Below are 121,715 nucleotides of genomic sequence, written 5' to 3'. Positions count from 1 at the left end.
TGAATGGCCTATTTTCAAACGGTTTTCATATGAAGGGCGCTTCTGTACGAAAAGGCACATAGAATAGAAGCTGCAATAGTGGCTGAGGTTACGTTATGCATCCACTAGATGGAGCTACGCTAAAGGGAATACAACACAATACAGCTTTCACAACCACTGCAGCTTTCACAAAGCGCTTTACAAAACAAATACTACGTCCCCAAAAAATCTGAATATTGATCCATATATAAGGTGCGTGGGATTATAAGGAGCACTGTCGGCCTTTGAGAAAATTGAATGTTTTTAGGTGCACCTTATAATGCGGTAAATATGGTACAGTATTTTTATTATTATTATTATTTTACTATTTATTTTTTGCCTTGCTTTGCTTTTCTATGCCAGGTTAATTATCCTACATGTCATGGTTGAATGTAATAAAATGCTGTGGAAGCTTTCTGGGTTACCACTGACGGTTTTATGAGATTTTTAACTGCATGAAAAAGAAAAAAAAAGCAGCTAAAAGAAGACAATGAGTCAGCGTCTTTTTTTTCCCCCTGCCCCTGATTTGATGTATTGCGGTGGGACAGCTGTAACAGAGATGGAGCACCTGCGCAAAGCTTTACATGCCTGGCTTCCATTTAAAGCGCTCTGACTGTGCAACTGCAGTTATGCTCACTTTGCGGGCGGCCTGAGCTCTGACTCGGAGCATCTTCCTGCAAAGACCATCTGCTCCTCACGTAATTACATCCTCATGGGTGTCATCACGCTCCACACGGCAGTTTCCACTCCGCGGCCTCTAGGCCAAGGTGGCAATGGGGCAATGGGCCATGCCCCCACGCCCCCAACCCACACACACACACTCTTCCCATGTATTTTTTTTCATCTGTATTACAAGAAACAGTAACAACTCACGATACATACTCTAAGTGTTTTGGTGTCATAGGTTAGGCTTATGCTCAAATAAAGGAAAATGAACAATGTAATAATATGAAAGAGTTTATTACTCTCCTTCAATTAGAGTTGTTAAATTACAAAACATCTTGACTTGAGTCTTTTAAGCGTTCAATGTGACGACTTCTCAAAATTCAGCTTGTCAACATTGAATTTATCACAATCCTACATAAACATATAATATATACATATACTGTGTACCTATGGATAATATATACAGTTAATATGAACTAAAGTCTACCGGCTGACCAAAGCGATGTTTTGAACACAAATTGGAACAACTGTGAGACGTTTTATCTCGGAGGCACAGTGCATTAGAAGTAATGAATGGTCAATAACAGCCTTCAAATGCGTCTGGAAAAAATGGAGTGTGTAATGGAGTGTTCACTTTTTGGTTTTATACTGACTTAGAGAAGCAACACCACCTAACACTACAGCCCAAGGCACTTATGTTAATTTTGTTAGTCACTGCCAGTGGTCCTGCAGTTAAAATTCACTCAATGTCAAAACAGTCTTCTTTTGTTCCAATGTGTCTGCAGGCACTTTATTTATTTTTACTCCACTTTATGGCCTTCGCACCCCATTGCATGCAAGTGATTGAATAGCGGCAACTCCGCAAACATTTTAATGAAGTGCCTCCCTCATTGATTTCAGCTACAAAACAAGAGTATCACAATAAGTATGAATGCTCTCCATATAACTAAAGACGGCCACACTCAAAAAAAAAAAAAAAGGAACACAAGCACTCAGCCTGATTTAAATAAGTCAAAACCGGAGCTTGTTAAATATTCATATGAGATTTAAGCATGAAGGTAACATGAGTTTTAAAATCAGTATAAGGGCAATCTTTCAGCTCTTTGATATGATAAATCACCTGTTTCTAAAGAGCTCTTGAATGCATGTACGATACAGCCATAATATTTAGAAAGCATCATAAAAAATATCTGCGCACCGCATGTGCTAATGGAGATGACGCATGCAAACGTTTGCATGTACCGGCTGTCAAATCAATATGTCAGCATAGCATGATCTCATACGGTGCTCCTGGTACTTGGACAGTTTTACGATTAATCATCGTCACTGCTGTAGTGTCACCTTTCATTCTTCATACGCCACACTGCAGGTGAGCGACATTTCCATAGTCATAAATCATTTCATATGAATATATTGTGATGCTATTTTTTTTTGTGCCTGCGCACATTTACTTACAAGAGTCAAGTGTATATTTACACGTATGCGAGTGTTTGACATTTTGGATTCCAGGAGGTTGTCAGACTGCAAATACGGTGGCATTTCAAGTAAGCATCAGGAATGATTGTGTTTATTTTCACCCTGAATGGAATGTTGGTGTCACAAAACCATGTCTGGAACTACTGTAGCTTAGGTAATGTGGATTTTTTTACATTGAACTCCTACCTACTCGTGCTTTGCGATTCACACATTCACTTATTTGCGATTTTTCTTATTTCCAGCTAGTTTCTGAAGAAAGAAGGTGTTGCGTGTTGCGTGTTGAATCAAAATCTTACGTTACTTTTTTAAAATTTGACCCCGGTAGGATACTGTTGTAATTTTCAGGATATTTCAAAAGCTAAAGTGAATAATATCATGGAGGAAATGAAAGAAAAATGGAGTAGGTAGAGTTTTGAAAAGGAATATTCAATAATTTTTTTTAACCATATTTTCCGCACTACAAGGCGCTTCCGGGAATAAGGCGCACTTACAATGAATGGCCTATTTTAAAACTATTTTCAGATGTAGGGCACGCCGCATTATAAGGTGCATAGAATAGGAGCTACAATAGTAGCTGCAGTTGCATTCTGTATGCACTAGATGCAACGATACAATACGATACAATCCAGCTTTATTTGTATTAAGGTTTCACAACCGCTTCAGCTAGAACAAAGCACTTCACAGAACATTAAATACACTACGTCCAAGAAATCAGAAGGTGCGTCGGATTATAAGGCGCAATGTTGACTTTTGAGAAACGTGAATGCTCTTAGGCACGCCTTATAGTGTTGAAAATAAGGTAACTCTGAACTCCGTATTATGTACTCCTTTACTCCTCACCAGTGCTGCATTGAGCGAGAAAGGTCGAAAAAATGGCCTGCTGTTACGAAGGAACCTTTATATGTAATTAAATATGTCACTGAAGTTAATGGCCATAGCAGGACATGCATGTCCTGTCTGTTTTGATGTATGACATGCAGAGTGCTGCTGTACAAAACAGCCTTTGGCGCGAGTTATCCAGTGTGCGCCACCATGAAGACTGTCAACACATTGTAATTTCACTTGTGGAGGTGACAGTTCATTCCCAAGTTTCCAAATTACATCTGTAAATGTTTTGACTCAACTCGTGTGCAGATTTGTGCTTGTGATGCATGCAGCGTTTAGTCCATTCTGACATCAGGGCTAAATTCTGGAAGCCTTGCTCGTTTTTGCGGTGAGACAGAACACAGAAAATTGATTCTGTTATGTAGATTTATTCCCCACTTGATGGCCAGGCAGGCACTCCGTAGACCAAGCATTTTGTATTCAAGCAATTTAAAAAAAAACAACAACAACAATTTCCCATAATGACCCCCCACTAAAATATAATCTGTGCTGTTAGTAAAGTTTTATGTGTGTGACAACTTTACCCACTATACAAATCCAACCTTGTGTTTGCCAAAAAAAACATATTGTGAACACCCTTCATCAGCACTGATACAATTTGATATTCTGTAAATCGATATCTGTTTGAAATTGATGCATGTATTCAGTCTTCAAAAGCTCAATAGATGCATTTATTGCTTTGGATGAATAGGTTGATGCAAGTTTTCCTCTGGAAGGATGGATGGATCTAGATGCGTAGAAAAAACTGCCGTGGTGTTAATAAATAGACCAAACATGCCCCCCCCCCCCCATTGTTTTAATTAATAATCTGTGAAAATGTTCTTTGAAAAAAAAGAACCCCCGAAATAGATACATAACCATGCGGACACTACGCCTGCCTCATGTGTCTTCCGCTGATTTATGAGGTTGGCCCTCTGCATGTGTGTGTGTGTGCTGAAGTAATTATGTCAGCACTGTCAGTGTTTTTAGGTGCTCCACAAATTCACATGTGGACATATGAGTTCCTAAATTTGTGGAGGCAATCCCTCAAAAGTTTCTCAGAGCAGAATTCAGTCTTTCTTCCCCTTTGAAACTGCAGCTGCAATCAACTCATTTTTGTGATTCCCTCCATGAAGCAGCCCAGCGGGAACCCAAAAGGGCGATGTGGCTTCTGGGAAATGTGGGTGAAAAAAAAAATCGATCTGGGATTGAGTCTGCCTCCTGAAGTGTGATTCTCGAACGTATTCTGTATCTTCTTTGGCTGAATGCAGTTTTCATTCATTAAAGCACATTGTGATCTTGTACTTTGAACTGCTAAAATGACCTACTGTTGTTAGCTTTTAGCCTAGTTCCATCCAAAAACATATAAAGTCTGGACAGTGACGCACCATATTGTCACCCAAACAGTTTGACATCTTGGCACGGTGGTCTGATTGCGAAATTTGCCCTGACGTGTTTCTGCGAAAAGATTAAAAGGAGTGGATATTAGAAACGTGAGTCAATTTTGACAGCAACACGAAATGCCATGTCTTCTTCACAAGTCACCAACCAATGCATACTCGGTTTAAATTTTCTGTGTGTTCTTAGTTTATGCATACTTTCTTATGAAACGCGGGGAGTTAAGCCACGACTGGTGCCGTTTAACGAGATCACAAGGATGCACGAACAGAAAAGAAAGTGAATTGAGAAACGGCTAAAGATAACACGTCTCCATCAGAACGGGGCTGGGCGTGTTGACGAGCTTTAATAATAAGTTGTTTTTTTTTGTTTTTTTTTAAGGCGGCAGGAGCAAAATTGAGTTCAGTAGGACTTCATTGTAGTATTTAACATTGTACTCACATTATTTTTGGAGTCAGTTTCGGTGCCGTTCAGCTCCTCAGAAATTATGCCGGCGTTTCCGAAAGCGTGAACATAAGTGCAAATAACCACTTGAGCCCAAGCAGCCACGATCCAGTCGCAAATTGTGGCGCAACACGCCCGGCGCTGCCATCAGTCTTTGTAAAGTTGTTTTCGCCACATTCGTACTTCTTGGTAAAAGTTTTCCTCAAGTGACCATGGCATGGTTCCAAAGAGGATTCCGTGAACACCAGGCAGTGACAACCCCTGCTGAATGCAGCCGATATCTCTAATGGCATTCTAATGTGCTAGCGCTTTAGCAAACAAAGAATCATTAGCCAAGCCGTCATTAGCGATTCACATTTCCTGTTGGGTAAACCTTATTGAATCAAGCTCGCTTGTATGCAATGAGCCCCGCATTTATTTTCACTCAGAGCCAGGAAAACTACACTTCAAACCATAAAGACCATGGAATCATTACTTACACTTCATTAAAACCAGATGACACCTCCATGTCTTCTCTTCACTGAGCAGCGCAGTCCCGATGACAAGAACGCTGCTTCTCTGTGCATTATTGTGTCCAAAAATTCATGATTTCAAATATCAGGGCATTTTCTTTACGTCCAAATGACGGAAGGACTGAACAGAATCCCTATTTCACCAAAACCATGGATGTGAACGGAAGCATTTTCAGAATTAGCATCTAACATAAACTGAAATAAGCAAGTGCTTGTATTGAACAATATCGAATTCAAGTGCTTCAAATAACATGCCAGCCATTTATCCAAGAAATGAAATAAAAACGCTTGTTACATAATGTAGACATTTTGGGTATCAATACTTGGGGATTTGATATTTCTCAGCCTACTTTGTACTTCTACTCCTTACACAGACGAAACAAGTCTCATTACTATTTCCTTTTGGATTTAATTCAATCACCACTCCGGATAAATTGCGCAATAACAAATCGAGTGATTTTGATTAGGGTTGGATGAGAAGTAAACACATACAGTGGACAGCTTATGATGTTATTAGGTTACAGGGTGGTTAAGTAAATTAGGTGAGTGGATTGTCACAATTTGGCAAAATACAGAAGAGCTCAATTCCAGCTTACTTGTGGAAATAGGCAGCCAATAAACAATCTACTTGGTCGTTGATTTTTACCGGTGTTGTGTGCGCAGACACTCCACACACCCAAGTATTTATGTTTCAAAACATTAAGAAGTCCATTTATTTTACACAATACGACCACTTTACTAGAAAGCACTGTTGATAAAAAGAAAAAAAAACTTATTTCGCAAGCGTATAATGGCAAGACTAAAGTAAACCGACAGCCCCGGCAGAACGCAAAGACAAATGACTTTTAATGATGTTCCTCCGGATGTGACATTAATGGCTGCCTTGCGTTGTTGAAGCCGTTGTGTGAGGCCGACAGACAAGATAAGGGGCTGAGTACGATGTGCAACGCTTACTTGGAGAGCTGAAAAGTGGGTCAGCCGGCCCTCTGAGATTCCGCTTGTACTGTTCGCCGATGTGGAACTAAGTTTTCCTGCATCGGGAACTGCAAGCAAGGCTGCATGCTCTCCAAACCCGGGCAGGTTTAACCAAAGCACCTCATCTTGGTTTTCATGCTGGATGAGTCGCAGTTTTGCCAATTCTCAACACACACGAACACGATAACATGTTGTACTTAGCTGTATAGCAATGGCACATTGTATACAAAAATGCGGCTTCTTCACACGGTCGAGAAGAAAGGCTGTATTTCCTTTTGTGACACAATTAAAAATAGATGACAGAAGGAGCCCTGCCCCCACCCCCTAAAAATTGCTTTGTTTTAAAAGGGACATACTGTGGAAAATGAACTTTTTATTGCCGCCATACAAAAAGTTGTGCCTCTGGAGTGCCTGCCCACCCCTCAAGTGTGAAATTGAAGAACCATGACATCTTTTGATAACGGAAAAATAGTCGGTGCGCGAGCAGCTTTCAACTTTGTTCAGCGGCCGAAACGTGCATCGAAGCCAGTAATAAGGAGAGCTGCAGTGGTTTAGCTTGACCTAACACTGATTTTGACAGCATTTACCTTAAATAGTAATGTCAACTGTTCTTTTGATGACTGCGCGGGCACACGCAGCAGCTCCTCTCTCTCCCGAGGAATGTAATTTCATCTGTGCTGTATGTTGCACATGTAGCACATTTGACAATAAAGTTGACTTGACTTGATATATAATACTTCAATTAAATATATTAATATTTGGTTAAATTGTCAATGTGGAGGGGCATTTCCTATGCTGCGCTGCTAATTTGTCGACTTGGTGATGAAATGCTATGGCCATAACTTATAATGCGAATCAATCCGTGCTTGCTTTAAGTGTAAGTTTAAATTTAAGGGGTGGGGAGTTTAAGGTTAAAATAGCAGGTGAAGGCTTAATGCAAAGTAAGTGAGAGATATCGGATGCAACGATTACCATTCTAACAGCATTAACTTCTGAAATGATGCATGTTAAATTGCTCCGTGTACAGCACTTTGTATGCAGCGATGGCTGTTTGAAAGTGCTCTATAAATACTGTTGACTTGACTTGACTTGATTTGAAATGGAACACTTGCTTGATTGCTCTATGAAAAAGCGCAAGCATCCTAGTTGCGAAATGATTGTTGGTCTCGCCGTTTGACGCAGCACTGTGGAGGGCAAGATGAGGGCTGGCGCACTGCGTTAAAACAGATGAGCCCCTGAAATGAGCCAACTCCGCCATGGCATGTGTATGCTATAAAATATCATTCCTCATCCTGACATTTGATGACATTTTGTCGCCGACATTATTATGACACCTGGGAAATGTTTTAAAATGTGAAAAGAAAAGTGCATCATGTCAATTTAAATGGACCGAGTGGGTTGTTTAAAGAGCACAATGTGATCCACAACCAGAAGAATCCAGATATGGGACAAAAATAAGACACAATAAGACCGTAAAATCTTAATAGGAAAATCTGTCCAGAGGGAATGCAAAAGCTACGCTTGACCGCTTGCAAGCTGTGCACCCTACAACCTTTCATTTTAGCAGCCATCTTGTATATGTATATAATTTAAGGCAGGAGATAAGAAGTCTAATTGAAGATGACTTTTCAAATCCCCCTCTCCCAGACTTCATTCATTTACCTCCTCCCTTATCCTTCCATTTCCATCTCATCAAAGGCTGTTTCTGTTTGCTTTAGGGAATCTTTGATTGGCAGGTTGGAGCCCACAGTTGCGCTGACAAAGAGGGAAATGTACTTTATCTGGAAGAGGTGTTGAAAGTCATTTCACAGAATTGATGCACGAGTACTACAAATGTGAAGACAAACTTTGGCGAGTCAACAAGGCTTTAGACTTAAGACTTATGTTACAGAATTTGATATTTTTAGAGCTCATTCACTGCCAATGACAAATATTTATGTCTTCCAGACCTTAAATCTCAGGTATTTATTTCATTTTTTAAAAATTCATATGGTAGGGGAAAGTAAGTGTTTGAAAATAGCTACGAGTGATTTAATGTGCTGTCACACAAGAACTCTCAAGTCAGTTTTGTTTGCCTTCACATAGGTAGTTTGCATTCTCTGGTCCACATCAGTTGATTGTGACTTGCCAACAAGTCGTGCAGCTGACAGATGAAATCAATTCCCATTAATTCCTATCAGGATATAAATGACACCCAAGCAAAATGAAAGTAGACCAGCGTGCAAGAAAGGAGTGAGTCCAACTGTCACCTGTGACTGACGTGTGTCACACGAGCTTTTCTTGGAATTCTTCATGGATTCTGGCATGTGAAATCATCCCATACCGCCCGTCACCTGACGTTCTCGTCAGCTTTCTCTCGCGTTGACCATACCCACTCACATTCGTTTAACTTAACAACACTATCATTCAGCGTTTTGACGTTCAATAAACACATTTCAAAGAATGTTTGCAAAACTCAACCAGCACACGAATTCCACAACTACGACACTTTATGGGAGTGGCATGTCTCTTCGATTTTTAATCTCTGCTGCTGTTCAGGGATTTTCGGGGAATGACCACAGTGCCACTCTGTGGTCAGTATACGAATAACACCTACATTCAGCAGTCACAAGATTATGAGGCACAACTGCCTTCTGAATGTGTGGGTGCATCAATATTCACTGTGAGCTCCATTGAAAATTCCAATAAAAGCTCGTGTGACACACGTCAATCACAGAAGACAGTAGGACGCAATCCTTTCCTGCACGCTGGTCTACCTACATTTTGCTTGGGTGTCATTTTATATCCTGATAGGAATTAATGGGAATTTATTTTCTTCTGTGAGCGCCATATAAATCTCATGCATTATTCATATGATTACTAAAATGACAAATCATTGGAAACACTCAATAATGTCATGCTTTTGGGAAGAAAATTTAACATTTAATCAAATGTTTTCATATGAAAAGAGGAAACTATTTATGAGAAAAAGTATGGACTTCATGCGAAAAGTTATCGTGCGGAAAAAGCTCATCATTTTATGAGTCACAAGAAAGAGATTTGAACAACTTTTTTTTAAATATCATTGTAAAATAGTATATTGTATTTTGAAAACGTTTTTCAAGAATAATCCTAATACAAAATGTGTATTTTTTATGGATGATAAACAAGTTGTAGGGCGGCCCGGTAGCCCAGTGGTTAGCACGTCGGCTTCACAGTGCAGAGGTACCGGGTTCGATTCCAGCTCCGGCCTCCCTGTGTGGAGTTTGCATGTTCTCCCCGGGCCTGCGTGGGTTTTCTCCGGGTGCTCCGGTTTCCTCCCACATTCCAAAAATATGCATGGCAGGCTGATTGAACACTCTAAATTGTCCCTCGGTGTGAGTGTGAGCGTGGATGGTTGTTCGTCTCTGTGTGCCCTGCGATTGGCTGGCAACCGATTCAGGGTGTCCCCCGCCTACTGCCCAGAGACAGCTGGGATTGGCTCCAGCACCCCCGCGACCCTAGTGAGGATCAAGCGGTTAGGAAGATGAATAAACAAGTTGTAATCAATGTTCCCTCAAATTTTTTTTGTGTGTCTGAGCAAACACACAAACACCCCGAGCTCTCTGCCAATAACGTACCGATCCCCATTCCCATCTTTGTACGATTTTGACTGCATTCAAATGACTTTTGTGCTGAATGTGACACTTTAGGTAGTCCAGTTTCCAATCCGCTTCACACTTTTCCCTCCGAAAACTCGCTTGCTACTTTAGCTTCGCCACACGTTTTACAGAGTAGACCTTTCCGCAGCGAACAACGAACGACATGACGTAAATGCGTGAGCGAATCGCGTCAAATAACAACCTGGAACAGCCAATTACATGTTGCATAATTGAGAATAGATTATGCATTTATTATATTTTCAATACTGGTTGGATTATTATTTTGTGCGCAGCTCAGATATTTTGTGCGCAGACACGCACGGGGCAATGCGCATTTGCTCACAAACCATGCTTAGAGGGAACAGTGGTTGTAAAAACAAAAGAAACATTTATACAGAGAATAAAGTCATTGCCAGAAAAAAGGGTTTTCATTATATTGTATGATCGTGTCTCATAAGTTTTAACATGAAAATGTAATATTTTATGAGATATTATGATTAAAAATGATATTGATTGAAATGATAGTGAAGAATAAATTTATATTGCGAGAATAAACCTGTGACTGAAAGTTAAAAACAAAAACAAACAAACAGAGACTGTGTTTGGAATTCCACATGAATCTTGCAATTATCAAATTTCCAAATTTATTTTTTCTAATTTGCCATCCTTGCCCCTCTTCATCATCAAATAGAAATGCAAAAACTCAAAAAAAGTAGATTTTTAAACATGGGTGAGGAACACATATTGTAAAACGAATTTAAAAAAACATTTTTAGTTCGCACAAACCAAAGCTATGGACGTTTTCTTTAATTTTGCTCCATTTTTGTACAAAATTTGACTCAACTCTCAAGAGAAGAAAACAGGTTCACCTTTGTCAAAAAGCCTTTTGCGCTGCCATGGGTGAGGTCATGGGGTGCAAAATACAAACAAACAAACAAAAAAAACAGACTCACTTCCAGGATATTTATTACTTCATTGGAGGTATTCTCTGAACATTCAACCTTGTATTTACATTTGACACAAAAGTGTGTGTGTGTGTTTTTTGTAGTAATACGGGAATAAACTCAATCATGAAATAATACTTGAAAGTAATTACAGCTAGAACTGACAGAGGGAGTTGAAGCGTAGTGATATGACAAGGCTGGCTAAGTGACCCTTGAAAAAAAAAGCTTCCAGCTGATCTGGTTTAAGCACATTCATTCCCACCCCCCATCCCCATTTGTGTTACTGATAGCATGTGATTTTAAAAAAGGCAGTTGTGTTACATTGGGATGTACTTATGAACATTATTATGTTGTACATTGCCAGGGTTTGAGGTCTCAACTGTGCATTGAGTTATACATGCAAACCCAAGAACGGTAACCAGTTATGGAAAATAAAAAACAAAAAACATGACAAATGAGCAATCAAAATGTTCATGACAAATCTGTAAAAGTGTGACACCATGCTGCAGGCTGAATTCCTGTTTAAGTTCAGGCCTGGTACCATGCGACATTTTCATACGTCTTATCATGATATACACATCAACATCTTATCAGCGGGTAAGTGACAGTAGTGTCAAGCTGCCCCCAAACTTTAAATGGGTTACAATTGAGTGAGTTTTGGAGTTATGTTTAGGACCCCCAATATATATTACCAGTACATGTAATTAATTGTCAGTTGGCGTTTATGTTGAGGCCCTGTCAAGGGAATTTAGAACCAGAACGAACACGGCAAACGAAAGTGGATGCAAAAACATTTATGGCCTGCAGGAGGTGCCAAACTGCATTAAAACATAGATTGTTTTCCAGACAGAAATTATTTCCCACTTCAGAATTTCCAATGTCCGACCTCTAAGCGTTAGAACCAATAACCGGCAAGAAGCATGATGCATCCATGAGATGACTAAATAATAAGATCATTTTTTCCCGCAAGCACTTAAAAGTTAAGGGCCTAATTATTTATCAAAAATGTAGTCATTCTTGACAAGTACTATTCACATAAAGCTTTCAAAAAGTGAATTTGACTAAGAATTTTTGGACTAACCGCTTCAATATTCTCATGAGAATTGTAGTTTTTTTTTAAATGTAGTCACATATGTACTAATCAGCCCAAGGCACTGATTTTCCAGAAATGATGCTTCTTTTTGTACAAGAGGTCGAATGATGCAAAACACTGTTTTTTTTATGCAGGTTTGGGGGAGGTAAATTATAACTTTCCAAGGGCTTGTCTTGTTGAAAGTAAAGAGATATGAAAATATTTTAAAAATAGAATGTTTTGCAATAGAGGTATAGTCAAAAGTAAAGTCCACTAAAACAGTTTCCCACAGTGTTTCTGTGTTAAATCTGAATCAAATTCTCAGGAGAACTAGTCGAATAAAATCAAACAGGAGACGAGCATTTTATTTAGATTTGAAGATACAGTACGTGATAGCCAATTATATTGAAAGTGAGAAGAGATGCTGATGATAAAACTCGGCAGCGGGTTTAACTTTTAGCCGGACATAGCCACATATTGTCATGCCAATCCCCCCCCCCCACCTCCACCCCCCAAAAAAATAGGACCAATGTGCTTTTTCCAATTGGAGGTAAAAAATAAAAAATAAAAAACACATTTCTTTTTTTTTAAATGCAGCATACGAAGCAGCACCATGCGGTAACATCATGCTACAGGGAACAATTTAAATTTGAATAATTTACAATACACAAATGAGTTCAGAATAGGGATGCTTCATTTGACTCAATTTTGACGATTGTGGACATTTTTTGTATTGGAGAAACTCTAAGAGGGTTCTAAACTCTGGCTTCAACGTTAGCGTCATAGTCTGAAAACTGGTGTGTTGAATTCACTCCATTTGTTTGTGTCAAGTGGTTGCAGAACATAAAATCATCTGGATCTAAATATTTTTTGATAGCTGTGTCGTCTACTTTTTTTTATCACTATCCAGATGATTTTATTTCATACAACAGCTTGATAAAATAAAATTGAATAAATTCAACAAGGAAAAACTAAATCTGTGTTCCGAGTGAGTAATTCCGAGCTGAGGCACCAAAAAGCACTTGAATGGTAACATAGTCCATGCTATGAACTGCTGTTTGAAGTTGGTATGTTTCGTCCTGTTTGTGTTGGAAAACAAAGTGTTTTCTCAAGAGTTAATGTTGTTGAAATAAGAATAACATTCAAAAAGGTGCTAGCTACACTTGAGGCCACACAAGCACAATGAAAACCTGAAAAAGAAATGAGGTAGTGTGGTTGATAAGGAGTTGGAATGCACCAGTCTTTTTGTTTGTTTGTTTTTTACAATTCAGAACTTCATTACTTTTTCAATTCAAATACTTGTTTGGCCGTCGAAAACTAGTTTAGTGAATTTTCATTTTGTACCACTGAAAAATTAAAACAAAAATCCCTGGGATCATCGAGAGGGAGATGGACACACACACATCATCAAATTATGACCCGCCGACACATTGGTGGCTGTAACATGTCATGATAAATTCCAGAAAATTTACATTCTTTTCAAATTCAGACATTCATAAATCCTAAAAAAAACAATAACTAAAACAATAACAAACCTACAAGTATTCGAGCCACAATGAAAAGAACAAAAACTGCCAGATTTAGTTGTAATAAAAACACTAAACGTTGAATTCATGTGAGGAAAAAAAAGGTAAAATACAAGATTTTTTTGAGAAATATCCAATTCCGTTGAAAGATTACCAGATCCCACGATGAGGTTTGTGTGAAGATAAAATGATGATTATTCTTGCAGGCTATCATTTCGTCTTGTTGAAATTGCAATTTTTTTCACAAGACTCACATTCAGTAGAACTTTGTTTTGTTTGTTTTGATAATTGTGTGTGTGTGTGTGTGTGTGTGTGTGTGTGTGTGTGTGTGTGTGTGTGTGTGTGTGTGTGTTTGCAAAAGCTCTAATCACTCAAGAATAAAAGTGTTGCATGTCGGTCCGTTTTGTAATTTTTGCAACATGGGATTGTTTCTGAGGCAATATTACACATTTATAGTTGTTGACGAATCCTTTTAGCTGTGTTGCGTGGCAGTAACACTTGTTTGGAAAAAAAACAAAAAGAGCAAACCTGTGCTGAAGTCTGGATGGGTGTTGGGATCAGATGACATATACATCCAATGACACATGATTAATGGTTCGCATTTGAGCCACTAAGAAGTAGAGTGGGCTAACGCCATGCATTTTCTAATCCGCTTATCCTCACGAGAGTGGCAGGCGTGCTGGAGCCGATCACAGCTGTCTTCGGGCAGTAGGCGGCGGACACCCTGAACTGGTTGCCAGCCCATCGGAGGGCACACATAGACCAAAAAAACAAAAAAAAACATTCACATTCACAATCACACCTCCGGACAATTTAGTGTTCCATCAACCTGCCGTGCATGTTATTGGAATATGGGAGGAAACCAAAATACCCAGAGAAAACCCACACAGGCACGGGGAGAACACGCAACTCCACAGAGGAAGGCCAAAGCCGGAATCGAACCGTGCACCTCTGCACTGTGAGTGAGATGTGCAAGCCAGTCGACCAGCACGAAGTAACCATTTCCATAAAAATATCCAAGGTTTTACTGCAGCCGTAAAAGTTTTAAATCACTGTGCTGCAAAATGACAGAAACAGAATAAGCCCATTCTAGCTCTCAATGGCTCATTTGAATTCAAAGTGTCACAGTACGGCAACGTCACATTCCAAAATGTGTCTGTTTTTTGTGTGTGAACAGCTGAGATAGAATGGCACGCATTGCAGTGATGTGTCAGTGACCCTGAGACAGCGTGAGGCTAGAGAGAGAGAGAAACACGGGTGCTAAACATTCTTAAAATTGGGTTTGGATCCTCACCTTGATCCACTGGACTAGTGCCTACCATTTTGGTTCCCGTCTTAGGTCTGGCATTGAGGGGTCTGCGCTGAATCTTTTTGCTTTCGCAGCCCAGAGGAATGTATGGTTGCAATGCATACCCCAAAAACAGGCACTCAGCCTCTAAAAATAGACAGTCATGTATTTACATATGTATGAAAGCATGGATTCAAAGTACAAAAGAAATCCGACAATGAGGCACATTTACACAATCATCCCAGGTAAGAACGTCTCCGTTTGCTCGAACCTGACAAGCAGAGACTACGGGCACAAGTAACTGTGTGCTACTGAGGTAGGCTGGACCAGGCCTGAAGTGACAAAAGGAACAGGGGTAAGACCGGCAGACTTGGTCTTGGATTGTGCTGAAGGGCAGCGTCCAACGTCCCCGTTTTCCCCAGATTTGGGCGCAGGTCGTGGCGTCTTAGGGGAGTGGAAGCCGTTGGTCAGCCCCGAGTCCTGCCTTGGGTCGGCGCAAACCGCCTCAGCCGGTCCATCCTCTGGTTCCCCGTTGTGGTTGGTCGCCGGACTTGTCGTGGGAAGATTCTGCTGGATCAGGTCCAGCGATTGTTCACTGGGAGAGTTCTCCTCGGTAGGTCCTAACGTGAGGCCGCGGGTGGCTTTGGAGTCCTTGGCCCGCCCGCAGTCAAACTTGGCCTTCCCGGTGCTCATTTCGGAGAGCTCCAAGTGGACGATGACCTCGGCCTCTACCTGGTTACTGGACGGGGATGCATTCTGACAATCCTGCAAGGACCAAATCTCCAAGATTACTCCACATCGTTGTATCTCGAAACATCTGATACCACTTTTTTTTTTCAAACCGATACCAGTATGAGTCATCTGCAGTAGTCATCTATACCGATACCACTATAATTTTTGATACATAACCTTTCTGTCAAATAATGAGAGATCATTTTAAAGAAAGATCTAAGAATCCCAATATCGCAGTTTTCCTTTAAATAGCAAAAAATTAATGGCAATTTTCGATTGTTTTTATTTCCCATTTATTCATAAAACACATTTTACGTGCAACGGGAGTCAGTATAGTAGCAGTGTACACACACGTCTGTCTGTCTTCTCAAACACGCATAAAGGAAACATTTTTTTCATGCCACTTTCATCACCTGTCTATTCATTCACACACTTAGACACTCCAAACACATCCACACTCAATATAAAATGTCAATCTTTGACATAAATACCAAACCAAAAACATCCAAAGTACATTCTTCCTGAGGGTTGGCGGATGACTGCATGGCGTGAGGTGTTCATTTACCGCGTTGCTTGTCACGCTGAGTTCCCCAGCGATGAATCCAGTCGAGCCTTCAGTGACGGTGTCTCTGTATCGGGTGATTCTGTTGGCCCAGTTATGACTGATGGAGCCATTCCAAACAGCCTGCAAACGGCGACGACAACAAGTCAGATGCGTCGCAATCAATATGTGAAACACAAACGGCAGAAAAAGGCTGGTTTCGACCTTGGCTTCAGGTGCCAGGGGGCCCCCACCCTCCCAGGTGTTGCCGCTCACTATCAGGCTCTGCCCCTCGGGGGTTTCCGTGGACGAGTGGCCGAACTCTTGCTCGCTGGAGGGCATGAGCGTCTCCAGCTCGTGGCAATCACTGCACTCTGGCACATGGGTGGGACTGGGGTAGCCCCCTCTTCTGTATTGGGCGGTCACAGCTGTGGAGTCTAGGCCGTCAGGTGTCCCTCTAATAGGAGGCACGCAAACAATACAATACGATGCATCTTTATTTATAAAGAGTTTTCACAACAGCTGCAGCTGTAATAAAGCGCTTTACAGAACAGTTAACATAAAATAACAAAATAATATCACAACACATAACATAAGACACGAACAGTCATGCATTCTTAGGCACTTTTGCAAACTTGAAACTTAGCTTGTAGCTGACGTGTGCACATTTTGAGCGTGACGTCTCTGATCTACTGGTTAAAGGACACTTTGATTCTCTCCTCTATCATCTCAAACTGCTTCAAACAACAAAACGTGTGACAGAGAAGTGGTTAGTACTGCACAACTGTCCGTGGTTTATGTTATGTGTTGTGTTTATTATTTTACTCTATGTTAAGTGTTTTGTTCAGCACTTTGTTGCAGCTGCCGCTGTTGTGAAAACGCTATATAAATCAGCTTGTATTGTATTGTATATGCTTTGTTGTTTGAAGACAACAAAGCCTCCATTAAGGTTCTCCAGTTGGTCCAGAATGCTGCTGCCTGCCTCTTGACTGGTACTCATAAGAGGGAGCACATAAATCCGACTCTGGCATCCCTTCACTAGCTTCCTATACATTTTAGAGTTCTTTAGACTCTGTTATTTGTTTTCAAATCTTTTATTGGCGCCACCTCACCTTAGGTCTCTGAGCTCCACCACCCCCATCCACCTGCCAGGTGCCTCAGGTCATTCTTTGGCTTTCGAGTTAGCAGGAGACTTGATTTTTTTAGTTTTACTGCTTTTGTACTTTCTACTGTCTTTGTTATTCATATTTTTAAAAATGGTTTGTTGTATGAATGATTTTTGATCATGTAGAGCACTTTATATACAGCGGTGTTTATTTTGACGTGCTTGATAAATAGAGTTGAGTTGATTTGAGTTGGTCTGTGTGTAAGCTATATTACCTGGTCTTAGTGTTGCGGAAACTGAAACACATGCAGAGGAGCATGCATATGAGCCCCAGGCACACTCCAACGATGATGCCCGTCACTGCATGGATGTCCAACTCTATTGAAAACAAGATTCAAAATATTAATATCAGAGATGGATACATAAATAACGTTTTTAGAATGACTTTTGGTAACAATAGGCAATTTATATATTTTATATTATATGCCAATTATTTTTTTAAAATATCGAATACGGTGAATGCTTTTTTTCAGTTCATCTACAATAATATACTAATACATTTATTTATAATTTATGAGCTATCATTTTATTATTTTGTTTCATAGCAAAGATTCATCATCCAGTCATACACTGGACTTAGACTTTTTCCACTGTAATATAATACCAGCAACAACCAGACTAATAAAATCTGTGTTTCCGAACCAGGGGTACGCATAGCACCAGGGATACGTGAACACATTGCAGAGAGTACGTGGAAATCATTAAACATTAATTTCCCATACCTGTGGCAAAGCCACGCCAAATCACAACAACAGTGTGTCAACTCAAGTGTCTCATTAAAAGATCAGGTGACTGATGAAAAGAAAGTAAAACTGCTTTAGTGGGTCTGAATATTATTCATGTTTGAGATTTTGTTCTTGATCTTTCAAATTTAAATGTGCGCTGTCCTCGCTGAGACATATGGGCTTCATCTGAGCGAGACAGTGAGCTAAACTCTGGAGACGTGATGCAAGGTGTTCTTGACATGAATGTTTGGTAGAGTGAATACTGTGTGTGCATGGTTCTGCATGCGATCACGGTTGATCACGGAAGGTGAAATTAGATGTTCGGTCAAAAAAGGTTGTGCATCCCTGATAGAAATAATCATAATAGAACAATGATTGTTATTATTGCTTCATTTATGTTGTTTTTTTTTTGCTACATTTCCACAAAAATGGAATACTGACAAAGAAGCTACCAAGTGAAAGTTACTGAAGTCATTATGCATTGCTTTTATTTGTAATGGCTCTTTTGTAAATGATTGTGTTTGTGTGTTCCCGCACAACAACAATCCACAATAAAGGAGCAGTAAATACAGCTATTACATACGTAACTGCACTCTGCCAAACAGAAACAATTTTGCCCACAATATCCCGTTTTGGTGTGGACAGTAAAGAGAACGAAATAAAGCAAGCGTGAACGCGCCACTTTTTTATATAATACAAGGCTAAAATTGAATATCGATCCATTCAACTGTCTTCATTGATATTCATTTATGCCGGCGTATTCTTTTTGGCAGCAGAGTAGAGAGGAAACAGATGGCAAGATCTATCTAACACACACACACATTTCCATTCATTGTGCATAGTGGGTGGCACAGCAACCCATGATAGCAACATAACCGTGATACTCAGACTTTATATGACATGTTGTGGAACATTGACTTTGTTCTGGCACATACACAAAATCTCTTGTGTGTCTGTCTGGAGTGACTACCAATCCATTGTGTGTGGCATGCTACTGTAAATTAGGATCAGGTTTTTATGACACCGTGGAACTGTCTTGAATTGTGAAAAAGATGGACAACATGTCTAGTTAGAAAGAAATGTAGATGTGATATGAATGGTACATACCGTATTGGTCAGGGGGTGTTTGAATGTCCTTTATGAGTGAATAAGGCCCGGCTCCCACCTCTGTCGATGCCCCCAACTTGAAAAAGTAATGGGTGCCACTGGTTAACCCTTGCACCTCAACATTGGTGATGCTGCCTGTGCGGTAGAGAAATCAGACACAGGAATGGAAAGTGTTTTGGGGTTTGACATGTGCAGTCATGTTCATATCTGCTTCACAAAACACGGGGGATCAGGGTTCCAATCTAAGTTTCAAGCCTTTCAGTGGGGAGTTTGCATATTCTACCCTTGCTTGTGTGTCATTTCCGTCAAAGATATCCATCTTCAGTTAACTTAGTGCTTCGCAATTATTTTCTGTGAAAAAATATTTCATGCACCCCAACTCTGACATGATTAAGTAGTATCATTTGTCAATAAAATTGTTTGTTGTTATGCACATCTCCGGATATTGTATCCTCATTAACATTAAAGAAAATAAAAAAAAGAAAGAAATGTGGATCAACTGACGACCAAGAATTGATTGGGGTTTTTTTTGTTTTTTTGTGTAAGTCTCGCTGCGCCTTTCTTTTCATCCCTTAGGCTACTTTCACACTACAGGGCGTGATGCCCAATTCAGATGTTTTTGTTTTGTTCAATCCAATATTTTTATGTACACATACAAAAACAAATGTGACTTCAAATCCTGGGGTCACACCGCGCGTCCCACCCGGCATCACACCTCAAAGCTCCCGGGGAGCTCGTTTAGCTGCAGGTTGAGTACAAGCGCCTGTGCTTAAAGCCAAACTGGGACAGGGGTTTTTGCTTCCTGGACCTGGTTTTGACTACTCTGGTTGGGTTTACTATTAACAATTTGCAATATCAGCTCCCATTGTGTGTGTGTGTGTGTGTGTGTGTGTGTGTGTGTAGGGGTGGGGGGGGGGGTAAATATATGGCCATAAGAGATATGTATGGTTCCCTCTGCAGTTGAGTGTCACATGAATATGCATTAATACTACAGTATAGAGTGAAAAAAGAGAAAGCGAAAGAGATTTTACTTTAGTGTTCTCCTGGAGATAAAGCATTTCCGTTCTCACCATCCTGAGAGAGGTTCCTCCACGTGTGCTCGGGTTGGCTCAAGTTACTGCTGAACAAGATCCTGTAGCCCACGATGACACCGTTTGGCTCCAGCGGAGGGCGCCAGCTCACCAATACTGATGACGAATTGATGGTGCTCAGGCGCAGCTCCTGCGGTGCTGATGAAGGCCCTGATAGAACCCAAACAGGAGGGAGGGAGTTGGGGGCGCACCAGTCGGTAATTAAAAGTCACAAATAAGGTTCTCAGCTGGGGGTTTGTGTGTTTCATCTTGGTGGGGGATCGGACATGTTATATGACAACCATCTGTGTCCTCATATTGCAGCCACCTGGGTACAACCCGGAGACCACAGGCGGGCAAATGGGAGGCAAGGGAAGAGAGGCTGCAGCTTTGTAAAAAGGGGAATGGTGGCGATTCATTCATTAGCACACATACTTCCATTTTACCTGCCTTGACTGACACCTCAACTGCACCATCTGAAGCTATCCGAAACCCGAATTAAGTTCAGATGTGAACATATTTGTATACACTTGTACAAGTTATAAGTCACAGTAATGGTGGAATTTTGAAATGATTTACTTTAATCTAAAAGATGATCTGGCATGTGAACAGGGGTGTGTAGACTTTTTATGTCTAATGTACCGGTAATTAATGTCCTAACTTTAGGCAAATCCATTCACTTCATTTTTTTAACCCAGTAGAGACTTACGGTCGGCGAATGTGGACTCTTCCACGGTGCCGCTGAAGGGCCCCGCCGCATCCATGCCGTTGGACTGGACCGCCAGCTCGTAGCGTGTGAAGGGCTTCAGCGCCCCGATCAGGATCTCTTGAGCGGCACTGGAACGCCACAAGGCAAGTTTAAAACAAGTGCCAGTCACTTATGTTTGTAATAGGTGCAGAAAGGTTAGGGTGCGGAATGTATCGCGGAAACTCTGTGTGCCTTTGCTGACACTGTAGTTTTGTTCATTTGCACTGTGTCACGCCGACTGTCATTTCTAATACAACCTGAAGAAGTTAAACCAAAAATCAACAAGTATTCAGAGTACATCAGGAATTCACCGAGTTTCACTTCTTCCACATTCACAAGTATTCAGCGCGTTTCCTCAGTCCTAAGCCTCCCAGTTGCACGCACATTGTAACCTTCAAAGCAGCAAAAACTTTTCTGTTTCCTTTTCCAGTTTTGTGCCTCGAGGCAATCCTGTCTCGAAGGTCCACAGAACTTGTAAACCTCGCACAAGCAGATAAAGCTGTGAGGATTATCCTTGTTATGATAAACTATATGTGATAGGTACTACACTTGATCCAAATAAATTAAAGAATTGCTACTCATAGTCAAGTTGCTGCCATCCACCCTTCACGTCGGTATTTCCGGAGGCATGTTACAAAAATAAGATCATCCAGAAATAATATAATAATAACAATAATAACACATCTATATATATATTCGCGCGTCGTCCCACATGCGGTCTGTCCTTCCGTCTGTCCCTTTTCAAAACGTACCTACTTCACCGCGCCGCTGCGCGCCGCCACTGCGCCGCTCAGGCAGTGGCTCACTACGATCGCGCGGGCATCTTAGCGAAAAAATGTTGTCTACCCACAAGCTTTACAATGAAATTGTTAGTTATTTAGTAGAGCTAAACATCTCTTTATTTTCGCGATAAGCAATGAAGATGAACAAAAAGTTGAACCAAGCAACAACACTTTTGTGGGCCGAAGGCCCACCTTACCAGCCTTCCGCAGGAACTAGCTGATGAGCCGCCCGGAAGGCGGCGCACCAGCTAGTTTTATTTATAAGTGCCTTTCAAGACACCCAAGGACACTTTACAATAACAAAAAACACAAAACAATACAATACGAAATGAGCTTCCTCTTTGTCTTCTGCCCCCAGCTTGCTGTGAGCTGGTGTTTTCCCATGATTTTTTGTTTGTTTGTGTGCTTTAAATCGGTCACCAATCAATCCTCCAGCCACGCCTTGACGAATGGTTGCCGGTCTGCGAAGCGCATGTATTTGTTTGAACCGGCCACTGGCAAAAAAAAAGTTTGGGAACCACTGACTTAGTGAATCAATCCACCTTTGACACTTATTACCTTTCACCTTTCTCATCCCTTTAAAAAAACAAAAAACAAACAAAAAACAAGAATGACCCTCCCACCCTCTAACCCAATCCACACAGGCTCTTAAAACACAAAGCATGCCTGTTTCGACCCTGGGCGGCAGCAGCCGAGACGGTGTAGCTGATGATGCGAAGGATGACAGACATCCGGGCTCACCTGGTATGGTACGTGACCAGAGAGGCGTTGGTGGTTCCGGCCGGGCTGCAGCGCACTGTGTAGTTGATGATGCGCACCGTGCTGAAGCGAGGTTTCTCCCAGCGGAGCCGGATCGACGTGGAGCTGTTGGCTGCGGCCTGAATACTGCTCGGTGGTAAAGGAGGCGGCCGCATGGGTAGCGAAGATGCTTGAATGAGAAAACAGTCCTGTGTTATGTAACATATTTATGTTATTATTTTAATGTTAATGTCAGAAGGTGGACCTCTGTTCATTTTGCAGTTAAATCACTACAACATTGAACAGCAGTTAAATCGCCTGATATCTGAAGCGGTCCGACTTTGGCTCTCAAACTTCTCACATCTTGAAATATAATGGGTTTGCATTCTCCAATAAAATATGATTCTATACATATCTTGATATATGGGATGTGATACAATTCAAGGATGGTTAATACAAAGGTGGAATGATGTGATTCAGTTCTATTCAGTGGGATTCTGATTCAGTACGGTATAACTCACTTCGAGAGCGGATGGTGCAATGAGTCTCTTGTCATTTTACATTATTACTTATCCTCTCAGTAGTATAAATATGGCATTATATATTCGGGGTGTGCACCTCACAACTAAAAGATGACTGTATACATATCTCAATATATTTTAAAGTGGAAGAATTTGATTCGGTTTGATTCGATACACTCAAATTTTGTTCAATTACCTGGGCCACATTTTACCAAGTTCAAAGTTGAAACACAAAATTATTGTTTTGATATTATTATTATTTTGAGTTCAACTGCACATAAACACTTCAGAGGAAAAAGTGTATATTTGAGCCAGTGTGGGGCCGTGGCATTTGCAAGTGTATGAATGATCAGAATGGTGGTACCACCGCTGCATCAATTTGAACGAGGGAAAAGCCCGTTTAGCTTGTATTGTCTTCAGGCATTCTGCAGTTCTACGGGATTCTTACCTTTACTAGCCTTTTCGGTCCTTCCTTTCCACACTGCAGCGGAGCCATCCGCCTGCTTGTTGAATGCCCAGACTCTCACCTCATATAGCTGGTCTGGAACTAACACAAACGTAGCAATAGGAATGAGGATTGAGATATCTTACAAGTAGGAATTCATGTTCATTTGAAAAAATGTACTTCAACAGACAATGACAAGCCAACGGAATGCATGATCTCAGTAAGTACTGTATTTTCCGCATTATAAGGCGCTTCGGAGTATAAGGCGAACCTTCAGTGAATGGCCAATTTTAAAACTGTTTTCATATATAGGGTACACCACATTATAAGGCGCATAAAATATAAGCTACAATAGTGGCTGCGGTTGTGTTTTGCATTCACTAGATGGAGCTACGCTAAAGGGGATACAAGACAATACAATGCAGCTTTATTTAAATAGACCCTTCGCAACCATTGCAGCTGTAACAAAGCCCTTTGCAGAACATTTAAAACACTATGTCGAAGAAATCAGAATATTGATCCAGATAAGACGCGCTGTCGGCTTTTGAGACAATTGAATGCTTTTAGGTTTGCCTTGTGGTGTGGAAAATATGGTATATAAATGTCGAACATCATGCATACACATCACCACGAACATTCACAGATCCGTGAAACTATACAAGAATGTAAAAAAAAATCATGACGTGTAAATGTAAGAAATCAATATGATATGACAGTGATATAAATGTGTGCATTACTATTAAAAGTCTTAACAAAGTCTGACGACAACCAACAATCAACCATCACTTTGGATCCTGCTAATGCTCATTAGTGTCATGAATAAAGTCAGAACCTATGCCAGATAACTTGCATGGCATACCCTGGACTGGTCACCAGCCAATCCCAGCATACAAGAGGAAATGGAAATTCTTGAGGAGAGATTCACCTCTCAGACTGTGAAACTCAATGAGAGCAACTTACCAAGCCCAGTGAGGAGATGGTATCTGGCTTTTTTGCGGAGCCTGACCAGGTGAGTCTGCGTCATCTTTTCAACGTTGGCGCCCACCTCTCGGCAGGACAGCTTGTACCCGGAGACAACCGTGTGATTGGGCGAGGGCTGCCACGTGACGTTGAGCGTGTTCACTTGCGCTCGCACCTTCAGTTCAGTGGGAGCGAACATCACTGGGTATGTGAAGGAATGGGATTGTTTTAGTCTCCAGGCAGGTCGAATGAGACACTGAGGGCTAACGTGGGTGATACAGTATCGGAGTCACCATGGTCCCTTATATATTATGTAGATTAATTCAGCATCATGGAAACATTATGCAAAAGGCCAATTCCGATTTCTTTTCTGTATTCAAAAGATTTTGATTGTTTCTTCGAATGCTTCTTACAAGGGTGAATTTTGATGTGTTGCGAGCTGTCGAGATGCTAAAAAATAAAACCATAAAATATTTCACTTCACACATTTGAATCACCTGTAAATGATTTTGAACTTGAATAATTAGCCTTTCAAAGGCTATTGTATGCAAATGTCAAACCGCATAGATATCAGGCTTAAAATGATGTGTAAAACAGTAGGACAAAATGAATTTTGATGGCATTGGACTTTTAATTGGATTCAAGTGGACAAACAGTCCAGATTGATGACATGAGTTCATGTAAAAATTAAAATGATGATTTCACTGGGACCTTTTTTTTGTTGTTGTTGCAAGGCACAAATGTGTTGCTTTTCATGGCGCTTTGCCAATTGAGGTTCTGGTCTAAGGACCAGAGACGTAAATTAATCGCGCCTTATAACCCTTCCGTCTTCTAATGAATGGCTTTGCAGCTCCCACACAGTCAACATATAACTCAATGCGTGTGTCAGTGTGGTGGACAGACACCTCGCTGACTGACATCTCTTAATGTATGTCATTAAACGCCCACCTTCATTAGGCTTGCGGAGATTAATAAAGAGCTTAACCCAGCTGCAATTTCCCCCAAATGAATACATTTCCTACATTTTATCTTGTTCCAGTGACTGACAAGCTGATGCAGAATACTTTGCAGTTCCTACAAAGCCACGGCAGACACATTGTTCTGCCCGCATTGTTCGCGCCGACGACTCATGTCTATGGGTGATCGGACGGTGGATTCACTGGGATAAGTGCATTTTATGTGAAAAAAATTAATTTAAAAAATCATCTCAGACAGAAGGCAGCTAGCAGGCAGGGTTGTGAAACCTAACACCAATAAATATGTCCTACTTCAATAAAACACACATAAATCCTCAGCCCAAAATGTGGGAATTCCCACACAACAAATCTGAAGTCTTCAGGCTTACCCATGCGGTGGCTGGTGTGGCTGTAGTGGGCCAGCGTCTGGTGCTGAGCCCACTCGGACGGGACTCCGAAGCCGACAGCTGTTCCAGCTGCTATTCTCAATCTGTACGCCTGGTTGGGCTGCAACTCCCTGAGCGTAAACTGGGTCTCATTACCGCCCACCTCCACCGAGAAGACAGTATCCACTGTGGGAAAATAAAGACGCTAAACTGATTCACTGGGATTGACTGGACTGGCTCATTAGCAACAGAGTCAATTTTCACCCTCGTAAAGACAATCACGGTACATGGGAAAATGCTTGATTTTTATATATTCATTTATTTGTAATGAGTCTATCTGTTAATGACTTTCATCAACATACACCATGGATCAAAAATTACAGATTTTTTTTTCATCATATTTCTTGTCTTGCTATGAACATCCCGTTGTCAGAAGTCACTTCTGATTTATGGAAGTAAGAGACTGCACATCCCACCATAAATACCGTAGAATCTAAAGTATACAGGGCCCACCATGGCGGGAATGGGCAATGTGAGTATAGTCGCTAAGTGTAGAAGCCACTCTCATGGCAAATCATTGTCATTGTAGTCGGGGTAATACAATCCACACTTATATGAGACGAGTCACGATGAAATGAGACCTGCTTCACAAAAATGGGTCCATTTCAGCAAGACAAGACATAGAGTGTGAAAAGTGATGTACCATTCTCACATTTGTCATCTCTTGGGTTATTTTGACAAACGCATGTCACAGACATAAGTACAACTAGGAATTGTGTGAAATTGGGGGGGGGGGGGATTACTCCTTTAAAAAGACTGACAAATGAACGCCCGCAAAACAAACACACTCCCTATTCTAAAACTACAAAAAAAAAGCAATTCGAATTATTAATAGATCAAAATATACGGAACCCACAAATCCACTATTTATCAAATTAAATACGATGAAATTTTATGACCTGGTTGACTTTAAAATCGCCCAATTAATGTACAAAGCACACAATAACCTGCTCTGCCAAAACATTCAGAAGTTTTTTGAAATTGAAGACCGATTTCTTTCTTTTTACTATTTTATCTACCTTATTTTCTGTCAAATTATTACTGTATATGTTTTATGTTCAATAAACAAACCAATACAATACAATGAGTGAATTCCCACAGCCATCCTCATTTGTAATCAATTTAAATTCAGAAGAGCTATTGGTTTCTTTGAGGAAAAATATACACTAAGAAGACATACTTAGACTGGTGTCTGTGAATGAATACAAAGTGACTTAGCTTGACCTTCATCATTCATATGACCTTCTCACCATTATCCAGAGAGCTGTACTCGATACGGTAGCTGGTAACAGCCCCTCGACTGTGCTGCGAGGACAACGGATGCCACATCAACCTAATGTCTGTCGGTGACGTGCTGGCAATTGACAGCTGAGGGGGCGCGCTAGGCACTGGAAGATAGATGAGGACAAACAGTAAAGAATAATGAAGCCAGAATACAGAATAGAAAGAAAGTCATCTTCCGACAGGTATGATGCGTACCATCCTCGAGCATGTCGACAGTAACGGGCAGGGATGGACGACTGGCTCCCATGGGAGAGTAGGCCACCACAAAGAAGGTGTAGGCGGTGTGGGGGAGAAGATCCTTGACATGATACTCTGTTGTGTCGTTGTTCATCGCAAACTGATATTCCACGTTGTCTGAACCTGGGGAATAATCAAAATCAGTTCATTTCCTGAAATAGTTGGCTGTCATCACCTTTACGAGGACTGACATCATCGTGCGTTAAGGTAGACATCTTAAATGGATCAGATACTGCCGACAGAGCCTGTCAAAATTTTGCTTGAGATTAAAGAAAAAAAATGAAATGACATTGCTGGGGTGGAAGATTTAAAGTATCATTTCAAATGAATGATTAATGACACATCCAACCATCAATCAATCCATTATCTGAGCCGCTTTTCCTCACGAGGGTGACAGGAGCCTACCCCAGCTGTCTCCGGGCAGTACGCGGGGTACACCCTGAACCGGTTGCCGGCCAATCGCAGGGCACACACAGACAAACAACCATTCACGCTCGAAATCACAATTTAGAGTGCCCAATAAACCAAGCATGTGTGTTTTTGGAATGTGGGAGGAAACCGGAGTACCCGGAGAAAACCCACGCAGTCACGGGGAGAAGATACAACTCCACATAGGAAGGGCAGAAAGAGAAGAAGGTGCTGCCTTGTGATAAATGAAGTAAGACTAATTTCATTATACAATATTGAATGCCCTGTCTGTACGCAAATAATTGCATACGTTTGCATTTTATTTTAAATATAGTTTATGTGAGACATAATCAACCGATAGGTTATACAATTAAATGACTTTTAAATGATATTTATACTGTTTATTTATTTATACTGTATTTATACTGTATAAATACAGTATAAATATACAGGTATATATATATATATATATATATATATATATATATATATATGCCTACTATTGTGTGCTGTATTTGTGCATGCTAACCTGCAGCCCGCTGGCAGTGCACCGAGTAGCCAATGATTCGGTCTGAGTTGTACTCTGGTTTGTCCCACGTGAGGAGAGCAGTGGTGCTGGAGTAAGGGGCGACCGAGAGACGTCGAGGCCGGCTAGGGAGGCCCTCCCTCACAATGACAGTGAGTTTGGCGGTGGCGCAGGCGGTGCCCAGGCCGTTGTCGGCGATGCACTGGTAGTAGCCAGCGTCCTCCAGGGCTAGCTGGTTGATGAGAAGGACGCCAGGGTTTTGGGTTTTGGTACGACGCAAGGAGCGGATTGGCTTGCCGTTCTTCAACCAGTGCAACACCGGGGTGGGCTCCCCTGAGCTGTTACACACAAACCTGGCCGTGTTTCCTCGGGAGAGAGACACCGTCTCTGGGGGCTGGAGAATGACTGGAGGGGCTGGTGAGAGAGGCAGACTTTGAGACATGGGCAATGGTCAGGGGGAGTGAGTAGGGGTTTGTCTGTGTCGTCTATTCATTAAGAGCAGAAATCTACCGTTCATAACTCTAGGTTACACTGTTTTTTTTATATTTAATACAGAGTAGTGATTTAATTGCAAAATGAACAAGCATTAATAACGATTGCTAGTTTCTCATTCAAGCAGCCATTGGTATTCGTCTAATTATTTGGTTGGTAACATGGCAAAAAATATCATGTTTATGTTTTTTAAGGTGCTGCCCAACAAAAACAAACCAAGGGCCTAAATTTGCTTGAATCGTTGCGTTTTCAGATTTCATTAACTTAACTTTTGATAAATTGAAGTAAGGTCATCCTTAAGGAATAAGAAAGTCTCAATACTGAATAAGAAAGTCTCAATATTGGAACTATCGCGTCTCTATTCTAGGGGCTAGTCGATGTTGTGGTCTATTGCGTTGCTGGAATTGGTTTCAACATACACAAAAGCAGTCCATGGCCATTTTGCTTTCTATATGCACTCCCGAGATAACTGTTGGCATAATAGGAAATGTTTTGTTCCATTATTTGCTGCCCTTGGGGTCTCATAACACTCCGGGCTGCCAAAAGCAGGTTAAGTGGAAAAGTGACAATCCTGTGATAAAACCAAGAAAATGCTCCGATGTTGTCTGCTCTAATGCTAAAATGTCATTTCTATAATGATTCCTAAGTAATATTTGTTGGTGCCACATTTGATATTTCTTCATGCAAAATTGCCACTGGGATTTACAGCCACCTTATGAATGTTCAAGGTGTTCCCAAAAGATTCGTTTTGGAGCTTCATTTGACGTGTGCTGAACTGAAATTAGGTTTACCAGCAGATTTAACCATAACTGAATTACATTATTTTAATGCTAGTGGTGGGCGATTTGACCTAGGCAAATTTAAAGCATTTACGTATTGGACTTGTCCCTTATATTTTAGTGCTGCTTAGCCAAATTTCCTCCCCTTCGTCACTCCACAGAGGAATACGGCGATTTTACCGGGCAGTACTTTTGCTATTTTTTTCTCCTTGCTTCGCTCCCTAGACGAATACAACTGACAACAACACTCATGTTCTGTACAATTATTTACTGACTTGAGGGTATGTCAACCCAAGAGCCAAGCGTAACTTACCAGGCACATGCAGCTCAGCAGCGGCGGTAACAAACTCTCTGGTGCGAGGCTTGTTGGCCCTGCAGACATAGATGCCCCCGTGGTGGCGCCTCGTGTTTCTGATGAGCAGGTTCGTAGCGAGGACAACCACATCTGTGGAAATGGGCTTCCCATCTGATCAATGTGGAACAATAAACAGTGTGTGATGAAATGCTTGTATAATGTTGAGATTTTTCAAAGACGCAGCACTCAGAAAGAGGGATTTTTAGTTTTTAATTACGTATGCTCGGATGCAAATCTGTGCTCCGTTCGGTGAGGGAAAAAAAATCATTGATGATTCAGCTTTTTGAGACACTTTTTCCCTCATTGTCATGCAATGTGCCTTCACCTCATTCACATTTTACATTTTTGCAACACTTCTGACAGAGGGGAAAGAAGGTGAGAAAAAAAAGACTCATTTGAATTCAGGTAGCGCAGTTCACATATTATCCTGAAGAGCGGGTTGACTTCTTTTTACACTTCTATAGCAATGTGGAATAGTGAAAATGTCAAAATAAACAAATGAATAAATAGACCACAGTGTCATATAAGCTCGGACAAAGAGAGTCATATTGTTTATATGAATAATAATAATAAGATATCCTTTATTCGTCCCACACTGGGGTAATTTACAGCCTCCAGCAGCAAGAATGTATGTAGAAAGAAGAAAGGAGAAAGAGAAAAAAAAATTAGCATTGGTTACCTTAATGTTACATTTCTATGACAGCAAATGCTAAAATGTTAAAATTCCACGTGCAGTTCTGTACAAGGTTGACGTTGACCTTGATCGTGGAAGACGTTTGTCGTAATTCATGTGTTTTGAAATACAAATAAAATGGGGGTGAACCCGTGTCCTGGATTTGGTCGTGGTATGAAGTACACTTAATTTGTCAAATTGGCCACTATTATTTTCTGTAAAATTTTTAATGGAACTTTGGATTTGACTTCAGGTTAGCAGACTGTACAATCTCAAAGAACTGCCTAACATAAAACTAATTAGGTAAAAAAAAAAATTATGTGTGTGTGTGTGTGTGTGTGTGTGTGTGTGTGTGTGTGTGTGTGTGTGTCTGTGTCTGTGTGTGCGTGTGTGTGTGCGTGCGTTCTCTGTGAAAGCATGCATGAACTCGACATGACAAATCACCTAATGGAAAGCACCGCATAACAGAACAATGGAACAATAGCGGCGATGACTATTGTTCGAGAGACTCTTCCAGCTGCAGGTGGGCAAAGGCAGTTAGGAAAACTTAAGATGACTGACAACGCGTCAGTCATCGACACGTTAAAAGAAGACAGCAGAAGGGGATGAAGTAAGAAAATTGTGTTTAGGCATGGTGGGGGAAGTGTGTGTGTGTGTGTGTGGGGGGGGGGGGGGGGTTACCTAGTCTGCTCCAGGACACCAGTGGCTTGGGCTGGCCCTGCGCCATGCACTCCATCACGGCTGGACGGCCGAGCAGCACTGTTGCATTCTGCGGCGGTGCTACGATCAGAACTCTGTTCAGGGCTCCTGCAGAGCCTGGACAACAAATGATCACAGGAGTGCAAAGGCTCTCTTGAAACTGCTTCATTTCTTTGTCATTATTGTTCTTTCGCCCCGCTCCTCAAAAAAAAAAAAAAAAAAGAGGTAATTTTGAGGGTTTTCTGAAAAAAAAATGTATGGTGGGGAGAACAAAGACATATACGAAACACATTCTTCACTTTCTTACATGATTGTAGTTGTGTTCATTGTTCCTTTTTCTTCACATTTTAGCCTTTGACTGAAAGCTTAAGAAAGATGGCGTATAACAGTTCTTTGCCGAATTCAATTACTGTGGGACCCCTATTCTCCAATTAATTTCTTCTAACATCTGTTGCAGAAATCTGCAGTTCATCCCAATCGTTATTTTTTCTGGGACTTTTTTTTAATGCTATCCTAAATACTGTACAGTATTTAAAACACATACTATTGATTACAGGTCTGTAATTGACCATGTACAGCAAATAAAGATTTAAGATGAGTTACAGGATTTCGGACATGAGGAAGATGGAGAGCGCTCTGAGAGGCTCGAGGACATTGATCGGAATGTCGTTTTTCAGGAATCAAAGGGGGTTTCGACGCAGCAAGAATTTCCAAGGTTTCAGTTGCCCCTTCATGGAGTTGTTCATATGTCAAGTGCCACTTATTTCGAAGCCACCTTGAAACCATCAACCGGTGTCAACGAGGAGAAATTCAAAGGGAGCAGGTTATTTTCATAAGATATAAACGCCATGGCAACTAACACAAATATCTGAATTTGAAATATCACCTGTTAAATGGTAAAAAGACTTCTGAGGAAATTAAGACCAATGTCTCCTTTCAGCAGGATTGACTTTCACTTTCCGCAGTTCAGCTCTGCGCCGTGTCGAAACTGCTAAAAACCAAATCGGGCTGAATGAAGCATTCAAAACAAGAGAACCAATTGCGGGAGACCCACTGTGTCCTGTACAAAGCCCTCTGAAGAGATACATTTTATTCATGAGAAGACTTAGAGCGGCAATCATGCGGTGAAGATTGCGGTGTAAAATAGCAACTTTCATATTGGCTACATCATGAATACTGCCGCTCCATCTGAAAATTTGTAGCGCTGCGGATTTGCATTTGTACTTTTGCGCTGTTATCTGTAAATCAAGAACCGGTTGAGAGCGGAATATCAGCGGGCTTCCTACTGGGCATAAAGGAACCTCGGTAATTTGAATCCGCAGCTCCAGATCGGGCAAACGTTTGAAGCACAGTGATGATGGCATGAATAAAGTCTTTTTGTCAAAACCATTCCGCAACCTCCCGCGATTGACCAACGACTTCATGCTGTGCAGAGGGAGGTATGACATTCCAGTCGGTTGGTTGATTTAAATTAAAAGGCAGATTCTCCGCGTGAATTTGATGTCTCTATTTTTGTTGTTGTTGGTTTTTTTTTTTTGTATGCTGCCTGTGTGTCTTTAACAAGTATATTTTTCCAAGTATTTGAGTGAGAAACCACAATGGTGATCAAAATTCTAAAAACTGGGGATAAATAAGATGAAGTTTGTTAAGCCCATTGAATTATACTGGTGGCATCAAGTGCACAAACATTTCAAGTCGAGTCAATGTAGATGTGAAATTACCGTAGTTAACATTAAAAATGGGTAAAAGTTCATGTTTATGCAGAAAACATGTTTTGGCATAAAGTGTTCCACTTGAATCATCTCATCTCCATATTTTGTGATTTTTTTTTTCAAGATAAAACCAAAACGTCATCTCGAGGTACAGTAATCCAACGGGATACTGTTCTGTGTTGTATCTCGTATTTTTATTCTCTAATCATACTTACGCATAGTAAAGAATTTACCAAACAATTAATGCCTGCGTGCGTTCAAGTGTTTTCATAAATTTAAATGTGTTCAAGCATGCGAGAGGGGTACTTCAAAAACGGATTGCTCTTCAAAAAACTTAATGCGGGATCTCGACAGAGTATTGTGACCCACACATACATTTCACACGGCTGAAGTGAAGGACTGTATAAACCACAGTTAAAAATGTCCTCAGAGAAACCTGAGACCGACCTGCAGTGACAGTGAGCTGCGCCTCGTGACTGATGTCCCTCCTGGCAGAGTTGAATGCAACACAGCGGTAGGTGCCCTCATCCTCTCTGGTCACCTCCAGAATCTGGAGCACGCCAATTGGAAGGGAAATGAACCTGCTTCACACAGGGAGAAGATGAGAAAGAAAAAGCGAGACGGGAGTCAGAAGCTGAATACAAACAAGACGCAGGGAGTCGACACAGCCGAGTCAAGTCTGCGGGATCCCGACTCTGTCCTCTCAAAGCGTTGATCCTCCTCGTTAAAGCGGGAAACCATTGACTGCAGTCACAACATGAGCGTTGTGACTAGAATATGAAAACTCCATGAAAACATGAAGATGGAAAATGAGCTGCAATTCTGGATGGAGGACTTGCACGAATGGACAATGAAAACCATGTTGCTGCGAATAAAGGTCAGCGGTATTTAATTGGGCAAAAAGGTTAATTAAATGTTATCATTAAAACAATCACAAAAAAACGGACTAGCAATGTTTAATGTGTGGGATATGATCGCTCGACCGACCCATTAAACAAAGTTCAACTTCTTAAATTACACTTAAACTTAGTAAGTATTCTTGAACACATGTTCTCACATTCAGTCACGAAATGTGACTCTCCAGTGTAAAATTACACTGGCAAGTTCTCCAAATTAGAGGCACAGAACACTTTGCTTCAAGCAGTTTATTTGTCACTCCAGGCTTGAAATTTGCTCGAAAAGTGACACATAAGGTGGAGAGTTGTTGAGTGCGCTGATGGATGCTTCACTCAACTGTGGCTGTTTCGTTCATGCTTTACATCTGCTTCATATGTTTCACACAACACTTATATGACTTATCCCCAAAAATGATCGCAAATGTTATTTTCGCCCTGGAAAATTTTCCAAACCCTCTTGTGAAAACCCATTTAAAAAATGCTGGGGCGTGAATGATGAACCGTAGCGATTTCCCAAAATAGTTTAACATCATTTGAAAATCATATTTCAATATTACCTTTAAAAATAAAATATACACCAAGGATGTGCGAGGACACCACCTTGCAACCATAAAAATAAAAATTATTACTTCCCTCTTCACCTAGGAAGGTGGAGGTGAATGGTCAGTTGTGAATCGGTAGATCACTCGAACTAGGTATACTGTACCGTGAAATAGAACCAGGAGATAGACAAAATATAGACAAAAAATGAAAAAAAACAACAAGCCTATGAGGAGTAACAAAAAAAGACCCATCATCGCAGCAGCGAGGGAAGACAAAAAGCCAGCTCAAGTTGACGGGCCATTAGCAACGGCCGAGGTGTCCGAGCCTCATCTCACCCACGGGCCCTCGTAAGCATCAAGCTGCTCGCAGGTCACACGGGGCTACGCCAGCCATTAGTGACGAGCCGGGTGCGAGAGAGCTGGACACAACCACCAAATGGCCCAGGCACGACTAAGTCATGAAGCTCCCCGGGACATAAACAACACGGGAAATAAACAACATCACAACAACGCCTCCGCAAATATGTCGCTATTGCCCTGAATACTTCACAGTGAACTCATTTAAACATGCAGTTGCGACCCGACACTTATATGAGAGAGTGCTAATGCTCTCTGTGTATTTTGAATCTATATAATACATGAAAGTCACTTTTGGAATCGCACAACTGAAATTATGTTGATTCACATTAACTGCAGGAAAGGAATACAGTGGTAACTCTGCTTACGAACGTCTCTTCATCCGAAATTTAACGCCTCAGAAGGAAAATATTGCCTCTTGTTACGAAAGACATTTTTCTAGCTATGAAAGGTAAAAATACAGTATGGGCTGCTCCTCGCAGCTCTGAGTTTCCGGAACGTAACATACTCATAGCTGCTCTGCCATTGGCTATTGGCGAGCATCATTCTGGCATCCCACTGGCGCCGAGGGACCTCTACCATACGAGTCTGAGTAGATGGATGGAAATGTTTCTCTCGTCAGTCGAACCTCGAGCCATGAGACATTCTGATAGTTAGACGTAAATGTGAATCACCCAGAATAGTGTTCACCAGTCGGGCGATCGCTCACGATGCCGATGTTTGCCTTGGATATTTTCAAAGTACTGTACCGACAAAAGCAAACGTCCTCGGATCAGTTCTACAAAACACCAGGCAAAAAACACTTCTGAGAGAGAACATGAACTAAAGAGGGTAAAAGCAATGAGGACAGAGTTAAAAGTTAAATGACCATCATTGTTATTCTTTATTATCTTCAAAGCCCTCCTCAAAACTCACTTGTATTCTTTGGGGTTCGACTCAGCATGACTTAGATTTGTTCTTGATTGTACTGTTTGGTGCTTTCTACCGCCTTTGTTACCGATTTGTCTTACTGTTTATTGTGCATGTTAAATCGCTCCATGTACAGCACTTTGAATGCAGCGATGGCTGTTGACTTGACTTGACTTATTTGTTATTAACATGATGCACAACTCTCATTATTGTGCAACAATCTAATTGTAACACAGATTTGTGACTTAATTTGATACATTCTTATGCTTCAGAAAACTATTTCTGAATTTTTTGTAAGGGAGCGGGGCTTGGAACGGATTAGGGCATTTACATGGAAAACACGCCTCAACTTAAAATATTTACGAGTTAAGAACTTTCTTCCAGAACCAATCAATGTCATAAGTAGAGGTACGACTGTACAAGTGATCAAATCTATTTCTAAGCGTGGCTAGAGCATGACAACTTCCTGTCCATTATATAATATGGAAAAAAAAGAAAAAAAATCAAACTCTGAATGAACCTGTTTGTTGTCTTTATAACAGGATAAAGTGCCCATGTGAAAAGGGGCCTCTATTTAAGCAACGAGCCTATCCAAAACGTTTTATTTGCAGAATTTATCACCTTGAAAATCAATTAAAAAGGAAAAGAAACTGTCAATAAAGAAAAAAAAGATATGTAACACAAGCCCATCATATTCAGAGCACCTTATTATGCTCATTGTATTCGACAAACAGTAAAAACCACTTAAGTGAATTAGCTTGATAACCAAGGTCATAGCACAGGCATAGTTGACTTTATTGTACCCCGCATTGTGGTAATGAATTCTATCAGAGAACCCTCTTGAAGACATTTCATAGAAAATGTGATGTATTACGATTTTGTCATTAATTAACAGGAACAAAAAAAAAAATGAAACAAGGAATGTTAATGGAGTTTTAGCCAAGTGACCAACATGCATCACTTGGAATCGTCTGACTGCAATCAGTCCGTGGGATGACATTCACGCGCACGCCTGTTAATAAAAGTGGACCATTTGCAGTCTAGACTCAGGCTATTTATTGATGAATCAATTGTGCTTCTGTGACACAAATCAGCAGCAAATCCCACAAACACGGACGCGAGCCGGCGAATACCATCGGTCTCGCCGTTTTATAACCCGACGGATATTTGTAGCCGTGCTTTACCTCGAAAGGCATTTGTTCTGGCCCTCCCCCCGCTTTCCCCAAATAAATTGGTGAGCCTCAGCACCAGGTGCATGTTCGCTGGTAAATTTTCAGGGTCACTCAATGGCAGCCCATCGAGTGTGGGGATGAAAAAATGGATCCCAACACCATATCATCTCTTACCGCAAAATTGGGTGGACATGATAATATGACGTGAAAAATCTCAAGGACCCATGCATTACGTTTTGGGGGTTATAATTAGCCCACTCCTCTACTCAGGTATTCCGCAAGCATTGCGGCAAGTCTGGAAACTTGAGCAAATGAAAAAAAAAACCACAAGAAGAACATATTACAAATAAGAGGCATAAAAGCAATTGAAGCCGAGTCACCTTGGGTCCTGGGGGACAGCGACTTTGTCCTTTTCCCAAGTAATTACAGGTGTGGGCACGCCATCGATCTGGCACTCGAAGCGAGCAGCCCCCCCAGCAGGTACCGTCTGAGGTGAAGGCTCCTGACGGAAGGAGGACATACCTGCGGAAGGAGAACATGGCGGTTACACGCGTGCCGCGCTACCATTCGTGCACTTTTGCTATGTCGGTCGCTGGCTCTGTGACACAGTGCAATTATCTCAAATCCCTTCCCGACAGTGCCAATATACGCAGCACACTTTTCATAAAGGCAGTCTGATCAGGGTGGGAAAGGCACTTGCAGCATCCACTTGTACCTTGAGTGAGTTCAAAACAGATACTGAGACTTCCCGAGCTCAGTAAATCACAATGTATGCTTAATGTATCAAGTCATTCATAACTTGAACCTTATTCCAATTAGCTCCTCTCCACACGGGACATAACACCAGATCTGAATATATTCGGAAGTTAATCGTGCACACAGGGATCATTGACTTTTGGACATATGCCTCTGAAACATAATTCTTTTTTTAATAAGGCACTTTGGTTTTTACCAAATAGCGACTGCCCACATTGTGCTGGAGGAAAAGTTTATTCTGCACCAACTAAGTGGAGTTAAACATCACGATTGGGACAAAGCCCTGGGATTTAATCTAGTGTGGCGGGATTACTTTGTCTCTTTAGTCGGAATTTGCTGGCAGGGCTCCAGTGTTCACAGCTTCCCACTTTCACACGCAGGGGGGAACGCTTCCTGCTAAATAATGCTGAGCACCAGGGGGCAGCAGCGAGCATGATGTTCGGGTCAAAGGTGCTTTTATCTTTGACCCCTTCCAGCAGACTTTTTTTGACTGGGGAACAGGACTATTTGGCCTGTGGCCCTTTTGGAAATGGAGAGGAGAAAAATTCCATTGTATTCTGACACCTGGACAGTTGTTTTCAGCCTGCTCTCCCAAGTATCATGTACAAAAAGTATTTACATATTTTGGGTTTCCCGAAAGACTAAAAAAAAAAACATAGTTCAGCCAACTTTTACTATAATTTTTCAGAAAAAAAATCGAGATCAAGTGTCCGTTTATGTACAATGATTGACCTAAGGTTAGGAGATAGGGCACTCAATGACGTAACAATAAAAATATTCAATATACTCATTTGCTATGTATCCTCTTTTGTCAAGAGTTACCAGTGTAATGCTAGGTACTGGTCTCTTTTTTTTTGGGGCCCGGGGGGGGTTCTATTTGAAAAATAGGTGCTGAAAAAACAGATTTAAAATCTTACAGCCTGAATACACAACATTATTTTTGAGAATGTTCACATGCTATTGACAAGTTACCGTAAAGCTTTTTGCGTGACAGCAGGACAACCCTGGAATGGATTCTTTTTCAAATTCCATTCTTTCCTTTAGTAGATAGAGAAGAACTATATTCATTCTAAGAGGTCTCACAGTATTAATTACATTACTTTTTGATTTAACATGCCACACTTTGCCGATTACGCAACTATCATTCATAATTACTGGACACCATTTTTTTTCCTTCGAAATCTTTTCAGAAAACTAACATTGACTTTTGTTTGGCAAGCTTCGCAGGATGGGCTGATGATTAAGCTTCCATCTCTTACATCACCAGGTAAACACATCAACTCTATTGGCACCCAAGTGGCCGCCGTGCGCGTGTATGTAAAGTAGAAGCACAGCTGACCAGGGAGAGAACACAATAATCTCTTAAATTTTTGTTGTTTTTTTTTCTCCATGATGCAATGCATGTGTTTGGGAACAGAGCGAGTCCACCAGGGACCTATCAGAGCTCAGTGTTCTTTTCATGCTTTTAATGGTTGACATCATCGTAATACGTGCAATATGAATTCACCCAGTCTCCCCGTGTCGGTATCAGCCTCTGCCCCCACTCTTTGGCCCCGTAACTATCAGAGTGAAGCTATTATCCTGCTACCTCCATTTGTGCAAGCAAGATAATCCATCCATCCGATGACCTCCTTTCAGGACTGTTAGTTTTTTTTGGTGAGTGTTGCACATTGAAACCTCATCAAACATTACTCTGGTAAAACTAAAGTATTGGGACATACAGGTGTAGCCATAAAGCTAACACGGACAAGTGAAGAGGATTTTGGTCACATATTATAACATACGTGTCAACTCATGGTTTAGCCATAGTTCATACGGATTTTGTGGTGAATCTTACGTATATGGCCGTATCGCACAAATCATACGGATTCTGAAAATGTCCGTTCCCCCCCGCAACAGGTAGTTCCGTTTGCTTTTGCCCAGAATGGTGCTAGTCTACTCGAATGCTTTCATTTCCGGTAACTTCCCTGTAAATCTGATTTACTGGAAAGTTCCCGGACATTGTATTATGGAGATCTACAATAAATATCATTGAAAATGTTGTGGGTTTTTTTCTGCCGATATTTTGACATATAAAATGCTTTGGGATGTTATCAGGATTTTCTGCTCTTTATAAGGATTTTTTGGGTAGTTTATACAGGTTGGCGCTCCAAAACGTTGACAAGTATGTTATAAGATAAAGACTGGAGACAAAACCAACATTATTGGGTGAGTTAAAGGAAGGCATTTTCTCACAGGTATTGATAAAATATTAGGTTGAGTGATTTAACAAATCATCATGGCTAGCCTGCTCGTAGACGAAAGTACGCTTAGCATTGCAATCCCAAAATGGTTACATGAATGTTTTTTTTAATCAATTAATCTGTTTGGATTGGATTGGATACAACTTTATTGTCAAATATGCTGTATGTGTAACATACATACAGCACAGATGACATTTCTTCCCTCTCAAAATAAAACAAGAGGAGCCGCTGCGGGTGTCCACGCCGCTATCAAAAGAAATCTGTTGAGATGTCAACTTTCAGTTCATCCAGCATGGATGCTTTGGGAATGTGGGAAGGATTTCATAGTACTCGCACATGCGGAGAACATGCTAGGGACTGTGATGCAGACCAAAAAAACTCAATTTTGTTTTGTTTCGCTCGCTCATCCAATTTTCAATTATGAAGATAAACCTTCGATGAGAATGAAGACATACTTACTGTAGATTCATTTTGGCAGGCCATAAGGAATGAGATTTAATAGGCCGATGCATTTCCAGAGCCGTATTTTTTGCAGGGATGTCATTATGGAATGTAATATGCAGGCCATATGTTGTCGCTTACAATTTAGTTCTTTCCATTCAAATCTACACTGCCGGTCACATTCTTGTACATGGTACCACTGGGGGAAAAAAAGCAGGTGGCTCGGGGAATGCGCTTTCACAGATGCGATGTGAGATGGGCTGTTTTTTTTCCCAGGCAAGAGGAGAACATCCTCTCAATGTCAATGTTAAAGCACTTTGGCGTCGACCTCTCGATGCGCTGATCAAATCTCCCTCCATAGAGCCTTCAGCACTGATTTAATTCAAACACCACACGCACACAAACAGATTGAAGGTCACTCGTAATGGTCTCGGAAACCTTTCCCTTCACCATGACTACTTGCCGCCGCCATCCGCCTCCCCTCCATTCACGCGACGAAGCCACCCCCCCTCCCCCCACCCACACCTCATCCTCCGCCACCACCCGCCTTATTGTCCCTCCAACAAGAGCTCCTTATAAATAGGCATGTGACAGCTGACAAAAGCGCGGGCATCCGCAAAGTACAGGGTCTCGTTTTACACAAAGCTAACGACTCAATAAAGACGACCTCCTAAGAGCCGCTGACAAAGAAGCCCTCCTTGGAGGGGGCCATTAAAAAGCGTCTCTCTGTCCTCTCATCTCACAAAGAGACGAAGATCCTCCGCGAGGGACAAACACCTGCAGACATTCTTTCATAACCTTCCTGACTGTTGCGTTTGAAGGAATGCGCTTGTTGCAATTGAAGTCTTTGTTGTCATATAGGGTCAGATGTGCGTCGCTTATGCAACGACTGCTTATGCAGTGGAACTTTCACAGTTGGGACAGTTGAAGTTGTTCCGTGCTCCTGTGACAATTCTTCCCTTCGGAAATGTCACCTGTTCTCCAGGTTACAACTGTTGCTATCTTTCACCTATCCCATCCTTTTTTTAGGACTGTACCCCTCCTATACAGTTTAAACATATTTAATTACATTACAAAACTAGTGCTGGGCGAGTATAGCTAAAAGGTATCGGGCCGATAATTAGCCTAATAACAAGTTTTTGGGCACACGTAAAGGTTGCCAATACCAGCGACCGATACATCAAGCAAAACAAATTTGACAAGTCCTTGCAGGAGATGGCGCCCCGTTGTCACCAGTTAACAGAAATACACAAAGATCTTTGTTCATAGTTGTTTGTCACTGCATTACCGTATTGGCCCGAATATAAGACAGCCCTGATTGTAAGACGACCCCCTCTTTTTCAAGACTCAAGTTTGAAAAAAGACTTTTTGAACACCAAATTAGTTTTTATACAGAAAATAATTACAGTACATCTGAAACAACTGATTATAACAATACATTTGAGAATAAAAGCATGTTATTTTGCATCATTCAAATCTTAATATCTGAACATTAAAATATGTAAACTCGAGTGCAATCACATTCGTAAATGAATGGGTTCTGTTTTTTTTAATGTAAATGACATCATAATTTCATAATTTCTCCTCAGCTGCTGGTTAACCTGGCCACTTTTCTCCAGATTGTCGCTGTGTTTCTCCATTTTATGTTATCTCTTCTATTATTTTCTTCTCTTTTCTTTCTTACCGTTATGTTTTTCTTCTTCTTCGTGCTACAGCTATTTTTATTTTCATTCTTCGTGACAGCGGTTCACTTTGGCCTGGGGAGTCAATTTCAGTATTCGCTTCAATGATGTATGGCGCCATCTGGCGTCGTCAATGGGTATGAGGTCTAGACCCCGAATATAAGACGACCCCACTTTTTAAGTCTTATTTCAATGCAAAAAACACCATCATATATTTGGGACAATACGGTAATTGAAATTTAAGGATCTAGTGGTGACACTTAATATTGTATCGGTACTGGTGAGTACTCAAGAGTGTATACTCGTACTCGTATAAGTCAGGAAAAAGTGGTATCAAAAATACAACACTAGCGCAGAAACGGTACAAAACAGGCAGCGAGTGATGCCCCATACCATTTGAAGAGATTCAGTCAAAGGAGGACACATAATGATGTAATCCATGGGAAGTGTTTCAATATCAATATGATTCCTCTGTGTATCTATTCAACAACAACGACAGCAACGAACATAGTCGTGGTGAAATAGGAGTTCAGAGCAATGAGGGAGGACTCCAATTCAACTGAAAAGATGTTTTTTTTAAATCATCAATCCCTACAGAGTAACAGTTTTCGGGTTCATGATGCATGTCACATGCACATTGGACGGCCACTTACTCGCCAGCAGCACATTGACAGTCCGGCTGGTCAAGGCTCCATGTGCATTGGCGCTCACACAGCTGTAGCCTCCCTCCAGGGCCTGAGGGGATGCGCCATCCTTGGAGGATAGCAGCAGGAAGAGGGAGCGGTCAGCGAGATACCGCTGCTCGTCGCTCCCCTCCGGAGGAAGGGGCTGGCCCTCATGCAGCCAGGTGATGTTGAGTGGCGTGTCGCTGGCCCCCAGATTACAGTCCAGCTTGAGGGGGGAACCCGGCTCCAACACTACATGGCTGGGTCCGGCCCCGCAGCTCAGCTCCACCGAAACAGGCTTATCTGTGCAATGGAAAAAAAATGCTATCATAGATGTGGACTGAATGAACTCTCAAGGTGGTGCTGTAACCGCAAAGAGGAAGCCCAATTTAGCCAGTCAGAAGCCGTGGAAAGAAGTCATTTCTGGAAGAGGCACAATAACAACCACAGTGAACTGGAGAAAGGGGGACTCATACATCTGTTCTACGAATGTAGAAAAATAACTTTTAAAGTGGTGCTAAAACACCTAATTGTAAGGTCATTTTTATTAATGGGCAACCAGAAGAAAATAAAGACGATGAATATAGTATATTAGCCATTTGACCTAATCAGAGGTGGCAACAAATAAGTTCCAGAAAAGGCATAATAATGAAAACAGTGAACTGATAAAAAGGAATTATACTTAAAGACAGCATATATAATGTATGTAACCATATCAGCCAATTTTCACCAATTTTCACCAATCAAGGACTGCAAGAAAGTCCCTGGAAACAACAATTTGTAATCAATCTGTGTGCAAGCCGCAAGCTGTAAGTCGATGACGGTTATTTGAAGTGCAATGCATTGCTTGGAATGACTTGCTGCTGCACAATCGTGACGCCCCATAGCAGCCATTTGATGAGTCTTGATTTTGACTCAAACATGACATTTTTTCCTTTCACTGATCGGATGATTGCATAATGGCTATCGGGCCAACTTGTCATTTCACAGGCAGGGCTTCGATGGAGTCAATAGTGCTGGTAGCACGCGCACTCAAGAACACACACACACACACACACATAGTACTCGATATGCACGCATGAATCGAGGAGGGGTGTCATTTCTCAGGTGGGCTGTTATCGTGGACAGAGTGGAGTCGAATGAGGAAACCGAAAACGAGGAGCGGGAGGGGGCTTTTGGATTGAAACGGGCACAGACGCTTCGAAAGGATTTGGATGTCAGCAGCAGAACATTAAATTTAGAGTGGGCAAGTCCAGGAGCCAGAAGTATTGGGATATGAGTCACAGAGTGCCTCACAAGCCACACTGAAATGAGATTTTCTGCATATTACTTATGAAGAGAGGAAATCTTTTATCTTAATCCTGTTTATGGGTGCTCTGAAATGAATTGGAATACAACGTTGTAGGATACCGTCCATCCATGCATCCCTTTTCTGAACCGCTTTATAAATCACAAGGGTCGCCGGGGCGTGCTGGAGCCCATCCCAGCCGTCTTCGGGCAGTAGGCGGGGGACACCCTGAACCGGTTGGCAGCCAATCGCAGGGCACACAGAGACGGACAACCATCCACCCTCACACTCACACCTATGGACCATTTGAAGTGTTTAATCAGCCTGCCATGCATGTTTTTGGAATGTGGGAGGAAACCGGATTACCCGGAGAAAACCCACGCAGGCACGGGGAGAACATGCAAATTCCACACAGGAATGCCGGAGCGGGAGTCGAACCCGGTACCTCTGCACTGTGAGGTTGACGTGCTAACCAGTCGGGATACCGTTTGATACCAATTTCTTCAGATTTAGTTTTACTTCATTCTCATAAGTAATATCTTGCTTCTTTGACAAATTTAATGAAAATGTTGTTCGATATTGGTCAAAAGTGCAAACCATTTTTCCAGTGGTTGTTTGACGATATTGTTTGACTTTTGAATTATCCCATAATAGTTCTTTTTGAGTTGGTATTGAATTCTATTTTCTCGTGACGGGACCTGTCAACCTTTCAATATTTTTGTGACCATATGCAAAAGGGTTTCAACAACATAAAAACATGTCAACAGTAATACAAAAAGAAGTTTAACTGCAGATCAAAACAACAGAGCAGCTATTCAACTTTAACTTTGTGGACGGGTCACTGACCTTGGCGAATACTGCTTTTCTTGGGAGGGGCGTCTTTTCACAAAAAGCAAAAAGCAGATCATTTTCAGCTTTGCTTTCCATTGTTATTATTAGGACAGACATCTGTACTGCTTTTCGACGCCGCCATTCCATCCATCCATCCATTTTCTCAACTGCTTTTCTTGGACCTCATCCCAGCTGACCCTGGGCGAGAGGCAGGCCACACCCCAGTCCGGTCACTATTTAATCGCTCTATCATCTAATAAAAGCAATACCGAATGACACTATATTGTTTGTAAATTGTATGAATTTATAATTGTCGACACACAGTACTGCACATGTATTCATATGTTATCTGAATCAGATTATCGTCATTTTGGTGGACGACTGCTCAGCACGCCTCACAGTCGAGATGTTCCTCCGTGGTATTTGTCTTTCCATCTACGGTATATGTATTCGATTCCAAACGTGAACACACTCGTCAGTCTCATAATTTCCTGCTTTGTCTTTGAATAAATAACATCTGACCTTCGTCGTTCAGTTGGTATATTTCCCCTGCTTTTTGAGAGTGCTTCTTAATTTGGTTCTGTGGAAAACACAGCAATGGCAGAGAAAGAAAAAAAAAAGGTAGAAGGGGTGAGGGGTGGGGTAGGGGGGAGCGGTATCTTGGGATAAAAGGTCCTAATGACTGAAGTGGGAGATAAAAACGAGCCGAAGACTCAATATCTGTGACGGACAGGCAAAACGTGATTGGTTTTCATAAAGAGTGAGGCTAAGACAGGTAAAATGGACTGCGCTGGAATTGCATGAAAAGACCACTTAAACACACACACACACGCGCACACATGCGCACGCACGCACGCACTCAGCGATGCTTCAACCTGCTATCTTGAAAAACAGCCAGGTCATTGGGTTTATCCACTGCTGCACACAGCCCATACATTTTCAACCGTTACTGCATCTTCATCCATTATGCACCAACATCTGTTAAATGATCGCAACTTAGAACAAGCGCTTGCATCAAATTCCTTAAAAATGAACACATTTATTGATCTATATAAATGAATCGGTTGCTCTCCCTTCTCAAGTCGGATGTTGTGTTTTGTTTTATGGTCCATTCTGAGCGAGGGGGGATTTAATCTTTTTGAGAGATTGTGACATTTCTGCCATCTTTGAATGAAATTGTATTGACCCATCGTCAATTTATTGTAATAGTGGTGACAAGCAGTTTTCCCAAACAGGGAACATGCTCTGGCATGAAAATTTGCACCAATTTTTACGCTGCGCGCACAAGTGCCTGTCTATAAAAATGAAGCCCAACTCATATTCAGCATCCTTTGGAGATGTTTATGAACTTTTTGAACCACTCTGTTGTACTTCAACAAATACTCTATCCATCCATTTTCCGAACTGCTTAATGCTCACTAGGGTCGCGGGGGGTGCAGGAGCCTATCCCAGCCGTCTTCGGGCAGTCGGCAGGGGACACCCTGAACCGGTTGCCAGCCAATCGCAGGGCACACAGAGACAAACAACCATCCACGCTCACCCTCACACCTAGGGACAATTTAGTGTGTCCAATCAGCCTGCGATTAATGTCATGGGAACGTGGGAGGAAACCGGAGCACCCGGAGAAAACCCACGCAGGCCCGGGGAGAACATGCAAACTCCACACAGGGAGGCCGGAACTGGAATTGAACCCGGTACCTCTGCACTGTGAAGTCGACGTGCAAACCACTGGACTACCAGGCCGCCCATATTTAAATTACCGGTAAGTGGTCGATTAATCCGTTCCCAGATTTTTCTTTCCTGGCAGATATCAGAATCATAAAAAAAAAAATCTCGGTTCAAGAAATAATGCTGTTTTGATTGACAACGGATTTCAAATGATCTCGGCAGAATCTATGAACAGAGATAATATAGCAGCAATGAAGGTACCACAAAAAATAAAAACAATTAAATTGCGGTTTTGGACTTTTTGACACGTTTTAAAAATAAAACAAAATTATTTGTCAGAACATATAATATCTTAAATCTGTTCTTTTTCTGAGGAAATTACATCTGTAGGAAGGGTGAGAAGCTCGGTCATCCATGAGCAGCTTGGCGTAGTGCTGCTGTTGCCTTCTGAACACCAATCGAGGTAGGGGGTGTTAATCCGAACACATCCCGCCAGAGGATGGCCCCCGAGGATGACCCGGGACATGCTCAAGAGACTGTCTCCTGATTGGCTTGGACACCCCCCCACCCCGCTGGAAGAATTGACTGTGGGAGGGAAGGCCGGGCTTCCCTGCTAAAGTTTCTATCTCCCCACCCCACCCCCATGACTCCACCCAGGAGAAGTGGAGGAAGAGGGATAGATGGATGGCAATATCTCTCGTTTGTCTTCTTTTTCGCAAAGTGTCTAATCAACAGTTTGTCTTCTTAGGAAATGAAGACAAGTACAATGGCAACAGTTTGAGCGGTCTGAATGATGATGCTGTAAAAATGTTACAGACATTGCTTATTACTTTGGCTTCCATGCTTCACTGATATTCATGTTCACACAATGGCAATTCAAAATGAGTTCACCGGTTTGTCGGAATCCAAAATCATTTCATCACGATTGCTGGCCAGAAGCTGAGCTGCAAAGTCGTCCCGTGGCTGTAGCGCAAAACAGTCAGTTAGTTACCCTTCCCTTACGTCACGTGTCTGTCTCAAGGACCACGGGCCAAGTGAGGCCTGCCGAGACATTTAAAGTGGCTGGCAAGAGTTTAAAATGCCTCAGTGTCTTAAAATAAATACATCTAAGCATGCATTGGCAGTAAATTACTTTTCTCACAAACCATATCCATTACGTTACCTGCAAAGTGACGGCATCATGCCACATAATTGCGGTATAAGTATCCACATCAAATGGAATTGAGAAGTACAAATTAGGGGTGTCTCAATCCGTTATTAATATTGGATATTGGTTCGACATGTACCGGAACAGCTCTAGTACAAACATACACTAATCCAAAACTTTCCAAGGACAGTAAAATGAATGCAATAGGCAGTTTCAAGACAGAAGGGAAGGCGAACAATCCGTAACAAAAAAAACCCAAAAATGATTTGAATCAGCGTTCTTCTGGCTTTCGTCAAAATGTTGTTAGAGAAATACTAAAGAGAAGAGTTTTGTCTTCAAAATTAACCTTCCATGATTTTTTTTGGTCACATTTAATGTGAAAAATAGACAGTTTGTCCATATCTTCAGTTCTTCAGTTACACGGATACCGTGAAACACTATCGCTGCATCATTATATTATTGCAACACTGTGAATTCTACCGAGACTGACTTGTGGATATATCCCTCCAACAGCGCATTCTACAAAACTACTAATTTACTTTGCAAACACATTCTCCACACACGCACACACACATACACTGATGTCCTGAATCTTTCTCCAGCTCTCTCTCTCTCTCTTGCTCTAGTGTTGGATTAATTACGTTAATGGGAGATGGAATTTTTCCCTTGATTAAATGAGGCCTGACCCCCTGCAGTCACTTCCTGATGAAGAGGCCGGGTAATCCACAGAAAGGCTCTACGATGTCCTCACACACACACACACACACACACACACACACAAAGATAACATATAGAGTTCATGCATGAAAACCTAACCAAAAGCACACATTTCAAGAGGATTTCGGTGGTGCATACGATCTTGTACAACAGAGTCCTCACCGCAATTTCAAATGCAGTAATTAGGTCTCATTAGGCTATTAAAACAACCATTACCCAGCTCAACAAGAACATCTTGTCTGCCAGTTTTCCAACTACTGAACTAACTTATATAGCTTTAGGGTCGCTGAGAATTTTGCTCTTTGAATCTCTTTGATATGATCCAAAGCAAAGGAATTAGGACTTCATTGAAGAAGGAACCACTGTGACTAAATGATGATGAGCTAGTGGGGCTGGGTCACATGGTCTAAAACGACATTTCTTTAAAAAAAAAACACACACATACAGTGAAACTCCTCTACAACGAAACCTACATGGGCGAAAATATCCCGTAGTGTGAAAAAATCTTCATGCATTAACACCATTCCCACTCTCCTCCCCCCATACAATGAAGAAAACCCCCTCTTTTTCTCTGCTCTTGCCTCGCGACAAGATTCACGACAACAAAGTCTAATCCAACAGCGACTTCTACTGCTTCGTTCGGAATGGCTACAAAACGGAACATTGGATGTCAAGCAGCTAAGACAAGAAGAGCTCTGATGCTGGAAGAGCGGGTAAAAGTGATCAAAATGAAAGATGGAGGAAGCAAAATAAAAGACATTATCCAATAAATTGATGTAAGTGAAAGTGAATATTGATCGTAAATTTCACAATTTCTTTCCCTTTTTTTCTTTCTACACTGACTATATGTGTGTGTCAAATAAGTGTATACTAATACCTATGCAGTATTGGAATAAAAATAAAGAGTACACATGCGTATGTGTGTGTGTGTGTGTGTGTGTGTGTGTGTGTGTGTGTGTGTGTGTGTGTGTGTGTGTGTGTATGTGTGAGTGTTTGTGTGTGAGTGTGAGTGTGTTTACATCTGAGATGAAAAATGAATAACCCCGTTGTGAAAAATTTCTTGCTGCAAACATGATTTCGTTGTAGAGGAGTTTCACTGTATATGACTTTTTTATTTACCCTTGGCTATGAATTTAGTGATCATTTCATATTAATCTATGCCTGTGCTGTGTCGTGACAAACAGTATATTATACGTTGTGACTTTTGTTTGGTGGTATTTCATGAAATTTTTCAAAAATAAAATATTGCCCACACACACACACACACACACACACACACACGCACACACACACACGTACACACATCATAAAGATAACATATAGAGTTTCTGCATGAAAACCCAATCAAAAGCACACATTTCAAGAGGATTTCGGTGGCTCATACGATCTTGTACAACAGAGTCCTCACCGCCATTTCAAACGCAGTAATTAGGTCTCATTAGGCCATTAAAACAACCATTACCCAGCTCAACAAGATCTTGGCAAAAAGCAGGGATCAGCCGACATGTTTAGATGTGCAGTAAATGCTGAAACAGAAGGAGACTGTGCCAAAAAATAAATTTTAAAAATGGGGGATCCTTCACTGTAGCATCCTCACTTTTTGCTTGTTTGGTTGTCTTATTGCCTGTATTCTCTATTAGGTCGTGATCAAGAAACTAAGCTGGCTATTGAAATATATATTGATTTGTGCAGCTTTAAAAAGTCTTGAGCTGCCATTAACCCGCATTATTGGAGCATTTGGCTCAGGATAGAAAGTAGTCCATCGTGATATCGTATACATTTAAAACCTTGTGCGTCGCCGTTTAAATTAGGATATTCAAATTCTGGAGAAACTGTCCGCTCTCGTATGTAAATGGGTTATTCCAAAAGTTTCAGAAACTGGAATTTTGACCTGAACCCGAATATTGACAGCATGTATACATTGTCATGGAAAACTGAAGGGCCGGTGACAAACTACTGTGATGAGTATTATGAGAAAATTTAGTTAGGGAAATATTTTGCATCACTGCTCTGTCTTTAAATTTAAAGAACACCATTCAGCATTGTACCCAATACAGAGTGATTAAGATAATTAATTTTTTATTATTATATATTATTATTATTATATTATTATTTATTTTATTTTTTATAAAATGATACAAATAATCTATACGTAAACAGTACTGAAATAGTCCCTTTATGTTAATGTACAACTCAAGCTCATCAAAGGGTTTTAGTAAACGGAGACCTGAGCGAAACCAGGAGTTGGGGGAGCGCGCGTTAGTTATTTGAGAGCAAGTGAATATTTCACCGGGTCAGGCTCACTGTCAACACACAGTCCGTGAACCCCCCCCCACCCCCCCCCCCCCGCTCGCCAGTGACCTCGGCCAGACCAAAGCTCAGGTTTCCGCAAGCCTCTAAAGTGGAACCATACCTACAGTAACATGTGTGAAGTGCTCTAAAGAAAAACAAGACCATTTCAAATGTCCACCACAAGCACTTTAATCAGGTTTGCTTTTGTGTTAAGACATCTGGTCTGCCAGTTTTCCAACTACTGAACTAACTTATATAGCTTTAGGGTCACTGAGAATTTTGCTCTTTGAATCCTTTTGATATGATCCAAAGCAAAGGAATTAGGACTTCATTGAAGAAGGAACTACTGTGACTAAATGATGATGAGCTAGTAGGGCTGGGTCACATGGTCTAAAACGACATTTCTTTTAAAAAAAACACACACATACAGTGAAACTCCTCTACAACGAAACCTACATGGGCGAAAATATCCCTTAGTGTGAAAAAATCTTCATGCATTAACACCATTCCCACTCTCCTCCCCCCATACAATGAAGAAAACCCCCTCTTTTTCTCTGCTCTTGCCTCGCGACAAGATTCACGACAACAAAGTCTAATCCAACAACGACCTCTACTGCTTCATTCGGAATGGCTACAAAACGGAACATTGGATGTCAAGCAGCTAAGACAAGAAGAGCTCTGATGCTGGAAGAGCGGGTAAAAGTGATCAAAATGAAAGATGGAGGAAGCAAAATAAAAGACATTATCCAATAAATTGATGTAAGTGAAAGTGAATGTTGATCGTAAATTTCACAATTTCTTTCCCTTTTTTTTCTTTCTATACTGACTATATGTGTGTCAAATAAGTGTATACTCATACCTATGCAGTATTGGAATAAAAATAAAGAGTACACATACGTATATGTGTGTGTGTGTTTGTGTGTGTGTGTGTGTGTGTGTGTGTGTGTGCGCACGTGTGTGTGTGTGTGTTTGTGTGTGAGTGTGTGTGAGTGTGTTTACATCCGTGATGAAAAATTAAAAACGCCCTGTTGTGAAAAATTTCTTGCTGCAAACATGATTTCGTTGTAGAGGAGTTTCACTGTATATGACTTTTTTATTTGCCCTTGGCTATGAATTTAGTGAGCATTTCATATTAATCTATGCCTGTGCTGTGTCATGTCAAACAGTATATTATACGATGTGACATTTTTGTTCGGTGGTATTTCATGAAATTTTTCAAAAATAAAATATTGCCCGTAGCTCAAAGGTTTAGAACCTTTGGTCGAGAAAAAGGATGGCTGGATCTTGTGGGTCACTGCTCCACCCAGCCCTAATGTAACCAGACTGGGAGGGCAAATAGGAAAAGTAACAACAGAGTTCTCCCACTTTTCGCAGATGATATGTTCCAAGCCCCCCTGCCCCCACAATAAAAAAAAAAAAATACCGTGAAGTAGAGGTTGATCAGACCAGGATCTCCTGCCTAAAATCTGCTTGGATTGGCTCCATATAACCATGATGAGGACCAACAAAGCTTTCACACTAATCGCAATCAAATCTTCTCCTTCATTAAAAATGAATAAATCAATCAATAAATAAATAAAAAACAAATTGTTGCTCTCGAGTCAGCTCTCATTGGATTTGCAACGCTCTGAACAGAGGACTCAATGTTTTTTCCTCATACCGCTGTGAGGCTATAATTCACTCAACAATGTGAACAGCTGCCCTATCAGGACCGCAGACATTCCAGCTGCATTTCCTCCCATGACGAAACTTCAATGCGCTTCTCACAGCGACTCATCTTCCCCGCGAACGCATCGACAACTTCTGGGAGCCGCTTCAAATAACATCTTACGTTTTCACAGATGACCATTTTTGACTAACGGTGTATTCTGCATGTGGAAACGAATACATTTTTACCAAGCACTCATGTTCTTTGCATATTTTTGATTCCCCTGTTGATGCCAGTGAGTCCCCTCGACTCTTACTGCACAGCTTCACAAAATGAAAATAATTACCATCTACTTTTTGACTTCACAAGAGCTAATTATGAAGATTAAGTTACTTAAGCACAACTCGTTTTAATTTCCTGAAGCCTTTTGGAAACGTACCGAAGGACCACCAATTACAAAGCAGATGTTTTGTTTTGGGTTTTTTTTCCACACAAATTAAGAAAAAAAATGCAGTGCTCAAGTAACACATACATTAGCTCGAAATTAAGAATGTTGGTATTGCATTATTATTTCCTGATTAAGATGTCGAATTAGTTATTTATCTCAATTCTTTCACAGGAAATCTACTTTAAGCAGTTGAATGATTTTTTTATAAATTTATTATTGAGTGTAAAAAGGTGAATTCACTATGAAATTCATCATTCCCGTTCAAAATGGTGAAAGTGCACCAAAGTTGGCGTAGTTACACATTAAAGCAGTTTCTTGCAGGTGACATATTGAGGGTGGTGGTCGAATTAAGTGTGTTCAGCCCTCTTTATTCTTATCCGTAGCGAGGAATTGGATTTATATATACTCAACTATGACAAAATTAAGAGGATTAAATTGTTTCCTTTTGCAGCCTTAGATGCATCTATTAAAACCGACTCTTGTCAGAGTGCTTCAAAAAGCCTCTTATAAGGTAAATCAACCCAAAATAGTTCTTGACAATAATATCTACCATGCAGCTCTACTAGTCTAAACATGGCATTTCGTGGATGTGTGTGGCAACCAGAACATAAGTGGACAGAGGGGAAGCTAAAGAATGAGAGTGCGTGGGGTGGGGGGTGGGGGTGGGGTGTATGGGATGGAGGTGGGGGAGTACCACCGCCCTCCTTCATACCTCCTGCTCTATGTACAGTGCTCATTCATCCCTGCCTGGTGTAAGCCAACCAGAGAGAGGTGGGGCCCCACTTGGATGTGGGGCCTCCCAGAAGCACGGGAGCCTGCGCATGGTCATGACAAGCACTGAAAGGTCACACTGTAACGAATTTAAACCTAATCGATCGCATTATCACTAATAAAAGCAGGTGTTTCACTACCACAAGGAAAGCGGAAATAATGGGCGCAAACATAAGCAAAGACATACGATCAGAGATTTCGAAAGGACTCACCCACCTCTCTCGTTTTTGTTGCTGCTCACGAGGTGACATGCACGGACTTAATAATGCATCTGTGCATCTCGCACCGGAATGATAAATGAGGCTGCGGTGTGACATGTTGAATGTGCCATTCAGGAAAGTATAGCAGAGACGGATCAACATTTCCACTATTATTCACGGCCTCACATCTTGCATGCGTGAGACCACCTCCAGCTGAGCTCCTCCTGTACAAATAACTCATTCCCAAGTCATTACTTTATATCAGGCCCTGTCAATGCTCGTTTAAGTGTCTTACTCCCTCGGAAAAAAGCAATTCCTTGCAGTCTTGTGTGTGTCGGTGCGACAGGGTAGTCAATGGCGAGCGCATATGGTTCTAGCACTGTGTGAGAAATTCGATTGTGTGCTCGCTGAAGCCTTGTTAAGATAGAACCGAGATAACTTTGAAAGAGGCTACTATATTTTGATGAGCTCCTTGGATGTGATATTCTAGTAGATCTTTTAACGTGTGTGGGGGGGAGCAAATATGTCATATAGTCTATTTTTAGATGTCAGCGTCACTATGGCGTTCACGAGGCATTTACTGGCATTTTTGGAGGAATTGTTTCAAAATACAGGCACCGTGGCACAAAGACAGAGAGAACAATTCCTACCTTGAGCCAGTTAAGAGTTCATATCGTTTGCTTTCAGAACCTCTGGCTGGACAACCGCAATTCAAGCTGCAAAATTTGGCAATTTTCAAACTTTCCGAAGGAATTAACAAAAAAAAATCTATGGGAATAAAAAGAAATAAGGCAGGAATTTAGTAAATTAAAGTTTGCCGCTTAATAACGCACTTCAATGTGTTGGAGATGGGGTGGGGGGGGGGGGCTGGCGGGGTTGACTTGATTTCATGGATATACAAAAGGCAAAAGCTCCATCTTTGAAGTCTTGAGATTGACGTGAACCATATATATATATATATATATATATATATATATATATATATCTGTATATATATTTTTTCGTGCAGGTAGTAAGAGGCAAAATCAAACAAAAATATTTGCGCCTGTCCAAATATTGGTTGTCTTGCTTTGACATTTAAACGAACAAGTCCAAGGAGATGGGATTTAACATTTGAGTTTAGGATGAGAACGACTTTATTAACAGGGCTCGAACTGAGCCAGGTGCTGTCAGCTGAAAAGCCCCTCTCAGAAAATTAAGTCAACCTCCCATCATGTTTTAATTGCAATTCGAGGCGAACTTTAAATGCCATATAGGGTTAGACAATTGTGGAAAAAGAATAATCATGATTATTCTGATTGAGACGAAAACATGATTAATTAAAAATAAGCTTAGTGATTATCCAACTACTAAAACTCTACCACGCAAAACATTCGGTGGCCTCATGTCCATGAATCATAGCAAGTTGAACACATTATTCTTGAGCTCTCTTTTTCTTTTTGTCAAGTACAAAATGAACTTACAAATAACATTATTCCCACGTTCCAAAAACATGCATGTTACGTTTATTGAGGACTCTAAATTGTCCATAATTGTGGCTGTATGTGTGCATTAATGGGTGCCGCCCTCTCGTCCTAAGTCTGTTGGAATAGGCTCGAGTTCTAAGGACAAGTGCAAAAGATAACGTGTGGCTGATGAATTCATTAGACTCATTTTCTACAACTCCTGACGGTACCACTGCAATATGAGACACATATAAATCCAACATTCATTCCACAAATTAGATCACGTTAACACTCGGATATGCAGTGTCAGAGGAAACTGAACATTTCTCCGAAACAAGTTGAGAATTTTTTATTCTTGCCATCTATTTAGTAGTGCCAAATGAGGTACAGATCAGAAAGACCGGCGGGAGACGAAATCAAAAATACGAAGCATCTCAGAGGAGCCATGTGAGGATCGCAGCATGAGGGAGGCATTCTTCCCGTGTGACCTAACTCAAACTCTATGAGAAGCACGTAAAAGGCTACCTTAGCTCAACTAAGCATGACCACCACAGCGGGCCTTAAAATAAGGACGTGAGTAAGACACACTTTGGTGAAAAACTATTTATTTATTGAAACTTAATGCATCGAAGTAAGGCAATTGAAAAGAGATTTGCAATGTCCGCCTGACTGCAGACAGTATCAATATCATTTATTGTTTCGTTTCATCATACAATTTGTAATTTTTATTATTATTTTTCTTTGCTAGTTTATTGAGAAAAATGACGTCTTATCAACCACAGTGGATCCCACCGGGCATCCACCAATGCTACAGGAGATGTAAAATAAGCTTTGGACTGATGAAGAAAAAAAATAAATCAACACATCAATTTGCGATTCCTGTCATTGGAGAAACGTATACTCATAACAAGTAATTTAAATTCTGGACGAATCTAAATTACTTTGTATATGTAAGACATATTTCCATGATGAGCTGAAAATGCACATACAGAGAGGACTATAATAGCTAGGAAAAAACAAAAACAAAACAGTCAACATTATCACCACACGAGTGCATTCAAATGAAAGTCAGCCGAAGGCATCTTTAAATAATAGACACTTTAATTTAGAATGGACTCTCAAGGGATGGGATCACCATGCATTGACAAATCACAGCTGATGCCCCCTTGGTTACACAAAAGAATGCAGCCACACAAGCTTTAGCAAACACACACACACACACACACACACACACATACAAACAAACCTAATTTACCACCGATGTGTAATGGACTATTCCTCAGGCACTTCTGTCCCACATGCAATGTCTAAGGAGGAATGGAGCATGTCTGACTCTTCCTTTTTGAGGATTATAAAATTGAGCTCTGTGAATTTTATGATGCAGACGTAATATTTTATTTGAGTGTGTGAATAATTTTGAACAGATGCAAGTTCATTGATTCATTTATTTAATGATCAATGTACTGTTTTAAAAACATTTATGCGCACATTATTCAGCTCGAGGAATAAAAAATATATATATACAGAATATATATATATATACTGTATATATACATATATATTTGAACAGTAAATAAATGAAATTCATTAAAATAAAAAGTTCAAGCCAAAGAAAAGAATACATGAAATAAAAAAGAAGTGAATGTATAATTTGCTGTTTATACCTTACAGATGAATGCCTTGTGGTCATTTTTATTTGTATTCAATGTTTTATATTATACTATATTTATATGTTACTCGCTGATGGTGTAGTGGTACATTCGCCGGACTTGTGTGTGGACACTGTGTGTGGACACCACTCTATGACACTGTGGATGTGGGTTTGAATGGTCATTTGCTTCTACATGTGCCCTGCGAGTGACTGGAGACCGGTTTAGGGTGTAATCTGCCTTCTGCGCGAAGTCAGCTGGGATAGGCTCCAGCAATTCCCTGCGACCCTGTTCAGGTTAAGCGGTGTTGAAAACGGATGGATGTTTACATTTGAATGAATTGAATCCAAGAAAATGACAAACGGACATAAAAATAAGCTATTTTTCATGAATATCTGTATAGTACGTGCTAATCCACAGGCATACACAAATGAACAAAGTGTACTATGACAGCTCATTAATGAAAATGCAAATGACACTCATACTTTGTCCTGACAGTGGCTGGCTTTTCCTTTCAAACTGTACTGCTGGAGAAAAACGCTTTAGCTTTGGCTCCACCCCAGCTCATCATGGTAACAAAATCCCATAGGCCCCGCAGAACAGAGAGGAGGTGTGAGCAGTGATGTGTTTGCATGAGACAGAACCTGGTCCCTCAAAACGAGTCATTCAAAGAGTGTGATACGAGTAAATTGTAAGTATGTTGTAATTCTCTTTCATTTGTGTTTTTTGACCCCCCACCCCCACCAAAAATCTGTCTTTTTCTTTTTGGTGATAAAATGGTTAGACATTAAATAAAAATAATTTACAATCCTAAATGACCCTAAACCACACACTTCAAACTATAAGGTAAATTCCCTACTTTCTGTCTTTTGAGGCATGGGTTCCTGTGACAATTTTTTGAGGTTCCACTCATGATAGACACGCGTATCATATTTTAGGTTGCGTCGAAGAAGACTGACCTCCGGAGCTGAATTTGATAATAAATAAATAAAGCATGCTGTGTAAAAAAGTCATAATAGTGATTTATTTGGCCTTCGAATTAGAGCAACAAAGCGGGCACATAATAAATTTGTGTCAAGCAGTATCTGTCTATTCTGTGTGGACAGGATGCAGGGGTCACAGTGAAGTGAGTAACAAGCCAGCCTAGAGATACCCTCTGCTGTCGGCGTGTTGGCCACAGCACCCTGGCCTTGCGCGTTACGGCGCCCTCGTCAAACTCGACTGGGGACGGGGAGATTCATCAGGTGCTAAAATGGATTCTCAGCATGTTGTTTGACAGCAGGATGGCTGTCCTGGCTGGATAACAACTCTTCCTGCTTGATTGCGTTTTTATTTATGATACTCAGTAGGTGAGGGAAGAAAAGAAACGTCACAATAAGCCTGGAGGAGTTGGTTCCGATTACTGTCTGTGTGCTGTGAATGTGGCAGTTTGAGCTTCTCGAAAAGGCACAGGAGACAGTTTTGTATCGGCCATATTTTAGCACACCGCATTTGCAAACACTTCATCTAAAAGAATTTTAAGCACCATGGAAAGCATGCTCACAACAATTTTCCAGGACTTTTCCAGGACTGAGGGTTTGTTCCCATATTCATAAACTCAAATTTTGGAGTTTCTAACCTAGTTTCACTAAACATCGTGAAATGTGTTAAACATGCCTAGCATGGGCCCACCCATAAAATATTTTCAAAAACTCATGGAGCCTCTCGAGCAATGTCACTTTCTCATTCAAAGGAACTCATTGTTGATGAATTTAATCAATTTAAATCATACATACGAGTGAAGCAAAGCAAAATGTTTGGAAAAATAATGGTCACATAACAATGGGCCGCAACTAACGATTATTTTATTCATCAATTAATCTGTTAATTATTTTTGGATTAAATCAATTTCCATCTCTTACTAAAAAAAAAACTGTAAAAACAATGCAGGTAATGCAAAGACAAATAGTAGATTGTGATCTGTTTGGTCTGTCTGGTTTGGCCCACAACATTTGTCAGAAAATCACCAAAAAAATCGTTTGCAATTTTCTGATTTTGATTCAACATAAAGATAGTCTGTCTGCTTTCATGGAGGACAACAGAAATATGATATGTGCTCATGAGAGGGTGAAATTCTGAGGAATCCATTTCAAATTAAACAAGGCCTACTGAAGTAGTTGTCAATTAATTTTGAGTATCGATTAGTTGTCGATTAATCAAATATTTTTTTGCAGCTCTGGTAGCAAGCAGATTGGTAACACAGGAGGAATATAAACTAACTGTTAAATTAGGACATCGTACCTACACTCAGTGACCGACAGTGGGAGCACCGTTTATTTATGTGTGCGAATTATTCCGAACACGATGGAAAAGAATCCAGCCAGCTTCATCAGCCCGTGCAAGAGGGTGGGGGGAAGATGCTGACTCTCGAGCTGTTTAATGAGATGTGAACTTATAACTGTGGATTAAAGTCCTATTAACACAAGCGGGAAATTATATTTCTTCGGAAACATGACAGGAAGACACAACTGTTGCTGTGCTGCAGTTTCACTTAGTGGATGAAATGAGTCAGGTTTCTATTAACGACTGCGCTGGATGGAAGCCATGCATATGTAGTGGTACCTTGAAGGTCAAACACAATCCATGACAGTTTCCCATTGAGATCAATTATATGTGACCTTTCGGAACTATTCAGGGCACGTTTTAAGGAACATTTTAAAAATATTAACTATCATACATATACAAACAGAAGTTAACCCCTATTAAATTATCATAATAATGTGTGAAAAACGGATTGTACAGAACTGCGTCCAATAAACTGACGTTGTTGTGGTCAGTTCATTGCATGCAGTTATTTGTATTAATTTAAGAGAAATTCACTTTTTTGTCTCTCTATTTTTATTGCATCAATATAAATTTAGGCGGTGTTCGACTGGTGAGCATGTCGGCCTCACATTGCACAAGTGCAGGATTCTTTTCCGGCTACGGCCTTCTTGTTTTACATTTGCATGTTCTCCCCCTTCCATGCGTGGGTTTTCTCTAGGTACTCGGTTTCCACCCACATTCCAAAAACATGCGTGGCAGGTTAATGAAACACTCAAAATTTTCCCTAGGTGTGATTGTGAGCATGAATGATTGTTTGTCTAAGTGTGCCCTGCGATTAGCTGGCAACCAGTTCAGGGTGTGCCCCGCCTATTTCCCGAAGACAGCTGGGAGAGGCTCCAGCATGCCCGTGACACTTGTGAGGTTAGGTGGATTAGAAAATGGATGGGTAATATGAAATTTTTTACATTTTTTACAATGGACTTGGTGAAGACTGACAGGGATCCCAACACTTGAACCGGAAAAATGGAAAAAAAAATCTTTACTTTAATGACAGCGTAGGTGTAATAAATATGAACTCACATGTTTAATAACATAAACATAACTCTCACAACATAACCACTAATGTAATGTAAAACAGTGAGAGTTTGGCATGACCCAAATTGTAAAAATAAACAAATATAAACATTTTTTCAAAATATGTTAATAGCGCATATGTGTATAGTTTTAAGCTCGAATGATTTACCATATTGGCTATTTTTACAACGAATCAAACTATTTCAAATTAGAAAAGAAATGAAAATGATTTTTTTCATGAATTTTCAATTTGAAAATTACAAAAACAACGTCATGAGAACCCCCTTTTTTTTGTGTTTAAATAAGACTTTTTTAAAAGTTCCATACAGTACAAGTACCCATTCTTTGAGTCTTCACCTAGACTGAGTAACAATACCTCCAGGACTTTTGAAATCTAACATTGCATCTTTCATGAAAAAGTTGTTCAAATTCCAAATTGTACAATTTTCAGGGCGCAGTAGAAACAAAGGTGCCGGGGGCAATTTCCTCCCTTTCATGTGCTCATAACGTGTTAAATGAAGTTGACATATTTCCCTGTGATCGTTTGAACGGACAAAACAAGCTCTTTGTTTGTGAATGGAGCCATGGCCCTTGCCCTCTAATTTGCCTCCGCCGGCTCCTCTTGCCGATTTATCTCTGTCCCAAAATCACCCCCCCCCCCCCTGAGTTCCCACACAAACCCGCCGCCTGCAATTCGTTCATGCGCCCGTTTCTCAACCCCACAAAAATGCGCACATGAAACAAAAGTATGATCTGCTCATTTAATCTGGACAGTGAAGAAATGTGGTTTTGAATTTGAAGCTTCATTTCCTCTATTTAATCACGTGGATTTGTGCCGACACTGCATTTTATGGCAATAAAGTGTCAGTGCACAAACATTTACAACCCAAGCCTCCTGAAACTTAGCCTGTTTTCAGAGGGTGGTACCATGTGGCGAAAATGGCCCACTTCTTACAACACCTGCTATGGTGCGGCTTTCGTTACCAAAACAACTGAGGCACGAGCAAGGTGGTTGAACGGAGAAAACGGTTTCCGTTTTGGGGCAAAACAGAGCCCAGGATACGTGATGGAAAATGCGAGCTTCCATAAAGACAATAAAAGTATTTATACTTGTCTTAGCAACATTTCATATGCTACGCATACTTATGCTTGTCAATTGTTGTGCGCATCGGTGTACATTGTGCATGCGGTGGTCCCAAAAACAATTCCACTGAAGTATCCACAGAGGTCTGTCTCAATGATGTTCATCATCACTCTAGAGAATCTACTGCCATTTTTGGCTTTTTAAGCACCGCATAAATACCTCCAAATACTTCCTGAATCCTGTTTAAAAGAACCGCCTCCTGTTTAGGGTTTTCCTCTACCTCAACCGTCAAATTGGAACTACGATCACCCCAGTCTGGCCTTGAAGATTTCTAACTGGGTCATACAGGCAAGAATGAGACGTTTCCTTGACCGCCAACTGGGAAAACTAATGTCAGTCAAGGGTGTCTCCAGAGATAGACTACAGCTTTCCTGACACCCTTCACAGGAACTGTCTTACAGTGGACCCTCACTATTGACGGGGGACGGGGACTGGGCCGGTCTGCAAATCATTTACGCATTTCTCCTACATAGGCTTTACTCGGGCTTGTTCCAGCTAGCGGAACCTCGCTCCATTCAATTTCCACGAGTGTCTGATTATTAATGGCTGGTTTTGCGACTTCCATCCCGGCATCGCTCGTTATTTTGGGTCAATATGGCAGCATGTCCGAATTCAAGATTAACTAGCAACAATACGCATTCCTATCACTTCCATGAAATAGCGCTGGTGGTAGCTAATTTAGATACACAATATGCATGTACGTATTAGGGGTGCACTGATGTATCGGCTGCGATCCGTATCGATGGTGAATTCCTTAATTTTTGAGCTCGCTGATCGGTTGATCTCATAAAATCAAACTGATCCTCACTCATCTCCCTTCTGCAGAGGTATGAAAAACTGAGCCGCCATCCTCTTCTGCTGTGAGATGACTGCCGAATGAGGCTCCTAATTTGTTTTGGAGAGAGCGACTTAACTCATTCAGTACCAGCCAATTCTAGACCAAGTCTGAAAAGACGTTTAAAAACGTCTTTGGGAGTGAATGAGTTAATGAGCAGTTAAAACAACCCGTTTGCGTTGTTTGTCTGTCTGTTTGCGTGTACGTGTGTCGGTCCTGCCTCCCACAGCGGCGGGCAAGTTGACTGACTTATGTAAAGAAACGCGCACGTCAATAATGATTTATGAAGTCCGTTTTTTTGTATCAAACGATAAGTCGATGACTCACCTAATGTTAAAGCAGCAAATTTATTGGGCTGGCCTGAATCTTACGTTGCAATAAAACCCATTATGCAATTACATAACATAACCCTGAAGGTCATTGTAATGATATTCCCTATGATGAAAAAAAAATGCTTTCCTCTAAGACTTGCCAGTTAGGTAAACTAGTTCACCTCCAATTCATGATTCATTGTAGCACTTCCATCAGACATGGCTCTAAGGAAAGCAACCTGTCACGTTGATCCAACAAATGTGCTCAGAGTCGAGAACAGCAAGGTCTTTGGCGAAGTCCTTGAACAGGAGAAAGAGAGACAAGAGTGACAATGACGAGACTGCTCATTAAGAAAGACGGCTGAAGTGTCAAACGTCATCAAACCAGGTCAGCCGACCGTATTTCTGCTCGCATCAGGGATTAACTTTAAGTTTGAAGCTTGGCTTTTAGTGAATGTTTTCCGGCACAGTGTTCCCACAGTAATTTGTTGTGGAAAGGGAGCAAGTCCAGCCTGAAGGAGTAAAAATCTGTGAAAATGGTCAACCCTCTCCCAACAAAACAAAAGTCCTCTATGTAAAGGGTTTGGGAGAAAACCTTTACATGACCAGTGTCTTCACATAGATGAATATCCTTAATTATTACTACAGACACATAACTAAAGAATAATTTAAGCAAATGTGTTATTTCAGAAGTATTGGAAGCCCAAAAAGTAGCTCTCCGTTGGTCGCTGACCCCCGCTGTGAAGTATAATTGATCTGTAGAGGAAATTCTGTGTTGAAGACGACCAAAACGAACAGAGTTGTGGTCCAACTAGCAGTTATATCTTTCTGACAAGACATCATCCATAAATCCTTCATCGGTGAAATGCGTGCAACTTTCTCTTCGAAAAAAAAAACTCAGAATTGACACAAGTTCAAGTGGGTTTGTTTTACCTCTCTATAAATACGAAGGCTATTCTGTACCCACTTCAACACCAGAGAGACCATTGCGTAACTTTCAATCGCAACTCACATTTGTCCCGACCCTTGCAAGACTGCCATTTTGCACCGATGTTCCGCGCGGGTCTTTGTTTTGTACAACCGTTCGTTCACCCACTCGTCACCCGTGTGGGCAGACTTCTCCTGCGCACGGTTCGTCACTCAAAACTGCCGCTGCCACGTCTCTCAGTGTCAGCCCTCTGAGAACTCTTACAAAACACCAACCCGCATATATGCTCGCATGAGACGCTGCAGCACCCCCTCCCCCCCCCCCCGTTTCTCGCCGACACACACACACACACACACACACACACACCTTACCGATTGACACTTCCAGTATGTGCCGCTTATGAAAGCCTGCAAACAAACTGCTTTGCATTATAATAAACTGGCCGAGCAACCAACTTATTCAACATTTCAGCTCCGCATAAAGAGAACAACAAAAGTTGGTTTCAGTCCCGAAAGATACCATCTCTACTAATGCACCGTGTAGGACTATAGACCCTCAATAGGTCGCTTGCACGCAGCTCAGAGCAAAGCATTCTGGGAGGGTTTTTTTTCCTAATTTTGCTTCGTTACCCACGCGATACACACACCCGCATACAGTTGTGAACAGCGATCATCAACTTGTTTCATGATGGCATTTTCCAAGTATTTTGCCAGCTGATCTCCAACCGCAAGATATCCGCAGAAAGTTACTCTGTATGGAAGAATCGTCCCATACATGGTTTCCAAGGCGTACTTTTCAACGGAGAACGCTTGGGCCAAGAAGAACCATGTTTTGCGATCAAATGAACAGTCAAGTCGAATGCTGTCCGCCCAAGATATTGAGCGGAAAAAAAAAATAGAAAGCGGAAGTGATGTCACGTGCATGTGACCTCTTGGTGGTCCCCAGGCTGCATCCTACTTATGACCCTTTCCAAGATCCGATGAATTGGTTATTCTCAGAGTAGTAGTATGATCATCAGCTAGACTGCCTTACGCCAACCCTTGACTGCGTATGTGAGGCTGATGGTGCACGAGGTGAGCGCCTGCCATACAGTGCCCAAATTTAAAAGTACGACGCGCTTTGGTTGGGTCATCACCTGTTTCCCATGGCTTGTCTCCATGGCAACGATACACAGACAGCCTTTTACTGGGTTATTGAGTTCACTGCTTGAAGTACAATTATCAACTTTCACTGACGCACGCTATGAGAGTTGTGGGAACTAAGATTACCCGAAAATTGTACATTCCAAGTTTGCGCTTAAAAGAAAATTGGACTGTGGAAATGGGGAATTCAGAGTACGGATGAAATAATTTGCATTAGCTCCAACCAATACTAGACCAAAGTACTTGATATGCCAGGACACAACAGATGAAGATTTTTTAATGTGAGAAGACATTTCCTCAAAGATGCAGAGGAAAGAACAACAAATAGAAACAGACTGAAACTGTCACATCAATCTACAAGCATGATTCGGATCATATCTATGACATGGCAACAAAAAGCAAAGCAACAAAGTGGTCACTTAGAGCAAAAGCCTTCTCAGATACAGCAATTTAAATAAAATGCATGACTGAAGTGACGAAGACAATGCCACTAACTGCGTTCTAGCATATTACTGGTGTCTCCAGACAGTATGCCGCTGGTGTCAGGTGGAAGACTCGTACCTCAGACCAAATCTGGGCTCTCCAAGAAACAGTAGAAGTGGCATGGCATGGCTCAGGTGGTAAAAGTGGCCTTCTCCCACTCTGAAGGGTGAGTGTTTGTTCCTCAACCATTGAATGGCATGTTTTTAATAAAGTAACACTATACAAGTAAAATGAACTCCAAAACTCTCCTTGGAAAAACTTACTTAGAATGTCTAAGTGAAAAATATTTTTTTCAGTGTGTTAAATTATTTGCCCGTATACCTAAGTACAGAGTATGAGTACTTGTGCCACCTCTGCTGTACCAAACTATAACTTCTGTACTTGAAATTACATTAGCTCGTCATGACAAACATTATACACCATTATAAAGCAACATTTTTAAAAAAGGTATAGCACTGACAGTAAAATTTCATTTTTACTTTAGTTCTTCGGTACAGTTTCTTTTAGTCTGGAATTTTGGTACTTGTACTGATGTACACTAGTTACAGCATTTGTGTCGCCTCTGCTGTCCTGCACAATAACTACAGTACTTTTAAACGCCTTTAAATTGTCATACCCTCCCACCCCCACCCAAAAATAAATAAATACATTTTAAAAACCAAGATAGATCATCCATCCATCCAGACCCAGCCAAGTCCAATTTGTCACACGATTGTATTCCAAAACAAAAGATACTAGTTATTGAATCCATTAAACACAACCAAAAACTTGTTTGGAAGCTCACTAGCTGCTCTTTTTTTTTTTTTTTTTTTTTTTTTTTTAGCAAGGCAATGTGTTGCAAGTCCAATTCGGGACACACACCAGATGCAAGCACTTCACTAAACAGCACAAAAAAATGGAGAGTACTGTTCAGTATCGGTAGTATTGTCCTGCACGGTGCAAGGTGCACATGAGCCCAGAGCCTACCGACCCCGCCCCCCCCCCCACCCCCTCCACTCCACGCACTCGCACTTTCAAAATGGTTAAGAGTAAAAGCATGCGTTTAAATGGGAATGTTGTCTTTACCTTGCTTGGATGGAGCGCAAAAGAGCAAAAGCACACAGATGAGCCAAGGGGTGCGCTCCACCGCCATGTACAGCCTTTTTGGTGGGGAGGGGGGTCCAGCAGTCGGGTAGCGTGGGTCTCCTCGTCCGTGTCTACACGCCAGGCTAGACCGTCACAGCCACATGCCATGCATTTTCTTTTTGCCCACGGGTGGTCAGCTTGCTATTGTCTGCGCGGGTGTTTTTGTTTTTTTTTTTTCGGGGGGGTGGGGGGCAGAATCTCTCACCCCACACTAAAGCCCCCCAACCCCGCCACCCTACTCTCACGCTTTTCTAGTAGTCCCAAAAACAACAATAACAGCAGCGCGGGTGCAAGAGCCGTTGTGTCCCTCGGCGAGTCAACGCCATGTTAGTGCGCCACGAGCAATGTGGAAGAGTGGCGGTGTTGGTGTGGGGCTCTGCTTGCTGCTCCACACACACGCACGCACACACACACACACACACACACACACGCGCGCGCGCATGGGGGGCGTGCTCGCTGCCAGACACTGACTTAATGCCTCGCTGGCTGGATGAAGGTCCACTGGAGCAAGGCGCGCACAATAATAATAATAATAATAATAATAATAACAATAATACCCTTTCCAGCACTTTAAATTCACTCATCTTCAACAGCATTTTACCAGTTGAAAAACATCTCAAGGAGCAAGACTTGCATGTTCTATGAAGACCGGGAGAAACTTATCCATGTTTTTATCTCCTGTAGACTTCATTATTGTAGCATTCTTCTTAGTGGACTACCTCAAAAGAGTGACAGCTGTTGCTCATTCAGAACGCTGCAGCTCGGATTCGCTCAAGAACAAAGAGATCAGAACATATTACTCCACTCCGAAAGGCTTTACGCTGGCTCCCAATTAGCTGTAGAACAAATTTTAAAATTCTGCTGCTGGTCTATAAATCACTGAATGGTTTGAGTCCTGAATACCTTAAAGAAATGCTGATTGAATATAAAGCCAGTCGGGCTCTGAGATCTGCAGACTAGGGTCAGTTAATGATTGAATGTTGGCGCACCACCACGTGCATTCATGGCCAAAAAAAATATTCTTGGTGCTTTTTCCACCAGCCCTTTCAACTTCTTCACAGATTTGGCGCACACCCTCCGACCAACAAACACGCTCAAAACAGCAAGCTTCTCCCAAACATTTTAAGCCACTCACTTCGTCAACATCCCGACAGACTTCTTCACCAACCCTACCCTAAAAATACTGGTGCACCCCTTCTTACCGAGAAACACGCACATGAAGTTCCTGAATGCTCTCCTCCCTGCACAGACACTCAAAAAAGGGTAGAGTTGGTGGGATCCCCGCCTCACACACTCTCAACTGACAATAATTGCATTTCCCCAACTTTTTAAGCAAACCACCCTCTTAAACGACCAACAGATTTTGCACACCCCCTCACATATCCTAAAACTCTTTCACATCAACTTTAAACCTCACTTTTTCAACATTTCAACAGTTTGTGTGCACCCTCTCCCCAAACACACCTGAAGAATCCCTTAGCCGAGCCATACATCACGTTCCAAATCCCAACAGAGATGGTGCACCCCTCTCTCCACATACCGTATTTTCCGGACTATAAGTCACAGTTTTTTTTCACAGTTTGGCCGGGGGGTGCGATTTATACTAATGATGATGTCATTTCACGTTATTTTCAAATTAAGCCACAAGAGGGCGGTCTCAGTCTGTGTTGATGAATCAACGATGAGTCTGACGTAAGCGCCGTAGAAGAGTAAGCAGCGCAAAGTTTACCTCCCGAGTTGGGGGAGTTGTTTAAAAGTGACACCGAGGATGAAGATTTCATTGGATTTCGCTGGAGTGACGCTGATGGTTTGGTAAATTTGTTAGCATGTGCTTTATGCTTGCGTTATCTGAATATCTCTTAATATGTTACGTCGTTACTGACATGACTAGGCATGTCAGTCATGTAACGTTAGTACACTGTACACTTATTCAGCCTTTTTGGCCTCTATTTTATTTTTATTTTAAATTGCCTTTCAAGATGACATGAATGTTATTGGTGTTGGATTTTATCAAATTCCCCCCAAAAATGTGACTGATAATCCAGTGCGACTTTGTCAAATACTTTTGAGGTGTACTGCTTCCACCATCTTGACAGAAATGGCGCACCCCTCCTCACTCCACCCACACAACCTGTAACCTTCACTTCTATTTGAATATCTGCTCTCCAAGTACGCACGGATGACGATTACATATGTTTTTCTCTATTAATTCTTCCTAAATCCAGTTATCAGTTCACATTGTTGCTAGTGAGGCACATTTAAGCAGGGCTGAATGATCAAATTAAAAAAACAACAGAAATAGGACATGGGCTCCTTCTTCTTCTTTTTAACAAGAAAGGGCAGAAGGAGGAAGAGGAGGGGCAGGGAGCCCGGTGGTGTGCATCCTAATCAATCAGTCGCTGAGTGCTGAGGGCTTCACTGACTCGTGCATGCAAACACATCGCTGGCAGCCAGCTGGAGCGCTGCCTGCCTGTCTTCCACACAAAGACAGGCTCTTCAAGAAAACAAAGTGATGAACGGCCAGCGTAAGCATACAGTACCCACTGCTGCTGTCTGATTCCAAGTAGACAAAATAGCCTCGAATGCAGCATAGTCGAGGCAGTACAAAGCACATTTGTGTGGCAAATCCCCATGCTCGTCTACTAACTGTAAGCACACACAATGATTAAAGGCTTTAATGGAGGCGCTCCCTTTTAGTAATATAACACGCATCTCCTCACGCTGATGTGAGATTGATTCGGTCTGATCAAATGAAATGGGATGCATGCATTTCCCAAGTGTCTTATTAAAGCAAACGTGAATTATTATGGCATGGCTCTATCCCGTGTGACTGTGGGTCAAGCTCTAATTTCCGCCGTGGTCTCTTTTTTTGTTTTTCTTTCAAAGGGGAGTCAATGGCTTTGTTCGCCTTGTGTCTTGAAGCGGCAATGTTGGAGTGGCGCATATCACATCACGTGATAATGTATAAAAGGCAGCACTATGCAGGCCACGCACAAATATCAACGTACCAAAATGGTGCCGCATCACTTCTTCTTGCACACACCTTTCAAAAGAGTGTAAGCCACTCACACCATTCATCTTCTACACAGAGTTGCGCCCCGCTCTCAAAGTCAAAACAAGCGTGCTTCAGAAATGTTTGAAGCAATACCCCCGTTCAACATCCGGAAAATGTTGGCACAGTTAACTCTTCATTTCACACATCCCCAAAAATGGTGCACAGTATCTCTCCCCCCCTCACCCTCTTATTTGGGGTTCCATGTTTGTAGTCCTGTTTCACAATGTCTACATTTTTTTTTGTATGGTTAATACCTGTATTTTGGTCTAATTCTTGTTTGGGGTATAATTCCACTGTGAGCAAAGAGATCCGCCATCTATTTGCTCACAGTGGAATTTAGAAGTAGATGTGTGCATTTGAAAGAACAACAAATACAGGAATCATTCCAACACAGTCTAGTTATGTTGAAATTATTGCGCGACAATCTCTGTAATCCTGCTTTTTACACCTACAGTGTGTGACCAACGAAAATGTGTTGACAATGACTCGAAATTTGGACAGAATTGCGAGACCACCTTTGGACCTACACCTCCGACTGTCAATCTGTCCTTGGACTGCTGCTAACTTGGAGATCCTTTTAAAATCCAGCGGATTGTTGACACAAAGACTAACTTTTACTCGGACAATTTGGCAAGTGTTTCTGCAAAGAAACATGAGCTGGTTTCACCTTCTGAACCTAATTTTGACTCCGCTGTCATTCAAATAGCAAAAAATTGGTTTCTTGCTGTGACTCGGACCACTAATGATAAATAGAGCCAGTGTGGACTTTAGAGACTCTGTGCGGCCATGACATGACACATTTGGACGTACACGCTGGCTTAATTATGATGTCTGCGGATCTCACAGAGACCAATTAGCAGAGTAAACTTTATTCAAAACACATGAGAGGTTTTTAGTGGCTCCTCGTGGCAGTTTAAAAGTGGCGTGGTGAGTGTCTTTCATGTGAGCCAGAAATCATGCATTGATGCTTTTTTAGAACTGCAAAGGAATACCTGAGCTTGTTATCCTGTGCTATTATCCCTAAATTGGAAAAGCATACTGCAACGACACTCACTCATCACAGAATGTTCTTTAGTTAAGTAGTCATGCCTGAAGTTAACTAGCTGCTAATTATGCGCACTAATGTATACTTCCACTTAGCATGACAGTACAGTACAGCACAGTGCAATAGAATCAGTATGTAAACATGTATTTGAAGACATATGGCCCAGTAAAAAGTATATTTATGAGGGGAAAGGCGTACCTTCGATCAAATTAAAAACTATAATAAATACAAACAACTAAAAACATGTGATATAATGAGACGTGTGAAATAATGTGATAATTGTTGCCACAAATTAAAATCTATTAAAATATCAGACAGACATTACGTTAACATAACAAGCAACAGAAAAACGACAAGAAAAACAGAAACATGATTTTATAAAATACATTAAAAAATGTGGACACAATTATCAGTAAATATTTTTATAAAATGCCTTTGGAGACTTACTGTAATAAAAGCCTTGAAGCCTTACCAACTAATAAATTGCATTCTATGAAGTTGAATTAGTAAACATCCCGAACAATAATGTAAATAGAAAGCTCCTTCTTATCAGCATGGATTTCCTTTTCCCACGTTACTCAAACGAACATGCTGCTGTCTTTGAAGAAGATTCTCAATTGTCCGTAGGTGTGAATGTGAATGTCTGCTTGTCTGTATGTGCATTTTCCCAGCAACCAGTCCAGGGTGTACCCCACCTCTGACCTACAGTCAGCTGAGATACGATCCAGCTCCCACTTGACTCTAATGAGAATAAGCAGAATAGAAAAGGAATGGATGAATGAATAGTAATAACGGACAATAATTATTCCTCACTGGTTAAAAATGACCTCAGAGAGGAAACAACTGTAAAATGTCCATATTTGAATATGGAAATGTGTTATTTCACCTTCTTTCACTGAAGCTGCGCAGTGGACAAAGCCCCCCCCCCCCCCCCCCCCCCACACACACACACAAACACACTTCCACGGATAGCACGTCTGGTCCAGAGGAAAGGCGTCTCCATAGCGACTGAGACAATGCTGGGACACATAGACTCATAGGCGGGGTCAATTTGGCATGTTTGGAGCATGTTTGTGTGAAGAAAAGGTGACAGCACAGCCAGCCTTTTTGGAAAAAAAGTATCATAAGTGTCTTTCTTAAATTATACATGCTTACGGAATGGTTAGTCACTATGCAGTGAAAATGGTTCAGATGCTTATAACTATGAATAATTTAATGAGGTGCAGCCTTACAACTTCATGTAGCCAACATATTACATATGTAGATAGAGAACACAGACATTCGTAGAAGATGATGCTCACTGCAATCCACTATTGCCATCTATCATTCTATCCTTTTTAAATAGACAGATAGCTGGATAGATAGCTAGCTAGCTAGCTAGCTAGCTAGCTAGCTAGATAGATAGATAGATAGATAGATAGATAGATAGATAGATAGATAGATAGATAGATAGATAGATAGATAGATAGATAGATAGATAGATAGATAGATAGATAGATAGATAGATAGATAGATAGATAGAACAATTCTGCACACAAATCATCAAGTTTTAGGGATATATAAAATAGGACAAAGAGTATTTTGAACTTGTGATAATTCCGCCCACTTTGACTAAGCTGCAGCAAAAAAAAAAGAAGAAACATATCCAAAGCATGATGCTGCGCCTAAACTTCACTGTAGGAATGGTGTTCCTTTGCCAAACAGCAGTGCTGTGTTTTGGATTTATGGCCAAAAAGTTCAACCTTGGTTTTATCGGACCACATCACATTTTCCCGCTGTGTTACTGTGGCTTTGATGTTTTTCTTTGTCTCACCACCTTACCCCATAGACCAGATTGAATGCCTTTGAAATTAGTTTTGTATCTTTTCCCTGGCTGGTTGAATAATCAGATCGCTCGGCTCACAATGATGATTTGTTTTCTATGTATTTTTTCAAGTTGCTTTTAGAATAGAAAAGTAGAACTTAATTAACAACCCTATTTTTAAATTTATTGACATTCATCGTATTTTCTTTGTAACTGGAACATTTACAGGCTCACATGACAATGTGCAAGTGTACTTTGAATTACCTCCTCGTACCCGAGAGGCTCCTCATTCGCTGTGATACAGCGACCCCGCTTGGAAAAACGAAGTCATTACACGACCGAGCAGTAAATCATCGCGTAAAAGCACCCTGAACCTCAATAAAACCAAAAATAAACGCACCAAAGGGTGTTTTCAGGCTGTTTCGTGGTTGGTGGACGATTATAAAACAGTTATGGGGAGTACAGGCGCGTATTGTTGCATTTACACAACGAAATTTGTCTGGAAAAAAGATCTAAACCTTTACAAAAGCAAACATGACAAAGGAATACAGTAGATGAACGTGACAAGGTAACTTGATGGGTTTTGAATATGTAAGACGGGGTTTTAACTCTAGAAAAGAACTGTATTGCAAAATATGGTCTTTCAAGAACAGGAAAAAAGTATAAAATATAATTTTATCTAATTTAAGAAGAAATATCTGTCAATAGAAAATGTGTCTGGGCAAGACAAGTAACATTGCTCACCTGACTGAGAGTTGAAGTTTATAAAATGCTTCAAAAAAGGCAAATGCTCTTCCACCAAAACGACCTGGTAAGAACAAATATCTTGGCAAACAAAGAAAAAACATATTGTACCTTGATTTCTGTTTTAATATGACACTTTGCAGTTTGCCTCCGAGTTCAGAACCATGGACAGAGAGGCGGTGCCATCAAGGATTAGAATTCTGTAATCCCACCCCTGGTTTGGAGAGGATAGCTTGACTGGCTATTCAGAGGCGTTGACTGTTTGGGAATTAACGAGGCCGCACGGTCCCGTGTACGTACGACGATCGACTCAACCTTTTGCATTTTAAGGTACCCTATCGCGATTTTTTTTCCAAACTCCTGAAATCCTGCGAGACCTTCCGTTGCAGGCTTGAAGTGTTTGAGGCCACACGGCCAAACTACTCTCTGAAGGAGAAGGTAAGAAGATTATGTCTCTGTCCATAAGTAGTCTTTACATTGCCCTCTTTTTTTAGGCCTGTGTCCCTGAAGCGTAGTATGGATGCATTAGTTATTATCCCGGACATTTCAGCATGCAACAGAGGGACCCCCACCACATCTCAATGGTAGCTTCTTCTTTAACCCCTGACTGTGAGACATCTGTACCAAACTGTGTGGAATGAATACAAGACAAATCGCTGCACCACAACGTAGCATTGCAATCCTGAAGAATTGACAAAAACAAAATGCCCCCTCGAGGCTGTGAGCAACATCAGTGGTGATATCCAAAAAATCTGGTAAAACGAATACACATAAGAAGTCATTATAGCACTGTATAGCACTGGTTCAGAAATACTTTTGAAACCCCCGTGCCATGACAAGATGACACCAGAGTGATGTGATCAAGCATTTAGCAAGCGGAATTGTCTGCTTTTTGCTAGTGGCCCATTTTGTTTTGGATTGTACGGTATCGTATCGCATTATCTCGTCTTTTATTGTATTGTATTGCACCCTTCCTTTCAAGTCTTAAGATGTTCACATCAGAACACTCTGATTGGACACTCAAACATGTTATATAGTATCATAACGCATCACACCTCGTCTCTCTTTTGGTGTCGTATCGTTTCATATTTTATTATATTGTACTCTTTATCATGACAAATCTTATCATATCACACCAGACCATACCAAGGGCAAACTGACTGGAGCTCAATAAGTATTATTTTTCTGCCAGTGACACGTGAAGAATCACATTGTACCACCTTACCGTACTGCAGTTCATCACACCATAACACGAGATACCGTTATATGTCAATATCCTGTATATCAAATCGTTTTACACCGAGCCTGATCATGTGGTACAGGACACAGTACTTCCTGTACCGTATCCCACGATACCGTATCATGTCTTATCGCATCATATTGCTTGAGATGCATGTGGAAAACATCAGAGTACGGTACTTGATTGGTGATTTGTAATGCCGTGAAGTCAAGTATATTATTGGATCTCATGTATTTATTTGCATCCTATGAAATTGTATTGCACCGATCATGGATCGTCTCACATCATATTGCATTGTATCCGATTGAATCTTGCTCGATTGTATTCATACTTCTTTTTATATTTATACTATTTTGTATACATACCTGTGACAGGCTAAAGAGACTGGACTGGAAGTGCATCTAATATCACAATGGCTGGTGAGTACTGATTGGCCCTGCCACAACAATTTCTCGTCATCACTTTCCCAAAATAATGACTGCCAAAGAGCATTATTTTAAGAGGGCGATGTTATAAGATAAGAAAACCTTTAATCGTCTCACAATGGAGAAATTCCCACTTCACAGCAGCAAAGTTATGAGAAGAATTAGAAGAACAAACTAAATAGGAGCTTCTAAAAAGGCAGCCACTCTCGCGGCGCCATCTTGAAGTCAAAATAACACAACAAAACACATAAGACACAGACCGTCGTGCAATCTTAATCACTTTTCCTGCATACACTTTGTTGTTTGAAGCAGTTTATGCATGTTCTTCCTGTTATTCCCTGTGGTTGCTCTGTTACTGACATCTATTTTGCAGAACCCAACTTCCCGCCACTGCCTGGTTTCATTCCTCTTAAGCCATGCTTCTACCAGGACTTTGATGAGATCCCTGAGCAACATCGCAGCTTGTGCAAGAAAATGTACCACCTGTGGATGTGTGAGTCAACGTTTCAAGAGCTTCGTTTAACAGATTTAATCATTCCGATTGCTGTCTTCTCCACTTGTGATAAGAGGAAGATGCTTTACAAGGGTCCTCCTGCATTAATAGCCTGTCCACAGTGCCTTTTCCCCCCGCTCCGGTTTATTTGCTAACGAGGGGCTGAGCAGACGGTCTTGGTTTGAGCTGGGGAGCTTGGGTTGGTGGGAGCATTTGGGCATAGAATTACCGGTATGTAACTTTTTTTTGTTGTTGTTTTGCTTTCATCATTTTATGACCACAGGAACTAGCAGAGCAACATTTGATTGATTGGCAATAAAGCTTTACCCTGCGACAGTTTGACAGCCTAATGGTTAAAACTTTGCTTGGGCATTGTTTGCTTTGCAATGAAATGATGATGCAACTGTAAGTAACATTATACGATACGACTCCAAACCACTATCCACACACATACACACACACACACGAAGCAGTACTGACAATAGACTATATTTTGCAATGAATGTTGCAACACCGAAAAAAATACAAATTGTTCAAAATAAATTGAGGTCTCGTGAGACAATCAGAGATCTTGCGTATACATACTCACCTCTAACATAATGACAAATATTTGCAATTGATTGCCGAACAAACCTTTAAATGGCCAAAGGAAAAGCAAAACACACAGCCAACTGTTATCTCGATCAACTGATTTATGCCGGGAAGATCAATATTTTGAATGACTTGAGAGGCTGATTACTCCTTCAAGTGTGAGTTGAATTCCACATTTTGGCAGCAGTTTCGTCGTGTTCCTGACCTTTTATTTCCTTTCCTTTCTCTTTTCGTAGTAAACGGCGCCACTCTGGCAGTCAATTTGGTGGGCTGCTTCGCTTGGATGTTTGGAGGAGGGGGCGTGACCAACTTTGGCCTGTCAATCATATGGCTGCTCATGTTCACGCCCTGCTCGTACGTGTGCTGGTTCCGGCCTATTTACAAGGCTTTCAGGTAGGGATGAAACTTCGGCATAGCACTGAAAACCTACATAATAGCATGGTTATTCGAATTACAATAAGGGATAATAACAGGGTTACCGAATGTTGTGGCATACAGAAAGCCGTTTCAACATTTATTCACGATGCTTGATATCCCTCTACAAGTGCGCTCTACTCGTAAGGCAATTCAGTGTAGTCGTAGAACAATTTTGTCTTACGAGGAATGTTTTTCCACTCTATTAGTGTCACTTTGGGTCTTAAAATTTTACCAGTAATTTCGTGTGCTAAACTAATAAAACACTTTGAGGCCCAATTAGTAGGCATGCGTCTCACACTACAGGAAGCCAACAAGGAGAACTACAGTGTCTCTCCCTTGTTGGTTTGCTTCACTAATAGTCACAAGTGTTCTACTACAGTGAGCAATGTCATATAGTACAATATTATTAAAACGGCTTTTTTGTTCGATTAGTGCACTGAATTGTCTCACTGTTGAGGATGCATAGTAAATGATATATCGACCTTCAACTGCATATGAAGAATACAGTATTCAATAAATGCTCATAAGGCTTTCCGTACTTGTCTGAAAGTGTACAGTATCTGCAGTGTGGTGTTAGTTCCATTATGGTCCAGCAGGGAGCGTTAAAGTACAAAATTGAGTTCACAGATGTCTCATGCTTTCAAGTCAGTTAGGAATGTCGCCTGGGTAAAGTGTAGATAGAACAAATATGCAACTGTAACAATAAACCTCTCAATCATATCGCCCCCTCAGGAGCGACAGCTCGTTCAACTACATGCTGTTCTTCTTCGTGTTCATGGCTCAAGTGGGCATCAGCATCATTCAAAGCATCGGCATCCCGGGATGGGGAGTATGGTAAGAAGCGGTAAAAACGTAGCCACATTTCAAATTATAGCCTGAAATATCTGCAGCAAAAAAAAAAAAAAAACCCAAATGAATACAACTAAAGTGTATGACATAACATTTTTAAAACTTTGATTTCAATAAACTGAATATATAACAGTTTGTCTAATACGTCTGATAGTTAAATCGGTAATATTATTAGCTAATTACAATCAACAACAACTACTACACTACTCCTACTACCACTACTAACTACTACCACTTCCAAAGAAGTACTTTGTTTTCAGTTGCACATGATTAAAATGTATTCATGTAACACTTATCATTTGTTGAGGAATCACGAGAAAGTGACATTGGCTTACCACGTTTTAATTATCTGCAAATTATAATTAAGACAATAAATGATAAAACTCAAGTCCAAACCACCAAATTTTGAGGAGCAAAAAAAGCATAGTAATCATTTAAATGCAATAACACAACACACAATGAATAAATAAAATTCCAGAGCACACCACCAGATTATAGGGAGTACAAAGTAAAAAACTTTTTAAAAAAAGACACGTACTAATCCATATGGGACAAATCTAAACTTTATTCATCGTGGTCAGAGGGCTTCATACATTAGTGTGCAGAGCAAGTCATCTAAAAATGTGTAAAGCAGATCATATAATCTGCTTTCTCCTCTGAAACGCGCTTTTGCCACAAAGTCTGTCGCCGCCATTAACATGACAGTGATGGACCATTAGGAATTAGCCTCGTAGATGTTTTATGACAGCTCCGTTAGTAGATTTTTCGAGGCCATTAACGAGCGCCGGACTCGGTCCGACACCCACAAATGAATCTCGTGACGACAACAGCCTTCATAAACTTTGGAAATGTCACCGCGGGCGGTGTGGATGCACACCTGTATGCATGAAGTGCTGCAAAGTTTTTCATCCGCTGCTTCTTTTAAAGCCGCTAAATGATCAGCATTTTATGTCCAGATGGCCAAGTGGCTGCCGGCGGTGATAATATTGTGTTACATCAAATCGTGAGTCATTTTTATGCGTGAAACGTTTATTTATGATTTTATTTTTATCTCCCTTTCAGCGGCTGGTTGGCCACTATCTCTTTCTTCAGTTACAATATATTGATAGCTCTGATGATGTTGGTGCCTACCATCATGTTCACCGCCGTCGCCTCGCTGTCCTTCATCGCCCTCACGAAGGTAACACACAACAGTTTTTGAAGCAAACTTTTTTTAGATTGAGATGTTGCAAATGAATGTCGCTTATGCAAGCCAATACCGGTTAATTTAATATTTTGTGTGTTAGTGAGTGTAACTGATGGGCCCCGCAAAAAAATCTTTTTTCGATGAATGACATTTTTGTCAATTAAAAAAGTCAAGCCCTTCAACAGACAATACACAAGAAAGGCTAGCCTTCAATCACAAAGGTGATTTTGATTTGATTATCAAGTCAAAATCATGCAAACTCACAAAATGCAACTCGTGTATCAGACCTCATGAGACTGACAGGACAGTAAGTGTATTTAATAAATCATCTCAAACGATGTCACGTACAGTTCCTGTAGAAGTTACCGATTTTCCTCAAGTAAAAGCCTCTGTGATACCACCGTACTTGCAGATCCACAACTTCTACCGCGGGAGTGGGGGTAGCATGACCAAAGCGCAAGAGGAGTGGACCACAGGTGCCTGGAAGAACCCCCACGTCCAGCAGGCTGCACAGCAGGCTGCCATCGGGGCGGCCAGCGGCGCCATGCAGGATCAGTACTCGGCCCCGCAGTACAATGACAACCAGATGTAAGAGGCAGAAGACGCAGCGGCGACGATATCGTTGGGGCCAAAGTCAGCTGGTTTTTATTTTAAATGAATGAATCTGCGTGTTTTCAAGCCATCTCATGATTTGGTAAACAGATGAAAAAAATGTTACATCTTTTATAACTTTTCAAGTAACATACAGTGAACCGCTTGCACATTCACAAATTGAGTAGATTTCGTTGGCAGGGCTCGGTATCGGTCCCCTGTGAGTTGTAGGGGTTCACTGTCATCAGAATTAGCGTACTAAGAAAAAATGTACCTGTATGATTTGTTTTTAATGTCTTATTTTGAGTATTATACTGTTATATTGTGTTTATGACCTACCGTGGATATACCAAAGAAAAGTTAGCATTTAGCACTATGCATGGAGAGAAAATGGCCGTTAGATTTTTGGCTGTTACCTCAGGATGACTTCATGGGATTTCTCTGCAGTTTGCCACATTTCTTTCTTTATTCTTTTTTTAACACTGTGAAATTAAAAATGTCATAATGGGCGGAAAAAAAATCGATATTTTTTATTACGCATGAAAGAAAATTATATAGACTGTATATTTATTTTATGAGTAAAAATGTCCCCACAAAGTCTGAATAGTGCAAGAAAATAATCTGTCACACAAGTATTAAAGACAAATATGATGTTTAGACAATTAGTAAATATTCAGAATTACATTTCGTCTTTTCATTGTGGCCCTTCATCGTAACTGTGAACAGTGGGAAGAAAAATCACATTATTGAATTTAACTATCAACTATATCCTGTTAAGCACATATGTATAGTAAGCATTTCATTTACTGTAGTTTATTACGAGACTTTAGAATTTATTTTAAAAATGGTCATTCAATATTGTTTGACATTTTTTATAAAGTCACATGTGCAGACAGTGTTGCAGTGACCTGCATCTTGCTATATGAATGTTTGCCCACAGGGAGGTGCTAAGTTTTTTTAATTAAAAAAAAAATATATATATATATATATACAGTTTCTTTCACCATGAATTGTTGCATTTAATGTGAGGGAATTATGAAGCCACACCTCGTTTCCACATTTTCTACACATATACACAGGCACGCGAACACACACACAGACAGACCACCGCCCGACTGACTGACATAGATCGACAGATAAATAGATATTAATCATGATTCTAATTGCATTGGACTGTACAAGTGTACATAATCAAGTGTCCCTTCATGCACATGTCCTAATAGCGCTACAACCACTATACTCATACACCCATCAAAAGTAAAAAAAACAATTCTAAACAAAATATATCCCATATCTTGCATTGATAATGTGCAGGGTCTCCTCTGCCAGTGACGTGAAATAATTAAACAACACGGCAATGACATTTTACTGCAGCGGTATTCCCTTAGGAGCCAAGTAGTGCTTTAATTGCCACACACACACACACACACACACACACACACACACACACACACACACACACACACACACACACACACACACACACACACACACACACACACACACACACACACACACACACACACACAACCTCAAACCTCCAGAGAAAAATTGGTGACAGCTTCAGGTAAATAGGACAGCTTGTCAGTAGCAGTCACAGATTAAAACAAATCAAGGATGTGCTGGTGAATTTATCTAATAGTTGTCCATTGAGTGAGCGACTTCAACAAAACACCTGCTTTCCTGTATTAACAACATTCTCTTTTTATGTGAAGGTTCTTGTAAAGTGACTGGTAAAATAGGCACATTACAGAGAAGAGTGATGTTTACCACCCTAATGATTGAAAAAAGTAATTGGGGTACGGAACTGCAGTGCCCACAGCTAACACACAGCAATGTGGTCCGCTGGCTCGCATGCGAGCGCATGATTTGATTTCAAATGCTACGTCGCCATGTTTCCTCTTGCAGTGGTGAATTTAGTCAGAAAACGACCGTAAAGCCCATAGAGGACACAAGTAACAAACAGTTTACAAGCACACAAAGAAGCGATAGTTTCCATTGATTGCTAGCCAATGAAAAAATATATAGTACTTTATTTTTAAACTGAAATACCGTAATGTGTTTGACAAATAGATGATAGAGAATGTGGCCCATTGTGTTGTATCATTGAATTGAATTATACATACGTTTTGGATATTTCACATAACGTCATTAGCCTATAAAGCTATTTAAGAACGATCGTAAGGTTCATTTTTATTTTTCTTGTTTTTTTTGTGTTTTTTTTGCATTACCGGTATATGTTTGTGTCACATTGAGAGGGCAGAAATCACCTTCAGAATCTTGGTTTTCCAACTGTTTTTGCTCTAAATTGGAAGATCCCTATGACTTTTGAGAGGCACTTATATGTGATTGCGCCACAGGGATGCTACAAAGTTGCCTTGGCACTTATTTTCCTGTACTTTTTTTGCTTTCAGTCCTCGCCCCCCCCCCCTCAAAAAAAGAAAAACAACACAGAAGTTGTTGCCTTAAAGGAGAACTCATAAAGTTAATGGGAGTCAACAGTGAGGTAATTATGGTTTTTACTTTCAATGGCTGTCAAAGAGAGTTCTTTTCTTCATGATTTGTCAAAAGCAGATTTAGTGGGAGGCGGCAGGTAAGTACCGGTACTGGTGGTGATGATTTAACGTATTTTTTTTCCCCTTCTAAAATGGTCACGTTTGACCTTAGCTGACAGAGCACAGAGGAGCTTTTTGTTCTACGACTCGGCCGAGATGTATAGAGTGCTCTTTCATGCGGTTGAACAAACACACGTTGCCGTCTGCACAACGTCTGCCGGGTGTGCGCCTCACACAGGCACGCATTGAAACTCATGCATGTGAGCGCAGCTCGGCGCGATGCAGGCCGGCATCTGGTAGGTGACGTGACTGGTATGAGGAAGACTGGCGCTGTGTCCTCGTGTACACGGGAACTTTTTCAATGGAAATTTCTCCCAGTCCGCAAGCATTTGTGTTCCCATCCATGGCGGCAGTCAGACTGTATCCTGCGCTGTTTGCCACTCTACAGATTGAAATGTTATACCTCAGTGCCCCATGTGGTATACCGACAGCCAAACATTGGTGTCAAAATTTCTGCAAATCTCTCACAACTCAGTGCCAGAGTATCTTGACTGTGGTGGGTGTGGAGGAGATCTTTGCATCCTTCCGGGGAGTAAAGGAGGGATCTCCCAGCTGTCTGGAAGGGGGCCATGTTAGTCATTCACTGTAAGGGAAGGGGTGCCGCTGCCAGCCTGTGTCGTCACTGATCTCATAATGAGAGCCATCCCCCTCTGACAGGGAATGACTCGAGTGAAATATGCTGCTGTCGGAGGAGGTAGGGGCCGGGGGTGGGGGGGTGGGCAGCAATCCCTGTGGTTGACTTCTTTATCAATCCTACCCTTGGAACCTGTGGGTTGCCGATACGGTCTTTGCCCTCAAAGGATATCCTCCAATCGTCTCTGCTCAGATGGGACAATCCGAAATGAATCATCCCATCATAAATATCCTTAAAGCAAGGATTCCCCAGCTGGGTGCAGGCACCATTGGAGGTGTGTGACTGCCAGCTGGGGGTGCACGTTATCACAAGCGCAATTGTCGTCTGGAATAGTAATGAAATATCCACACGATGATGTTGGCAGCAACAGTTTGCCATGGCAATTTAAACTTAAACTGGGCTCCAATTTCCAGATGAGTCACCAAGCCGCCACGCCCACCATACACTGCCGCAAACAGATTCTAAATGAAAAGGTACCAAAGCACGAATCGCAAGATTTTATTTTGAAGTTGGTTTTCTTACCACGGTGGCGGGGTGTTACCGTCATGCATTGCTCCAGCTGGTTTGACTGTCTTCCCGTCCATGCGTCCGAACCAGTACCGTATTTTTCGGAGTATAAGTCACAGTTTTTTTCATAGTTTGGCTGGGGGTGCGACGTATACTCTGGAATGACTTATGTGTGAAATGGTTAACACATTATTTTCACATTAAACCGCAAGAGGATGCTCTCGGCCTGTGTTGATACTTTCCACGTTGGCGATAACTGAGAAAAGCAACTGATGATGACTCTGACGTAAGAAGAGGAAGCGCTGCATCTTCTACCTCTGGAGTTGGCGGAGTTGTTTAAAAGTGACACAGAGCATGAAGCTTTCATTGGATTTCGTGATTTGGAGTGACGCTGATGGTTTGATCAATTTGTTAGCATGTTCTTTGTGCTATAGTTGTCTAAATAACTCTTAATATGTTACGTGAACATACTAGGCACATTCACAGTTTGTTGTTTTCAGCGTCATGTAACTTATTCATCCTGTTGTTCTCTAGTTTTATTTTTATTTTAAATTGCCTTTCAAGATGACATGTATGTTTCTGGTGTTGGATTTTATTTTAAAAAAAAAATCCCAAAAATGTGACTCATATTCCAGTGAGACTCATATGTTTTTTCCTTCTTAATGATCATTTTTTTGGCTGGTACGATTTATAATCCGGAGCGACGTATAATCCGAAAAAATACGGTAAGCATGAGCATTTTTTTTCCCCTTTTGATCAAAGCACTTGAATTACTTGAGGACTCATTAGACCTTGAGACGACAGGAAAATGACTAAATTCCTCAAAAAGCAGAATAAAAATTTAAAAAAGTTGATATCCGTGTCAATTATGTTTTGAGCTAGGAACAAATTAAACTATTAATTTAATGAAACAAAATCCTTTTTGTGACATTTGTGTTTCCTTTTGTGCCGTGAAATATTTCCCATTTAAAATTTGTGCCTTGGCTCAGAGAATGTTGGAGAAAAAAATGGTGATATGACACTAAAAAAATGTGCTTTAGTTGCCAAAATATTATGGATAAGATAAATTTTATTCCAGCGACCATTAATATAAGAAATATCGAACCATTTAATAAATGAGAAAATATAGTACCCACAATGCACATTAGCTGCCTTGGAGGGGAAGTGTTTAATTCAAAGATTTTATGGCAAATTGAGGACATATTCCATAAAACTGGCGAAGGAGGAAAAATGAGGGAATTAAGTTGTCTTTGTTATGAGGCCCACTGACTACCTGGCTTTAGGCGGACACAGCCAACAGCTCCTACCTTCACCATGCAAGAGTGAATTTATTCCCGCAGAAATGGGAGAGTCATTGCATCCCGACTCTCATAATTAGTTCGCAAAGGCAGGACGCGTGCAGCCATAATTACCTGCTGCCTTGGTGCCAAGCCTTACAGTTTTGACATGCCAAAAGTAGCCTTTGGGTCTCAAGGTGGACTTTTTGGCAAAAGTAGGCTCAAGAGACAAGGACTGAGTCTTGCCACAAATTCGAGAAAAATTGTACTTAGTGTACTCAGAAAGATATCCTTTCTTTGACTTAACACAAAAGAGAAAACTCCATAGTGGAAGTCGAGCGGCACACTAGCCTCGTGCTTAGCTGCTTGCGTGTCTGACTAACAGGGAGGAGTTGGCATGTTTTTGGATGGTTTTCATCTCGCACATTCCACAAACATTCATGGCACTAAATCAGGGTTGCTTGCCAAATCACACGCTGGGTATAAAATAAGCAGATTTTGATTTTAATGAAACACCAACTTGTTGATAGCGATGGTAAATCGCTCAAATTTTCAGTCAGTCGGAGCAGGGGTTTGGGAGCTACAGTCCGGCGCATTTTGACGTTTTCTGCAAAAAGGGGTGTTGCCACCTTCCTTTGAAGGCAACACAATTCCCCGGCAGTTTACGCCGTCAGTGAGATCCCTGCCGCGGAGGTATGCTTGCACGATCTAATCAGCCTCGCTTCACCACTCTTCATCCGCCTTTTGCCATTATGCTTGCAGCCGGAAAACGCTTGTTGCCTTCCATCGTTTGTCGAAAATGTGGGTTGGTGGTGGGTTATGTGACTCACTTGGGGGATTATTGGTCTCCCTCAAGATCTGTGGTTGAACAGCAAGCAGATAGCATTTCTCACCCAAAGCTAAGAATGTATTAAGCGTGTAACCAGATGTCATTTGCGATTGTAGTTGTTTGGAGTGCGGATTCAGAGCTTGGATTTCGGCGAAATATTTGTATATGAGGGGCAAGTCAATCAGTGCTCCGCCAGATGCAGCAGCAAAACATATATTCGATTTCGACTTTAGCTGACCTAACATGCATACATATTTTGGAAATGTGGGAGGGCGCCTGAGGTGTATTTGGAAGGGCTGTCTTTATGTTTCTTGGTATGTAGCCTAGCTACATTCAAGTGACCAGATGTTGGCTATCCATTTATTTTTTCAAACGAATGTGATTTTACTTTTCATTTTTATCCTCCATCTACTGCAAGTGCAGGGTTTACCAAAAGTGTAAACGTGTGGGGGCAAAAATGCAGAGGATCAACCTTTGCAGCACAGAAGTTGGAAATCATAATGTAAATGCCATTTTTTGAATCGACATTTCTCCAGACGTTATCATGTACATTCTACAACCACTTTCTGTAAAAAAAGAACACCCTTATTAGGACTGTATTAGTACTCAACGATTAATCAACCAGTCTTCTACATCACTAATCGTCACTCGGGTCATGGAGCTTGTCCCAGTTAATATTGGGTGAGCGGTGGACTACACCCTGGCCTGGTCGGCAGTCGATGATAGGACACACATTAAACAACAACCATTCACACTCTCCTCTACGCACAATTGAGCACTGGTATTCACAATGCACAGCATGACGTGCCTTTCTCTTGACTGTTTCCTTGCTTTAAAACACAACAGTTAACGCAAAGCTTTGATGATAAAAAGTCGGACTGAATGTGGGCCTCTTCAGACGACAACATTATCATGTGCAGATAAATTGTCACAGCATCACTCTTCACACATGCGCTTCCATGAATAATGGATACAACAAAGTAACGAAAAAGGCAAACGGCACAGAGGAAGGGTTCCAATAAATATCCATCTTATCAAAGTGAAAAAAAACAACAACAACAAAAAAGAAGCTATTTCATTAATAAATGTGGTCCAGTTATGTTCTAGTAAAATGTGTATGTTTCGTACCAAGCCAGACATATGGAACTAGAATATTTTTGACAGTGATATGTGTATAACAAAACTGAAGTGGTTGGTGTCCTTTACATGTCTGCATATACGAATCGAAAGTCAAATTGGAACAATGTCAAGTTGTTGTTTCGGCATCGTTGTCTTTGATCAATGCAACTTGCATGCATGAAATGTCATCCGGTCGCTCAGTCCCAAGTACAGGCTTTAACCGCGAGTTCAAGCAGACGAATATCAAAAGGCTCTCTGTATAATCATCTGGTCCGTTACAGCTCCCGCGTGCAGATTGCAGCGCTGATATGTACTTCAAGTCTCCCGCTGCTCCGGTTTTCCCAGAGACCACGCTGGCACTGGCAGATCTGGCAGTGTGCATTATGTATATCGTGTATCTTTCTAACGCAGTGGGTGTCTGCTGGGTTTTGACTGTGCGTGCGCCTTGGGCAAATTTTCCTTTGCTGAAGCACACGCTGTCCCACCCTCACCCTGCCTTGGCATGACATTTGTGCATGTTGTTAATTTTGCTGAAACATCCCAAAGTTAAAGGAGACATATTATGCAAAGCAGTATCCAGTTAATAACACAAGCTCTCTTCCAAATACCTTGCAGAACAAGTATTGCAGCATACTTGACACACATTATCAACTTGCTGAAATCAGCTTGATTTGATAGTCGAGCGGTAAGCCTTGTTGCAAATTAAAAAATTCTGTGACTAAATGACACCCCCCTAAAAATATTTCAGTTTTCTAAAATATTATGAATTCATATTAAGTGAAATTATTATTTTGGTTGTAAAATCATAACTTTACCAATATGTTAACATTTTCCCCCCTTCACATTATAATGATTTTATTCTTGAATCGTTAATTTTGTTTCCAAGTATCCCGACTTTTTCAACGCAAAATTCTCATGCGTTCGTATCAGCTGTGATTTTATATATTTATATATAATGTTCTCGTTATGGCCTTGATTATCCTTTATATGTGTCAGGATTCCGGACGGAACAAGAATTTCACAAGCGGAGATAAGAGGCTTTGAGCAAGACCGACAAAGTACAACTAAAGACGCCGGAAACAAAGAACCAGGAAAATGTGAGAACCCCCCCCCCCCAAAAAAAAAAAACATTTGCAAAAGGCAAGGAGCAAGAAAAATGGAAATTGCTTGTCAACTCAAAGGACCTGTAAGCACCTTTCAAAACACTCAAGGACACCATACAATCCAAACAAGAACAATAAAACCACCAATAACATTCTAAATAATAAAAAAAAAGAGATGAATATAAACTGAGTATGCAATTTTAAATAGGTGGGTTTTGAGATGGGAGTTGAATGTGAGAAGAGAATCAATATTTCGGATGTTGGGTGGGAGTGAGTTCCAGAGTTTCCAATACACACAGAACATACAACAAGAAGACAAAAATACTTTGAAGTAACACGGCAAGGCTATGAGGGGAAAAAAATCTCACGAAAATTAAGCACTTGGAGTCATGAGCAAAGCGATAATCCGCCAGCTAGCTGTGGCTGAAGCGTGGCTTTTTAAAGGCAGTAAGTAACGATGCCTGATGTGGGACAGGTGTGATGTGTTGACGTCGACTCTCCAGCTGGAGACTGAAAAGAAACGAGACAAGATCATGAGTGTAGGGGGTCCTTCTGCACAATCCCGTGTGATTCACTACGAGATATGTGCCCCCCCCCAAAAAAAAATCCTGTACAAAGATTAGATTTTTCTGCTGTACCTAATCTGTCCAGTGATCAGTGTTGGGAGGGTTACTTCAAAAATGTCTTCCGTCACAGTTACCGGCTCCTTGTTAAAATAAAATGTGCTGTGCAGTTGTTAGTAAGGGAATCCATGAACGATGTAAAGTAATTTAGCTTGACTCTTTTAATTATTTCTGGATTACCAGTACTCCAAAACCAAATATAAAATAAGATAAGATATTCTTTATTCGTCCCCACACTGGGGAAATTTACAGCCTCCAGCAGCAAGAATGTATGTAGAAAGAAGAAAGGAGAAAGAGAAAAAAAAAAACAAACATCTTTCAATTAAATACAATATGAACACAAAATGGATAAATCACAGTACTATTTACAATTTTCCATCACATCATTTAATTATTATTATTATTATGATTGTTATTTTTTATTCATCAGCCTGACAGCAGTCGGTAGGAACGAGCGTCAGTATCTCTCCTTCTTGCAGCGCGGGTGTAACAGTCTCTGGCTGAAGGAGCCAACAAGTGCTGTCAGGGCAGGCTGGAGGGGGTGGGAGGGACTGGCCATCATAGCTTTTAGCTTAGTTAGCATCCTTCTGTTGCCCACCTCCTCCAGAGTGTCAAGGGAGCAACCCAGGACAGAACTGGCCTTCCTGACCAGTCGCTCCAGTCTCTTTCTGTCCCGGGCCGAGATGCTGCCTGACCAGCAGACAATGCCATAATGGATGGCCGAGGCCACCACCGAGTTATAAATATGGGAATTAAGACAAAATAAATTAAATATGACTTCAGTATATGTTTGGATAAGTGTTTCTTGTCGTGTTGGTCTTATGAATGTTTAAAATTGATGGAGGAAAATAGAAAAAAAACTGAGTACCCAAACAGAGACCGACTGATAAACATATGTTGACAAACGCACAGTGCTGTAATTAAGACCACAGCAGCCGAGACCAAGACATTATTTAGACTAGAGAGTATCGAGACAAGACCAAGACTGCATGCTGTATGTCAAAGAAAAAAAAGCTAACAAAAAATAAAACCCCAGAGAAAAATGGCTAGTATCTTTTCTTTTTGCAGCAAAAACAATTTCCGCTGTGTTGTTTTTAAGTGGTACAATAAAACTCATCGAAATCCAATTTGTTCTTTCACTTCTTCAAAATGATGGAGTCAAAATTATTAAACTGATTTGTCCTGACAAGCGATGTTAAATGTCATTTTACAAAAATTTGCATTCTGCCTTTCTCACTGCGGCTCTCCTTTTCTCTACTCAGATCCTCGCGTCAAACACGCACTGATAACAGCGCTTTCAGCGAATTAAAAAGATAAAATAAAATACAGAAGTTGTCAGCAACAGTGGCAGTGGAAGAGCTGCGACGGGCCTATTGATCGTGCGTTTTTTTTTTCAAACTATCCGCATGTGGAGGACATGTCATAGCCAGTTTTCCTCACCTCCCACCTGACTGGCATCCATCAACTCTTAACTCGGCCCATTTCGCTAAATATATGATGACAATTGATCCACTTGCTGTGCCGAGGGATCAAAAAAAAAAAAGTAAATACATGTCGGCAGCCTCTTTGTCTACATAACAATTCTAATCTTGTGAATTTTAATAAATGTACCTGTAATGCGATTATGACCCCCCCCCCCCACCACCTCCACCAACCCGCCCACATAACTGTTTTTTTTTGTTTGTTTTGTTTTTGCATCCTGATTAAGTAACCCCAGCACGTGTATTCCGGTACTACCCAAGCCTGCCAGTGAGGCTCAGTTGGAGGTAAAGATGACTCCCTTCATCACAATTCTCAGTTTGTAGCATTTTATTTCACCCCATGACCGCACACAAATTCTGGCTACCCATAAAACACATAGATTGAACAAATGCAATCGTTACAACTTGATCAAAACCAACATTTAAGTCAGTCATGTATCAGTGGAATAGTTGCTTAATACATTCTTTTTCAAAAGAAAATAAGGCATTGATGACCATATGTGCCACCTGACCAGTGTTGGTAGTTGAAGAAGACAGTGTAAACGTCCAGCTAACAAACAACAGCCCTGTTTTCAGGAGAGTTTTCTTTTTAAAACACTGGAATGTGCACACCAAGCCAGTATAAAGAAACCATACACTACTCACAATTGTTCAACTGTTCAGTGTTTCTGTAGTTTTTGCACAACTTGCTGCACTCACACGGATATCCAGAGAGACCGGAAGAGTCACAGAAAGGTATAGAAGTGGACATAGTTGGAATTCTGGATCAAACACCTGTTATGAATGCAAGTTGTGTGAAAAGTCCTGAACCTGCGAGAATGTGTACAGTCATCTGCCTTGGAAGGTGCTGCTGCTTATTTTACAAATACTGTAGTGGCCGGGAGAGTTGGTTAACTCAGCTGCAGATACAGGAAGGTGTCTATTATGACTTCATTTGTATGTACCGATATATTGACACACACAAATTGTTGAATTTACTGGAATGTTACTTGTCCCCACATCAAACTTAAGATAATTTGTAATACTGCAACGGAAACCTGTTTACAACATGCAACCCACTCCTCATACTGAAGCTGTGAGAATATGTACAGGAATTAGCCTTGATAGGTGCTGCTGTTTTGGTAAGCAACAGATTTCGACTGACCTCTTTTGTGCACAAGGATTGATGTAACAAAAGATTGATTTCAAACACAAATTCTGAGTTTGGGTTTAAAATATACCTTTTGGGACACAAGTCTTGGAACTTTTTTACCGATTGATTAAATGTGGCACGGCGCAGTTAGCGTGGAGGTCATTACTTGATGAAATACGGTAAAATGCATTTTTGAACGGTGGCGTCTATGAACTGAGCCAATCACAACGACTTCCCTTTATTCCTAATGGGAAAAAGGGATTTTTAGATTGCAAGACGGCATCTAGTTGAGAACTTGGAACGTAGGAAAAAGGAAAGGACAAATGAGTACCACACAATTTCAATCCAGCCTGATCCACTTTAATAACCCCCCGCACCCCCCTAAACAAATAGATAATTCAGATCATTTAGAGAATTTCACTGGCACCATTCTTTTTTTTTATTATTCATAGTTCAAACAGAAACTCTGCAGGAAGTGTGACCTGATTGCACACACCTATTAAAATGAATGCAGAATGCTTCCACACATTCTGGAAGCAAAATGCCAGGATGATATTAGTATGATGAGTCTCCTGGGATGTGGAAGTTGATTCATAGCTTAATAACATAACAGCAAATAAAAATGCCTTTTACGATATGGTCACTTGAAACACGGGTGGGGGGGGCCTTTTTAAATTTTTTATATCTTTTTTTTTTTATGGCCCATTTCAATTCTCCAAGGGCCATGCTCAATGTATTGTCATTACAACACCTGATGCAAGCTAGCAATTATTATTTATATTGTGAGCTATATTTGCTGGCTTTTCTGGCTTTGCCCTATGTGATTTTATTAGTTTTTAGAATTTGCAGGGCGTTGCCAATCAATTACTCTGGGGAAGGATGACATATGTTGTCCAGGTAGGTTGCCCACCCCATCTTAAAATAGCAACCAAATGAATCAGTGCCAAAAGCGGATCCCACTTCTTCCGCCATGAGGGGTCCCCCAAATCTGAGACAGCGCAAAAACAATAAAACAGCAAAAACAAACAAACAACAACAGCGAGCCGCCGAGTCCCATTCACATTCCAATCGAGGAGCAGTCAGGGCCACTCGAGAATGGTCGGTCGTTCGGTCTTCCAGTGCCTGATCAAGACCTGCAACGTAAGCAGCGTGTCGTGTTAATGTGGAGAACATCTATTCATTTCCAAAATGGGAACATATCGTTAAGTTTAGCGGACGATTTAAAAACAAAATCGCAAGCATGGAATGACATGACAGAAGTAGACTGAACAAAAACACTCTAAGGAGGGACCACCTGCAAGTCTTACTCTTCCAACGCATAAAGTGACATCATCTAGAATATTGCTTAAGGATTACACGGCAAGACGTGTTAATTTAATTCAACCCAGAGAGTGTCTGCGCCGTATGTGCTGCTGTTTTGGTTAGCAACACACAGTAGTTAATGCTTTGATATCCATATCATCAACAATGCCAGCCAATCGCAGGGTGCACAACCATCTGCACTCACACTCAGACCTAGGGACAATTTGGAGTGTTCAATCAGCCTGCCATGCATGTTTTTGGAATGTGGGAGGAAACCGGAGTACCTGTAGAAAACCCAGGCAGGCCCACATGCAAACTCCACAGAGGGAGGCCGGAGCCGGGATCGAAACCACAACCTCTGCACTGTGAGGTCGACGTGCTAACAACAATATCGATACTTTTATATACAGTAACTTTGTATGTCTATAACTGTTGATATATAGATACAGCTATATAGATAGAGCTATGCAGATATACGATGCAGATATTGATAAATATATTTTATTTACTTATTTATAATGCTCCACACATCCACTTCTGCAGGTTTTACAAATTTCCATACAAAGTGACACTTTACTTCCACTTTTCCGTCATCAAAGACGGGAAATGCTTTTGCTAGCAATTTCTAAGTTTGGCACTTTGTCCATCTTCTGTATTGCTAATCGAGCTCGCGAAAACTTCATCACCTCTGCATCTTTTCTTGGGGCTGGGAAAAGAACACGAAAAGTTTCAGAGGCCATTAATCTTAATTGAAGAGTAAGAACATAATTTGTTAAATCATCAAATAGTTTAGCTGGGGAAGCTATTAAGTCCACTAATAAGTCGGAAGTACTTTGATACACTTTGATGCTCTTCATTGAGCTGCCATAAAAAAAAGTGCCATTTCTATACTGTGCTTCAGTGGAAGGTCGACATGATGTGAAACCTAATTTACAGTCCTGACTCGCAGGACAAAACATTAGGTACACCTACACAAGCTGCGGAGATCTAATTTAAGTCAGGACGAAAGGATCCTCTTGAAATTGCTGCTTATTGTGCTTGCATCTTTATTGTTGTTATTCTGAGGCCAGACATATCACAGATAATATTGCAGTTGTGTTCATCCTGGTGAAAATTTACGTCTCAAGCACGACCCCTCAAATTGGACTGTTTAAAAAAAAAAAGTATACCGGTATATATTTTCCTTCAAAGACAAATTTGTCCGAGATATTTTGTACGATTGCTCCCAAATCTCCATAACAGATACAAGACAAATGAAACTGCTTGTCGGAGTATTCAGCATGTGGAATTAGATTAATTGTCATAATGCGCAAAACTCAATTAATGAATAAGTCCACACTTGTGGGTGTTACTTTTTACACATTATTGACCATCCTAAAGTGTTAAAAATGGCTTGCTCTCTTTGAAAATACAATGTAATCATTGAACAAAAAGGCCATTTTGGGGGTCTGCTGAAAAGTGATTTTGGATGTACAACGGATCTGGCCGACACCAGCGATACACATAAACTCCAAATTCACTTAATATGAACTCTAATTTACCAGTAACATCGTTAATGTTATTGTACAAATAAAGGTCTTGCCTCTCATCAGTAGTTAACTAAATGCGCTTTTTTTTTTTTTACCTCCAGGAATAATTAGAATAAATCAACGACTTGGTTCAAGACAATGACTATGTTTACATACGGTCAAAATGTAAATTCCCGTTTCTGAAACATTTGGGGTAACCAGTTTACATGAGTGAGCAGACACAGTAGTTGAGATCAACTGAACTTTCCCCATCTCAACGACATTGCACCGTTTCTGGTTGTGTTTTTGGGCGGGCTACGTACAACACACCCCATATACTTCCTATACTCAAAAGACCAAGATTCAATGTGGATGGAGCACTTGCAGAGTACAAACCAACGTCCCTTACAATGGAGGTATTTCGATACGTGTTTATCTGACCAAATATTCGGTTTAGAAAAGAAGTAACGCAGGGGTCTTATTCGGGGGTATTAAATATCAGCGTATTTTGGTGTTTGCATGGCCCTTAAAAACACGAATTTTGGTGTTTTGAGAGGATTATCGACTGCATGTAAACATTCACTGGGTGAATGTTTACATGCAGTCGATTTTTTTTTACTTACTGCGCAAGCTGGCATTTGGTTGTCGTAACAAAGCGTCCCGTGTAATGGATGTTGCATCTGACCACGTTGTTCGTAAAATCGGATTCCATCACCAGGAATTTGGGGTTGACCGTGAGCTAAAAAACAAAAGAGAAATGAGATTTGAATTAAAAAGAAAAAAAAATGTCAGAGTCCCACTCGGTTCTTACCTTCAGAATGTAGTTTCCAGGCTGGATATCGGTGATGTCGATCCATTGACAGTCAATATCGGCATTGTAAGTATCATAGCAACCTGGGCTCAGACCCTTAGCAAATGGAGACATCAAAGTCATTCATATGACAAATCGAATGATATTTCAACCTAACTTTTTTTCTCACTAAATTACAATTTGATTCTCCCTAGCATTATGAGTTAAAATAACACATACACAGACACACACACGCACCTCAAGTGAAGGTGGCTATTTTGTGTTGAATAACTGGACAATTGAAACCAGTCATTTATGTAACATGGGCAGGTGACCGAGTACAGTACATGCTTGATCAGTGGTTCTTAACCTTGTAAGAGGTACCAAACCCAACCAATTCCAATGCACGTTGACCGAACCCTTCATTCCAAATTCAAGACATTAAAAAAACACATTTATTAAAAAGATTTTAAAAAATTAAGTACAATTACATGGCCTAACTATATATATATTTTTAATTGTATGACGACAGTCACATGGTGACTACTGAGCGAACTAAATTTCCCGCAGCACTGATTGGACAAGCAACGTAATGTGATCATCTGCAGCCAGTGATGGCCAGGCGGGCGTGTCATAACTAATTGACACGTTGAGTCGGGTATGTCTTAACCTCCATGGCAGAGGCTCCATCGAACCCCTGAGACCGCTTCACCGAACCCCTAAGTTTCGATCGAACCCAGGTTAAGAACCACTGTGCTAGATATATGGCGTTGATACTTTGCTGATTGTGCTTTGTGTTGGTACAGAACAAAGTAAAGTTATCGATCCGAATGGAATCCCAGGCCATGTTTTGAGTGCTTTGCCACCATTTTATGGCAATTACAAATCTTTTTGTTAGCGAGGCCTCAATTATTTGCGGTTTGCCGAACTGCCGCGTTACCTGAGTGTGAGAGGTGCACGCATAACGTTTCAGGTGTCCGAAGTCACAAGTGGTATCCTCCAGACAGAAACTGGCCTTGTGTCCTTCTGCCACTTTGCGACCTGAGGCGACCTCCAACAGGTCGTAGTGGCTGAACTCATCCATGCTGTGATAGTGCCTGCGGTGGGAAAAAGGCGAAAAAGAGCGGTTGCTAAGGAAGGAGGCAAACAGTCATGTGAGCTCGAGTTCGGCTTGTTCCAATGAAACTCTGTGACGTTTATGCAAATATTATGAACTCATGTGTTAGTGTTTGCGTGTATAATGCCGTGCCGTGCACACATTAACGGGAACTTTCAAAGCCAAGGTAGGTTAATTAAGGCAAATCAACATATTACGTCCTTCGCAAAAGAAAATAAGCATGTATGAGCGACACAAGACTTACATTATACGCGTATTTGCACAGCTTTGGCAGATCAGCGGAATCAGATCAACAGAGCACGGGGTGACCACGCACCCTCTGCACCGAACAAAATTTGGATTCTTGAAATCCCAGTCATCATGTATTAAACCTCATTCCGCGACTTGGGTTTGCGTTTTGCAAGATTATCCATTTTCAGGGGTGCTTGTCATCATTTGAGTAGCTGCTGAGCTCCGGCCTATCCCAGCTTAGTTTGCGGCGGGGGCGAACAATACCCTGTAATGGGTGTTTAACACATAGATCCATTCACACTCACATTCACAACCACGGACAAGTTGGAGTCTCAATGAACCTGACGTGTCCAGTCATTTTGGGGGGAAATGCGTGAGGAAGCCAGCATATGCGGAGTAAACCCACAATAGCTCAGGAGCGTGCAAACTCCACAGAGAAAGCCGAGAGTTGAACTCAGAACCTCTAAATTGTGAGGCCGACATACTAACTACTATTTCACTTTGACGGATTAAAGGTAATTATAGTTTCTCTTAATAATCCCAAATGAAACTTTCATATCATGACACTTCAGAGGCCTTCATTGTGTATCCAATGTCCAAAGCGCCTTCACAATTGACATTTGTATGGGTGAGCTAAACACTCCCATTAAACTTCCATACAAAAGACATCATGGGGACATTCTGTGTGTTTCAATAAACACGATGCATATTAAAAAGGAAGTTTATTTCCAACTGCCGTCATTATGGTGAGGTAAGCGCTAAGGACTCTTGAAGTCACACCAATTGAGCTTGTGCAAACATTGCTTGATTATTTTTATTATTATACTGCATGTTGCAACATTTTTTTTATGGGGACGGTGGTTAATACACGCCAACGACAACTTGGAAAGCAAGTCAGAGTCAGTGGGGCGAACATTTCAACACTCGGCCTTTCCAGTGGTAACCACTTACGTCCCTTGCTATCAATGCATTGCGTGAAATTCAAATGTGTGTGTTTCATTGTTGTTACATTTCTGGATTCCCTGTGCTGAGCAACAATCATTGATAGCATGTTAGATGCTAAATACAATTTGTTGTATAATGTGTGTGTTCATGTATGAAACTTGGCAAAAAATAGATTTTCCCGAAAGATGGTCCCCATATGATTCGAGGATCCACTCCCCGACTACATACTAGCTCTGGAGTAAGCAAAGGAGGGACACAGAGGATATATAATATACAACGCATTCAAGCCCTGATTGTTATTCATGAGGCTGTTTTCCAGTGGCGAGTCCCAGCTTGGAGGTTGCATTGACTATTTTATCCTAACTATTAATCTGACACTCCACGGAGCATAAGCAGGATTTGAAGACAAACTGTACGTACCGACGGCCGTGGACTCTAATTGCCACATAACCGTAGGACACAAGATGCTCGGTGGAAGAAAAATATATTCAAACAACACTGCGGGAGAAAATGTTTTTTTTTCCTCCTGGGCTCCCCCTACCATACAAAATACAACAGCAATGGCGCTTTAAAAAAAATTCAATGACTTACATTGCCTCCAAAAAGTAATGGGATAGTGAGTTCAATTTACATTTGATAGAGAGAGAAAACATTTGTGGTTTGTTGCTTGTTGTTCCGTGATAAAGGTTTAAAAAAATAGTGTTGCAAGTTGACTTCATGTTCAGATTACAGGACTACATTTACTGTCGACTATTAGAGGTGCAACAGATGTGGAAAAATAAAACAAAACAAAACATTGTCTAAAGATGAAAAACGGCAAACAAATTTGCCAAAAAGTGCAGAAACAAACTTCAACAAAGTTCCTTGAGAAGGTGTTATGGACTGATGAGACAAAGATAAACCAAAGGAAGGGGAGGTGGGGGATGGGGGGAGGGGGGGGGGACTAAAAGCTTTCTGCTCATGATCTCCAACATACAAGCTAATCTTTGGAACTCGGTGGCTTGCTTGGCTCCTTCTGGGAATGCGCTCACTAATCTTCATTGATGATGTAACACATCAAGGCAGCAGCAAAAATGAACTCAGACGTCTACAGAAACATTTTGTCGGCCAATTTAAAGAAAGATTAGCCGCCAAGTGTTCATCAGGGGCAAGAAATGGATTCTTTGAGGCTAGACAAGTCAATCTCCAGAGTTAAACACCATAGAGCCCTTATCTTTTATTTTTTTTCTAGCTAAAGGGGGACTAAATGGAGTGAATCCTGAAAACAAATAACTGAAAGTGGCTGCCGCGAAAGCATGAAAAGGCATCACAAGAATTGTGAGATTGTCAGTGACATCATAGGTTACATATAGTCCAGTTAAGATCTGCACTGAACTGTGATGTCTTGTTCACTTTCATTTGTTCCAGTACTTTTGCCCACTCCAAAATATTGATTTCCACAACAGCAAATTGTGTGTCACACGCAGCTGTGTACCCGGGGAATAAAATATTAACCATTTGTCTCATATTGGTGTTTTGATTTCTAATCCAAATGTCAACAGCGACTATAAAAGAATTGGCTTCACTGTTCTGATACATTTGGAAGACGGTGTAACTCTGTTGGCTGGTGTTTATGCAAAAAATGCGATCTGTGTCCTGGCTGGTCCTCTCATATTATAAGGCACGAAAAGTCAGGGATAAAGATTGACCTAGTAAGTACAGAAATGTCATTCTCCGGATTCTAAACCAGAGTTGTCATCAAATGACTTTTAAGACGTTATTTTATGCTTATTGTTTTGCTGTTGTTGTTTTTTTGCTGCTTTAAAATGGAAAAAAAGGTGAATCAATGATAGGGCTGTCAATATTGAGTATTTTTAGAATTGATTCCTTGATCGATTCATTGGATGACATTTGATTTTGCATATAAGATATAAGTGTACAACATTTTTTTTTCATAATTACTGTACTGTCAATCGATATCACACAAGAGGGATTGATGTTGCACTCACCAACCTTTTTACTGGTTTGCTCGTGGTTTTCCAAAATAAAAGCAGATGTTTGCGAAGGTCTTATTTTGATTAAACACAAAAATAATCAGCTTTTGCTTTTATGCTTTTATGAAGTTCAACATACACTGAAATCAGAGGATTTGGAAAATTTTAAGCTCAACAATGACTCTAAACGATCATTTTAATAGTAGCATAGTTGAATAATTTGATCATCTGCACACCTCCAAATTGATTATATGTAATACAGAGCAGGCTTGAAGGGTGTAATTACCTCAAACGTGAAAAAAATATTCATTGGGTGCTGGAGTAGTTTCCCAATTGTGACGTATTTGCTCATTTTATGTTATGTGTTGTGTTTATTATTTAACTTTATGTTAACTGTAGTTAACAATAGTTAGCACATCTCAGGTCACCATGGCAACTACAGAAACACTTTTCTCCATAGTAATTGGTACAGTCATTGAAATTATTTTAAACTGTTGTTTTGAACATGAAATTGTTTTGTTTTGTATTGGCTTTGCTGTAATGTAAAAAGAATGCACCCATCCGCCAACACCCATTCTCTATAGAGAGCATACGTGCTCATTTAAAAAATAAAGAAACAGCATTCGCTCAGTGATGCCACGTTGAACCAGCTGCGTGAGAATAAAGTTCTCATCTGAAGATCTGATTGAATAGAAATGTAGGCCAGCAGAGTTTATAGTAAGAAAATGTGAAAGAGATTCCTTTCATAAGCAAACACCGTGCCCCAGTAACCCATATTCCAGCCGTGGCACTCGAGCAGCTATGTGATCGTGTGTCACGGATTGACAGAAAAAAAAAATCTCCCAAAAAGATTGATTTGTTAACTCAGTCAGTGGAATGATTGCCCTGGCTTGCTGCCTCCTGGGAGCCGCCGCCACCATGTGTCAACGTCGACTGACAAATATAAGAAAAAAAAACAACAACACTGCCAATCTCCTAAAATGTTGCTTGCATTCTTCCTCGTTCGGGCAGTCTTGGCAAGACCGTCGATGTGGAATATATTGTCATAAAAATGAGAGCAATAACACTCCCCTCCCAACCAAATTCACATGGAATTCCTGAGTGACATTCAATTTGTTTCATCGGGGGCCTCGACAAGCCAAGTCAAACATTTCCACGGAAGGAGCGAGGGACGCCAGTAATATGTCTTGATAAAACATGGCGTGCAGGAATCTGCCTTTGTGTTCTCGCTCGGGATTTGTAAGGGACTCACCTAGACGTCTTTTCAACAGAAGAATTCTTTTGATAGTGAACCAACTGTAAGTTGATGGAGGTAACCAGGGTCAAAGTAACATGGACACCACATTTTTTTTGGGGGGTGGGGGGGTAGAGCACTCTTGATGACCAAAGCAGTCTCATACAGTGATGCCTTGAGATACGAATGACCCGAAATCCGAGATATGAGCCGTCAAATCTAACTTTTAGGGATTGCCTCATATAGCCTTTCCACCAGATGGCGCTATTTGTGTGATTTTATGTCGATAGTTTATATTCATTACAGACTTGTGAGTATATCACAAGCCTTTGTGCGGTACGTGATGCCATATGATTTAATGTGAGGTGCAACATGATTTATTTTTGTTGTTGTTGTCTTTTAATAACTGTCGGTTGAACATAGGACAGCCATAAAATAATTCAGAAGACGAAGAAATGCTTACTGATGGCAACTGTGCCATTCCCAGGTATGGTGTGGTCTGTTCGGCATGAAGTCAGCGGTGCCCTTGTTCTTCACCCTCTGCGGGAATCGCAGCAGTACTCGGACGTCATAGTCGGTGGTCTCCGGTGCGTACGCAGAGCTGATGGATGAACAGATAAAGCAAAAAGGAGAAAAAGTAGCTTGTTTGTTTCTCATAGCCAGACTTGGAAATGTTCACCGAGCTGGTAAATAATTCATCCGGCGGGTTACATGTATTTCATCGCGTGTTGAGAGGCAAGCCAGTGCAATGATATACACTCTTGTTACAGGATTTACTTTGGTGCGAAATAAAACGAAGCGCCACCTCAACCGCGGAAGATCCAAGCCATTCATCTTGCGGCGCTTGTTTTATCAGGAGTGAACGGCAAATTAGGCCTGCCCATCTGGCGGTGATTGCCGCAAACTCAGACAGGATATGAAAGGGCTTTGAGGGATGGCTGGGTGCTGATCTTCATGTTGTCATCGCAGTGGTGTCCTCAGAGGCGAGTCGGGCAAAAGGCCGGGCCTCTAGGGTTCACGCAGGCCATTGACTTAACAAAGAGGCCTGAAGCCCGCCAAGATGAGCACAATTTACAATGTTCAAATGGATCACGTTCTCTCTTAGATTTTATCTCTTAGTTTAGTGCTAGGCAGCGCCAGCAGGAATGACTGTTTTGGGTGATTTTTCTGTCACAAGGGTCACGGGTGTGCTGGAGCCTATCAGGCAGTAGGCGGGGGACACCCTGAACGGGTCGCCAGCCAGTCGCAGGGCACACATATATGAACAACCATTGGCGCTCACAATCACATCAAGGGACAATTTCGAATGTTCCATTAATTTACTATGCACATTTTTGGGAATGTGGGACGAAACCGGACGTTTTGAAACCCAAATCAACAAATGCCAGTTCAGTTTCATTCATCGATATTAACATGGTCCACCCAATTTAGTGTCGATTGGACAAAATGCCTGATCTGGTCTAAGATGTCGTGTTGATTTTGTGTAAAGCGGAAAATCAGCGGAAAGTAGGCCAATCAAGTTTATAATCATTTCTAATTTGTTTCGGCTTTGCTGTCTTATTAAAGGGCAGCTGTGTATTAAAAATAAATGTCAGCATGTGAGGCCTGAACGGTGAGCATTTTTTCTTAGTAGGACTCACACCGGAAAACTATTTAAACCATTCAATCTTGTGATCTAACAAATAAATAAACATAAGCAAATTCTCATTTTAAATGGTAAATTAACAACTATTCATTTCTGATACTTTGAAAATCCCAAATAAGCACCAATACAGCATATGGGAGGGATGAATTTACATTAACAACAAGGCAAGATGGAGTAGCTTGTTTCCAATGAGATCTGCACTAACAAAAGCAGAAAAATGAAAATGCATTCAGTTTTACCTCGAAAGGCATTTTTCCTCAGCAGCGCAGCGCAAGGAATACATGCGAGCCCTCTGAATGTACGTCGAAGCCTGGACATAGTTGGCATCTGGAACTAGGTCAGGTAACCCTAATGAATGAAGAAAAAAATCAAATATAAAGATTGGTAAATATTCAGGAACCAAACAATCAAGGATGTCATGTTTCAAAAAATTGTATAAAGAGAAACACACGGTTGTAAAGAGGCCCCACTTGACATCATGAATTTTCTCATTTATACCAGTATTTAAAGTGCAGTTGTTCTACCTCGTGGCGAGGTAGGAAAATGAAAGTTTCATCAACAAGTTGAGAATAAAATAAAAACAAACAAAAAAGAAACCAATCACATTAATTGAATAAGGGGCAGAAACCACTTTTACAAATGCAGCAATACACATATTGGTGTGCTGCGGGGGGAAAAAAAATCTCCAATAGAACAAGGCAAACAGCCCATGAATAGCTGTCCCTGTCCGAACAAGTCGGAATGTGTTCAACTTTGGAGGTTCAAAACGTTTCACATCGGTTACCTTGTACAGTTGTAAGATAGCTTGAATGTTAAAAAGTTTCCGTATTTTCCGCACTATAAGGCACTTCGGAGCATAAAGTGCACCTTCGGTGAATGGCCTATTTTAAAACGGTTTTCGTAAACGGGGCACACCACATTATAAGGCGTATAGAATAGAAGCTACAATAGTGGCTGTGGTTCCGTTATACATCCACTAGATGGAGCTACACTAAGGGGACTACAATACAATACAGCTTTATTTATATAGAGCTTTCACAACCGCTGCAACTGTAACAAAGCACTTTACAGAACATTTAAAATACAATGCCAAAGAAATCATACTATTGATCCACATATAAGGCACATCGGATTATAAGGCGCACTGTTGGGTTTGAGAAAATATAATGCTTTTATATTTCTATTTATATGCTTTTATATGCTCTGTAACACACTCCCCGCTGACCTTCGTAACATAGACTCATTAACACATCTGTTTAGACAAGCTTATGCACTCTGACCATAAATCCATTATCTCTATTTTGTTTTATTTTATCTTATCTCATTTGATGTTGTTTTGAAAATGGTATTTTTTGTGTTTTTAACTGCTTGTTGTAAGGTGTCCTCGAGTGCTTAGAAAGGTGCCCACAAATAAAATGTATTATTATTATTATTATTATTTTAGCGCGGCTTATAATGCGGAAAATACAATACTATGAAAGTTACCTGTGGCATTAATAAATATTTTGTCACTGGTTACAATTTGGCTCTTGAACAAATTCATTCAAATCCCATTACTTTTGATGGTAAAAAATGTTTTTAGATCTGCTCAAATTGCAAATCAAACTTCTAATAATAGATTGTGTCTCAATTTAGAGAAGACATCAGTGTCTACAGTGACAAGCTATCTGACATGGATCATCTTTTCCAATCTTTCTACAATCCAGCCTTTTCTGGCCCCGTCATATATTTGTCATCAATTTTTAATTCCGTGGCATTTATGAAAGCGCTGATGGAGGACACGAGGGGCAACACCAACGGGGTCGGCAGTTCAAGACCGGGTCGCGGTGCAGAGAGCCTTTGGCAGCTAATTACCGTACATTCCAGATGATTATCACGCTATTCTAATGAGATGCACCGTAGGCCTTTCCAGACCACGGGTGAGTTTGGGGTGACTGAGCCAAAGGGTCGTATCGTGTGTATAAATGTGTGTTTGTAAAATTGTACCAAAAGAGGACATAATGCACACTAAGCCTCTAACTAATTGTAACTTATTCCGAATATACTCATGTGAATATCAGCACGATGGCTTATGCAGATGCTGTTATGCTGCCTCAGCTAATGTGATGTGATCTTCCCTGATGCTCGTTTTATTATGAATCTACCACTTGCGGTTAACTTTTAATGAAGTTTGTGTAGGTTGATGAATTCTATCTTCGGGGGGATCGAGCTCTACTAGGAAACATGTCAGCTGGTTTCCTGGAAGGCTGATTGACATTCAGCGTGAGTTTGTCAGACTTTACTCAAGGGGTGTGGGAGAAGAATGAACATGTTGAAGAATTTTTTTTTGTTTTGGTTTAAAGTGGGCTACTGACAAGTCTCTGTGAATGTTAGAACAGCAAAGTTTGATTTGTTTCTCTAACCGAAACTATAGAGGAGAATAACCGTCTCCTGTAATTCTGAATAAAAGGAGACCAAAATTGACATTAGTCGCGGTTACTCTGTGATTTAACACACTTTTCAAGAAAAACAGGACTTTATGAGGTTAGGTCAAACAAGACTGTTTCTTGGAGGGAGAGGGGGCTTTCAGACCACTATGTAGCAGTGGAACAATTCGCGGAACAGTTAGCTGACACAAACAAGCAGATGCAAACAAAGGAGGTCTGGTGCCTCTGCATCGGCATCTCTGGTGAGTACGATGTGATTTTTATGTTAATTTGTTGTTGACGGGGGCATTATTTCATGCTACGTGTTATTAAGAGGTGGATTCGGTCACGTAAATACCCACTGAAGGCCCAAGTCCAAAACTCACTGCTCGCCACTGGTATTGCTTTGGCACGCTTGAAACCACAGCTAACCAGGTACAAGAAATAGTACCTAATAGTCACTGACTTTTCCAATGGAAGAGTTCAAATTAATATTCACTAGATAGGTGCCATCTGGCTCTGAATGAGCAAAACTTGAAATCCAAAACCCTAATAGCTAACATAAGGAGGGTTCTCTATTCAAAGACTAAATAAGTATCGGGGGGAAAAAATAAATGCGGCAACTTTCAATGTGGAAGTACAGTATATATGGCAGGATACAAAATTTTAGCACATTATCCATTATAATTTCGAATAGTACCTCACTACAGGCCACGATGTAAATCCTATTGATGTGTCTTTGGACGGAGCTATCTTACTATATGCCAGCATGCCAACTCTTCGCATTTTACTAGTTTTTTTTATGCTTGAATTCAGTGCAATTTCTGATGTGTTACCTCACTTCACAAAACCAGACTGCATCTCGACTGACTTGACAAATGTTCGTGGTGTGTTTATAGGAACCATGTAAGTTTTGACATGTGTTTGCTGAGTATTTACAATGCAAGTGAGTTTCAACTAGGATCTTGCTTGTTCGCTTTCCCTTCTGAGCGCTCACTCGTTACGTGAAGATGATGTAGTACGACAGGGTACACTTGCTGGGAAAGACCATGTTGACATTGTCAGAACTGTGCGTGACTACCACAGTTTTTGCTTTTTCACTCTCACTCACTTTCTTCCACCCAAGACAAGACTTTGTTCTCTGCCCCCGCTAATCTTTCGAAATGAGAAAGTGGGTCTCTTTTATTGGGATGAAGAGTTTGGAGGGACCTACGCTGATCAGCTCTCAACAGCATGTGACAATGCCACATATTACGCTCTAAGTGGAGCACACTTTGGAGACCTTGCCAGGCAGTTTATAAACACAAGAAGTTCTAAAAAGGACGTCCAGTAGTGCCTTTAAGATACTTTTAAGCTAAAGGCGATGAGCCTCAGTGAAACGACACATCAGAGTATTTCACATTTATTGAGGTCAAATTAAAGACGAACAAATGATTCATCGTTTTAGCACAGCTTCCACTGTGCACTGTGTCGCCTTGTAAAGGAAAGGAAAAAAAAACAAGGTTTACTGATTTAGTAGGGGTGACCGGTTAGCACATCTGCCTCACAGTACAGAAGTCCAGGGTTTGATTCCAGGTTCGAGCCTTCCTAATTGGAGTTTGTATGTTCTCCCTGCCGCGACCTTTTTGAGGATAAAGCAGTTCAGAAAATGGATGGACGGATGTTCTCCCTGTGACTAGGTGGGTTTTGTCCAGGTACTCCGGTTTCCTCCCACATTCCAAAAACATGCATGGTAAGCTAATTGGGCACTCCAAATTGTCGCCAAGTGTGATCGTGAGTGTGAATGGTTGTTTGTTTATGTGTGTTTTATCAATTCTCATTTTAAGTACAACCCAACTAATAGACATGATCGATCCACCTGTGTTCTTTTTTTGCTAGTCAGGTTGCAAATTTTAGCATGTTAGCTTTTGCCATCCACCCATCAATCTCTTCTCTGCATACCACTTATCCAGCACATACCACACACATGGAAACAAACAACCATTCACCCTCACATTCACACCTCCAGACACATTTTTCAATGAACCTAACATGCATGTTTTTGGAATGCGGCAAAGCCGTGCAAGCAAGGGTCGAACAGACAAACTACACACAGGCATGCTTTGTGTTGTGAACTTCACAACAAGCAGCAGTATGGTGACGAATTCTTCAGAAAAGACCATGCGGGCTCAGCTTGCAAACACCACATGACCAAACCCACCAAAACAGGTAAGCCGTGCTCGATGTCAACTGAGACCTCATCTGTGACGCTGTGTAACGTTTCACTAGTGAGTCAGATTTGGAATCGCAGTGGGCAAAGATCGGCCACTCGCGAAAACTAGTGACAGGACGCTGCACACTGCACGACATTTCGGTCAGGTTTAGCTGCAATGCTTGGTGCACAGCGGTCCTTAGACAGTCTGCTCTCGTGTAACATTAGTCGTCGTCTTCTGTACTATCATGCTTTCGCTAATGAGCCTAATAACTTAGAATGTTTCCAGCACCCTGAATGAACTAATCAGTGCCAATTATTGACTCATTTTTCTTTGTCATGATGGCCAGCATCTTTGTTTATGGATATTTGAGGAAGGAAGAATCAGCCTGAATCACAGTGAATTGCAAGGTGTGTACTTGTTTTTAAACAAACAACCACGTTGCCAACTTTGATCATGAATTTGAGTCTAAAATGAAAACAGAGATTTGCAATGAGATGGGAGAAAATGATAAAATATCACATCGCTATATCTCGTTCAATTGTCAGATTCAACTGTATCAGATGAACACCACAGACAATGTACAGTATAAGATTGAATGACATTTTGAGAGAAACACCTTTTTGGCACCAGCGCCACAAAAAACAGTTCAACAGTCCGAGCACTATAATAGCTTCATTGTTTTCCGCAAAGCAGCAATTACGAGTCTAACTCTTCTGTTGCTCGCCTAACCTAACATTCTGGGCCAGAGTGACGACTGACCTTGCTAAGACATCTGTATGCAGGATGTCATTTCGCACTGTGAGCCTGTTGGGCGCTGAATGAATGAAGCTTTTGCGACGGATTAGGGGAGATGAGGGAAACAAGACCTGTAATGCAATGTAATGGCCCACCGTGTTAGACACATGAGAAATCTCATGCCATACATGCCTATGCTCAAGGGGTCGGTCGAAAAAACAGGTTTATCTAACGCCCTAAGTAGTACTATTTTTTTTACACATTAGGCCTCTTTTAGCTCTGAAGGCTCTTGCAGGGACTTTCCATATCACCCATTCTTATGGGGAGTGGTCATTTTCTGTATAAACCACCCCCTTTAATCCCAACCCACGGCTCTCGAACCTTGTTTACTCTCTCTTGTCCCCAAGCGCAGGAGGGAGCTCCACCTCTCATCAGACGCAATGAGGTCACCATCGCCGTGACTAAACTGCACGTGAAACACACAGAGCACCCCCTCACATGCAAACAGTGCTTCTTGTGTGCTGGGCTTTCTTTAAAAAGGGGTGGGGGGGAATGGCACAAGCAGCAGAAGATGAATCCCCCCCCCTAAAAAAATGAAACAACTCTTACGAAGATTGCTTATGACATCTGATAAACATGCCAGAAAAAGATGATTGCATATTTAAGAGGGCGGCGTGAGCGAGTGCTCAACTTTTGCATCATTCAAATTCCTACAAGGAATTGCGATGAGAAAGGCAAAAATCCCCGCAGTGGCTGCAAGTGAAGTATTAGTCTGTCAGACTCTGACAGATTTAAAGAACTTCTTCAAGCTCCTAACCCTCTCTGGAGAGCACACTTCCAGAACAAAATGTTTGTATTTGTCATTTTTGAAAACAATTTCAGACTTTAAAAAAAGTGGAGGTTATATTACCTCTTTGCTCTTGTTGGTATATGCTCCCAACATTGGTTTGCTCAATGGCAGAGTTTGGAGAGTTTCTGCCGGGCGGGACAGGCTGCAGGAAGGGAGGCTGCGGTCTTGCGAATGGTGGGAACTGCTCATACTGAGGACTCCGTACCGGTGCCTCGGCGGCCTGTCCTGGCTGGTCCACTCTGCTTTCAGGGATTGAGGCGGCAGGGTCCTCGTTGTATAGACTGTGGGTGTATCTGCGGTCCAGGCCATCTGAGAATGGTGGCTGGACGGGCTGGGTGGCCTGTGGGGGCGGCGCAGGATTGTTTCCATAGCTGTAAGACTGGTAGAAATGGTAACCGTCATCTGTGAAATCAGGTTGCGAGCCAGGCAGTACCGGGCCTACACCGTACACCCCTCCGGTGTACCCCTGTCCACCGGCGTACGACCCACCAACGTAACCCCCTCCGGGAACTGACTGAAAGGGCGGCTCGTAATTCCTGTACGGGCCCTCCGCATAACTGGGCTCAAACGGCACAGGTGGGTAGAAGGGTTGCTGAGGAACGGGATACTGAGGGTAGGAGGGAATGCTGTAAGGAGATGAAGGGTGGGAAGAAGAGGAGCCTGTGGATTGTCTGACCCTGGTGCTGGAGGAACCCTGGAAAGGTACCCCACCTGTGGAGCCTGACGTTTGTCTCCAGTTATCAGGCACTTGCCCAAAACCGAAAGGATGCCTGGCTTGTCCGCGGATAGTCTCAGAGGATCCTCGTGAAGGCGCTTGTCTGCGGACGTTGCCACCTTGAGATCTACGGGACGACTGAGGGCGGGTGTCGGCAACCAGTATTCGGTGATCTTGGTCCTGTGTGCCGCTCCCGGCAGGAACGTATTCGGACCCGCTGTTGAGCAGGCTGAACCTGCGACCATTGTTCTCCCACTGGATCACCTGCCGCCACGGGATGGCTGAGCCGTCCTGCCTGGAGGTCCGACTCTGACTCTGGGCCTGCCCCGATCCCGCCAGGACAAATACTAAACAAACAACAGGCAGCATTGTGACTTCAGACTCAAAACACCTGTAGCGTCGTCAAAAAATCATGAGTTTCCTGGTTCCTAGGGTTGGTCTGTCGATGGTGTTGAGGAGATACAGGTCTTCTGCTCAGGCACATCTGCAGGTCTTCTTGTGTGACAAGCGAGAAGAAGGTGAAAGTCGTGGTGGTCTGTCCAACGTCAGACGTTCCTGCCTGCCTGCTGCGCTGCTGCAAGTTTCTATTTGCCTGATTGCTTACAATGAGCTGTGAAAAAATCTCAAAGGTTTTTTTTTCCTCTTCTCTTTTTTTAAGGAGAGGTCCCACATGGCCCTAGTGCTAGTGATGTTTCCTGGCCTGCAGCAGGCCAGCCCTCCGTGAGGCCTCCAGAATCAACATTACCATCTGTAAAGGCATGTACAGTAAAATACACTTCACTTCTCACAATGTCTTGGACTCTTCACATTGGGTCACGTAGACAAATATATAGGCTACACATATGCAAGCAACAGGTGTTTATACGGCTACTATGACACTGTCACTTTACCTTTTAAACTTAGACCAAAATAATGACGAGCAGATGTTAGGCTTTAATTGGTAACAGTGAGCATTCAGTCATAGAGACCGGGTATACTTACACAATGAACACATGGTTGGAACACGTTGCTAAGGGAAAGGAAACACGCTGTGAGTCCCTTGGAGTCATACACTTACAGGAAAATCTAGAAAATGCATAATTTACTCAGAAGGGGCCTCAAAGTACCGTACCTGGGTAGCGTGACATCAACATGTCACACATTTTGAAACATCGAACTCAAATATATGCTTCCTTGAACTGAGTTTGTTCTATTAAAAAGGAAATATGTGTTTAAAATTCACCTGTGGCTTGCACTCATTACCTTAGCACCAGAGATAATCGTTGGAGTACACAATTAGTAGTACCGGTAAATGTACACATTGTCTTCATCTTACTTCTTATCCTTTTACAGGAGTGTCAAACTCATTTTTGTCGCGGGCCACACTGTAGTTACCGTTTCTTTAACTATGTAAGTTAAAGTAGTTGGGGTGGGGGGGGGGGGGGGGTGGTAACAAAAAAATGCTGACAATATCTCTGTTATTTATTACATGTGAGAATTTGAAATTTTGGTATTTATTTTAGGAAGCATCATGGAAATTGACGTGTTTGATTTGCTTTCACAGGCCACATTAACTAATGTGGCAGGCCAGATTTGGCACCCGGGCCTTGAGTTTGACACATTTAACTTGTCCACTAGCATTCAGAGTGAGGCATAGCATAACTGAATTAACTTGTGTTACAAGCTACAGTTAACTGAAAAGTCTGCCACCGAGACATTTTATTTCGAAATCACAACATTGCAAATCTAACAGTAACATAGAAAAATATAAGTTTTATTGTTATAGTCGAGGAACCCTGTTACAGTTGGAAGTGTGTTTTCTCTTCTCCCATGTCCTGACACACACAGCCACACAAACACTACCTACCTAACTACACACAAACTTTTTCTCCTCCCCTCAATTGCCCCGATCACACACATACACAAGTGCACACGCACACAAAAAGACCCCCTGATCCTGTGTGCCCAGTCACGGTTCAGCCCTCTCCAACTGGTGCTGCATGCACTCCGAACCTTCATTTGCACAAATGTTCAGAGAGGAGTCATTTGACGACTTATTCACATGGGATAGGAAACATGCTGAAGTCCACACAGGCATTACCCCCTACCCCACCCCCGCTCCATCCTGCATTCTGTTATCAAAGTCAGCAGTTTAGAAGGTGTTTTCCTTGGAAGCCACAGGACACACAGCAATGTCACATAGCCAAGGAAGGACAACATTCCCTTTGTGTCCTATGAAAACGCAACTCTTTTAATGCAAATTTGCTCAAGGAAAAAAATGGAAAGTCTGATATTTTTATCTGAACAGTTCAATTGTTTTCAATTACACATTTTTTATATTGTACAATCAATATCTGGACTTTTCAAAAGAAAATACTTTAAAGTAAAGTACTTTTTAGACCATTATCCAACATCAAGAGGGGGGGTGCCCAGTCGCAGTTTGTGACTGAAGTTATCATTGCAGAAGTGAGGAACCTTTGTCGAAAACATTTAAAAGTTGTGAAATTTTGTGGCAACAGGTGTCTCCATCTAGTGGAGCAATTTGAAAGGTCATGCACCATTAATTTTGTATTCAAGCCATTACCCAACGTTAACTCTTCAATGGCAACCGTTTTCAAAAAAGAGAACATCTTGCGTGCGGGGCAATTTAGGGCAATGCTCCCAAAACATTCTGTTTTATGACTATAGAAACGAAGAAACTAGCAATTGAAAGATGAGACTATTATTTCATCACAACTAAAATGTTTCTTTATTCCTTTTTCAGCAATCAGCAGAAAAACATCTGTTGGTTTCAACTACCTGTACTTCAGAGCAAAAACATGTAAACTAAGCTTCTTGTGAAAACATTCTATGTACAACACTGACTGTGATGCTAATAATTTTTGCTTTAGTGATGCCTCAAACGTATGAACAGTCTTTTTTTTTCATATAAGATACCACCAACAATGAAAATGTGTTTTGAAGGAATGTACAAAGAATCACAAGTCTAACAATTTCACATTTGACAGTCATATTATTTATATGGTATTTAGTAAAAGAGGTATTTAGTAGTGTGTGTGCATGTGTGTGTGTGCAATGCATGAGTGTGTGCATGTGTGTGTGTGTGTGTGTGTGTGTGTGTGTGTGTGTGTGTGTGTGTGTGTGAGTGTGTTTGTGCGCGCGCAAGTGCATACATTATGACATCACTTCTACTTCAAAATTTAAATAATCTCATTCATCGAGCCAGCACTAGCTGCTTGGAACGTTTGCATTGCCAAGGGTCCACCATGCTTTTGGAGTTTAGACATTGGTGTGGCATGGTGAGCTGATCCCAAGAGATCCAATGCTGTCATCTGCTGGCCATAGTTAATTTAGTTATTGCGGTATTTGTTTTTTCTGCTCAATGATCAAGCATTTTCTACGCATATTGCCATAAAAAAACATGGTTGTCATAAAATGACGTTGGTGACACTCCTCGTTCGGATTCCTATTGATGGCAAGATTTAATAGCGACACATGTTTATCGTTTCAGTAGCAAGGCACTCTTGCGGTAAGGGTGTGAATTGTTGTTGCATGCTTTGAAAGGGGAAAAAAAGTTGGAGCAGCTGGGCATGAAAGGCACCACTCGCACAACGGACACACACTTTGTAATACAAACCATTTCCCATTATCAAAAGCAACACACTGCCCAAACTTCTATTAATGTTATCATTTCAGAAGCAGAAAAGCATCAAAGATGGGAAATGCTGGGATATTCAATTGGACTTTTATTGTTAGTTTTTGTGTTGCATTAATATTTTAGGCGAATTGAATAAAATAAAGAACGGACTAGCGCAACGTGGCAATAGGATCTCTTCAGGGGTGAAAATGTAGCCATCTAATGCATCCATTTTTATTTTGAGCAATACAACAAAAAGAACTTTCAAATCATCACAGTGGTCACGTTGTGTAATTATAAGGTATGTCAATGTACGCTTCTAATTAAAGCAAATTAAAGAGACACTGTAATATTTGCAGAAAATTGGCTTCAATGGTGACAGTTTTCCCACTTTTCGCACGCATTCCTGATGACGTTTGCTTCATTAAGGTGTCCATATTTCCTTCAGAGGGATTCATATCAAGCTTGTTTGTGTGCACGTCAAAGCCTTGTTTTTCTTTCTCGTTTGGCAATTAATGATACTTGTAGATGTTTTTTTCTCGTGATACAGCTTGGGGCTTTTTGCCACCCCCCCCCCCATCCCCTTTCTCTCCGTGCTTAATTACAGATTAATCCCAGAGGATTTTTCTCCTGCAAAAGAAAACGGCTGCGAGAGATATTGGGAATGTCTTGAGATGCTGTCAGTGGAACATTCCGGTGAGATTTGCAGAGCCCCCCCCACCCCACCCTTCTTTTTATGTGTGTTTCCTCCACCGTCTTTGCTGCTGTGTGCCTTGTCACGTCATGTGTCTGAGAAGTACACTGAAAAGAGCGCTTTTAATGGGAGTGACTGTGCAGAATGGAATGAGATCCCAGGGTAGGGAATCTGAATAAGGCTATGGTGGAACGTTGCTCAAGCCCAATGTCCTTGAGGTCGCTTAATTTTTGGGAGGTGGAGGGGGGTATTATTTTAGAATGAGCTTTTTTTGTATGTTTTGCAACACTAATTCGGCACATATAAGGAATGTGAGGCCTCAACTAGGGGTTTCAAAAGAAAAACTTGCAAGTGGCTAGCACAAGCAGTTAACATTAGAGAGCTCTTTTCCATGGTTATCGACAGTCAATTCCCAGTGCAAACATAATGACACAACACTAAAATGCTCATTCACACAGCTGGGCTACTGCGCTAGTCAGTTATCTAGCACTCTTTTCCATCCATCCATCCATCCATCCATCCATTTTCTAATCCGCTTATCCTCACGAGGGTCATGGGTCTACTGGAGCTGATCCTAGCTGTCTTCGGTTGTCAGCTAATCGCAGGGCCCACATAGATGAACAACCATTCGCGATCACACACACACCTTGGGACAATTCAGAGTGTTCCATTTACCTGCAATACATGTTTTATGGAATGTCGGAGGAAAACGGTGTACCCAGAGAAAACCCACGTGGGCACAGGGAACATGCAACAGAACATGCAAACGCCACACAGCAAGGGTGGAAGCTGGCCATGAGTCGATCACCATGCCGCCCACCATTCATTTCCACCCAGTTAATGTATTTACTTTGATTGTGCATCATAAAAATAATGATAGAACATAAAATCCTCATATAATAATAATAATAATATAAAAAACACAAACGAATGAGGAGGAATGTTATGTCCACCCCTTTTTTAATATTTATATTAAAATATATATATATATATTGCGCGTCGTCCCGCACGCGGTCTGTCCTTCCGTCTGTCCCTTTTCAAAACGTACCTACTTCACCGCGCCGCTGCGCGCCGCCACTGCGCCCCCACTGCGCCGCTCAGGCAGTGGCTCACTACGATCGCGCGGGCATCTTAGCGAAAAAATGTTGTCTACCCACAAGCATTGCAATGAAATTGTTAGTTATTTAGTAGAGCTAAACATCTCTTTATTTTCGCGATAAGCAATGAAGATGAACAAAAAGTTGAACCAAGCAATAACACTTTTGTGGGCCGAAGGCCCACCTTACCAGCCTTCTGCAGGAACTAGCTGATGACCCGCCCGGAGGGCGGCGAACCAGCTAGTATATATATATATATATATATATATATATACTAGCTAGGTACCAACCTAGGAGGGGAATATATATATATGCACCAAGAGCCTGACGTTAGCAGCTAAATTTAGCCAAATCATTAGAAAACCATACAAAGTGGCAGTTAACTCCTGGCTCAATGAGGCCGCACTCAAAAGCTAGCTCGCTAGGTAACTGTTCCACAGCTAACTAGCAACAAGTCAGTTAGCCTGTGCCTACTGCTAGCAGCTAATGTTACCTCACTGCCATAGCTACGAGACAGTTAACTCCTGACTCAACAAGACAGAAGGGCAATGAAATACTCCATCACTCAGACAACTGGAACACCTACCTGCTTCTGGCTCACACCAAGATAAGGTTATTTGACTTATTTCCGTGATGGTTCGCAGTGAAATCTTGTCTTGAACGTTAAAATACAAAGATATAAAATGCACAATATTGCACAACTAAAGAGTGCGCTAGTCAGCCAACCCTACGAAGCACTGAGCTCACATTATTAACTGTATCCCCACAGCTACAGACAGTCACCTCCTAATATTGTCTGTCACCCAAACAAATAGACTCTACTCAATGATTCATAACACTAAGCTTTCGCGAGCTTTGTGACAAACAAATCCGCGTTTTCACATCTGAGAAAAGTTGAGTATTTACTTTTGTTTACAATCTTCTGACAATGTTAATTCAAAGACTGGAATATTGTACCGCAAACAGGATTTAGGTCATGTGTCTTATCAATATTAAACTTGAGGTAATACCGTGCATTGGTTGTGAGCCACCGTGGAGGTTATCTACAGGCCATCTTTATTTCTGCAAAAAAAATGATTTTTGTTGTAGCAATGGTAGCCAATGGTGCAAATATTATTCCAGACCCCATTCCCATTCACAGTGTTCTGACTTTTGCAATGATTTGACCTCTTTGGCTTTCCCGCAACTGCTCCCATTTTCTGTGTGCATCGAAATAAAACTCAATGTAACTCTGCTTAGCTTTTGGCTTTGGTATAGCATTTTGGACCTCCCGGCCGAGACTGCAAATTAATGACACTTGTCTGAAGCCACCACGGAGTAATTCAACAATTTTGTGAACCTCCACTTACTCATGGTCTGCTTTTCACAAATTCACCTGTTCATGTGTTTTTCAATGCAACATAGCTATTTCCATTTGCTGAAAAACTCACTCATTAGTGCTTTTCTCTGCCATTCCTAAAGCCTGAGACTCCCCAAGATGGCACAAAATCAAAATGGTAACTGGTGTCAAGTAATAATTGAAATACCATGACACCGCAATCTTTTTGCAAATGGTCATACTGTGAGAATGTAATACCTGTCCATGCCTATTTGTGCTGTGTATCAGGGCGGAATGAAGTTTAGCCCTGTTTGTTAATGGAAGGTATGAAGAGTCTTAGCAACCACACTTGGAGCATTTTTTCCAAACTCAAAACAGCTGCGAGCAAGAGAAAATGTTGTAAAATGCGATCAACGTGACATTTATGTACTTTGGGATGAGGTTGCGATGTGTTTATGGTTTAAAAATAAATGAATATAGACAATTATCAACTTAAGTTGGGGCATCAACGACTTGTCCCTCACCCTATTTCCTAATAGGAATGCAATTTTACGTTTCGGTCTTGGCTGCTTTTAGAGTAACAGAACGTTTTTGATAATGGCATGCACATGCACTCACGCAGTGAAAGAAAGCAAGAGGATGAATTCAGCGTCCAGACATTCAAACAATTTAATTAGAGCACCATAGCTACGTTAAAAACACAGTGGCATATTCAAGGACAACATATGCTAAAATCTGATTTCCTTTTACATGCCTGCCAATGGAAAAAAAAAGAAAAACCATGAAGTCATTACTTGTCTCAACTAGCCAGTTATGAAGGGAGACGGGTGGCAATGGCCGCGCCGCAAAGTCGTGCGACCTTCCATTGACGCCACCTGTTCTTTTCCTCTTTCATGTGCTTTGCTCACTCTCGCACCAAATTGCCGCTTATTATTACTTCCATCCACAGTTGCTGCGTCTCAAGCCGGTGATTGCAAACACATTGGGGACCGTTCTGCTCACGTCCTCACCCTTTTGAAGTCCTCACCTGCTTTGCATTAATTTCATTTTCATTCAAGGAGAGTCATCAGGCACCTGTGCTCCGGTGTACAAACGCCCCTCAGCGCGTTCAAATGGACCTTGTGATCTCTCTTCAACGAGATTTAAAGTGACGGTTTGTTCTGTCGAGAATGAGTGTGGAAAACTGATTTCGTCTTCCAAGTGTGTTTGCAAATCTTCTGAGAGTTGGTGGCCAAGTTACTTCCAATATCCAATATATTATACTGATATGACTTGATTTACGGGGCAGCACAGTGGACTACAGGTAGTGGTTTGCACGTCTGGTTGCAGGTTTATTTCTCTTCTCTTGCCTTCCTGTGCGAGGTCCGTAATGTCTTACCGTGCTCGCATTGGTTTTCTCTGAATGCAATAACTTCCTTACCGAAACATGTCGGCCTATGTCAGGTTGATTGAGGCCTCTGAAATGTCTTTGAACGTCAAGGTGAATGGTTGTTAATTTGAATATTCTACGGGTCAATTTTGTTTGTGCTGTTGGTCAAGAAGAACCGAGTGAACTTTCGAACTGTAGATGGCGACATTTACTTGCTGCCAACTCGTTCTGTCAAATTCTTATCACTTGCCATTAAAAAGTCTACATCTAATTTTAGATGTATTACAGTTTAATATTTCACATTTAAGTTATTTTCATTTCATTAAAATGTGTCTTTGCCAGTACAGAAATATTTTATGATGGTGACACTTTAGAATCTGGAATGGATTATTATATAATCATATTAAATCGGTCATAATGGCAAATTGAAGGAAACTCCACTGTACCTCGACGCAAAATCCAACATTAACATTCTGCATAGCTCTCAACATTACAACAAAATGTCAGTTGCTCAAAATGAAATTCTTCCAGAATATCAATCCATCCATCCATCCATCCATTTTCTAATCCGCTTATCCTCACAAGAGTCACGGAAGTGCTGGAACCCACGCCAGCCGTCATCGGGCAGTAGGCGGGATACACCCTGAATTGGTCACCAGCAAATGGCAGGGCACGCGTAGACGAACAACCATTCGTGCTCACAGTCACACTTAGGGACAATTTAGAGCGTTCCATCAACCTGCCATGCAGGTTTTTGGAATGTGGGAGGAAACAAGTCTACCCAGAGAAAACCCATGCAGGCACGGGGAGAACATGCAAACTCCATACAGCAAGCCCGGAAAATCGAACCCTGCACCTCTACACCGTGAGGCGGACGTGCTAACCAGTGTAACCACCGTGCTGCCTTCTTACAGAATATGTATTTTGTATTTTACAACCCCTGACCCGAAATAAAATTAAACATAAAGGTAGAGCTGCAAGTTTCCAATTTTGTGCTGAATCATCAAAATGATTGTCAAACCTTGTACCATCTGGTGCACCAGTGTTATTTTGTCAGATGACGCATCAAATTCTGTCAAACGGTACTGTCAAACCGAACAGAAAGACTGGACTTCAACACAAACCCAAGTCTCAGTCAGAGGAGCAATAGATTCCAACTGCTTGGATGGATTTGTGGAGGATTTAAAAAAGAAAAATCCCTGCAATAAATATTTTATAGTTCAAATAAAAGAGAACATTTGGACACCGCAAGGTTAAAATACACTGTAACTTGCTTTACTGTGATTTTAACAGGTATAATATATGATATCTAAAAGTTCATTGTGCATGCTTCACATCACCGTGTGGCAACAAAAGTGAATGTTCCTATGGAGATCCTGCTGCCATGATGTCAATATGTATAATGGCCCGAGTTCAACTCGGGGAAAGGCAGTAAAAGCAGATAAAAGGCTCGGAATGCTGGGAACTCATAATAAAAGATAATAACCTGCCCCCACAGGACACATATTTGCAAAACTGGCTGTGCAAAACCCCCAGTCTGACCCCACCCCGACTGCGTTGTACAGTAACCCAATGTTGAGTCAATTAAACTGTGCCTCTGAGACCTACTCGGGGGCCCCACAATGCACGATCAAGCCAAGATTGGCTTGATTGTTCCCATGAGATTGTTTTGGACGCATTTCTCTGCTTACGTCTTTGCTATTCTTACTAGGATCACATGGATTCTCAAGGAAAGAAGAAATTCATTGGAGATGTGATTAACATGCCATATGTATATTGGAAGGATCTGTAATTGTGGTGGCAAATGATGACCAAAAAAAAAAAGTCAACCTTCACTTGGGCATAATGTCATACAGTGCACTCCGCTTAATAGAACACCATTGGGCCGAAGCGCTTCTGTTCTACTAAGCGGGGTTTCTATTAACCGGAGACACTTTATTAGGTACACCTTCAGACACGTCGACGACCAAGTTATGCACGCAGAAAAACCCCTGCTGACGAGTTAGAAGAGATATTTCGACTGTGGACGTCCATATCTTTAATCAAACAACAAAACAACAACTTTAATCAACTTCAGTCAAACATCTCAAATCACAAGAAAAATTTCGTTACTTTTGTCTGGAAACAGGAGTCCGTAATTTTGCGGTTGACTTCCCTCTCAATGCGCTGGATAAGAGGGAAGTCCTGGAAACCGCGGGCGTACCTTCTGAGAATCCGGCAATGCATCGTATCGTCTGAGTATGTCCTTCTTATCCGCAGGTGATAGCCCTCGTCTCTTGAATGAAGTTGAAGCCATTGTGACGTGCGTGTGTCTATGTGTGGAGTGACGCTTGTTACCTGTTACTGTATACGGCGAGAACTACCGCGTTTTCTCGCGATAGTGGTACAGTATCGCGATAGCTACACTTCGTCTCTCTCTCGTCTCTTGACTGAAGTTGAAGCCATTGTGACGTGCGTGTGTCTATGTGTGGAGTGACGCGTGCTACCTGTTACTGTATACGGCTAGAACTACCGCGTTTTCTCGCGATAGTGGTACAGTATCGCGATAGCTACACTTCGAAAACCACTAGTTTACAATGTTCATTGCTTACGGCCTGTTCTATTAAGCGGAGATCTGTTCTACTAAGCGGAGTATCTTTATAGGAAATTGCATTAGGCAAATCGGTTCCAGAGCCTTTTGCTCTATTAAGCGGATTACTCTATTAACCGGTGTTCTATTAAGCGGAGTGCACTGTATTAAAGATGTGGAACTCCACTAGCTTGTTTTGTCATGCTGCACTGGATATTTACCTTCGCATGATGGTGTTCCAAAGCTGTTTGGAAACAGTCAAAAGCATATTGCTTGAGATGTAGTGTTTGTTTACAGAGTAGCTTGTGGCAACAGTGCAATACAATCACACTTTGTGCACCATGTCTAATACGCCCCGTGTGGTAAAGCTCCACTTTACAACCCACACCACAAAAATCAAAATGAATGCATGTGACACAATTGGTAGGTGGTCTTGGTCATCGAGCCCTTTTTTTGCTCTATTTTTAACAGTCTTTAATCTTCGTTTGTAGTGTTTAGCTCGGCTTACAGTGTGTGTGCGGTGTGTGGATGGTTGATGTTTTTTTGTTGTTGTTGTTGTTCAGTCAGATTTCAGCCTCTGCGTGTGGCGATGTCAATCTATTCTACCCGAACAAAACAATTCAGAAAAAAGACCGTGGGCCAGTGTGAATTTTATTAGTAATGGGACTTTATTTTTTTAAACGCAAGACATACAGTAAGTACATGGATGGATGGTGGAGAATAAAAATTCCTGTGAGACCAGAAAATGGACAGGGAGCTGGTGTCACAGGACTGGTACTGCGGTGCCCCCCAGTGGCCTGGCAAACTTCTGTTTTGTCGCGTAAACTTACATCATTTTTTTTATTTCCCTCTTTTTTGAGTTAATGCGTTTTGGAATTTCGCAGCAACCCCCAACCCCCCCCCCCCCCCCCCCCGCCACCCATACATTTCGGATTGTAGCGATGGTTTATATAATTGCACCTTGGTCGCAATGTTCATAAGAGATGGATTAAGTCGGGTAAATACACACTGTTACACACGTTAAGCCCCTCCTGTACAGCTGAAACATATTCAGCTAACATAACAAATAAGCGACCCATAACCCTTAGCTCAAACTGAAATTACAAAAATAGGGGGCGGGAGGATTGGGGCTAATTTGAGCTCTCCTCCATCATGACTGCAGCATCCGGTGCAGACGGCTCAACCTCAAGGGAAGGACAACGAGGCAATACCCAATCTAAAGTGGAGATTATAATGCAAACAGCCCTGCGGGATTTGCTAATGGCTAAGGTGAACCCGAGATGCTGCTCCGACTCTATTCAAGGAATACCAATTAGGTCTCTCAGGGATGCGGCTACTGTCACGTAGCAAGGTGGTGGTGGACCCCAAAAAGTAGGCAGGAGGGAGGAGCAGGGTGTATTTGAAGAAGTGTATTGATAAAACACAGAAGACTAAATCCAAAACAAAGTCATGAAAACAAAACGAATCCAAAGTAACAAACAACCACCATGGCAAAAACTAAAAACTCTCAATAACAAAAACATGACCGAAGCTAAAACATAACAATGAACTAAACATGACTGAAACAAACATGGCAGAAGCCAAGAGCAAACAATGACCCGACACGGAGTGTTCGGGCTGGGAGTCCTTTTAATGCCGCTGATTATCTAACGACCAACAGGTGTGCAGCTGCAGGGAAAAGCCCCACGGTGCCACCTGTTGGTCACAAACCGAAACATGACAGCTACAGGCTGCTGTAGAAAACCCTAAAAGAAATAGGGAAGACAAGGTGGGTTCAGGGACCTTGGAAGTACCTACTGTCATTCAGTTTCCTGAGGAAAAACTGGAAGGCCCGCAAATTTGTGAGTCTCTTTTATTATGCTCCAAAAGTGTCCACGCCACAGATGTTCTGTTGTTTCCTCGCCCCAGAGAAGTGTGGCTTACCCCCTTTGTCCTCCAAGCTGTGTACTCAGTTCTAAACCCTCCCCACTTGGAAATGTTCTCCAGACAACACAACAAGGTCCTGGTAATCAGATATATACTTACAAAGACAGACAACAACCGCATCTGAGATCATCTCACATCTCCGCTTGATAGTGTTCAAGGAGAAAAGAGTCAAACACAAAAGCAATACAGTTTACCTCTGACTATTCACAGTTTCACATTTTTGAGTATGCCTTTTCATTTTTATTACTGTGGACAACTTTTTACTGAAAAACACAGCTATTCTCAACCATTTGACTATTTCTGTGCTCTTTCTGTAAATCCACACACCGTCACAAAAGCACCCTACTCCCCCTATGGCGCTGTGTTAGTGGAAGAGGAGATAGTGACTGAAGTCTGATAGGCAAGACCAGCAAATTGGTCTGTAGTAAGAGTAATAATGAAGGCTGCAAATGGCAATGAAGGAACCCTCGACCTCCCATTTTTATGGTAAATCCTTCAAGAGGTCATCAAACCTTGATCCTCTGCCCACACCTGAGAGCATTAAAAAAAGGTTGGTTATTTCCCTGTCTAAGGCACCTTATTCGAGACCAGTTGGGCAAATTCCCAGTCGGAATTTGTCATAGTGCAAGCGACTGGATTTCCCTCAAAATGGCCGATTTCCTGTTCAATTTTGGTTGCGGAGTTCTGATCGACATGTCGACCCAATTGATTGGTGAAACTCTTATCTTTCTGACTTTCCAGAGGGTGCGGCAGAGTGCATTTTGGATGGGACCCTTTTAAATTCAGACATTTTCACAAGGATACACAAGGCTGCCCGCACGCAGAAAGAATCATTAGACTTCTAATGAGGGACGCTGTGTTTTGATCAAGGCATCTCCAAATTCCGGACCTTTCACTGGGGCTAATTTGCTACTCATAGCCTATATTATGCGCAAATGGCCACCGTAATGTTATTCAAATGACTCTGTTGCGCACCGTAACAGATGCGCCATCACGTTCAAAGTGCTTCTCGCTTTGCATGCTAAGTGAAATACGGGCCAAGAAAAGTAAAGCGGTAATTGAGCAACGGGGAATCTGTGGTGGGGAAAATGGCATGCATGCTCAATATAATTATTGTCGGATGATGATACGTCAGTCAACCTGTAAATATGATGGCTGCCCAACATTGCCGATGCAAAATCCCATTGACAAAAAAATAAATAAATAAAATAAAAATACTTCAGCATTACAACTGTGTCATCACTGTGCCCAAGTGGTTGGCACGTGTGCCTCATTGTTTTGAGGTTCCTTATTTGAATCTTACTAACCAGGTGACTCTAGCTTCCTTCCACGTGCCAATACACGTTAGGTTCATCGAAGACTCTAAATTTGTCCATAAGTGTAAATGAGAATGTAAATAGCGACTGTATGTGACCTGCAATTTCTTGCCGACTATTTTAGCATGCGTCCAGGACCTCGCCCAAATCAGTTGGGAGAGGCTTCATTTCAAGTACAACCCTGGACAAGTATTTTGCAAAATGCATGACTGGACTAAGATGCGAATATTTTTTTTTTCCGTTCATATCCCGTGATGTGGTACAGATGCAAACCTACCGGTAATTCATTTTTAGGGCATCGGGGACTATATATAATATGCTGTGATGTGATGTAGTTGCAAACTATTTCCTTTCTTTTCTTATCCGGAGACTGCTGCAATATGCCATT

At 41.3% G+C, this 121,715-nt stretch overlaps 3 protein-coding genes across 7 annotated transcripts; 1 reads left to right on the top strand and 2 right to left on the bottom strand.

Moving 5' to 3' along the window:
* Positions 1–12,565: 12,565 nt before the first annotated feature.
* igdcc4 (immunoglobulin superfamily, DCC subclass, member 4) lies at positions 12,566–66,407 on the bottom strand. 3 transcript variants are annotated; one of them, XR_007962012.1, is made up of 21 exons: positions 65,958–66,407; positions 42,556–42,870; positions 37,161–37,302; positions 33,352–33,488; positions 31,175–31,309; positions 29,779–29,931; positions 28,198–28,608; positions 27,219–27,383; positions 26,990–27,127; positions 25,683–25,865; positions 24,338–24,538; positions 23,381–23,479; positions 22,415–22,601; positions 20,853–20,980; positions 20,144–20,314; positions 19,074–19,208; positions 17,457–17,559; positions 16,302–16,533; positions 16,101–16,220; positions 14,835–15,568; positions 12,566–14,750 (listed from the first exon to the last, which is right to left on the bottom strand). XR_007962012.1 is itself a non-coding variant. In XM_052062834.1 (20 exons), exons 1-20 carry the CDS (start codon positions 66,022–66,024, stop codon positions 15,089–15,091), a joined length of 3,702 nt encoding a protein of 1,233 aa, XP_051918794.1. In that variant the 5' UTR covers positions 66,025–66,407; the 3' UTR covers positions 12,566–15,088. The 3 variants fall into 3 exon arrangements, 2 of the variants coding, with proteins under 2 accessions (XP_051918794.1, XP_051918795.1); XM_052062834.1 differs by having other exon boundaries at positions 12,566–15,568; XM_052062835.1 differs by having other exon boundaries at positions 12,566–15,568; positions 33,352–33,485.
* A 6,467-nt stretch (positions 66,408–72,874) lies between these two features.
* Positions 72,875–78,630, top strand: LOC127599193 (secretory carrier-associated membrane protein 5-like). 3 transcript variants are annotated; one of them, XM_052062945.1, is made up of 8 exons: positions 72,913–72,957; positions 73,055–73,103; positions 74,280–74,324; positions 74,704–74,823; positions 75,651–75,807; positions 76,564–76,665; positions 77,743–77,860; positions 78,279–78,630. In XM_052062945.1, the coding sequence occupies exons 3-8, from the start codon at positions 74,318–74,320 to the stop codon at positions 78,456–78,458; spliced, it is 684 nt and encodes a 227-aa protein (XP_051918905.1). In that variant the 5' UTR covers positions 72,913–72,957; positions 73,055–73,103; positions 74,280–74,317; the 3' UTR covers positions 78,459–78,630. The 3 variants fall into 3 exon arrangements, with proteins under 3 accessions (XP_051918903.1, XP_051918905.1, XP_051918904.1); XM_052062943.1 differs by having other exon boundaries at positions 72,875–73,103; XM_052062944.1 differs by lacking the exons at positions 72,913–72,957; positions 73,055–73,103 and having other exon boundaries at positions 73,916–74,324.
* A 10,325-nt stretch (positions 78,631–88,955) lies between these two features.
* On the bottom strand, positions 88,956–108,046 carry loxl1 (lysyl oxidase-like 1). Its single transcript, XM_052062877.1, has 7 exons — positions 106,768–108,046; positions 100,762–100,870; positions 99,341–99,478; positions 94,318–94,474; positions 93,399–93,494; positions 93,211–93,326; positions 88,956–90,910 (listed from the first exon to the last, which is right to left on the bottom strand). The coding sequence occupies exons 1-7, from the start codon at positions 107,789–107,791 to the stop codon at positions 90,904–90,906; spliced, it is 1,647 nt and encodes a 548-aa protein (XP_051918837.1). The 5' UTR covers positions 107,792–108,046; the 3' UTR covers positions 88,956–90,903.
* Positions 108,047–121,715: the final 13,669 nt, after the last annotated feature.

Source organism: Hippocampus zosterae, chromosome 4 (assembly GCF_025434085.1).
Source record: "Hippocampus zosterae strain Florida chromosome 4, ASM2543408v3, whole genome shotgun sequence".
Taxonomy (NCBI): Eukaryota; Metazoa; Chordata; class Actinopteri; order Syngnathiformes; family Syngnathidae; genus Hippocampus; species Hippocampus zosterae.
Note: the sequence above shows the minus strand (reverse complement) of the source record. Positions and strands in the feature narration are given on the sequence as shown.

Bases quoted from the DNA above. Each gene is read 5' to 3' on its own strand.
- igdcc4 (XM_052062834.1), bottom strand. From the start codon at position 66,024: ATGGCGGTGGAGCGCACCCCTTGGCTCATCTGTGTGCTTTTGCTCTTT. The intron at 19,209-20,143 runs GTGAGAACGGAA...TCTACCGCACAG, and splicing joins GAGGAACCTCTCTCAGGATG to GCAGCATCACCAATGTTGAG. The intron at 16,221-16,301 runs GTCGAAACCAGC...CGCCGTTTGCAG, and splicing joins CCCTGGCACCTGAAGCCAAG to GCTGTTTGGAATGGCTCCAT.
- LOC127599193 (XM_052062943.1), top strand. The intron at 74,824-75,650 runs GTGAGTCAACGT...CTCTTTTCGTAG, and splicing joins AATGTACCACCTGTGGATGT to TAAACGGCGCCACTCTGGCA. The intron at 75,808-76,563 runs GTAGGGATGAAA...TCGCCCCCTCAG, and splicing joins CCTATTTACAAGGCTTTCAG to GAGCGACAGCTCGTTCAACT.
- loxl1 (XM_052062877.1), bottom strand. From the start codon at position 107,791: ATGCTGCCTGTTGTTTGTTTAGTATTTGTCCTGGCGGGATCGGGGCAG. The intron at 100,871-106,767 runs GTAATATAACCT...TTCATTCATTAG, and splicing joins ATACCAACAAGAGCAAAGAG to GGTTACCTGACCTAGTTCCA. The intron at 94,475-99,340 runs GTAAGCATTTCT...TTCCCACCGCAG, and splicing joins GAATGGCACAGTTGCCATCA to GCACTATCACAGCATGGATG.